Below are 144,179 nucleotides of genomic sequence, written 5' to 3'. Positions count from 1 at the left end.
TTAAAAATGGCTTTTCAGAGCATGATGCCAAAAACCGTCTACACTACCCTTTATTCAATGATGTTTCATGAGAAAACTGTTGACAGTAGAGACCTAATATCTTGGATTTTTTCCTATTAACAAGTGTGTCTTTGTACTTGAATTTTTTCAGGACATTGTATAGATGGTCAGGTGGGAGGCATTTGATGAAATGACACCGAATGACCCAAAAAAAAGACTTATTGTTTTTCATCACATTGCATGATAAGAACAACACAAATAAGATGTTAATCGGGACAAAATCGTGAATGGCAGTAATTTTGGTCAGGATAATCGTGATATGAAATGTTCATATCATGTATATCATTTTTTTATTTCTCTATGTGATCGAAAACAAGTGTTTTGGTCGTGCCAGTACAAAATGTTGGTACAGAAAATATCACATGATGCCCAACTAGAAACTGGCAAATCAACCAGTAATATGCATGACGCAAGTAACCATGACAAAGCAAAAAAAAAAAAGTAGCTCAAAGGTGAAGGAAGCGTGAGGTGTCAGACCCACCTCTCTTCGCCAGGTCGATGGCTGTCTCTTTGCCAATACCAGCGTTAGCGCCGGTGATGACAACAGTCTTGTCATCCAGCCTTTCAGCAGAGGTCCAGGGACCCCGGAAGAGATTTCTGAACAATTGAGAAATCAGTGTTACTTAACTTTGAGCAAAATGGGTGTGACACGAACAATGGCAAAGCACACATAGCTTAAAAAATAAATAAATAAATAAATAAATAAAGTTCGCTCTCCAATAAGGCAAATACATTTTGTAACAGCTACGCTATTATGTAGCCCTTTAATTGTTAATAAAGCTAGTTTACCGCCACCACCGAAAACACAACTATTATTACTTTATTTAGATAGCTGGAGTATTTTCATGGATAGAAAGAAGTCCTCACCTCATAGCCTGCATCTCACTTGGCCACAGCAGTCTGTTGGTTCTGTCGTAAACCTTAAAAGTTAAAAACCTAAAAAGAAAAAACAGAAAACGGAGCTTTAATCTCAGAGTCAACGGCACCAGAAACACAGCAAAACTCCTCAAAACGCGTCAGGTTGAAATTTGGCAATGCGGAACTGTCATTAGAGCGTCACAGGTGATTGGCTGAGATTACAGCCAATCGGCGGCAGCTCGGTCGCTCTCAGCCGACACTGATTGGCTGCGCTTCAAGTTTGAGTTCCGCCCCTTTGCGAGCGTCCTTCCTTCTTATTGTAAATATATTATTTTCTTAATTATAACTGCATGCAACTGCGACACATTGTTATTATTATTATTATTATTATTATTATTATTATTATTATTATTATTATTATTATTATGGATAAAAACAAATACAACAAATACAACAACAACACACATTTACAACAAAGTGTTGTTTTTTTCAGTAGTGATTAACGACAGTACAATTCATAGCAAAGTAAAAGTTATTGGATTATTATACGTACAAATTAGGAACTAAATGAAATCATAAAACAACTCTAAATTTGGCAGGTCATATTGTTTTAATCATATCAAGAAATAATCAATACTAATAGGATCCTTATGTGTCTGTGTTTACACAGTGCTATGTATTAGTGCATAACCTCTTTTAAAACATCCAGTGTATATCCACTTTAGAGTCTTCTATAAAAACAAGGCATGGACCACTCACAAAAAGCATTGCACCATTGCTCTGTCTGCTTCTCTCCAGCAGGTGGCAGCTAATGACCATGGATGGACCACCACGAATCAGCTGAGGGAGCCTGTTTTACTTTGACACCAGCCCATTGGCACTGTGTTATGTCTGTAGACAGATTAACAGCTTGGTATTCGGGTAAATCTTGTCCTTGGCTGACATGTCACTCTGCTGGCAAATAATTAGCTATAAACAGAAATGACCCAGTAAAGTTCACCAAAAACACCGTGAGTGGTTCATTCGTATGTTGCAGACATGATCACAGCATACAGAGGGATTACATGGTGGGCAGAAGGTCATTAGAACAGGAAACACTGTGGCGGTCATCAGCTGATTGTGGGTAAGCAAACATTTCCTTCCCTTTTTCCTCTGGCTGATCAGTCAGCAAAGAGTGTATGTTATGTGTGTGTGCACGTGTGCAGTGCAAAGATGTGTTCATGTGAATGTAGAACAAAATTGGATTCACACTGATTGGAAAAAAAAAACAAGTCCAAATCAAGTTTCTCTGCATATATCCCGATTGTATCCTCCCGACCCACCCCCTCCCTTCTTTTACTTCCGTTTCCATGTTTACTGAAGCAACAAGTGGTGGTAAGTAGCACAGGAAGTGGTTGGAAGTGTATTAATTTCTCATACTGTAAAAGAACATCACTTACTGCGATCGCCTCTACGTAAATCATCTGGTCATGTAACAAGTGCTCTGTGGTTCAACAGATAACGAAACAAAAATACACATTAAGGTGAACAATTGACAATCCAGAATAGACTGTGACTTTTAATTGAATTATTTCTGGAGTTGGATTTCATTATATGTCACAATGACATTTGGGTCCACGGGCTGCACGGTGGTGTAGTGGGTAGCACTGTCGCCTCACAGTGAGAGGGTCCTGGGTTCGAGTCCAGGGTCGGATTCGGGTTCCTTCTGTGTGGAGTTTGCATGTTCTCCCCGTGTAAGCGTGGGTTCTCCTCCCACAGTCCAAAGACATGCAGGATGGATAGGTTCACTGATGACTCTAAATTGCCCGTTTGTGTGAATGGTTGTTTGTCTCTATGTGTTGGCCCTGTCATAGACTGGCCTCCCGCCTTCGCCCAATGTTAGCTGGGATCGGGTCCAGCCCCTCGCGACCCTGAATGCAGGATAATAGGCGATGGATGGAAATTTTGTTCCCTCCCCTTCTTATTCTTGCTGTTGTTGATTCACTATGGTTTTGTCATTAGTAGCACAAAAAGCATCAGACGTAACAGTTTGCCGAAGCTATTACTGGCGCCGCATTAGCGGCTTCCCCGAGGCCAAAGACAATGGAGAGGCAAGAGGATGCACTACATAAACTAGGAGAACAATCCATTAACTATAATGGGACTATTAACTTTACTTTGGCAGATGGAAAGAGAGAGGATGCAGTTTTTTATTTTTATACAGAGGGGACAAATAAATAAACGAGAGCAGAAGGAGAACATCATGTCCATGTGACTGCAGGTTGGTCATTTGGCTTAAAATTGATGGACCTTTTGATTTTTTTTTTTTACAAAGTACATACAAGAAATGTGTAGCTTATCAAAAATACTGAGTCACTGTGCTGCTGTGGCTTGACACATGATATTTTGGAGAAATGCCTCATTACTTCTTCATCATGTCAAATTTGATATCTGAGCAATAATAAATACAATTAAGATAATAGAATGCTTTATTCACATTGCACTTAAAACTAAAAGGCACAGAATTCTTTAGTAAACACATTAATGATACATGTGTATGCCTTTATATGAAATATACCCAGACCTTTAATAATAATTTAATTAATTTGACATCCTTTGTATTTGCTTTGAATTCAACAACAGAAAATATATTGAATTTAAAAAAAAGAACTGAATCAGCTAAATTAATTGAGCAATATATTGTTTCCTTAATCTTAGGATAAAATGAGGTCTGCTGTTTAATAAACTGTATAAACTAAGAGGCAGTTTCCATCTTTTAATATGACTTGCAAAACTCCAACACATAGTGAAGTGAAGAAACGCCTTTTCATAAAACCAGTTTAAAAGAGAGATATACTCAATTAAACTTCCAAAATAAACAATTCAAATTATAGTGATTTGGAGAATTCTTCTCTTGCCCTTCAAAACGGATCAGTGGCAAAGCTTGCAGAGCGAGCACCACTATGTTTACATTAAAACAATAATGTTCTAAGGTCACATCAGCCTCCTCCCGGCACACAGGAGCCATCGTTCTGGCTTGTACGCTGACAAAATCTGAAGCTGTGGGACACGATAAACATCTCCAAGAGTCCCCGTTTCACCTCTACTTGGCCGTCCGTCGCTCTCATTCTATTTAGTCTGGCTCCCATCATGCCTCTGTATTTAGTGTCCGCCCTCTTAGCCTCCCTCACCTCTTTGAGGGGTTATGTAACACATAAACGTTGCCATTCACTTTGCTCAGCCCGTCCCTCTTTACCGATCCAATCTCAGACTTGTAATGGCTTTTTCAACAGCTGCACCATTTCTCTGAGATATCAATCTATATTCATAATTACGGTTGACTTTGTGAACAGAGGTCTTGACAGACTCTGTCCTCTCAACACTGCGCTGTTGACCAAATCGCACCGCGGTGTTCAGCAACCGCCACATCATTTCCCTTCACAATTCCCTTTTTTGTGTTCTCACGAACTGGAGGTTCGTCCTGTTAGATGCAGCATTGATTTCCCTAGTGTATCTAAACATAAAACAAGCTTCATGTTGCATAACAGCCCAGAGCTGCCATTTTCTATACATTTATAGTTTGTGTTCAACCTTATATGCAGAAAAGTGAATCTTCCCATAATGACTCTTGAGCTAAGGGAATATTACAGATTGTATAGTTTGTTCTCACTTCCCTTTAGTGTGCTTGGGTGTAATTATAAAGACTATAAAAGGTTAAAATTATACATAAAAGATAAGATAAGATAACAATCCTTTATTGGTGCCACAGTGGGGACATTTACAGCAGCCAAAAAGGATATAGTGCAAATAACAAAAGCAACCAATCACATAAATACATATACGGTAGTCATGTGGGTAAACTAACATCAATAAGAACTATTTCAGTTGTGCGATAATTTTCTTTATTTGAAAGGTGGACTGACCTTTAAACAGGGGCAGCATAGAAATTTAGATCGTACAAATTAAAAACAACTTAAGATGCATTTTTCCATATCATAAAAAATTGATTGATAAATCCAACACAATCAAAATTCATAAGTTGTTAAGTAATATCTTTATCAAAAATTCAGCTAATCAGCTTCAGATTTTATCAACAGCAATTAGCAATAATGAAACAGATCATCAGATTTTGATTCAAACGTTGCTAAATCCTGATTGGTGCGCAGACATACGTGACATCACTAAGTTCCACCCACTTTAAACCAGCAAGAAGAGCACAGAATGCATAGAAAATACAGCAAATCTATCGTGTGAAATCACCAAAATGGTTTGATCTTTTGCAGAATATTGTGTGCTCACATAAGACCCCATCCCTCATAGCGAGAAGCCGATTGAGAAAATCTGTTTACAGGCCCTTTAATTCTGAAATATACCAGAAAGGATGCACCAGAAACACCTTTCAGTTCCTTCTCTTCATCTCCACCTTTTGATCTTCGCCGTTTCTGGCAGCATGGATCATCTCAGCTCTACCTCTGTGGAAAATTGGGCGACGAAGACCAGCATCAGTGTCAAGGGTGTGTTCCAACAGCAACCCTTCTGCTCTCGGAGATAATTCAACGTTGCCGCAAGATGGCACTGTGGCGGATTGAGGTTACGTTGCCCTTTGAGGGTGAGCAGACAGTGATTAGAGCCCCGCTATGAGCCCCGGGAAACAGGCGCTGGGTGCTATTTATAGAGCTTGTCCTAAGGAGTCAATACCGTAGTTCGGTGTTCAGTGTGCTCCTGAGGGAGACAAGGAAGGCCTGTTTTAATGGCCGCTTTATGACATTTACAGCAGCAGGAGATACAGAATCATACTTCAGTGTAAAAGCCTGCGAGTATCTAGACTCATGGATTTGGGATGGCATTGAATGTATTTAGGGGACTGTAGCAGGAGACTAAGATGCCAATGTGTCATGTGACATTTTTTTAAAGAAGCCTGCTTTTAAGGACATTTAGACTTTTGATGGCCTCTACATAACTAATACATTCACATGTTTGGCTTCACAACAAAATTGCTCGCACATGTCATGCCCTCCATCTGCTCAAACTGCAAATAGGTCAGAGAGCACTGGGAGCGTTTTTTGTTTTCAGACAGGGTACCGAAACAACAAAACCACCCAGAAATATCAACATTTCTCTTTCAAACGTATGCTTGTCTTAATATTTCATTATTACAGTTGTGAAGGTCATCTAGTTTGCTCAAGCAAAATTTTAAGGAATCACCACCTCACAAAAATGATATCAGTCGGAGGTTACAGCAGTTTTTGTTCCTTAATTTGATTTATGTTTCTACGGTGGGAAAACTTTTTTTCTTGTACTTTCTCACAGCATGTACAGTAACTGAGCCTGCACTATCTTTACATGTCCTCTCCATATGACACATTTATTTCCTTTGTCCTCGCAGATGTTATCTTTGCCGAATACTTAATACACGGGAGCAATTCATTTATTATTTAACCTTCACAGAAATATATTTTACACAGATAACGGACCATTATCAATCAATATTCCCTACTTTTATTGCTACCGAATGTGTCGTTGCTGTTAAAGTGTAACCTTCATAGCCCAGTGTTGGCTTCCTCTTCCAGCAGACATACAGTATCAGGTGCAGCTCCAGCAGGAAGAGTGAACTTTATCCAGCACTGAGAGTGAAGTGACCAATGGCAATCCATCAAACTTAAGCCTCAGAATTTGAACAACTGGTGTCGTTGACAGGAGCCACAATGAAATGATCAGGCTGCAGCATCCGATCCTTGTGGTGAACCCATGACCTTCCCAGAATGTCCCATACTCTGTAGGCTCCTGTGACCTGCAGTATTTATAAGTAGGTATACATTATTAGTATGTATTATTAACCTAATAACAATATTAATTAAAGTCCGTAGAAGGGCTTTCAGAAACTAAAAATAACTACAAAAAGAAGACTGTAAAGTCTCGTTTGAACTGGGATTTCTTTATGATTTTTATTTTTTAATATCCGTCCCTCTCCCTTGTTTGTGCTGTCAAGAACCCTGACATGTTACATTAGAAATGTTACGCCCCTGTTTGTAATACTGGCTTCCAAGGAAGTCATGTAAATGAGAAAGGATGCAAGAGTCAAATCGAAAGCTTCTGATGCCCTGAGGAGAACTGGTAGTTCTCCAGTCAGTTGAATGAATAAATAAAGATGCATGAAAAACAAAATTGGACTGAACCGGATTGTCTTTTTTATCCATCAGCAGTTATGTTGCTGAAGCCATGGTTCGCCCTTCAGTTACAACACTGGATCCCAACACCACTTATTTCTGAAGAATGAATGACTGTGAAGACAGGCAAAAAGAGTCATGCCATGATGATGACCAGAATATCAAAATAAGCAAATCCTTATCTGTTGGTTTGGATGATTTTGCATGACCTGTATGTACTGAGGATGCTATTGTTGGTATGTTAATAAATAAAACCAAGGTTCATCCTTGATCCTTGTTTTCTGTAGCGTCAGTCTGTCTGTATCTGTATGTTTGTTTTGCCATCCTATCTTACCATGTTTCCTATGGATTTTACATTTGTTGTAGTGGGATTCAACAATTGGACACATAAAGAATCAGCCACAGGTGTCCTGAATTCAACCAGGAAGCTCTAAACACAACACTGACATATGATCTCCTTATGAAGTGCGTTAGCAAACAGATGCCTATTTATACATCCAGCAGCTATGAAGCAAGATCATATCATTCATTTGGAGTCATGTTTCGGCCACGTGGCGAATCCAAGTCCAATATTGAATCTCCTTTTGGCTCAGTTTCTGTTCTCCACCAGCTACTGATGAGAATATCAAGTTGTCCACAAGCTAGCTGCTGCTGATAGCAGTAAAACAAATCATTCCTGTAGAGCTTAAGAAGTCTGTCTCTCCACCCCGTTCTCACTCTCGTCAAATCATCACCCCGTTAGAGACTGTATGCAACACACACCAGGCTTTTAATGTAATGTAAACCCTCGTCTGGTAGGTTTAGGCAGCAGACTACTTGGTTAGGTTAAGTAAAAGATCATGGTTTGGGTTGTAATCATGTATTTTTACGAAGGGTGTGGAAATTGATGTGGCGCAAGTTGAAGTTTTTGCACACGAAAATGAACAGTGGTCTCCTGGGTGAAAGTCCTGTGTTTGTTTGACCCGTCCTCCTTCACGCAGACGTCACTCTTTATACTCCGTCACCTGACTTCTGGAGTCCCGAGTGTCTAATATTTCTTCATGTGTTTACATTGGAGTTACATGAAAGCCGTCTCACACAGATACTAAAGGGTTCCTTGTTTGTTGGTATCACAACGGTGACAGATTGCAGGTGTCTGACGCCCTGGGAATGAGAGCGGGCTACTAAATCATTAGATAACAGCTCAGTCATTTGATGCAGAGATTTCTTCATGTACATTTTTAAATCTGTATTTACAAACTGTACAGAGTAATTGCCAGCTCACGTTAATTATGTCATTACATAGTAACAAGTACATCCTGTGCTTTTTGGGGGAAAGGGTCATTTTGCAGTCACACATACAAACGACGGCAGGGGCTCGTGATGGATGAGTGGCATGAAAAAGCAAACATTTGATATGGGAAGTTATAACTGGGAAGCTCCTTCCAACAACAGTAAACGTCTCTGACTTCTTCTGTCCTCCTGCGGCGGCCAGTAGACGTCTCTGACAGACGGGGTCCAAAATACACAGATGATTCATTTGGAGCAACTGGATTGGGGACAATGTTTTATGTAATGGGAGTGGGTTACATTACAAACACAAATGCAGACCAAGTACACATCTGTGTTACTTAATTGGGATGGTGCGTGGTGAAACTGTGCACTGTAATCGGCGGCACAGAGGAAGAACGATAAGAAGGATCTGGCAAATGTTCAAGTCGAGAGTTTTGTTTTGTTGGGTCCTCTTGTGTATACTTGAGGGAAAAAATGTCTGCAGGATACGGTGAGAAAACTCACGAAGGTAAAGTCAATACACATCTGGCCCAGTTGGCCGACAGTTGTTAATTGCATAAATAATGATGGTGGTATGCACATGTTTCTTCAAACCTCTCTTTGGGAGTTCAATTCTCAAAGTGAAATTCCAACGAACTCCCCCAGGACAGCGATTAGATCTGTTTTCCTTACAGGGATTACATTATGTAAGGCTTCACGTAATCTCAATTTGTATTTAAACTAGATTTCAGTGGATTAAAACGCGCTCACAGGCTGAATATAAATCCACACTGAAGTGTTACTGAATTGGAGTGCCATCCACTTATTGTTATTACTTTAAAACAGTATTAAATATGTTTTTTTTAATAATCAATGTATGGATTTTGGTAACGTTTTACTGAAGATATGTAAGGCTCTAAATGCTCTGCAGCCTCGCTTACAAAAACCTGGAAATGTACCATAGTTGTTATGATAAGCACTGCAATGTATTATATACATACGTATATGCACCGCACATATGTTTATACACAGAATGTCTTTCTTCCCAGCTGCTCCGCAGTCATCAACATCTCGGAGGAAAATACTCGACCTCTTCCATGCAGAAGATGAAGAATGACTACTATGAATAGACTAAAAGTTCCTCGGTGTTATCATGCAAAGCACGTCTCCTCTGCACTCTTTTGTCGTTGCTGTTGCAAAAGGAGCGCAAGGAGCGCAAGGAGCTCTTTGCTATTCACCCGGACACATTCAGAAAAAAATGAGCTGCAGAGACGAGGGGCAAGGGGGGGGACAGAAAACTGGACTTTCAAAAGAAAACTAAGCCAGCACACATGGCTGAGAGAGGAGCTTGAGGGGTTCATATGCATCTAAATGAGCGGCTGACACACCAGGCTTAAGCTGTGGTCCTTGACGCTTCTTTTCAGTCAGGCAGAAGAAAAGAAAATGGTCGAGCCATGGACTGTTGATATTCCATTCATGTCCTCGGGTGATTGTCCCGGAGGCGATTTCAGGTTTCAGCAGATGTTCAACACAAGCCATCAACATGGAAGCCATTGTATATTCATTTTCTCTTTCAAGAGATTTCCCAAATACAAATGCGTTTTCTGCATTTATCGTTGGTGCTGAGCCAACACCGTAAAATCAACTTGTGATGTAGGATTATGGCCCTGACACCTCAGCCTTTTAGAGGTTCTCCACTGTGTTTGTTTCAACATATGAGTGAAGAAAAAGAAAAAACAGGGATTGTGTTTGTTTTACTGTCAAAAACTATATTCACCGTTTGTATACTGGATCTGGTACATCCAAGCACTTTTCCAACCTTAGCTTTAAAAAAAATAATTTGAAGTACATTTATTTCTCACACAAACAGGTGCCTCCTTATGTAGCCTAATAGGAAAATTGGCTAACTGGCTAGTAGGCTAACACTATGGTAAGTCATAGCTAGTTAGAAGGTAACATTAGCTATGACTAGGCTAGCCTGGAATTAAAAAGTGTCTCGTCATTCACTTTCTCTATGAAGTTACTTTACGGACGGGTATTTTTTGCCTCTAGTAATGACTTGGTAGGTATGAAAGCAAATATAACAAACCTTTATTTAATTACACTGCTGAAGGAGATGAGCAGTAATGAATGCCTACGTAAGTAAGCCTAATAAACTTAAGATAATAAGTTACATTTACATAAAACCAGTTTTCGGTTTTGCTGCAACAACCTTGCATCTGTGGATGTTTCAGTGTGTAGACAAAACAGTAACCCACTTGATTTCAAAGTGTAGCGACTGTCTTCAATATCTTCATCTTGGTGAGTGTTGATTTCATTATTATGAGAAGACTCTGAAAACTCATTCAAAACGCTAAAATGCTAACAGTTAATTCATTCAACTCATCATTTCAAGTTAAATGACTTCAAGGCAGAAGAACTAATGTTTATAAGGCCTGTAGAAAAATGTATATATTTAGATCAGGTTAAATATCCGTTGATTCCACTACTTTGTGTTTTATACGAGGCTATGTAGGTGAATGGGTCTGTTGACGATGTGTGTAGAATTTTAAAATCCTTTGTTTGCCGGTTTAGCCAGCGCTCACCCTCGTATCTGGAGATAAATGGGTGGCAGGTGGCGATGAAAAGCAAAAAAAAAGGGTGCTGAAATCATTATGTCAGTTAACAAGCATAGACAAGGCTCTAAATTGCTTACCACAAACCATACACTGCAAATTGAGGGGAAATTGAGGGGAAATTGAGGGAATTGTGTGTCACCGAAGGCAACCTCTGCACTTTCAGTCACTCCCGCTTCAGCAGGGAAGCACACAATGGGGAGCTGGCCTCGTTTCTGCGCCTCCCAGTTATAGGACGTGCAACAATGTTATTTGAGCGTAGACTTGGCACAGGCATCCTTGAATCCCCCACAACTGTATATCTAGCTCCCAGCTACCCATCTGCCCCCGGTTCACTGGCAATAAAGCCTTCTTGTTCTATAAGAAGCCACACAAGACTGTAAGTGTGCTTTAGCTGGACATCTTTGGAGACTAAATAGAGGAGAAATAGCAACTTGTTCTTTTCCCAAGCCCTTTTTTTAAAATCTTATTTTATGTGAATATGTATAGCAGGCAATGTTTCGAACAGCTGGTCTTCCTTGGGTGAGGTGGGAGCACATCCATCTGCCAGGAAGTCCATCTGTTGAAAAAGGAAAATGTTGATTATGCAATTCCTTAGAAATACTTTGCAACTAAAGACCTGTGTATCTGATGCAATCTTGTGTTTTTAATTTGTATTACTCTGTGGGATTTATGGTATTAATACATCATTTTTTTCTATGTTAAAGTCTATGTATTCAGTAGTTTCCTCATTGCTGAATACTGACTCTTTACTGCTGCAATGACCTAATTTCTTGACAGATTGCTAATGTGTCACCATCTTATCTTCATATGGCTTTGTACTGTCCCTGCTAACAAGCACTAGTTACTCATCTGTGTGTAGTGGTAGCTGGTGTATGTTAATATTATCTTTAGTACTCTGTGGCAAAAGATTGTGGTGAAAGGGCCTAACCTGTTGTTTAAAGGCAGGGGTGATTCAAGGTAAAAAAAAAAAAAAAAAAAAAATGCACCAAGTCCAACCCAACCCTGCTGAACCCTGCAATACTTTAATATGCTAATCCTCTTTGTGTGTTTGGAAACAATCCATTAAAGCTTCCATCGCTATGGTAAGACCACGAGACGGAGAGAAAATAAAATATGGTAATAATTCATGTCATTAAAGGGGGTGTATCATTCTCACATCCAGGTTCATACTTGTATTGTGTGTTTCTACTGGATCATGTTTGCATGTTTTGATGGGAAAAAAATCCCACTCTATTTTTCCCATTCTGCCTGTCTGGAATGTTTAGCGCCTGTCTCTTTAAGCCCCCTATCCTGAAAAAGCTGATTTGATTGGTCAGCAGCTTCCTGTCTCCTAAGTGGGTGTGGTCACTTCCTTGTTGATTGAGTGTTTTGATAGTTTCACAGTTTTTATAGCACCTAGATGTGTTTTATAATAAAAAAAGAACATGGAAATTACACTTATAGGACCTTTTAATTTCAACCAAAGTGAAAAACATGCATTGTTTGTCACATGTAAAAAACTCTTATAACATCCTCAATGGAAAGTTAACAAGAAAAATGAGCAAAATCAATGCAGATGAACCAGAGGTAGTGCTTTTTTTAATTCCATGTGGACTTTTCTTTGTCAAAACCTGCCACCTAAATTACCCACAATGCAGCTTGACCACAGAGAGTTCGGTCTGGTAAAGTCATTCATTTCTAACTCCACACCTCCATATTTATTGTTCATTTCCAAACTTCATTTTGCCATGTTTTCCCCCATCTGATCAAGTAAGGTTCAGTCTGATATGCATGCCTGCTGAAAAGATTGAGGTCTTTGGGAAACACAACGACCAGTTTGACTGATAGAATCGGGCTTAAGGCTGCGGTGAAAGTTGAAATCTTCTTAAATCTGTCTGCCTTAGGTATTTAATGGTCAGTGAGCACACAATCTCACATTACAACCAATGACTGTTAGTTTGAGGCCTTGGATTAAAGCTTTTGTGTGCTGTATTAAGATAATGAGATCTACTTTCTAAGGTTCTTATGAACGACCTCGACACAGAATGAGACACAAGTTCGTTTTCATTGTTTCAGCAGTGAAGTGAGTGTTGGATCAGAACCGTAACTAAGCCGCAGGTGCAAACCACCGATGAATTAACACAAGGAAAGCTGCCGTAATTATTGATAAATGTAGACCTTTGTTCATTCAATAATCATATTAAGAAAAATGCTGGAGCAGAAGAAAGTAACTGGAGTAATCGCAGTAAATCTGGATGTTGAGTTTTGCTGTGACTCAAAATAAAAGCCTCTTAAACATCTATTAAGTTTAAGTTCCCCTTTATTTATTGACATTCTGTTGAAAACAATGTTTGATTGATATTCACCAGATTTTAAGTTTGACTTTGTTTTAAGACAAATGCTAAACGTCAGACATAATGACTGAGCTTTTTATCTTTTGTGGCCAAAACAGTGGTACAAATCATGATCTGTTATATTGTTTTTATATTATTTATTATGTATATTTTATACAGAGCTTCTTGTATTTGGTCCAACCCCCATACACAGCATGCACAAATGTCACTGCATTTCCATGAACCTATAAACTCTGGTGGCCACTCCATGCACTGTGTGATGTACAAACAGATACGTGTGATTGTTATCCATCAGCACCTCTGTTTTATTTTTTGACAAACCTGTTTCCTCGTCTCTCTCTGTATTTGTACATCAGTTTGATGTGCGGGTGCCAGACAGACTGTGTCGTCGACCCCCCCTACCCCGAAGCTCACTGGGGAGGAAGTGTGATGGCAATCAGCTGGCCGATTACTCTCTGTTTTTACTTCAAATGACGGAGGCATTTGTGTTTGCTTTGCCAACACGGAGCCACAGTCAGTATCTGGTTCTGCAGCGGGGCAGATAAGGCTGTGGAGGCATAAGATGTGTAGGTCAGAGAAATGTCACGCGAAATAAGTCTACTTTCCACTCGTGAATGTTAAATACACCCTCCAAAAATGTACCATTCAGCACCTTTTTTGAGCTGGATTATGAGCATGTGTTGCTGCTGAGATCCCCTGAGCACATAAATCTGATTACACAGTCACATTGCCGGGGACTCGGCTTCATTTTGGGAACAAAAATGGTGTGTTTGTGTGTCAAAAATGTTAACGACAATGAGCCAAAACACTGAATTCAGGAAGGAGATTTAGGCCCCCGTCAGCCTGATCTCACAGAAATACATGAAATGACCACAAATTCTTTACAGGCTGTGGCACATAATGTGTTTACGTGTGGAATTATGTGTCGGCATCACAGAAACAAAGCCAGTGGAAACTCAATTAGGGTCCTTTAAATATAATTATGCAACGCGTGGAGCTGATGTAGTATAAACAGAGAGAAACACTACTTATGGGGGAGGGGACTTTTGACAGGGAGGCGGATGTTGAAGACCAGTGTTCGTGTCCCAAAGTGTCTTTTTTTATTTTATTGTTGCTAGGCAACCACCTAATGAGTGCTGATGTTACCTTATTACAAACTATATAACAGTAGGATACCCAGTAGTTAATATCAAATAAATTAAATTAAGAGTTAAGTTCAGCACTAGGTGTTCCTGCAAAAATGTGAGGCGATGGGATATGGCGGTGAAATGTGAGGTGCTCAGTAATCATCTCAAATGAAACAGCGATCGAAAAGCCACACCCAGCCCAACGAGCTTCCTCATGCCTCTGTGTATCACAGCACGATAATTAACGGCAATCATCGTTATCTGCAAAGACATCAGAACATCTCATCAAGGCAGCAGAGGGCTAAACACACAGTTCTGCTGTTACATCATTTTTGATGAAGCCATTTTCAAGCATCCCTTCTTGCTCTCTTTTTTTTAAAATTAAATTAAACGTGGTAATAACCTCATGACAGTCACCAAAAAATCATATCCTGAAAAAATATTCCATGTGAACGTAAATAGATCAAAGAATGAAAAGTAGAAACAGGTAGTCAGAGGGGGAAAAAAACCTTAAAATCAACATTTCTTGTGAACTTGCTAATTTATATTATTTCTAAATCTTTGATGTTTTACATTACATATTGCAGCATCAACCACAAAATATATTAAAGGTAGATTGTTTTGAATATTTTGAAGCCCAAATTCTTTAAATTCTGTGACAGTTTTCTTCCCCATTTTTTGCTGGTTCATTGCTACAGTTTTAGACGCACTGTTCCTTTTTGTTTGACATTTCATTTGACATGGCCAATCTTTTCAGTAAATTCCATTAAGCGATCTGATATGAAGTGATACGATGTTTCAAGCTGAGGTAACGCCCTAACAACACGAGTTAACCTCGGAATACCAACCAAGATGTAGTTGATTTGTTTGTGGTGACCTCTCGATGACTTGATGACTATAGCATTGCTCCCTAGCGCCACTAGTGGTCTTAAACTTCACATGGCACCTTTAATAAAATATGCCTGAATGGTAACAACACACCTGCTAAGATCAGCTGATTGCATGAGCCCCATCTCTGTTTGTGTGTCTCTCCTTCTGCCTCCCATCCACTCACACACATCTGCACAAACTCGCTGGTGTAAACATCCCACAGATTTAGCGGCCCGGCCCCCCTCCAGGTCTCCCTCGCGTCCAGCGATTTGTCGGATTTACAATGAAGCTGTCGCTTCGCATCCTCTCGTACAGCCGCCCGACCTGCAGGCGAGGGGCTGTGGTAGATGACACTTCAGCTGCGTTCAGCTTTTGCTACACTGCACAGACATGCTGCGACATCCTCAGCCACTGTTATACAACCAATGGAAGGGAATGTTTTTGAGCCTTGTAGAGTTTAAATATCGGCAATTATTAATTATTCACAATGTATATACTGACACTCAAGTACAATTGTGCTCAAGATGACACTCAACTGATTAAAAAGTGATAAAGAAAATATGGATTTAAGACTTAAGCCCTATTTGCACCGGATTAATACTCATGCAATTTAGAAATGACCCTCATGTGCACATGTCTGTGTTTCGCATGAAGTGCATTCACATGGGATAAATAAAGTCTGTGCTTTACTATAATTTAGTTTCCCCAGGGTACGATGTCAATGTTCTGTGTAGCATCCGCTCCCTGAACAAGAAGAGCAAAGGCTGCTTTAAGTAAAAGCATGTATTGGATGCATGAAGAGAGGCGTTGCTGAGCAGAATCACATTACCAAAAGCATTTTGGTCAAATGGTGGCGCTCGCTCTTGACAAAACGACCATTTAGTTAGTGTGTTGGATCATGATCATGTTAAATAAATAAAATAAAACAATTTCCAGCCTTGAACAGTTGACTTACAGTACATTAGGGTGGTTGCCTCCACTCTCATGCTGTACAGTCGTCTCCTCCAAAAGTATGTTATCAGACTAACAGTAAGTTATCAGTGAACCGACATATGGTGCCAGAAGTCTGGAGCAGACAAAGATAGCCGCACCCTGAAGCATCAGATACCGAGCATGTCATCGCAGCATCAACACAGTTGTGAAAACAATTGGATGCTAACTCATTTAAATAATACAACGGTAACTCATTTAAATACTATCAAATCCAAAATACAACTGCTGATACACAGTCACTCTCTGTGAACAAGGATTACCTGGTAAACCAGCAACCACCACACAACTAAACAGAAGCAGCTAGTCATCAATAATTACAAGCTGATTCATCCCATGGAAGAATATGCAGGGTTTTGGTACACAAGTGATAGTTTATTTGCTAGATTTGATCTGTAATTCCAAATTTCTTAGAAGCATTAATTGTGAAATCTCTTTCGATCCACTCAAATTTAATATAACACATATTTTAAAACATTTCCCAAGCATTTACAAAGCTCCATTCTGGTCCGTTATCTTGTGTCTGATGACGACAGTTTAAAAACTGTGCTTGTCACTATCCTCGGCAACACCCAGGAGTTATGCAAGAATTAAAACTTCAAATGTCACCTCAGTTCCTCCTTTTTGCTCATAATCCGGGTCAGTTTCAATGCATTTCATGAGAACTTTATCTCTGCTGAGTCATATATAATGTGAAATGTCTAAGAACAAACAACCGGCTTCCTCAAAGGTTCAGTGTTGATGACCACATGTGTCTGGGTGAGAGATGGGGTAATAATGCTGTATCAGTGTCTTTCTAGACTTATTTCTCCAGGAACCCACTTTAAAAAAAGAAAAACCACTGTGACCCAATTCACAGTTGGCAACTTGTGAGAAGAGCAAATTTGTGCTTAATTATCTTATTATTATTATCTTGAATGGTGAACCAGCTTGTTTTAGGCGGAAATAAACAATTGTAAAATTCTTAATAAATGAGACCAAATAAATACATTCAGTTGGAGTTTACAGTCTCATTATTTTAATTTCCTCTCAAACTAACAGAATGTACGCTAGCCTTTCATATTATATTCAATATTGTAAATAGGTGACAAATATTAGAGCAATACGAACATTCAGGCTCCCTCATCCCTCAAGTTACTCTACATATATAGAGTAATAAATGCAAATGCATTTATTACTGTAATTAAATAATAATAAAATACATGCAGGCCATGATGAGTCTATGAAATCCTACTCATTGTACCTTTAACAAAGGGCTGGTAGCCTCAACTCTACACCACACGAGATGCAGGTCACAAATCCTGGTCTTTGATGTGAAGGTCCTGTACTTTGTACACCCAAACATCCTCCCACGACCTTATCTCTATGACGTCTGTGCCGTACGCGGATGTCACACTCAGGCTACTGGATTGTAAGAAGAAATCCATGCGGTAATTACAGTGTGTTTCCTCCAGAAACCTAGTTTTAATCTGTATTTTGAGGTCGATAGCCACTCAATTGAAACTGATTTTATGTATGTTTTCCTTTAATTGGTAGGATAAGATATGATATTTAAATTGATAAGTGAAATTTAGATGAATCCAGATTGTAAATAACTCTTCTCTCTATGAAAGGTTGTCATTACTCAAGCCGCCACAGTGTTGTCATAGCGGACGTTAGTCATGGCTGCATTTGGTTACACATTTGCATCGAGACTGGGAACATGCTACATGTGGGTGATGTGTGTCACCTGACCTCCAGAAATCATCGCGTGCCCGCCCGATAGCTGTTGCACTTTATCACCTCATCACCTCGGGTTTCAGTGCATTTCCTCTGCCCTAATGTGCATACATTGAAAGCTATTTAGGCTACGGCGGTCTATCAGCGGCGTGATCTTTCTCCTCGATGCTGCTTACGCTGAAGGAATTTCCTTCCTTATGCATTTACATGGCGCCAGACGAGCGTTCCTTTGAAGCTTTAAAGATATCGACAGATGTGGTGGTGTGATGACGGATGTTGTGTGATACACGCTGGTTGTTTTTTCTTTTTTCTGAGAACATGCAGTGTTTCAGCACACAACTATAGAAATATAGAGCATTTTAAATGTGCAATCGAGGACAAAGCGCTTCCAGGTAACAGCTCAACAGGGAAAATCTCCTTGTGACTGTTTTCCTCTTATGAAACATGTTATGTCGCCATATTTAAACTGGTTTCTTAGGGCTGCCATTTTGCTTTTAGCTGTCTTTTTGTGAAAATTAAATCTGACTTCTATTTACATACATCATGCAGGTTTTGTAAAAACTCGGATCCAGTTTTCATAATGAACTTGTGACACATTGTGTGTATACTGTCGATAATGATTGCACTTTTGTTTGTCGTGTGTTTATGTGCCAATGTGGGTTAAATCCAACTTGTTCCAAATATATATTTATTCTTGTTTAATACACCTTTCCACTATAAATCACTCTCTCAGTCCATGGGCAGAGTTTGCCATCAGTATTTTAGTTAACACTCACATAACCTTTAAATGCAGCCAAATAATTAACAAAGAACTAAAAATAAGATTACGCTAATCTCCTGATAGCAAACCAAACATTTGAATTTTAATACATAATCTAATACAAACATATACTCCACCTTTAAATACCAATGAGGTCTGACCACTTAAATTAAAATGACTATCATGCAAAAAACAAACAAGAAAAAAAGAAGAAATAAATGACTGACCACTCCCTTATAATGATATAATTATGGATTATTTCTTTTTACAAAATAAAATGCACCGGACACCTTTTCTTTGAAACGAACAGCTGAGCCACAAATCGCCACCGCCTTCCTTCATTTATCTACCTTCAGGAGCGCTAACAGGTGGTAATGTGAGAGACATTTGCAGACAGGAAACCCTACTCCCCGTGGGTAATGCTAGCCAACATGCCACCGAGGGAGCATGGACAAGAAATCCGGCCCACGGCTGGATAAATTTGACTGTGGTCAGGAACAATGAACGGGGGGAAAATCACTGGATTACACGTGAGGTAGAAGAGGAAGACGAGAGGAGAAACTGAATGACCGACTGTTGTTATCTATTCAGGCGAAGCGTCCCTCCACTTTAAAACATTTCTCTCCTTGTGTGTGTGTGAGGGACAAAAAGTGAAAGGGCCAGAGTCAAGAAGTTAACAATCAAACGGACAAAGAAATGAATGGAGCTGGTTCAGGTTTGGTTCGCTCTCACTAAGCAAAGCCGCGGCCTGATAGCCGCGCTGAATGGACTCATTCTTCTTATCGGTGTGGCCAGCAGAGCAGGCGGAGGAGGAGGAGGGGAGGTTCTGTGTAGGTGACCTAGATAAGGTTATTCCTGAACTGTACGAGGCAAGTGAGGGGGTGACACGCCCTTCCACTATCAACACCCCCTCCTCTCCGTAATCAGTAGAATATACTGACATGTTAGTCAGGAGATATCGGCATGAGGGACCTCACTACAAACAGTACAGTCAATACGTCGTGTTATGTCACATGGCTCTTTCCCACGAACTGTGGGCTCAAACTCAGCTTCTAGGCTCTCTGATTATGGTTTATTTTTCTGCCAAGAATGACAACTTGAAAATCAAGTCTTGAGATCATCGAGGTTGTTCTACCACAGGGAAACATTCACAATATTACCATATCTAGCTATGCAATGCTCCAATTGAGTTTTAATCATCTGGTCACATTCTCTCAAGTACTGCAGTTTGATCAGTGGCACCCTTTAACCTCCATAGAACGCACCAGGCTAACTAACTCCAATGCAAAACCATCGGTGTCATTATTCGTCAGAGGAACTGATGTAGTCAGAAAGGTTGAATATAAGAGGAAACAAACACAGTACTTTCACCCAGGACACCGCTCCTCATGTCCCGTGTTTTTTTTTTTTTTTTTTACATTTCAAACATGCAGCATTCAGGTTTATAACCTTAGTGCTCCATGAATTCAAACCTTCGTCTTGCCGTCTTAGCAAGCAATTCTCTAACGTGTGCTCATAACATGGCGCTAGAAAAAAAATCACCATCACCACTTTGCCCGGTGATGTCACCAAAATGAATAAGCATCTTGGTGGATTATGGGTTCAAAAACAAATGAAACTGCACAGTCGTCATTATCTGTCCACGCCAGGAACGATTAATTAATAAAACATACACATATGCTGAAAACAGTGTGTCAGTGAATGCTCCATATGGCATGACGGTCTGTAAACCTTCAGTGCAACTGTTAGTTTGGTTCAGCAGGAACACGGCCGTGCAGTTAACAGGGATTATCCCATGATCTCATTAATATTAGAGCTACAGTCGAGTATGTGGACTTGTTACAGTAATACAGAATACTGATGGTGTCATAGAGCTGCAGGAGAACAGACACATCAGGTTTCTTTTTGGTCTATTTTTAGTCCCGGAAAATCTATGTGTCAAAGGTTTGTATGACTGCTTCACACTCTGCTAGGTTTGTATGAATTTAAGATACTATTTTTTGAACAAAGCAGTGGATCTTCATGACATTTAAATAAAGTGCGATAAGAGGGAGGAAAAGAAGAGGCCACAATAGGACATGATTCATACGGAGGTTTTCGGGTTAATGGTGAGGATTAAGACTATGTTTGTCTTTATTTGCTTTTCCTCGTGGGAAACTAAATTCAGTGCTTCCACTTGAATTAATATTTGCATTTTTATTTTGTTTGTTGACATATTTTCTGGCCATGTAAAAACACTGCTGTTGATGTTTCAGGCAAATATCCTGTTGTCCCAACGTGTCTTGACTGCAACCACAGCAAATGACACTTTTTATTTATAGAATTTGAAACACATTTTCAAGAATGTACACAATAAACAAAATGATTTTCCTTTAGTTTCAACTTTGATTGATTGAATCAGGCAGTGACTTTGCCTGTAGCGGATTGAGAGTCACACACCGGGTCAGTGTTTGTTAATACTTGCATATCTGGGGAATAAAGTGCACACTAACATGTGCTTTATACAAAGGATTAGCCTGCGAGATATAATACATTTGTTGAGAATAGATCTCACGTCATATTGCCAGAGAGTGCTGAAACATTAATTCCCTAATCAAACAGTAAAGGAGAATATAATGGATCACATAATGAGTCACATATGTCAGTCAAACAGTGAACTCGAGACGTGGATGTTTAGATAGAAAAGTCAATGAAGACAGTGGCTCAGGAAATGACAGAGGAAATTTGCTGTTGAAATGTTTACATGAGGCCATTCTTGCTCACAGTTAGAAAAATGTTTAGTGGTAAGTGGAGGGCTTCCTGTGCTATCTTTGAACTGATGACTTCTAGATTCTGAGGATGAGGCGCTTCGCTACAGGAGCAGAAACGAAATGAATGTCATTCATGTTGCTTGTTTTAAAATGCTTTCAATAGTAACAGCAGTGAATAGGAGGAAGCAACGCGGACTGATTGGCCAAAGCATTCAGGTGAAGGAACAAAACTGGTATAGAACTCTAAAAACGATCTATTCCTGTTTAAACCAACTTAACTCTCCATCGCATCTCTTCTTCTTACAATGGAGTGCTGCAGGGATGACGTATTTTGGAATAAAAATCAGATGGGATTGTTTTTGAATTAAACAAAAACAAACATTTATGACGTTTACATTTTTTTTACTATTCACAATGATTTTTGAAGCATGAATGCAAGAAGTAAAAAGCAAGTAACACTGCGTCTCCACTGCAGATTTATTCATCCTGTCCTCTGTGCTCCACTGTCCTTAACTACAGGTCAGATTTGTCAGTCAAACAGAAATGCGACATCAGATATATAGACTGCAGAGGTGTGCACTTCTGTCTCCTTAATACATGTCACTCGCCTGCCACCCTCGATTATGCACCAAGCTGCACCGCTGGTTGGAAGCCTGGGAGGGGAGGAAATACGTGACATGCTGACCATGACTTGTTATGCACTGCCAATAAAAAATTAGCCCTGATTTGTTTGTCCTCACCTTGTATGATCAATAAACTCCATTCAAACAACGCCATCCCCCCTCACCATGTATTCCATGTGGGGCTCAGCCCAGTGTCACTAATATAAATCTGTTATGACACTGGAGCTTCTGACCTTGCTGCCAGACTGCAACCAGACCTTGTGCTTTATTCTCATCAGGTTATGAAAGCATGTTTTAAGGGAGACAAAACATGTAAGTAAGCGTGGGCCACATCTGCGTTACATGAGGGTATACCCAGCAGGATCTTTCCTCTCAGCCCAGCTGTCACAACAGCAAGGGAGATGAAAAGATGCAACACAAAAAGGCAGCACTGGTGAGATAATAGGACTGTGGGAATAGGAAGCTGTACTGAGACGGCGACGGGGGATAAAAGTTGAAACAATCCAGCATGGAGGAGGTTAAAAGGACATCTTCGTTTTTATTTGCACCTTTAGTTCTGTCAGTTTGCCATTCAAAACAATTGGACATTTGTTAATTCCTTTATGCGAACCAAAATGAGGCCTGTCGGACTTGCTGAAGTGGTTTAAACAAGGCTAACAAGGTTTTTTTAATGGATTTGAGGTAGTTAACACCCAATGTAACGTGGCGTCCATAGACTGTATAAAGGAAGTGGCTGTAGCTATTGTGCAGAGGCGATTCTAGAGTCTGTTGGGGCCCCAAGCAAAATTTTCAGTGGGGCCCTTCTGACTAAACAATAACAATAATAATCTTCTAAATAATCTGACGCCAACGAAAGATGTATGAAACCAACGTTTTTTATATTCAAAATGTGCATATATAAATGTCAAGAACAATAAAAACCATATAATAACTAACTAGTTTATTTACACTTTATTTTTATGAGGAGGTCGGTTGAAAAAAAAAGTATCTTTTTTAATTCTGTCTTCCATTGTGGTCTTTAGCGGCAGTGGCGGCGGCGGCGGGCATCAAATTGATTTTTTAAACATTCATAAAACAGCCCTCGGGCCGAGTCTCGGGGGCCCCCTGGCAACTCGGGGCCCCAAGCAGTTGCCTGCCTTGCCTGTTCACAAACAGCGCCTCTGCTATTGTGGCATCACCCATTGGTTTGTGGACTATGATATCTTAGATTTGAAGCCTTGAATTTGGCATTTTGGTCATCGCCATCTTGGATTCTTTGCAAACAATGAAAGGAAGTTACCATATTTGAACTGTGGAGACGCGAGGGTGGAGCTGACGAACTCAAGCCAACCTCTTTTTGCAACCACAGGAGTCGCCCCCTGATGGCCAGTAGAGAGAATGCAAGTTTAAGGCACTTCAGCGTGACTTCACTCCTCAGAACTGTGAGGTGCTACCTGGTTATATCTGACAAACATTTCCATAAGTCCACATCCTTAAAACCTTTTCTATTGTATCATTCAAAGTCATATATTCTGTAAGAAAATATGAACAAGTAGTACTTTAAATTTAAAATGTTCATAATGCTACACTGCAATACAAGAACATACTGTTTATCTGGGACATGTAGACTCAAGCTTGATCTATTTAAGACCCCTTTTACAAGATTATAGTTTTAAAATGAGTCGGCAGGTAACATCCATCCATCCATCCATTTTCTTCCGCTTATCCGGTACCGGGTCGCGGGGGCAGCTGCCTGAGCAGGGACGCCCAGACTTCCCTCTCCCCGGACACTTCCCCTAGCTCCTCCGGGAGGACCCCAAGGCGTTCCCAGGCCAACCGGGTGACATAGTCACTCCAGCGTGTCCTGGGTCTTCCTCGGGGTCTCCTCCCGGTGGGGCATGCCTGGAACACCTCCCGAGGGAGGCGTCCAGGGGGCATCCGATACAGATGCCCGAGCCACCTCAACTGGCTCCTCTCGATGTGGAGGAGCAGCGGCTCTACTCCGAGCTCCCCCCCCCTCGGCAGGTAACATTGAATCAGTTAAAGATGGTCTTGAAGCCAACATTAGCTTAATTAGCTAGCTAGTTGATTTTATTTTATAAAAAGGTTTGTGTTACCAGGATAATATCATTAAGATTTAAAATCGCTTTTTTCAAAGAAACCGGTCCAAGAAGTATAAAAAGTAAAAAAAACCAAACAAGCACAAAAAAAATAAATCAACCTCATAATTTCCATAAGAAAGAAACAGACAAATGAAATTGAAAACTACAGCAGTGGTGTTCAGGAGTCAGGTGACCAAAGATAAGGAGGCGGTTTGTGTAATCGGTCCTTACTTACAGGATACCATTCCAAGGAAACAGTACATCTGATAGGCAGATGTTCCTCATACTTGACTTCACAGCCTGTCACAACAGAAGGGCTGATGCCCATCGTTGATACGGGGGTTCATAACTCGTCCAACCAGAGATAAATCCACACATCACCGGTCTCATCTCCCGATGGCTCCTGTCAACACCACCAACTTGGCTGACCTGGGGTGACTGGTTATAAAACATCTCCTAATGCTGACACCAAATGTATTTATTTTTTTATATATATTTTTGTAATTTGGTATTGATTCTGGGTGAGATGGTCAGACAGACATTTCCGCAGTCGATAAGTTTAATTTTTATTGATATTTTGTAGGACACATACGCTGGTGTGACTGAGGGGACACTGGGGACATATGGGGGAAAAAAATCCAGCTCTATTTAGAGCTCTTGTGTTCAAGGGGGCACATTTTCCCATACATAAGGGACAAGCACATTCCTCCACAGAGCCCAGCTGAAAAAACTAGTTGACACCAACCCTTAAGCAGAGGAGGTAGAAAAGATCTGTTTATTAAAATCCGTCTCACCATCTTCCCGTCGAAGGTTTACAAGAGAGGCGAGAAGTCAGGTGCCACTCACATTGCACGAAGGGTGAAAATGCCACTGCTGATTAAAACCACTGAGGTGTTAGCAGCTCGCTGGGTCTTCTGGCCCACACATAGGAGATCGTCTGATTGTTGTTGGCAATCATAATCCTTCATGACTTATTCCATTTTTTTAAGGATTTTAACCCACTTAACCGTGTCTGCAGTTGAAGATTATTGCTTAGCTAAAATAATTACACATAGTTTAGGATTAGGCATCACCTTCTGAGTGTGCAGTACTCTGGACTAAAGATTCTGGGAAAGTATTTTCACAAGTACTCACAAAATCCAAGACCTGGAGCTACTGCTTCTGAAATAGCTGCACCACAGGCAACATTTTCAAAGTAATATTTTGCTTCCATGACATGTCTTCTATCAGAATAGTGGAAATAATACAAATTTTGAAGTTTATTTTATTATATTTTGTCTATTTGCATCTGTAGATTTCTCCTAAATCCACCAAATGTTAGCATGGGGTAATGCCTTATTTTTTATATTCATACAGACAATTTCATGAGATTCATTTTTTTTTTGTGTGGAAACTACAACCACAAAATGACACTTTTACACATTAAGTAGTGAATATAGAGGTGCTGGTAGGAGGATTAGCCTACCTTTGGACAGGGCCAGGCTAGCTGTTTCCACCTGTTTCCAGTCTTTATGCTAAGCTAAGCTAACCCTCTCCTGGCTTAACACTTCCTATCCCCAAGCAAGAAAGTGAGTGAGCAGAAATGTCAAACAACTTCTTGCATACACGCTCACAGCCACATTTATTGTGTTTTTCCTTGTCAAGGTTTACAGGAAGTTTGATAACATCTGATTTCTTTGTTAGTGGTGACATCAGTGACATCACAGTGATCCTGGAGGTATACAGGTGACATGACTTTCTCCATGACTTTATCAGTCAATCTATTCCTAATGACTTTATATAGTTGTTTTTTGTTTTAATTTTTAAATATAACCCCAGTCAGAAGCACTCACATGCATTTCAAATAGAATAGATGGGTAACATGTTTGCCATGGAACCTAATTCAAAGTGCCACACACCGTTAGAGGGGAAACTTACAGTAGTTTTTCTTTATCTTGAATATGTTGGTGAGATGAAGGTTAAAGGTGCATTTGAGATAAGATAGGTAAATGTCACCAGTCAGCATAACCTAAAATTTTAAAGCACATGTGGACACAGTGTACTGCTAATATGGTGCTCAACATCCGATTCACTCCTTCCTTTTAAAATATATAGAGAAATACATTAAACAACCCTGAAGTGAAAATATTTAGATGTAGAATGCATAGAAAGGTAATTGTACACAGTGTTTGGTTAGCATGTTGGGTTTCAGGTGTTGGCATGTGAAAATGGAGTAGGGGGAATTTACAGAACAGCTGAGTCTGCATAAGAAGACTGATTGACTTGTAAAATGTATGGAACTCAAAAAGCTAATACACATCCTCATACAGCAGATTTTGATTAGCTGCTGTATAGAAAGAAACAAAAACACTTGACACTTGTTAGTCGTAAAATATATTTATTCAACTAGTAAATGTCCACTTCCAAAATGACAAAAACACACGGGACGGCCCTAAGAATTATCTGCATAAGGCATTTTTCCTTTTTTATGTTAATCACAATCTTTCTTTAATGTTTCAGAAATACAAAATCCAGAGGTGGTCCTGTCATGGTCTTTTGTTAATTCTTTTCCTATAAGGGGCCCCAGCATCAGATCGACTCTGATATGCTGGCAGCTTCTTTTCTTCCTTGTCTTCTTGGCAAGGTAATTTATTCCTTGGCTTAGTGCATCAGCCACTATGGCATCGCCCACGAGGCGCTTGTGCGTTTTTAAGCTTTAGCACTTGACACGCTGGGGTTTCAAAACAACACATGAAGGGAATTCCTTTACACATTTCATTAAAAATAATAAAAAAAAAAGGATTATCAATCCTTTCTATTGCTATATAATCTGGGCATCAAAAATGTCAGCTGAGCTTTTGGTTACAAAACATAATTTAGGAATCACTTAAGACTTATTTTGCATAAGCTGCTAAAAAAATAATCCCTAATACTAATAAAAACACATCACGGGGATGACAAACACACAATTTGAAAATAAGAGACACAAGCCATCATGACGGTTTCGAGGACTAGCAGCAGCCTGCCCTCGTGCCCTTTGCTGCTGCCCACTGAATTCAAATCAATAAGCAGGTCAGCGCCATAGGCATCATGTCTGAGCGAGACTGTGCTTGCCACGTTTGTGGTTGTGTCTGTGTGTGTGTGTGCCAGAGGGGGATTTTCTGAGTCAATCAGTAGTGATGGAGGCGGCTGCAGCGTTTCATTAAGCTGCTGTGATGCAGAGGCTAGCAGTCAGTCGGCGATTACAGCCAGACTGGCAGCAGGGGTGTATGCCTGTGTGTGTGTGTGTGTGTTTTATCTGCACCACCCTCCTCACAGATGGTGATGTAGTTCCATCCTCCCCCCCGCCTACTGTGTCTATCCTACTGGCAACAAAGAAGCACCATTTTGACAAAAGCTCGTCTTCGTTTGAAGACCTACACACACTAGTGTAATATCTCTGAAAACGTTGGCACCAGATGCTGAATCCTAGTAAATTTGTCTTATAGAATAAACGCTGACAGGGAAAATTTGCTGGTTTATAAATAACATTAAAACTCTTCAATCAAGCAAGTGCTTCATCTCACAGTTAGACTGTTCAGCGTCAAAAATAAGCAATGGACCACGGGAATTTCATTTCTTTAAAAAAAAAATTGGACGGAGAGAGATATGTATGCTTCTATGCTCACTTCAAGAGGAGGTAACTCCTGACTTAAAGGAGGGGGAGGGAAAAAGCAACAGGGCAGAAAGGGTAAAAGGGGGGGGGAAGGGGTATTACTGGAAGGAAGCACGGACACAGCGACCCTTGAGCGGCTGGGGGGGACGGTAGTTGTCCTGCATGCAGCACTCGGCCTCTCCCTCAGCGGAGAAGAGCAGGCTGCGGAATTTGGCCATCTGTTAAAAAGGGAGAAGACAGCCACGTTAGTCATTCCTGCTGACCTCCTGTGACTGTCACTCAGCAAACACATCACTAGTCTCACTACAGAGCCACTGACTTCGATTCAGAGTCTTGTGCTAGCCGCTGAATGGTTGTTTCGAGGAATAGTTTGACATTTTGGGAAATAGGTTTAGTAGCTTTCTTGAGGAGAGTTAGATGAGTTGATTGATACCACGCATGCCATAGGCTAAATATGAAGCTACAGCTAGCAGTCACTTAGCTTAGCTTAGCATAAAGACTGGAAAGAGGAAGAAACTGCTAATGTGGATTTCTCCAAAAAGGTAACAAAATCCACCAAACAGCTCCTCTAAAGCTTACCAATGAAATATTGTTTGTTTAATCTAAACAAATAAAAAGTGTAGCTAGTCTTCATGCTAAGCTTAACTCCTGGCTGTAGTGTCAAATTTAGTGCAAAGTAGTCTTCACATCGAACCCTTCCCACATCCCTGTGTAATAAAGCTCAATTAAATGTAAAAAATCTAGCATTCAATTCAATTTCACTGAATCTATTATAATGCATCATATTGTATAAGTTCGTCTTTCGTACGAAAAATCTATATTCAGCAAAGGAACAGCTATTCCTAATCTTTATGCTAAGCTAACGAACGGCTAGTGTTATCTTTTACAGACATGAGGGAGGTATTAATCATCTCACTTAACTCTCGCCAATAAAGCAAATACCTAAGCTTATTGCCCAAAGACTCAATATATTTTTTTAAGGCAGGCAGGACAGGAAAAACCAGTCGGCTCCTACAGCATGGTGTCAGATGACATAAGGGATTTATTATTAACCCTAGCTAATGATTTGTTTAAGCCACATAAGTATATTAATAATGATTCATTAATGTCTTATTACCTAATGAAAAATCTCTGACTAATGACATGCTTTACTTTATATGACTGACTTCTTTGTCATTATCTGCTTGACGGGCCTTATATGGCACCCAGTCTAAAGGTTGTGTCAACAAATCTCACATGTTTACCCTTGAGACACCTACTCGCCGCCATGAAATAAACATCTGAGCGGCCAGCGGTAATTCTCTGACTCCAACCACAAGGACAAACCTGCCCGGGGAGGCTTTTACTTTGGATTAATGGGCGGTTAGAAGTCAAATACACATTTCAGTGGAAGGATTTGCTCTGATTTTAGGCGTAAATACGGAGCAAATGCAGGTATGATGTCTGCTGTGGTTACTGAGTAATGGATGAAATGAAGCAATGTCTCTCTCCACCTACAATGCAGAATGAGTTGCTTGTGTGGGAAAGACATTTCCTGTTGTCTCCTGTATTCTGAAACCGAAACACTGTGGTAAGGCGAGAGCATCTGTGTGAACTCCGGCTTGCCCCCGTTCTCTTGGTGTCTTTCCATGTTGAAAGTAAAATGGCCCGCTGTATTGCCTTTCCTCCCGTTACAGAGCTGTCTTCTTCTCGTTTCACCAGCGGGGCTAATCTGAACAATTAAGCCCTTGATTTAGACCGTGGCGTAATAGGGGATTTGCAGACAGGGCTATTCTAGACCGCAGGCACGCAGCCAACGCTCCCGCTGCATGCTGAATGGGCTCTATGAGTTAGCCATATACCTGCCCACAGCTGACACTGATTGGCTCTTTGCAGACAATCCAGGTAACGCTCTCCAGCAGAGGGGGGGTGGTCAGGGAGCCATCATACGTCCAGTAGTCTAGGCAACCAGGGAGCAAGGTAGTAGGGTCGAAGCCCTTGAAGGAGGTCTGCTGGCCCTGAAAAGAGTAAAGAAAGTCAGTAAAATACCTATACCAAATATCAAAAAAATGCATGAGAATATGTCTTTTATGGAAACATACTTTGGTCTTGATGGTGCTAAAGGTGTCAAGAATCTTCTGGAGAGAGGCATTTTCTGCCCCAATCTGAAAAAACAACACACAAAATGTTAATTATATGAGCATCAACAGTATACAACAGTGAACAACATGTACTTTATTGCAGTAATAGTGAATAATATGGTTTAACGGTTGCTGCCGACCTTCAGGAATACTCCAACTACGGCGAGTCCATCAGGCTTGCTCGCCGCTTCTCCAAAACTGGGATATTTGGTGTTCCAGTGCACCAGATGGAGCTGGGAATAAATGAGACGGATAAATAAAAAAAATGCAAAGCTCTTCAAAAGTAATCTTATCAATTTTTAGAACTGTGGAAATCCTGTAATTTCTGATCCGGTTGCTGGAACTTCAGTGCAATTAATTTACGTAAAGAAGCTTTTTTTATGCTCTGGTAGATAATCAACTGAAAGCAGATTGGATGAAGTTGATTTTGCTAGATGTGGGGATACAAATCGACTGCTATAAGACAACAACTTCCTGCAACATACCAACAAATATGGTAAAATGTATTTATTTATTTCATTTAGGTTTAATTTTTTTAATTAGAAGTAAATAAAAACAACAGATAAGAAAAGAAATGCTACTCTTTGAGTGGAAGTTAGTGAACTATTAATATAAAAGGAAACTAAATGAGTTCTCTACTTGGGCCTAACTCTAACCTGAGAGTCAGAGGAGGCTTTTCTTTCTCCTTGTTAATCAATCTGTCAGAAACTCTAGCTGTCTGAGAAGCTCGGAGCATCCGTACCTCAGCAGGATACTTGGTCCCGGCCACGGTATGTTCGGAGCCCTGCTCATCACAACATCCCCAGTGGAAATGAAACTGCTTGAGCCTGTAGGTCCCGGAGATGGGCCCGTCCTTCAGAGCTGCAGGACAGAGAAACACACATCCACCATCAGCTCATCCCACACTGAATGTGGGCAGTGCTGCAGTCAGAAATCACTAGGCCTCCTTGGAAGGAATTATTCCTCTTAACAAGACGCGGTTACTTATACAAACAGACTATTTCATGGGAACAGCCTCGGTTCCTGTTGTGTACTCTCTGCTCAAATCCATCCAGCCCCAAACGATGTCCAGGTATGTTCAAAATCAAGCCTCCATCCAATGTTACATAATTATTTCTATTTGCAGTGTACAGGGAAGTAGATAATCCTGCACGCCCACACACACACACACACACACACACACACACACACACACACACACACACACACACACACACACACACACACACACACACACACACACACACACACACACAAACAGGATATTTGTTTCACAGTAGATCTTCAAGCTATGACATTTTTTTGTGGGAGTTAAAATTATTTCTGGACAATGAAAAATACAGAGCCTGTGGTATTCATTTTTTCCACTGTGTGCACGCACACACACACACACACACACACACACACACACACACACACACACACACACACACACACACACACACACATGATGCATGACATGATGGATGACACGCCGACTGAGCCTGTCCTTTATTTAGCAGGGCATGTGGAGAATGAGTGTGACGACAAAGCGAGGGAGAATTAAGAGGCTCTAACTCATCCAGCATCATATTTTTAGCAAAAGTGCTTTTGTGTTTTTCCATCTTGATGTATATCCACTAGATTTAATCCATGATTGCAGTCAGTTATGTAACCATTCTTCATTATCCCTCACCAGATCAGATAAAGGACAATGGATGCAAATTAAAACTCATTTTCTGGCCTCTTTCTGAAGTTCATGCACGAATTAAAATACAATTAAAAAAAATAGAAGAAAAACAAATAAGATCTTATAGACCATTTGTATTTTATATCATGATCTTCTTTTCATGGTAACTCACTCCCACGCACATTTCCCGCATTGACAATCAACCAAGCCTGGGTTTGTTTGCACCGTAACCTTCGTTTTTTGGCGCTTTTGACCTCACTGGCAGCAGAAAGGAGTCGGCGTGGGAAAGGTTTACCAGGGTTACATTACCAATTCAATTAGTACCGGCATGCATTGTGCTCGGCTTCTGAGCAAAATCCCTAGAGTCTACTCACCAAAATTATATTTAATTAAAAAAAAATGCACGCAAAAAAGGCCCAAATAATCAAATACATTTAAATAAAGATGGATGCTCGTCTATTTGATCACTATTGTGGAAGCCCTTTAGGCGCTGCAGGGAAACTGGGGCGTATTACTCATGCATCCATATAAATATTAAAATAATAATATTTGCATGCTTGATTTCTATAGTCTTTGAACAGGGTGGAGACTGTGAGAGCTGCTGTTAACACTGAGGAGCGCATAAAAGCCCGAATGCCGCATTTTGTACGCTGCTGCATCCTTCAAATCAACCCGAGGACATTGATTGCCTTTGTTCCCAAATCAATAATCCTCTATTCCACCCACAACCATTGCAATAATGACTGAAATAGTAAAACACGGTGTTTTTACTCCAGATTAAGACCAAATATTACAAAAATGCGCATTTCTTAATCAGCTGCTGCGCTTTTCTGAAGCCGCGCACAGCGTCTGGATTCATGCAATATTAATGTCACACTAACTTGAGCTGTCGGTGTCATCCACGAAGGTCACTTGGAAGGAATGTCCGTTGTTGAGGATCTCCAGGCAGGTGGATGGGTCGTACTTCAGGCTGAGCGGCTTCAGCTTCGTGTCGTACGATGATCCGCCAGGTACGATGTCAATGGGAGACTGGCGGGGTCCATTGGCGATAGGGAAGTTATCGGCCCATTTGTCGGGCCCTAAAAATGAGGGAATAATACAATTGTAATCATGAGGATAAAATAAGAGCTTTAATCAAACACATTAGGGATGGTGATGTGATTAAAACGCGCGTAAAAAGCCCCCAATTGTGCATAATTTAATAAAAAAAAAAGAAAATCTCTGTCCTTCCATTCATTCCCCGCTGGTATGACTGGTTTTAACATTCCCAGTATGTCACCCACCCCCCCTGCATTTAGCGTGTATACGTGCAATGAGCGCCTCACCGTTGTTCGCTGCGTATCCCCAAGACATGGTTACAGTTGGGATCTATGAGAATCTGGAGCTGTAATTCCCTAAAGCGAGGTCGTTTTCCCAGTGCAAAAAAGCAAGCCAGTGTCCTCCACCTGACAGCTGCGGACCTTATATAGGGTCCCCCGTGAGCGCCGTGCGTGTGCGTCAGGCTGGTGTTAGCCACATGATGTCCGCGCAATGACCGGGAGGAGTTTAGATGCGCTGCGACGCTGCAACACTGTGGATCAATGAGATCCCCCCCCCTCCCCTCTCTCACTGTCTGTGCTGCTGCGGTGGTGAAGTCCTCATCAAGCGACAGGAGAGCTGGATAATATTCCTCGAACAACGTGCCGAGCGTATTTTCACCTCTCATATAACTTATATGTCTTGTCAGGAAGTAACGGGATTACGCGACGGCATGCAGCCTGCATGTGTGTGTGTGTGTGTGTGTGTGTGTGTGTGTGTGTCACCTTCAAACAGCTCACATGGAGGCTGTGAATGAGACGCAACACGGAAAAGTACGAGGAAGATATACACCTCAAACAGACACAGTTCTAACAAACAAATACGCACAATGAGTATGATTTGAATACACGTGCAATACAACTGTAATAACCTGTATCTCATGGATTTTGAGCCATAAAAGATGGTGTTGGAGTTTGTTTAGCTTGTGTGCAGAGTTTAAGGTGGATTTAAGGACGCATAGCAACAAGCATTATTATTCCCCTATATGCTACACACACTTTTAATAAAACCAAATACATAATGTCTTTGGAAGGATAGGTTCAGTTCAGGACAAGAGGAGTTATCTGCCTGATTCTTGCACAGACAGATAAGAAAACTCGACTCAATGTTATTATTGTTGTTAAAAATTGACTGGCACGTTTTAATGCCATATTAGAAACCTATATATGCTTGTATTATTTATCCATAAGTATGGAGAAATAATGTAGAAATAATTAATCCTGTTGAGGGATCGATTTATCTATTTATGACAGCCTCACGTCTCTCTCCAAACCCCGCAGTAACGGTTTGATTGCCTCCTAGTGGTCAGTGCAGCTCAGTGTGCAACAACAGGTCAGTTTCTCAAGAGAATCATGAATGAACACAGCTGTGGTGATAGTATGGTGCCACCTGCTGTTGGTCAATGATACTACAAGGCTAATGGCTTTTTGTTGCAGTTTGATAGAAAAAACTGAAGCTAAATTCAATTTTAATCCAATTCAATTAATATATCCTTGATTGGCTATATAGTGTTTAAAATTGCAATACTTCCCAAAATGTTAAATAGACAAAGTAAAGTTCTGAGGTATGTTTTACTGTACTTGACTTCATTTGTCAACATCTACACCGCATCCCTGAACATGTATACAGGAAGCAGTTTTCCTTCAAAATAATGGTTTCATGTTCGATCACTTTCAGTAGTCTGTGATGAGTGAGGACGCAACAAGTCAGGTGAAGTTATGGAATGTCTTTAATAAAGAAACCGTGTCAAAGTCACAGGGGTGTTTGGTCAGTCCGGTCCGTAGGTCTGGACAGGGCGTATTCAGTCAGCACCCTGATTGGCTGGAGGCCTGGGTCTGTGCCCTCATACAAAGTCCCCTGGCTGTCTTCTCCTTCCATACAGATGCCCTGCTTCTCAATGGTGTAGTTCAGCACGGCAAACGGAGCCACGGGGGACTTGGCGACCAGCATCTGCCTCTGGTGTGCGTCCACATACTGGACGATTAGACGCGTGTTCACACTGTGACTCCACGTGTTCCCCAGAGCTGCTGTCACGAACCCGGAACCCGCCTCGGACCCGTGGCGCCCCACGTGAGTCGTGATCTGGTTGGTGAGCAGCACGGGGATGTTGAACTGGTGGGCCAGGTATTTGAGGGTGGAGGCCTCGTGGCCCAGCAGGTTGCTGCGGTGGATCAGGTTCCCTGGCAGAGTCGTGTCAAACTCCTTCCTCACAACCGAGGCCACAGAGTCCAGGATGATGAGACCCGCTCCGGTTGAGATGATGTCCTCCTCCAGCTTGTCCAGTCTTTTGAGGACATTCTGACAGGTGAGCTCCCTGAAGAGGTGCACCCGCCCCGCCATGTGCAGGACTTTCTCCCTGCAGCTGAAGTAGTCCGGGAACCTGCTCTGCGCCATCTCCACCAGCCTCTCAGCGGAGAAGGCGCACTCTGTGTCGATGTAGATCACACCGCTGTCCAGGCCGCCCTCGCTCTTTGGCAGGGTGGCCAAAACGCTCAGCATCAAACACATCTGGGTCTTCCCACAGCCGGAGGGGCCCGCCACCTCCGTGATGGCCCCGTGGGGCAGCCCTCCCCTCAGCACCTTATCCAGAGGAGGCAACGACGTGGAGAAGCAGGAGTGCTGCTTCCACAGCTCCAGAGCCGTGGTGACCGGCGGTGCCACCGCTTTGCTCACGGACCGCAGCAGCACGGAGGCTTTCTGGTAGCTCAACCCCGCAGCGTGCATCACCTCGACGGGCGTCAGAGACAGCAGCTCCTTGCAGTTTACTATCTGGTGCCGCTTCAGTTGTTCACACATGTCGCTTGAAACGCCGGCTCGCTTCAGAAGTCTGGTCGCCATGTTGGCTTCTTTTCACCGTTGTCTTCTTCAGTTGTTTTAAGACAACAACAACAACAACAAAAACGGTCCCGCATTTTGCCCGCCCGCTGTCTGCTTCTTCTTTCACAACAACAGTCGTCGCTCGTTGATGACGTAGAAGAGGGTTCGCTCTCGATAACACGTGAGGATATCAACAGCAAGGAGCAGCTCCTTAAACACGGTCTGTTTATACGTATTTTGTCGTTAAAATGTTTCGCTGTGAACACTCATCTTATTAGAAATGATGTCATTCAGCAAAATGAATAAACTACGTTTAAAAAATGACGACAATAACTCACGCGCAGAGCGTCACATGTACAGTAAGGAAGCTAGCTGGCAGCCACATCTGGACCGTTTGACAGTTATTTTAGTTGACTTACTGTTCATCCAGACGATATGGATACAGTTAAAAGTCATTTAAATGTTTATCAAGCAGGCAGGCTACGTGCTTTAGATCCAGATATTAGTATGAATTACAGTATACCCGTGGACATTAGCATGTCAATGCTAATGCTAGCTGATATGGACCAAAATAAAACGTACTGTCGAGATAAACAGAGATACACAGTAGATGATGATAACCGTCACGTCCCCGTCCGGTTGTCTCGTTGCCTTCACACGTGGCCAGTGGTCTAAGAATGACTCGGATCTTGTACTTAAGTAAAAGTATTACCAAAGTGTATAAATGCTGTCTTACAATTATAGTCTAGCATTCAAAATCTAAATGATTAGCATCAAAATATCCTTAAAGGTACCATACTGCAGAATGAACCTTTTCACAATCACATATTTTGTCACTGGATTATAATTAGTGATGCATTAATGTGTAAGCATCCCTAATCAAGACCCATAGATAATACATGTTTAGTTAGTTAATAATTGGCATTAATATTGTAAATCTGCAGTAACTAATGTTGTCAAATACGTGCAGTGGAGTAAAAAGTACATTATTGGCTTTCAGTAGAAAGTAGCGCTAAATGGAAATACTTAAGTAGCTCAAGGTTTTTTTCCCAAGTAACTCAAGTTTTTTTTTTTACCTTTTTACATGATAGAAGGCCAATTTGATTTTATGAAAATCACATTGAATTGCATTTTACAAATAAAGGTTTTATAAACGGTATTATCACTATTATTACTACTAGTGCATTGGACAAGTAACTGCCAGTAAAACATCTAGAGTGACTGTTTAGTTTTGATGCAACTCTTGATACTGTTGTGCATGAAATAGCAAGGAGGTCAGCTGAAAAACGGGCAAAAAAAATGCCCAAATTGGTTTGTTTGCAAGCCATGTGGCATTTAGAATCAGCTTTATTCACACATCATCTGAACCTCTTGACCCTCTTGAAGTTTTATAATTAACTGTCTGAAGGAGTGAACTTTTGGCGTGCGGTTTTGCTAATGAGGCGGCTGAGTGGAGAAACCGGAACAATCTCACATTCTCTCTCTTTTTTTTAGAGAGTAGTGAGGCTGTGTAATCAATATGTAATCTACCACTATAGAGCAGGGAAATGCAGGATAAACCCATGGTTATGATATAGAACTGAAGTGCCTGACTGTTCTCCCCTCAGGTAACATGGGGAAGAATAAACAAAAGGGGAAAAAACAGAAGAACGTCTTTCAAGTGACAAACAAGCACTCGAAGCACAAGAACAAAGCGAAACCTGTCACGACGACGCTCAAACACGTAAGATCTCTTTGCTGTTGCTTTCTGCATTCATTCCCGTATTCTCTTTTGTATGGTAGCGTTTGTTGCAGCCGCTCCAGCATGCTGTAATTTATGGCTTCACAGATCAATGCCGTGAAAAATGAGAAAGTGGAGAACCTCAATCAAATCTTCACAGAGGTCCAGAGGGACGTCAAAAGCATTTCAAAGTCTGTCGCTCCCGAACCGAAGAAACAAACACAGGTGTGGGGTGTAAATTGTTGAGATTTAAAACAACGGCATTTTGATCCTCTTGATGTAATTTATGCTAATTTCTTTTTTATTTGTATTTAGGTTGTCAGAGAGCCTCCAAAAGAATCTGTAAACGTCGACTCCGCTGCTCAACTCTTCTCTCAGTTATAATGGACTGTGAAAGTGTGACTGTCATCAAGTCTGAGGACAAACAGCTGTTGACTGACTGTACGTGTCTCCGAGTTGGACATCAGTTTACTCCCAATGCAGTTTGACATTTCATGCCAAAATGAGGACTGCAGATGAAGTTGAATTTAGAGGTTATGGGTAACATGATGGGAAAACCTTTAAGTGTAATTTAAGCCTTCTGTATAGTCAGTGTAAAAACATGTAATAGATGACAGACTTCTGCCCTGTGTCAATAGTAATATTGTTATAGGAACAAAGATGTTATTTTTATTGATGGATATTCCTTTGGTGTAGACGTGTGCTAACTATCATAACAATGAACATGAGAACAACTCCACATTTCAACAGATCTGGATAATATTTGGCATGTATATTTGATTAATCCATGAACAAACTTGTTGCAGATTTCCTTTTGATTTACAGTCGATTAGTTGTTTTAGCTGGACTTTCTTTGCTGTTAATATGAGTGTTCGTCATCTTGAATCTGCATGCAATTAAAGGGAATTTATGAGGTTATTTTAAACTTTTTGGAAATCATTATATAACCCTGTACACTTCATCATGCCTTCTGAGACAGATGAATGTTTCCACACCTTTTATTGTTTTGCTTTTCATGACCCGGATTTAGGTGTAAATGAAGTCACAAAGGAGATCATTGTGACTGCAGTTTGTAATGATGAAAGTGTTTGCTTCAAAGAGTTTGTCCTTATGGAAATCATTAAAACTTCATGTGCGAGTTCACAAAAACCAGAATTTAAATGAGAAATTCACATGCATAATTAAATGGTAAAATGTTCAGTGCAGTGTTTACTTCAGGGGAGAGTTGATTGAACTCGTTTTTTTGAGGCTGGGGTTGGTGGCGTTGCCCGGACTGACTCATCCCCTCAGGTGTGTCTGATATTCCATCCACCCGTACATGCTATCTGTTTCAGGGCTTCACACTGTCATTTCTATTAGGTTTGCACCTGAAGATGGAAGTTGAGATTTTCCGGTTCCGCCTGTGAGCAGCGGGACGGTATCAGAATGCTGCTGCTGCATCCTGTTTGTAGCGACTTGACATCGGAGGTCATGTGTGTGTGTGCCGGTTCCCTGCAGAATGCTTATCTCCATGGTGACCCCTTGGTCAGTAAATTTGGAGGAGCAAGGTGAAAACACAAGTGAGGCTGCTTCACAAACCAAAACACAGCAAATAAATGTGGAGTTAGAGATACTGAAACCTTATTTTGACCACTTGGGGGCTGCAGGAAAAAGCTGTACATCACATCACCTTTTAAGACGATGAGATTAACTTGTTTGCAACCAGGAGCAACATTATTGCTCATTTGGAGTGATTTTTGTGTCCTCCTGATGAATATGAATATTACAACTATTTTTTCGTGGCCCAACTCCTGAGGGAAAAGACAGATCTTTAGCTGCTTTTTGCTCCGAATGCTCACCAGCTTGTCTCCAACAATATCTGTGATTTGATGCTAAAACAGCAGCCTGCTGTGCATGGAATCAAACGGCTGAACCAAAACATTAAAGTTGCAAACCATAAAAGCAAAACCATGAGCTGAAAGATGTTAAAATGCTATGTAAAGGGGAACTTGTCGTTATGAGCATCCCCTTTCACAGAAAGTAATATAATCTTTTAATATAAACATATTGCTGGGAGCAGATTTAAAAAGATATAAACTATATGAAGAAGGATGCTGTCGAATATTGAGGAATCACAGGAAATCAAGAAATATGAGAAGAAGTCTGCGGTGCGTTTCGGGCACACGGAGAGGAAATGGTTTTCCGTTGGAAACTATTGGCGTGGAGATTGTAGCAGATGCAGTTCTAAGGTGTCAGGTGCTCCCCACTGGGATCCAGATGGCTGCACCAGAGCGCAGGCAGGCAGTGGGGTTGCACCGCTGCACCCCCTGGAGAGGCAGATATCATGCCCACGCACACATTGCATTTTGAATGTGATGATCTACATGAGCTGGTAGGGAGGGGGTGGTGGGACCAGTGGGGTGAGCTTGTGTTCCAGAGACAAAGACTTCGTCATTTTTGGTGCAAATAAAAATACAAATCCTACAGAGTTCCGTTTGTTGCTTCAAAACTTTAAAAATGATCAATTATATAATGAATGTTCTACTTTATAACAGAGAAATTATTTCCAGGATTCAGATGCATAATTAAACGTGAGAGAGAGACAGAGAGAGAAAGAGAGAGAGAATTCTGATTGACTTTTATTAGTCAGTTGCTTAATTGGATTGTGATAAAAAGTGACATTTTCGACAACCACAGAGCTGGAAACGTCCACAAGATGGTGCTCTGGATGGGCTTATCAATATGCACGGTGACAAGCCGAGGAAGTGGACCTGTGTGTGTGTGTGTGTGTGTGTGTGTGTGTGTGTGTGTGTGTGTGTGTGTGTGTGTGTGTCTCCCTGAATGCCAATAAGAAGCTGAAGGCCTATTTGCAGTATGTCATTCCTAGCACACAGCTGGGTTTTCCACTCCGACAGGACTAGCAGCAAAAGGTTACAGCACCTGCACTTCTCCCTCTGACAGAAATACGAATCAGTGTGTTTGTCCGTGCAAGAGAGAGACGGATGCAGCATTTGTTTGTGTGTGTGTGTGTGTTGTCTGCTTGTGTTTGCACATGCAGAATTCCTTTTCACAGGCATTTCTGTTCTGCTCTCCTCTCTTAACTTCTTCCTATTTAGATTTTTTTCTTAATAAAGATGTATGCCATAGGCGGCATGCATGATCATCTTATTAATGTTCTTTTAAATGATTAATGCTTTTCTAAAGCCTTGCTCTTGTCAAAAGAGAGCATGGTGAAGTATTAAAAACAAAAGCAGCGTGGGACGACATTATTTGAAAGGTTAATATTAAAATATGAGTCATGATTAAATGTGAAAAGGCATCTTAAGATGGTGAATTAAAACACTCTTGTGTAGCTGAACATCTGATAAAGCTGCCGGGAAGGATTAATGAATATTTACTTTAATAAAATCTCTTGACAAATACATTTTGTCATTGAAATGTCATTGGAGGAAGAAAAAAGGAAAGTTCCCTTTCAAAAATTAATGTCTACAGTAGTCGTTTCAATCTCCCTTTAATGTCTTTGAAGGCATTTTGCCAACAAGTTGGACAGCCAAGATCCAAATTGTGATTAAAGTTTGCAGCTCAGACTGGAGTCCAGTTGAGAGACGCTCACAAATTCCCCTCACGCTCTCCTGCCTGCAGACTTATCTCATGTGAATCTGTATATTCTGCTCCGGTGTTGAAGTCAGGGATTTCTTGGCTGGCTACTGTGCCCTCAGTGTGATTCCCTGTTTGATGGATAGTCTGTCCCTCCGAAGGTCAGTTCAAAGCCGTGCTCGTGGTATTCTTCCACAGGAGCTCAGACAACATCGCCGGCTGACGCGTGACATGTTATTCATGTTGGATCTGGAAACTTTGAGGGAAGAACGGGATTTATTGTGTGCTGCGGAGGATGGGAATCTTTCCCCGATCTCAATCCTGATCCCGAGTCTGAATCCAATCCCAATCCCTTTGGCATCTTGGAAGTTTGAATTAATTTAGCCTTTATTCTCCGACTGGTGTTTTAAGAATAGTTGCAATTGAGCCTGTTATAGTGTTGTATAGAAAAGTCTTGATAAAGAGGAGTTAAAGTATTTATGTGCAAGCCAAAAATGAATATAGTCAGTATTCTCTTAATGCCAGCATGGAAAGCTGATTCACTGTTTTCTCCCCTCTGTCTACTTTATCCGTATAAACACAGGATCTCGACATTCTGCAGTCTTTGTATCAAGGTCGGAGAAGAAGCAGAATTTTAAAGACTGTACAGATCCAAACCCCAGAGTCTGCTGGATCTTTGCCTGTGAGGAAAAAAACAACTCAGGAATTAGATTTAGAGGATTAAATTGGATGATACTTAATTTAACTTATAACACAGGACGTCAAGGTGTCCAGTTCCAAATTGGGCTAAATTGGTTGAAAGTAGATGTTTTCAAAATGTCTAGTTTACATCGTTTTCAGGTAGAAATGACTCCACTACATCTTAACATAGCAAACAGTTGTTTGCTGCTATGTTAATGCTCTGAATATTGAATCAAGCACCCTCAACTTCAACAGCAGCAATAAGACAAATCACTAAGTGTGTTCTTGAATGATTCATTTGTCATTTAAGTTATATTCGTCTAGCAGCTGCATGGTGGAGGTTTGGTTACTCAAACTGCTTGGTTATGGGGGAGGTCGTGGTCTAAAACTAATGCTGACTTTGGGTACAATGCATAAAGCGTCGTCTCCGCTCTCACAGTGTCTCACTACTTCCGAATCTCAAATTCAGGACCGAGACGGACCGCTAAGATCTCAGCCGAGTCAAGAACCTGTCAACTCCACCCGCCGGTACCTGGATCTGGATCCCAACCAGAAGAAACAAACCCCAAGACTCTGCAGCTGTTTTCCATCTGCAACAAACCACCCGAGCGTCACGCCACTGCAAGCTGTTTGGCTTGTAGGGAATGAAATAGGCTTTACACTTGAGAGGACACAGCACACGCAGAGCTGCTTTTTAAAAAAAATAAATAATGGGCTGGAGTCGCCCGTGAGGTCCCACCTGTGGGTGCCGTGGGCCGGTTTCTGTGGCTGAGGGACAGGAGAGGGAGGAAGGGAGGGATGTGTACGGCTCGGGGGAGATCTGGAGGAGAGGGGAGAGCACGCTCACTTGTCAGAGGGAAAAGGAGAGAGGAGAGAGCTTTCTAGTACACCTGTCAGACACATGAACAAAGTACATCTGTTCATCTCCTCCTCCTCCTCCTCCTCCTCCTCCTTCCTCTAAAAGCTCTTATTTCTGCCTGCCTCCGTGTCACTGTCTCTTTGTTTTTCACACACGTGTGAGCACAAACACAATGCACCCATATCACAATGCAAATACACTCTGTTAGCAGCATTATAGAATCCGTGCAGTCGTCAGAAGCAAAAATCAAAGCATGCACAATTTGTCATATAAGGCCTTCATAAGGGATGATTCATTTTGAAATCATGACTGGAATTTTGAGCTTGAAAATATTGTGTATATATATATATATATATGTTGACATTGTATAATAAATACGCACTGAGAGGGTAATGGTTGAGTTGCATCGAAATAAAAAGCCTGTGAATAAAATATGCAGAGATAAAGTGAAAATTAAACGTCGGTATTGTACATTTCTGCAAACAACCGACGTTGAATCTTGACCTTTCTGAACCAAAACTACATTTCAAATCAACATTTCTACACGTGTATATCAACGTTAGCGTTTTAACCATAGACTGTATATAAGAACCGGATGTAGCCGTTGTGACAGGTTGGTAGTACGACTCCCACTGTACAACTATCAGTGTTTATGGAGTCCCACGAACTCCAACGTGTAGCCACTAACGCATCATCCAGCTTTCATCTCTATCATATCAATAATGTTATTGACTTTACTGTTTTGAACCAGGCCTTTCAACATTCAGATCAAGTTAAAGATTCAAGTGTATTCAAGTGTACAAAAGGCTCAAGACTCACCTGTTCAGACTTCACCTCGACTCTACATAGCATGACCCACTAACACCCTCCCTCGACCCCCCCCCCCCCCCCCCCCCGCAAAAAAAAAAAAAAAAAAAAAAACTCGGATCGTAGCACTGTTACTCTTGAAGTACTACTTTACTCAGATGAGGACCTAGCACTTGTTCTATTTTTAGCTCTTACTGCATCGGCAATGATACGTCGTGGTTTCTTTGTTTCCTTCTTTTGACAAATGTACTTATTGTAAGTCGCTTTGGACAAAAGCGTCTGCTAAATGACCTAAATGTAAATGTAAATGTATTAAAGTAAATATTAGACTGCTGGTTCTGCGGTGTGGCATTTCGAGTCTGGTGCCTGCAAAGCACCATGGGAGCATCAATTGACGCACTTCATTTATTGCTTTCAGGGCACTAAACACATGGCTCGACTGGGTTGATGGATGATCTTGTGAAATTGTATCTGGTGTTTGTTTTTCGCACAGCCTTTATGATGCACCAGGAAAAAGTTGTTCATATTCTGCAGAGATTTATATTTCAGATCTCATCAACTGATGTTTACGGTTTGGTCCAGGTTTGATGAGTTTCTCTTGGCGCTCGACCGCTGAACAGTGATGGTGGTCGCCGTGTTGAATTCCAAGATTCCCGTGAATAACTTCTAGCCAACAAACTTTTGTTGTGATTTTCCTTTTTCAAACAGCTGCTGTGGAAGTTCCCTTGAGCACGGCGAGTCCCAGTTGTTGGATCTCTTCAATGGCAGATGGTATAGCTTTAAATGAATGTAAGCCGTGCTGAATAAGAGGATGCATGCTCAGCAAAAACCTCCCTGAATGTATAAAAAGAAATATAAATGATGCTCCGTATCTCACACTGCAAATTTGTTATCATACAAAAGCCATGATTCTGTTCCAGGTCTGCAGCACATGTTTATGTTGGAATTTTAACCATAAAAAAGATGTTTTGTTCTTCACACTCCTTTGCTTAGCATAGCATTTTAAGCATATTTAGTCTAACTGGCCTATCGTGCTTATTGCCCTCTTTATATTTGCATTTGAATCAATGCCAACATTTTAAAAGCAACCAGCAGTTTAGAGATGATATATCAGGACAAAGGGAAAATGTTATTCATAGATTTTTCATAAGAAGGCAGGAACATTTTCAGTGTTTGCAGAGGACAGCAATAAGGGAGCGACGTGTGTGATTCAGGAGAGAGAGGGCTGGACGTGATGCGCTTGTAGATTAGAGGAAGACTCGCTGGAAGAGAAGGAGACTCTGCTGTCCCGGCTGAGGTAAACAGGCCAGCGGAGCGTCGGGGATCCAGGATGTGGAGGAGCTGGAGGCTCCTCAGGAGCAGTGGGGGGGAGGGAGGGAGACTGAGGAGCGAGGAAGGCAACGTGGAGGCTGGACTGTAGCCTGGAGGGAAAGTCATGCAGCTTCCTCAGTAGCCGGGAGTGTTTTGCTTTTTTATTCCAATATCCCGAAAGACTTATGAGATGAAAGAATATGAGCAATTAACACATTTGCTGGCAGAATTTGCACACATTTAGTGACAGTGTGGGCTCCATGGTAGCAGCTGGGGGCGGGGCTTAGCAAAGGATCAATTTTTCCAAGACACAAATTAAATCAAATGACAATCAATCCTATTAATAAATGTCAGGCCCATAGAAGCTTAGGTTTTTCCCTGGGAGATGTCCTCTAGCACAGACGTAAGGTTGTCTTTTTCTATTATGAGGAGAGGCGGCAGCATTGTTTGTGTGGAATAAATAGAGAGGAGAACACTCATCCATCTACACAAACTCAGCTTTCATCAGGAGGAAAAACTGAGGGGAGATTGTCGAATATTGCACACATCATTTCATTTACAGGCGGTACTTGGGAAGTGATTGCTGCGTTGCAAATAGAATACATTTAAAAAAAAAAAAACAGGAATTTGCTCTCTTTAAAAGGGTTTATGGCTAATGAGTGAAATAACAGATAAGGTCGTGTGTACAATGGGTGGACACGCTCTGATGGTTGATGTTTGCCTCATTGAGCAACATTTTAAAAAGCGAACTGGCGTTGAAGAGAGAGACAAGCTGAGAGGAGATGATGACAGCAGGGCTCACCTCACCCCAGGGAGGTGAGGAGCCCAGAGCCGTTTGGAAGAAAACGATTTCAGCAGCTCCGCTGTGCACCGAGACGAATAAAATGACGAGTGGAAGGTGCACAAAAGGTTGAAGGCAAAGATATAAAGGGAAGATTCAGATCAATACTCATTATGAACAAAAGGGGAAAAAAAGAAGAGAAACACCAATAAAGATAGGATTCGCATTTAGACTCCAATCTTTAATCCATGATGCCGTTTTAGGTCATTGTACAGAAAAGGAAACGAGAAGTATGAAGCCATGAATTTACACAAACAAAAAAAAAACCCAAACCCCTCAGAATTTTCTAAGATTGAAGTCATGCATTTTTTTTGTGTGCAAATTTTAATGTCACCACATGACATAATTTTGCAAGATTGGTTAAAATTCATGACACCACAGGCAACACAGCTTGCCGTATTTTATGCCTGCAGTGGATGATCTAATCAATTATACTTTTAAAATTCAGATTTTACCCCAGAACCAGCATATTATCATAATCATCTGCCGAAACATTGTCAACATACATTGTCTTTTTTCCTCCATTTTTCTTAAATTTATGACGTTATATTTTTATTTGACCTACAATGACTCTCATGTCATATTAATCTGCCTCATCTTCATGATTAAAAAAAAAAAAAAGATTTCCAAAAAGGAGTTTACTTTCTCCTGAGGGACATTTCTGTCTCTTTAGATGCTCCATGCTCCACTGTGTTCACATTTGGTAGAGTCTGGTATTGTGGGCTTTCAGAGCCTTCTACTAATGAGAGCCTTGAGAGTGAACCAAAGCATTGAACTTGTGCACTGTGAAACCAAAACAATGAGCTGAAAGACAAATGATCTGCAGAGGGACCGCAGAGTAAAACGACTAAACCCTTTTAGGATATCTGCACTGTCGTCATCTGAGTAATTGTTGTAATGAGTTACTTTTGTATATGTGAATTATCACTTCAATCAGTGTAGAGGCGAGAAAGGTGAAAGTTTCTTTGCTACACCTTTTCTATCAGCAATGAATTGAAGTAGAAACATGGAGTGTGCCTGCTGTAGCTGAAGGACAGGACTCGCATATATTGGAGAACCAGAAAGACCCTATTCAGCTCAAAATGTAAAGGCTTGGAGTATCTTTGTCAACCAACACATTGTTTTTAGTGAGAGACAAGAATCCTTAGAGTGGACGGCAGGAAAACCTGCAACTTCCTGCGTCGGGCTCGATTAGAGAAACAACATAAATGACAGCGCTTTCCCTCCAGGAGGCAACTTTTATCACTTCGATTTTTACAGAGCAAAACATAAAATGTGTGTGGCTGACAAAACAGCTTTGGTTTCAGTGCTCTTTGCATCCATTTAGAAAGCTCATAAGCTGCAACTCCTGTGGTTTAGATTTGTATTCAGACACATGCACTTCTTCCACATTCGGTGATGTTGCAGCCTTGTGCTAAACTGTCTAAATGAATGTTTTCTCTCATCAAGCCACACTCGTATCCCTCCCACTTATATAGACAGGTGCGGGCCTTCCCATGTAATATCCAATTAATGGGATTCACCACAGGTGGACTCCAATCAAGGCGTACAAACGCCTCAACGGTCATCAGCACAAATGGGAGGCAGCTGAGCGGAATTTCAAGTTTCAGAGGGTCTGAATTTCAACAGGATATTTCAGTTTTTTCTTTTCGACTAACTTGCAAACAGTTTTAAAATCCCATTTTTGCTTAGTCATTATGATTTATTGAGCATAGATTTGAAGAGCAAAGGTTGATGAAAAAAGCTGCAACATAATAAAATCCCTAAAAAAGTGAATACTCTTTTTAGGGATCTTGCTCAATGTCCTCGGGTCCCTTGAAAGGTGCTTTCTAAATTCCAGTTATTATTATTATTATAATTATTAATAATATTTAACATTTTTCTGTCTGACTTAAATGTGTGTTATTTCAAATAGAGGTATCTGACCTTGCTTGTGAAAATGAAGGAATGGCATTTTTCATTTTCAGTATTGTAACTGAAATGCTGATATTTCATTTATTATATATTTTATGTTTACATTTTTTATTGAGCTTTCTGGCTAAAAATATTGAAGCTGATGTCAGCTAACCCTTACCTTCATATCCATATCCCATAATTCTGCATAGCTTAAATACGTGCGAGGGCTTTTCAAACACGACTGCCATAACAAGATCAAAGCAAATAACTTTAAGTTAGAAGAGAAATAATGAATAAAGAAGACAGCTAATTAGTTTTTAAATGTTTTACATGCAGGGAATCTTAGAAATCCACATTTGGTCTGGTGTTTTTAATAGTCATAGGATATCGAACCTTTCACTCTTCATTTCATGATGATACATTTAATACTTGACTTCTTTGAAGGGATTGTACAGAGGTGATAAAGTGTGTCCATGAACATGTTTGCAGTGAATTAGAATTCCTCCTCTGCATTGAAGAGGTTGGTTTATGGCGTTATGCCGGTAAACACTCGTCGACTTCTTGCTTGTTCACAGATTTCTTTTGTTTGTACACTCTCTGGTGATTCGGAGAGTACTGCCGCAAACGTGTTGAGCATAAATGCCTTTGTGTGTGTCGTACCTCGCCATCTGTGGAGGCCTTTAAACTCCCTGTTAAAAGCCTCAACAAAAAAAACATCAAACAATTAACCCCTAATAACTATAATTTATGGCCAAAGGTGTGATGGGTCCGGTTATTCTTCCTGTAGGAAGGAGAAAATTCTAGACTGTGTACGTCCGCCTATTAAAATTGAGTCCTGCATCGATTGAATTATCATAAATATTCTCTATACAGGCCTTCCACATCTCATCAGATAATACAATTTTTATCGATGTTCTTCAGCAGCCTGTAGGTATCGATCAACCCTCCAATTAAAAAGGATCAACAGGACGTACGAACCCAGCAGCAGAGATGATTCCTTATTTAACCGTGTATATTCACTGTGCATGCAACAATAAGAGAAAGAGCACTCGTTGATGTCTCACAACATGTGGAGGCGCCGTCTCTGCCTCACAGCGGACCATCTATGGTCCTCAGAGTCCCAGCAGACAGTTGTTGTCGCCTGTTGAGCGCGTGACTCATCAGCACACATGCTGTATTTCCACAACTGTGTTCTCGCAAAGGCAATCTAAGTAATGAACTGTGCCAAAACCCATCTGTGCTCCATCTTCAATTTGGCACATCTTTGCAACGCGAGACACATTTTGTATGCGATGTGATTTCGCAATGAGGCATCTTTTCACACCACACAGCAATATTGTGGACTCTCAAGATTGGATTTGGAATAAAGTAGACTGCGGTTTGATATCTTCATAATCAGGACATTAAGAAGCTATTTTAATTACTTGAAATACAATGAAAAAGTTCTGAAATTTCTAAAGAGCTACCTTCCTTAACAGAGAAAAAGAAGGTTGTATCGTCGTCATATGGGGGATCCGGTATTTAAAAGTGAGCGTAATATAATAATTGGTACGTATTACTAACATAAACAAATGAAAATTAAATTTGATTCATATTTTCACAGTTGTGTTGGTGTCTTATAGGGAACTGTGGAGTTTAAGGGTGGTTTTTGGTAGTTTGGCATCAATAGCTAGTGACCCTGACAAAGCAACGCCCCCGACTCAATTCTCAATGATAAATCCAAGGAAAAAGACATTGGAGAGCTTGGCACACTGGGAAATGGAGTGCAAGAAAACAATTACAATGCAATTAAAACCTCATATAGCACACGATATAAAATGTGGCTGTGTGTGTTTCTTTGTCAGCTGCTGTTGAACACTGAAAATGAACCAAACATAGCCGCTTGGCATTGATTTGTTTATGTTGAGCTGGATCAAGTGGTGCAATACTTTATATTTAATGACGACAGAAAATCAATTCTTCATGCATCATTGCAAAAAATAAAAAAATAAAAAATAAAACCCAAACACATCATCAAAATGTTGTTTATACCACCGGGAAACAGGGCTGTGGTTAAAGTTACTTATTCAATTTGCAGGAGAAATGATGAATTTTCCAATAGGTGATCTATTTCTGCATCTGTGAGGTCAAGGAGTTTGGTGGAAAATGCTACTTAAGAGTTGCCATGTGAACATGAGTTGCAGGTATTACCAGCCAAAATATCTTTTATATAAAGTTTTGGTGGTGAACAGTTGCTTGTTTACTCATCCAGCAGCACAGAGGAGCATTAGTGTTAATGTAGTCGTGTTTCTGCTCACAGTGAGTCAGGCTGTGTCCAAGCATTACATACCATCATGCATTGAAGGAAAGATGTCAGAGAGACGAGAGTAGAAAGAACAGCAGATGTTAGGGCAAATCCATGAGTTATGGAGTTGTTCTTACCTCCCACACTAAAAGCCCTAGACAAATAGGCAGCATCACTGAATACCAATTTAAATTACAACATAATAGCTTATGGATGTCCGGAAATGTTATTTTCATCTTGCCGATGTCCTCACTACATGGTGAATGAGTGAGTGATTTTGGGCAAAGTATAATATTTTATGATTTGGTCTCCAGTTAGCTACGGCAAACAGCTAGAGTGAAAACAACTGTGCATTGTAACCAAAACAATAAGCTGAAAGATGCTAAAACAAGAGTTGAGGGAGAACTACAGAATAATTAATTAATACTCCATTCACATTACACATCATCTGACCCATTGTCAATATAAAAATATTGATTAGTCCCGCTTTAAAGTAGTTGCTAAGTGTGCGTGTTCACAAATAGTCATCAATAAACTCAGCCAAAGTTGCATTGTTTTTGGCTACCAGGTGCTTTGCGAACATGGCGCCGCAGTGTTGGACGCTTGAAAACAAACCTCATTATCCCCCCCGTGACTCCGCAAAGCAATTGCAGCTGTGTTTGTTTTGAAATAGGAAAGGGGTAATGTGAGTATTTGACCCGCGGTATCCAGTTATTCCAACTACACCGGTTTAATCCAACCTCATTTAAAACAGCGGCCACTTCACACGTAGCGGTCCGCGGAATCGATCACGCCACATCCTTTAATTTAAAAAGTCATTAAATCAGACCAGCATTTCAGACATTTACGTCGGCTGTGTCCTGGATCCATCCTCCCCGGTTGGAGTCGGTGAAGCTCACTCCATCACCTTCCCATAAAGTCCTCCACATTACCCCGAGCAGCTGTTTTGCAAAATCAAATTATGCAGGGGGATGAAATTTAAATTCGGGAGCCACCCTCAGCGTAACTCATGATTTATTGATACTTTGGAGCAGGCATTAATATTGTCGTTACTATTAAGACTCATCTGACTCAATTTATGATCACCTCCATTCTGATGTCTTTATTATCTTTTCCGTCAGTTGGAGGTGGAGTTCATCTTGCGTTGGGGCCACAGCGACTCTTTTTTGTGTAGTAGGGTTTCCCTCGTTATGCCTAACCTTTGGAAAGGTTGCACAGTTTCATTTGACATTTCAAAAACGACCCATTTGCTACGACAGACACACCATCACCGGGTGACACAAGGGCTTTCTTCGACATGCTGGAAAACCTGGATCGGGAGAAAACATTTGGGGGGAGATTAGTTTTGGTGATTGATGTTCTCCAATGAAAAAATATTAACCTCAATAACCCTCCTCTTCTTATTCTAATTGCACTTGTTTGAACTGGTCACTGGTTTGACACTCAATAGTGACTTGAGTCGTTGGAGTAGAGGTATCCTAAAATGGAAGAAGTAAGGTACAAATAACTAAACCAGGCACTCTCCTCACAGGACTAATGTTGCATTAACCAGATAAAAAAAAAACACATTACATTTTAATGGTGAGATGAAATTGAAGCTTGTTATTATCCAATATCGTTTGGAGTATCAAATTTCATGGTTCTGTATCCTGAGAACAAGCCACAAACCGCATAGGCCTATATGAATTAGACTTTTTTATTATAACTATTATTTTTTGCCAGGCTTATTTGAAAAATCAATGTGTTTTGTGACAAAAAAATATTTTGTAAAATCTCTGTTCTTCTCTGGTCTCTCACATGTCCAAATGTGTCGGATGGATTTGGACCCAGCTTTGAGTTCAGAGGGATCATCTGAAAATCAATGGACTCTCATTCAAATCAGCGAAAGCCACAAGGCACAGTTGAAATCTCTTTCAGAGAAAAGTGAGCGTTGTTCTCCCACTGGGTCGCAGTAGGGTGATTTTTGCTTTCTCCTGCTGCCTTGCACAATGCCACAGCCTGTCGCTGCACTGCCTAAGCCGCTGCTCCTCCATTCCACTCGGCCGGTATTGATTGCATCAAGCCCCTCCAAACGGATGAATGGAATAACCTTCCTCTCTGTGTCCGTTTCCTTTTCAACTGATGGCCGAAGCACAGAGGGTGGGGGTGGAGCGGGGGAGTATACGGCGAGCCATAGAAACAAGGCAAAATGGTTTCGGCCTATGCGGGTTCCTGCTCTACTGATCATGCGCATCGACTGCCAGGCTGACAGCGACCTCAGACAATCATCCTCATCCCCTCAGCCATCAACCTTGGCTCGGCCCGGGCCCGACCACAGCTTGCACGGAATCAATCAGCATTGAGATATGGGCAGCCGTCACGGCGGTGACCGATTTTGGCATGCAAGACTTTCCCTTAATAGACAAAGAGACGGAGATCAATAGCCAATTTGGACCCGGAATGAGGCTGGGATGGATCAAGGAAAATTCATTTTATTCTCCTCATCTTAGCCCGGACAAGTCAGGAAAAGTATGACGAACTCTCCTGACTTGTACAGTAAAGAGGTGAATCATTCATCCGCCGTATACGGCTGACCTTGGTAGACCAGATAAGACTGAGATTACTTTTTTGGTGATCTACAGATCTGCAGGGGATGTGCAATATATTTATGACATGCTCAGAAAAAAAGTAATCTAAACCCTGCTAATTCCTTTAACTCCATACACCTATAACCAAATCACAGACAGTGTAGTTTGCTGTGATTGGCTAGTACTGGCTAGTGCTACTGCTGTGACAAGAGTGTCTCCGGTGTGGATGAAATTGTTGAGTAGCAGCTGGCTGGTCAGTTAGCTAGCCTGCTAATTCCACTATGCTTTCATACTACAATGGTTGTAGAAAATAACCCAAAACTAAGTTGTCACTCACCTAATGTGACACAAAGAGGCAACTTTTCATTCAAAGCAACAATGGCTATCTATGAAGAGGTTAGCATCCGTTATTCAAGAACTGGAGAGCATTTTTTCATTGATTGACAGATGGTTCATCTGATCACTTCACAGGTACTTTTTTAAATAGACAGCCTGATAGAGAGGACAGCCGAAATGATGGCGAGGATGATTTCATATCAGAATCAGGTTGGAGTGGCAGAAAAATACCCCTGGGGTAATTACACGTTCGGGTATACTGCTACAGCCTGATGATATCTGTCCCCAATTCAATACTTCAAGAAGTTCTTCTCAGATTTGATTTCAGAGTAATCAAATCTACATGCTACACAGGTGGATGCCAATAAGCCACTTCAACCTCCCGTACAATAAACCGGGGCAGTGCTGCACAAAATGTACGGAAACTATCCTCTTTCAAAAAATAGACCTTTCTCTTCCTTTCTAAAATGAAAAAACATAATCTGGGGGGGTTAAAGTTTTGTCATAATGTGGATGATAATTATGACAGTTAGGACTGAAATGACAATAATTTGCGGCTGTGCATGAATGGACAGTGGCCTCTCGAGAACCTAATTGGAGCAGGAGCGGATTCAGTCACGAAACCTGAAGGTTTCCTTTTCTACCAATTCAGTGCTCGTAATTATAATGTGACAATTCCCTGTAATATGTTATCATATCTCCATTGAGATGCATAATACCTTTTTTTCGAGCCTGTCTCCATGGAGAGTCGTCAGGTGGCGATGCTGCTCGCAGTGTTATCAGCGGGGCGAAACCTTGGCCTGTGGGCGCTGGAGATGTTCACGTCGCCGTCCTCAGGCTGCAGCGGCATAAAGGAAGGGATTCAATTATGAAGTGACACCTTGAGGCATATAGCAATGCCAGGCTGCTTCAAAAGAGATCACTCAAAATGGATCCTCTGCCTTCATCTCTTTTTCGCCTGCCTGCCCGTCTCACCCTCCCTCCCCTCCTGAGTCAGTATGTGTTGCTCTGGAAGGCATCAAACACAGAAACATGCGTCTCCTTTCTACTATATATACAGTAGGGGCCCCCAAAAGGCCATGACGCCCTGCATGTGACTTTACTTTTGGATGAAACAGTTTTATTGATTCAGAGCAATTAGTGCGGAGCTAACTTGCCCACACAGTCGCAGTGACGATTCCTTCCATCTTGTTTCCAACAGTCACATCTTCCAATGTGTGACATGTGTTTCATCTTCTCTTCTGGTTTTGTTCTGGCTGTTTAATTTTGAATGATTCCACTTTTTTTTCTACTGTAAAACACAGTCATATTTTCTAGATTTGTATTCTGCTTTGTTTAAATCTGCACATATTTAAATGACTATTATTAATTATGAATTTTTACTCTGGAGTTCCACTTTCAGCCTCTTTGGGTTCTTTGTTTTATTTCTGCAGCCTGTAACATAGTCGAGGTACACTCTCGGCGCTCTCATCAACCTTGTTTCCAGCTTAGTCATTGCTGCTATAAAGCTGAAGGTTTTTTTATTAATGTTTTATTTTTTCAAGCAAATCCAAACCACACATTCAGTCGGGCTGTCTACTTCTGATTTAGATACAAAAGGATGAACCTTTACGATCATCCTGCTCTTCACTCCACCTTCCACATGAAAAATCTAAATTATATTTTAGAGATGATGTATGAAAAGAAAAATAGTTTTTTTCTCCTTTCTTCAGTTTGAATGACGACCAAATATCCCTGAAGTGTCTTTCACTAGGGGCCTTCATTGTGCTATTAGCAGGAATTGTCTGATTCATACGATCACATTTTTCAGTGAAAGTTTTCAAGGCAACAAATATAAGGCATTACTTGAGATACAGAGACCAGACATTTTTTTCTTTGATACCTGGAGCAGCATGCATTGACACACGTATTACTTTTGTGTAGAATAGATAAAAGTCTCATATTACCAGTGGCAAACTGCATAAGCAAACTTGAAAAGGTGCTCCACTCGTAGCGCCACTGTATGGAGTAATCGCTGTGCGACACCCATCTTTTCATACAAAGCTACGATAGAAGACGGGTGCTAGCAAGTAAATATTGTGTGAACAATTAATGATTTGATATATTTAAATAATGGCGTACCAGATGAGAGTAGCAATGAATGGAAGTATAATTTTTGTTGTTTACAAGAACATGCCACAGAACACCTTTAAACTAGTGTTATATTTGCTTTACAAAAAATGGTCATTTAGCGTCACTGAGGGGCTGAAACGCTAACAAAGTGCTACAGCTAGCTGAAAACGTTAACTGTCAGCATGTCAAAGGGTTATTTTAGCACCTCATGTCTACTTTTGGTTTGGTCAATCACGAAAATGATGATAGGATGGGGCAAGTTAGCAAGCTGTCCGCAAGCTAACGTTATCTATGTGTTAGCAAACTTTAGCTAGCGAAGGCAATTGTAAACATAATACTGCATAGCTTTCCGATTTATGATTTCACTTGCATACTGTCAAAATGTTTTAGTTTAACTTACAAGAACTATAGCTAGCCTAAAACTGACATTCCAACAAAATGCTTGCTGCACACTGAGGTTACGTTAGGCCTATAGAGTGTCGGGATCACACGGTATTCTTCCTGCTGCACTTTTGTCTTCTTAAATGCTCAGTTTTTTACTTCATTATTAGTTAGGCCTACATCCCACCACAAAGCAGCAAAGGCAGACGGAAGAAACAAGGAGGCTCCTTCACCGGAGATTATATTCACATTTTTTATTCTTTCTAAGTCCCACTATCATTCTCCAGCTTTACAGGTTTTCACTTTTGTGACATTTCGCTTCTGCTGAAACGGCAAACCCAAACCACACATTCAGTCTGGCTCTCTATTTCTCAAGTAAATATAACAGGATTAACCTTTAAAATCATCCCGCTCTAACTGGCGTACGTCCTGTATGTTTTCAATCTTAAAATTACCCCATGATGGATGTAATTTTAAGAACCCGGTGACTTTTGCAGCTCCGGGACGGGAGGAGCAATTGTTTTTCCTCATGCCTGAATCAATGTAATATATCCAATAGGCATACAACTGCACTGGCAATATAACAAATTAATGTTTGGGAAAATGCACTGTAGCATTGGAAGACTCTGGTCCCTCCCCAATGAGGTGGATGTACTTACTGCATCAAAACGTTTGACTTTTTAATCACCCCGAAAACATATTAATCCGACTGATTAATCAACTGTATATGTCACACCATCTAGAGAGGCTGATATTATCCAGCATGATGAGCTGAAGGCTAACGTTAGCCTTCCGGCCTCTTACCGAAGCCTAATGACTTTGCAACACCTCATCCTTCACTGCAGCCATAAATTCTCGTGATTCCATTAAAGCCTCTGCAGAGATGAAAATCGGGACTCTTCATTCTAATTTTGCAACTTGACACTGAGGTTATTGGCAACACGTGTAGATTCATTTAAATATTTTTCAAATCAGACGTGGAAAATATGCTCATCTTGCACCCCTGAGCTAATATAATATAAATGTTAATTAAGATTTGTGCGGCGAGCTGGGGATTTGAATATTTGCAATAAAGCAAACTTGTGAAATGGAATACAGCATTAGGGATTTCTACTCTGCATGTATTTTTTTTAACACACACACACACACCCACATACATATATACACACACGCATTCATACACACACATATATGAGATGGAGCTTGAGTTATGCAGGTGCTGCTTCTACTGCAAATTTGGCTCCACATGATGTTTATTTTCCTATTTTCATAATAGTGAGAGAGAATGAGATAATTTAAAGATAGAAATCTTCATGTGAACGTCGACTAATGACATTTCCCAACTGATGATTACATCCCAAATGGAGAGAGACGAGCAAAAAACGAGCAAATTCAAATGGCTGGCCGATTTAAACACATACGAGCCGACCGTTGTGGGCCGGGCTGAGTAATACATTAGTTTAAATTTCAAATATTTATGTTCACATTTTCAGAGATGTCCAACTGGCTAACAGCAGCAGCAGCAGTAATTTTTAATCTATTTTTTATTTCCACAGCTGTGACAGGAAAAAAAAAGGAGAAAAAAAAAGAAATCAATGTTGCAGAAGCTTAACAGCTCCAGCGGAAGTAAAATCATTGTAGACACTTTCATCCTGAGGCTCGCTATCATGGCTGAATGTCTTCACTTCAGAAGCTTCAGTCATTTCGGTATATATGAATAAACCCCGGCGCATTAAGCAAAGGGCAAAACATGTTCTCATATATAGGTTAAACGGGAACAGCTGTGTGCAATCATGCCAGCCACTGGTGCTGCGGACTTGCTACTGCGGGCTAATTGTGTGTGGCATTGTAGTTGGCCCTCATTAACCTTACTGCATTACCTTTTACTGTGGATGAATGGGGTTGGGCTTTAAATCAGCCATCTGTTGCCACGCAGCTACCTTTTACAGTCCCTCACGGATGGAAGTGACATACTGAAACCTTTCAAGGACATTAAACGCTGTAGCCTTTATTAACACACACAAAAACCCCTGCAGAGCTCAGAGTCCTTACAAGTTGCTATAAACCCTCATTTATGAAAAGGATTTGCTTTAATGTCGGCAGCTTTATTGTTGCTTTTGGCTTCCCGTCTTGTAATAGTTCTGGCATTTGGTGAAGCAGCTGTTGATTTTTATGATTTTTGTTTTGTTTTTCTCTGCAAAGTACCTTCTGTTTCGAAAAAATCAAGCTTTAGTTCCTTTTATCGACTGCATGTGTTCATTTTAGATTGACGCCCTTGAAATTGGACGCGTGGCAGCTCACAAAGTGACATAATCAAAACAGAATAGTCCATATGGGCTAAAAGATTCATCCAGCTGTGAAAAGTCTGCACGTTTAACAACGGAGATTTCAATGGACGTTGCAATTTCCCAGAAAACTGTCCGTCCCTGCTGCAACATTCACAGCTCTGAGGAGTGTCGGCTGGTCGTGCACGCTGCTCTGCTGAATTCTGCAGGCAAGTGAGACTCCACAGTCTTTTAAAACAAAGAATCAGGCTCATAATCAGCCTTTTGATCACGTTGCGTGCTCCCAAGTGAAGCACAAGAACTGGACTGTTGGCTAATCTTATTGAGGGTAAGGGTGTAATGAGTTCAGAGACGGCTCCTCGAGCAGAGGACAAGTCCCACATGTCCTGCCTAAGTGTCCGTAAGCAGGACAGTGATCCTCCAGCACTCAGTCTGCCATGGAGGTGACCCTGAAAACAAGTCTTTCTGCACACACATCAAAATCTTAGCCTCATCGTTGCTACCTCTATTAAGTCTTTCTGCATGTTGTTTTGACCGTCAAAAACACGCAAATTTAGTTTTTCACGCAGGCAGTTTTGATGTCATATATCTTCATTTACATATTAAACAATCATCATTATTTTACCCATAACTACTTTCAAGAGAAAGGAAAAATATCTTAGTAAAAATCTTGAAAACAAGAATGTGACATCACTGTTTTCAAACAGAGCACCGCCCACTTCAAACCAATGAGAGGAGCACAAAGATGCAACAAGAAACACAGAAACCTTTAATATAGAATATATCAAACTGTTCTAACTTTGGTAGAAAATAACATGTTAATGCAATGTTTCCTCATATAACCCTTTGTATGATATCTATGATTAATATATCCTTGATTAAGTTGAGGGAAAGATAATGTTTTGGGTTAAAATAAAGTTACTTAACAAGTGAGTCAACAATTACTTCTGGTTTCACACAGGACACGAACAGCGGTCTGCTGGGTAAATGTCGGACATTTTGAGATGCAGCCAATCTAACCAGTCGCTCGTTTTACTCACAGATTCACAATTATGATTTTGTGGCATATACGAATTACTGCACATTAATTAAGGATCCTATCACTCATAGTCAGAAGGTAACCGACCATAAAAAAAATACATTAACTGATCCGTTAAGGGAAAAGCAACAACGTGAACGGGGAGTGTTAATTCATAAATTCTCACCGTCTTCGTAAATTGGTAGACGTTGATTGGTGCCTTCTTATAATCCTCCATTAGTCAGGTGGACATGCTGCTGTGGTCAGATCGTATTTGGAGGAAGACCCAGATGAAGGTGCACAGTAACATCAACTGGTGCCAAAAAACAGCAAGCTGCTGTTACGGGGTCCAATTTCCCCCCGTCTGACGTTAATTTGACATGCATTCCAACGCGGCGCTGCGTAACTCGTCCGAGTGTCATTTTTTGATGGCGACTGTGGCACACAGCGTTGCATAATCAGCAATATAAATCATGCTTAAATGAGCAGTCTTGGCTGACAGAGGATGCATGGTAATGAGAGGAGAGAATGGATTTTTAAGTGGCACGCCCGTAATGAAGCACCCAAATATTTACATAAAAACAACGTAAACAATCTGTAAGTAATTATCACGTCTGGATTCAGGCGGGGCACTTTACAATGAAGCCAAAAAGGTTTCTTTGTCCGTCAGTTGGTGTTTATTTGTAAAATAAAAGTGTTGATCGTTGAAACATTTGACGAGTTGACACAAACATTTTATTGACTGATAGGAACACAAATATTTATCTACAGTGACGATGGGTTTTCTTGCCTCACAACAGTTGGGATATACCGTTTTTTTTATACATGAACGGAAAATACAAAGTTACAGTAAACATGCCTTTTTGATAAAAATCTCTTTACAAAAAAATGTACATTTCTATACAACAGTTGTCAGTTACACTACGATTCTGGTTCAAACCTGCAACGACTCCAACAAACTGTCAGTATATTGTTTCAGCGTTATTTTAAACTTAATAAAATGTCTCTCTATTGTTTTTTTTTAAATAAACACAACAAGGGTGTATTTACAGAGCAAACTAAAAGTGGGTGTTGGGCCAGAAATGTTTTAAAAGTGATCTGGATGAATTACAACAGTTGAAAGCATTTTTTTTTTCTCTTTTTTTTTGTACTTTTGCAAAATATTTGACACATCACCTTACTGCGTATTAAATAACAGGCTACTAGCAAAAAAGATAAACATGTAGCAGAGCAATTTTCCCTTTGACATGTTTTTTGGATACAAAAATAGTGTTAACATTATCATCATTCACCAGATATTCATTTTTGAATAAGCTGCGGGACAGACTTGTCTGATACTGATATTTTTTGTTTTTATCAGCACTGCCGGGTTTGACTGTTGTGTTCATGAAATTGCAATCTTTCCTTCACATTTAATCAATGCTCTGTTAGAAGAGTCATTTCAACCAAATCACCAAACAATATCGTCTTATTTTGCCCCTGGTGGTTTGGTTTTATCTGCACAGGTTTTGTGCTAATAAGGGTGAATACAGTTGTGTTTATGGACGATCACATTATTAATCCAATATTAATCCAGTTATGATGGGAAACATTTTGTAGGGTCAAATTTCATGTCTACAGTGGCATGTGTGGATTTCCCAGAGTAATCAGGCAAACCCCGAAGCCAGGAAAGCAAAAAGAAAAATGTTGGCACATTTCTGCAAACTGTGTTGAATTTTGACATTTCTGAATGAAAAATGTGTTTCGTGTCAGTCTCGCGTCACACTTGCAGAAACCCACAATGCCAAGCGGTGAACGTTGTGAAACGATTGGATTTAGGCAACAAAACTTCTTGATTAAGGTGAGAAAAAGTTGCAGAAACTTGCAATGCCAACATTTATTTCTGATGACTAGGCTAAATTAATACAATGTGTCAGAAAAAAAATTGTTGAATTACTCGAGATTCTCATAATTTTTAATGCTTCGAGCACCATACAAATTATGTATTTTACCCTTATTGCACTTGGGACTCAATCAAGGTCCCACATCTCGAAATCTGTGCAAAGAAAACCACAACTATCTGCTCAGCTAGACACCAAGTTTTTTTTTACTAATAATGGCTCCGAATCAGATTCAACTTCTGCGACAATTCAGGACTTTTAAGAATAATGTTATTCCAATGACAAGAGGCCTGTCTGCTTTTATACATCAACCCTCAGTGAATGTGTGGCCAGACTGGGCTTCAGAGTGCAAACTCAAGTTCAACCCAGGAGAGATGTTACTCGGCTGCAGTTAGAGCTCAGGACAATGACCGGGGTTAGCAAAGTGGTTCATAAGAAGCTGTGTAATTTACAGTTACGATGAGCACCGTTAGTCCACCAGAGCTTTTAGCTCCCACAGTTAACGCTGACGACCCCAACTGCAGCACATATATACCATGAGAGCCAGCTGAAGCTCATCATTGTTGCTACTGACCAATCAGTAGGAACACCTGGTGAGCTTTAGCTGCAGTTTCCAACACCTACCTCCTTCTGAGGCTTAGAACCTGAACAAACACACCTCCGTCATTGTTTGCAGTAAATTTACTGAAATACACCGGGGGGAAATAAACATGAATAATTCACAGTATAACATGCTGACATCCAGCCACTCGTGTCGTAATTCACTTTGCAGATATCTATATTCATTAAGGGGTTCATTCAGCTGAAGCTCAAGCTGCATTTTTAATATTTGCACAATGTAACACATCTGAACCGGTAGAAATCATGTTCATCATCATGTTAGTAAAAATCCACCCAAACGAGTGGACGGCCAATTCAGCTTCGTCTGTCCACGGCCTTTATTATGGACATGTTTATTAAAATATTGTCTCGCCACTTATTCAGGTCATTTCAAGGCAGCATAAAGCTGTCGTTTCATGTTAAGATTATTCTAAATGTATTCACAAAAAAAAAAATCTGAGTCACAGATTGCACTCTTCACATAGATATCAAGGCATCTCAATGTATAATAAAAAAAAACTCTCGCCCTTGTAAGAAAAGCAGAATGCAGAGGGCTGGTAGAAGGAGAAAGGGCGTTGGCTCCTGCACAGCAGCAGCCCATGTTGGGATGCACAGGCTGAGCAGGGAGGAGTGCACTCAGACGTCGGGGCACTGTTCCCTGGCAGGAGGCCGGCGTTGGCTCTCTACCACAGGAAGCCCTTTCTGCTTCTGCAACTTGGCAGGAGTTGGATTATATGATGGAACAGCCCCACAGGGCATTTGTGTGATAAATGGATAAAGCTGGATAAAGTTATGCTCGCAGCTATTGGCTTATGCATGAGTCAAATCCGAACCGGGGCGTTTCATTTTGTGGATATCATACTGCGGTCGCAGGTTGTTCTGACTGAACTGGAGGAAAAAAAAAACGCTTTGTGAAATTACATTGCAAAACACAACGGCGGCATCGGTTGATCAAAAATGTCACGTTCCCTTTCTTTCCACGTAATATAATTTATAAGTTGGAGGAGGAAAAAAAAAAGCCTTTGTTTAATTCCCTTCAGTTTTATTTTCCCAGGGACAGGATTAGCACACGGTACTGTCAGCCTCTTGCAATGAAACATGAGATGCACAGAATATCCACGAGGCATTAAAATGAGTCTTGAATACAATTTTTTTCTTTAGGGAGCACGTCACACGTTCGGTTTCGTGCTGCACAGTCGGGTCTAAATGTGATTCGGCATCTCTTGAACACAACTTACAGTCCAGAATGAGAGTCTTGATCCCTCAGAGATGCTTTATTTTTCTGTCTCTTGAAGGTGATGATGAATTCTAATCCCACCGACCGCGGTTGTCTGCTGCCTCCTCCTGAAGTGACGAAGGAGAAAAACTGATGTAAACACATTATGAGGACTCCCTAAAAAAAAAAAAAAAAAAAACGCTGGCTATTTATAATGCTGTAAATCTGATGAGGATTAGGTTTAGAGTTTTAAAAGCTTGTCCATTTCGAATGGCCTTAGAAATATCTTGGGGAGTGCAGAAACATTTGCTGGTAGCTGGAGCTGCCTCCCTAATCCTTCTGGACATGACTCATTGAGGTTCTTCTCACTGTGATTTTCTAGCCTTGGTTGGCCTGCAAGCTAAGCATTCACATATTCTCCACGACCTCGAGTGGGATTGTCAGGGTTTTTTTTTCGATGTATGTGCTGTGAGGATAGAATTTTAAAAAGGGAAATGGAAAACCGAAGTGTAACATGGTTTCTTAAAGAGATGGATAGACCTGGGACACCAGACCTCTGAGCAGCCATACGGGGGGGAGAACATGTTATGGGGATAGCTGTGGACATTTTTGCTGGTTTGGAAAGAAACACAAAAAACAACTTTAGAGTAGCATTACTTTGAAGGCAAAAAGGGACAGATTTATGGAATAAATGCAACCATAATCCCAACAGAAATTAAACAAGAAGCACCTCCATGATTTTGGAACAAGACGGTCTACGATTACAGAGCAGGACTACAGAAGGACCGGAGGTGGCCACTTCGACCGCAATCAGTACAAACGAGGAGACCTTCGCCGGGATCGTCTTCACCGCGCCGACAAGAAGACGAAAATGTTGTCCTAATCTGGCGCAAAAAATTAACAGTTGCCAGTTTTTTGGATTTCCTTTGCTCACCCGAGAAGACTCGACGTTACATCAAAAGTGCCGCGACTCATAAACACAGCTAAGCACCCCCGCTACGAAGAGGCAGCCGGCGCCGAGCTAACTGATGATGCGGCCGCATCATTACCCGCACCCTGAGAGGTGGGAAACTCTTTACCTCGGGCCTCGCCGCTCATACCCCCTTCCACACAATTCAATTAGATGAATGTTGTTTATGGGCAGTTCTGGCCCATTGGAACACCATTATTGCTCCCTCCGTCGAATTCGGCATTAGCTGCCCTTCAGTGGAGCTACTCTTCTAAATGTCATAGAGTTTATGATTAAGGAGATGGCGAAGGGATGTTTAGAGATGCTCGAGATCCAGTTCAGCGGTTAAGGCTTTTAATGAGGGCCGGATGTAAGACCTTTAGCGGTCTTGTACAACAAACCTCACAGATGCTGTAATGGATTAAACCTTACCTGATCTCAGTTGTCAATATCCGATACGTGGTTCTCTATCTGAAAAAAGGAGGGAGAGGACGTGAAAAAACACCGGTTACGATGTAGCGCTTTAACTGAGCACACAGGTTTGGATTTCATCTTTTCTAAAAAAAAAAGGTCATTGTCGATGTACGCCTCACAAGAGCAGCCGCGCCAACGGTCTCCGTGGTACATGATCACAATCAGTGATCAATGTGACCTTCAGGAAACAAATAAATCTCCTCCGCCGCGTCTCTGAAAAATAATGTCTTCCATTTGCGAGGGCACAACGCTTTCATCAAGGAAAAGCATGGTCACGCTCACCTGTATAATGGCTAATAAATATATACAGCATAATAGAGAGATCATGCTGAAAAGCAGGGCCACGCTGTACAAGCGAACCCTGATGAAGCCGAGGATAATTACTTTGATCTTGATGCGCAACTTGAAAAAGGAGTGGGTGTGTGGTCTGCTCCTAAAAACAATACGTTTCAGCTTCTATATAACATGGAGGTCTCAGCATGCAGATACGTAGAATTGAGCTAAAACATTGCTTCGTGAATTTGAAAGGAGACATTTGAACACAGCAGTGAAAAGAAGACAGTAATTAGATATTTTGGTTTAAACCCTTCATTTATATTCAGAGCACAAAACGAAAGAAAAACTTTTCAATGGAAAAAAAAAAGATTTAATGAAAAAGAAAAAAGTCTAGTTTCACATCCCATTGAAAATAGACTTTTTTTTCACGTGTATCAAAGCCTCGGATGAAATATTGGTTATTTTTTTGTAACCTATGAGTGACGGTCTTTTTGAAGGTCAGAAAAAAAATACATAATTTGTAGTAAAATATGGGCGACTTAATCACAGGAAACGACAGTCTAAACATTTCCAATGTGACTCATCCAAAAGTCAAGATCATTATTTATTTTTAATGTATAATAAGTGAATCTTTTCGACTATATAGGCTCCAGTTGGCGTTTCTATACAGGTTTTTAATGACTTTGTGAAAGGAAACCTATTCATGCTGTTCTATGCTCACGGCCTCTCTTAGACTCCTCTATGCATCTTTAGTCCTCTGCTTTAAATATAGTCTTTAAGTGTATGTGTGAGTCTGAGTGTGGGCTCGTGAAGAGCCTCGCTTCCACCGCTTGAGCCGGGGTCGACGGGGACAAACCGTCAGTCCCGGCGCTCTCACCGTTCACTCAGGTGAAGCCCCGCTCGCTCAGATCTGTGGCCATGAATAATTCTGGGAAATTAACTTTCAGAAGGGAAGACAGTCTGCCCACTTGAGATCTCCCAAAGTGCATTCCTCTTCCTCTCCCTGTCAGGCCTGTCAGCCGTTTCTCTTACCAGATGGTGGTTGCCCTCCTCGTCGTAGTCGTCGTCGCCCCCGTCGGTCATCTCTCCCGCCTCCACGTCCAGAGCCCCCTCGCCGGCCTCCTCCCCGGAGTTTTCCGCCGTCTCCGACACGGACTCCTCGTGCAGGGAGTCGCAGTTGTCCTCGTACTTTCTCTGAACTTCTGGGCGAGAAAAGAAGGGCACGGAATTGGTTTACACTGCAGTAGAGACGTTTAATTGGCTGCATTTTTCCTGTTTATGTGTTGCACCCCTCCACTAGCGTTCCCTAGAGGCTGCACTGTTCCAAACATGAAGTTGGAAAGAAGTGGTTTGACCATAACAAGCAACCAAGTGATGCCCTGTCAACACCAGACGCCTTCTAGTTTATCATATTTATTATCCGTCCGGAGAGGAAGACGAGCATTCGCGGATTAAATATCCGGGAAGATGGCAACCGCAGATGATCAGTCATGTGATATAAATCTTTGCTAAGTCGGAATCTATTGGTTTCCCATATTCCATCAAGCTTATCAACTTGATGGGATAAAACACCTCAGGAGAGCAAAACTACTGAGGGCGTTTCATCTCATTTTTCCAACACAATACTTCAAAATGTGCGATAAAATGTAGCTCAATTTTTTAGCTTTGTAATTTAAAAAAAGGATACATTTTATATAAACACATGAAAACCTTACAATTTTGTTGAAGAATGCATACTGTCTCCTGAAGTTAATCATTTTGCAAATAAAAACGTACAATTAAAGACAATTTTGTGGTAAATCTAACTAAAAGTTGACATTTTAAGCTGTCTGATAATTATAAACAACCATCTGCATTTAACCAGAAAACCTTGCATTCTGACTTCGAACAAATCACACCAGTTTGCCTGAAGGACGACTTAGACGTGGAGTGATTTATTCGGTGTTCAACTGGGATTGGAGTTAAGAGGAAGAAAAGTTTGCGATTTAATAAACTGTGGCAAAACGCGCCTGGTGAAAAACCTGGAACGTGCCCAACGTGACGTGAAGTTTGAGTGACCTTCACAGCGAGCTGCACTCCGACGGCCCCGTGGTGCAGGGCATCTATAAAGACCTTCCATATAAACTGAGTCAGCGTGGCGTTGACACCTGTCCGCCGTTATGACGAAGAGCTCTATTGCTCTTATCTCCCACAATGTCACGAAGACTTATGGCCAGCGTGTGCTCTTAATTTCCCTCCCTCAGCGGCGGGCGTCCTTTTCTCTCTCGCTCTATCTCCTCGTCTGTCGGCTTCTCACCAGAATCGGCTCTCTGCTGCTTCTCGATCTTCTCCAGGCGTCCCAGCAAGGAGTCGATCTTCAGCTTGATCTGAGTGAGCTCCCGTTTGATGGTCTGAAGCTGGTCCGTCTTCACCGCTGAGAAACAGAAACACAAAAAAACAAGCCTTTCAGTTTGTCTTCATTTTGATCTGTGCATTCGTTCCAACAATTCAGTACAGTTTTTATCACGGGCCGCATGCCGTCATCTCTTAATGCTCTTAGTTTTAGATATCCTGTCATCGCTCTGAGTCACACTTCCCTCGGGGCAGAACATCTCAATCTGGCCGACTGCAAAGTTACCCTGCTGTAAACGTGGAGCTGCTGCTTTCAATGTGGAGATTAGTGCACAGCTTACGCCCACCACGCCGTGCAGCGCTGCTCAACTTTTACTCCTTCATATCTAAAAGAAACTTCATTTCCTCCAATTACATGGAAATGTTGCTTTATTGCAGCTCAACTGAACATACAAAAAAAAAAGGTAAACTTATTCTACAGTCCATAAAAACACCCACAGAAAATAAGAACTGAAATCAATTTAATTGCAGAGGAAAAGCAGCTTGTTCACTATTTTAAATACCCACTTATTAAATTATTATTAAATGTGAATAAGCAGCATGCATGTAAACTAAAGCAAAACCGTGTTTTTGTCTGTTAAAGAAAGACTAGCATCTAATTTGCATACTTGTGAGTCGGACACCAAACTGGAAACGACATTCTCAATGCATCTTCGTTGCATTTAAAAAAAAAAAACCCTGCATGATCATTGCCTCACTAACGTTACCAGATGAGAAACGGGGGCACAATTTGCCCTCCCACTGCTTCTGTTTACCTCCTCATGAATAATTGCTCTCCTCTTCCTGCCTTGCTTCCGATGTTACACCCAGTGTTCACGCTACAATACATATCTGAGCTTTGGCTAGATGAGGCGTGACTGTATCACACCAGTTTGAGTCTTAACCTTTATGTGTCATATGCAAATAACAAATAATAAAAAGTATCTGTAGGACGTCATCATTAATTCAATCTGGCCCCGTCTCTCGGTTGCTGGAGCGAGGGCGTTCTCCTCGGCAGCTTGAACCGAGCAGATTAAAGAATTTAGACCATAAAAAGTAATGAGATAATCTTCGGCGGGCTCAAACATGTCATCTTTTGAGAGGAAGGAGGGGGAAAAAAACAGACACCAAGAAGTTGAGAAGAAAACACGAAATGCGTTTTGACACCTATCAGATTCTGCGGGGCTGGAGAGAGGACGGATGAGCGCTCGGTAAACAAACCCACGAGTTCCTGTAAAGCTGCAGCCAGAAAAAATAAAATAAAATCAAGAGGCTGGAGACGCGCGTAGAATGACAACATTGCTTGTCTGGTATCGTGTCTACACGCCGCTCTCTAACGTAGTTGCTTTGATGTATATTTACACCCACAACACATCACAATGCAGATCCCCTCCCTATGTATGTGCGCTGGAATACAGTATGCGTATGTATGAGCTAAACTGATGCATAAAACATAAACGGTCTACAGTTAGAGGAGATGTCAGTGTGGGATAAAACAACTCTGATGTATTAGCTTGCTGTAATCCTTAAAAGGACACTTTAATCATTCACAAAAATGCATTCTGAATGCAGGGAAAGATGCAAGGCGTGCATCCTGTGTGGTCTTTGCCAATACATTACTTTAAAACGGAGCGGGATGATGAATGTGTACGAGAGCGAGAGGGAGCAAGAGGGTATATAATGCCACACTGAAGGCAACACATAGTGTAGAAATCACAAGGATGGGTCTCCTGTTGTTTTATAAAGCAGCCATCAACCCCGGAAGCTACAGGGAAGCAGAGAAATGGAGGTTTCTGGAGGGCAAAAGGGAGAAAATAGTGGATATACAATGATATCTGGATGGTGGGACACACTGGAGTGTCTCTATCTCCTCCTCAGTGTCGTAACAACCAGCATCCATGAATGCATGCGCATCAACACTCCCTTCCTTATTCCAACATTATCAGAGCTTGCTCTGGGCGGCTTACTTTGAAGATAAGAAAGTGTGGAACAGTTTTTAATTTATCAGCGCCTCCAGGCTTTTTTTCACCCCCTCTTTTTGTGCTATCAGTCACACGAGCTGCAGAGATACAACGTACACATCCTTATCCGACATTGTTTCATCAACACTGCGTCTTTAAATAGCTTGTGTTGAGGGGAAACGAGGGGAAATGGCATTGTAATTTAATGAGCATTATTACATAAGATCTAGGGGATAAGTAATGGATCTAATTTTAGGACCTTGTGATGAACCGCAACATTTTATCTTGGGGGTAGTGAGGATCTGTTGTACCACTGGTCTATGATAATTAAAGGGGACAGGGAGTTTTTGGGGGCTGGAGATTCAGCTTAGGAGATTTCTATGAGGCAGATTCTTATGACATAAAGCAGGAAAATGTGATTCTTTACAGCCTTTTCATGCACTGAAAAACTCAAAAGATATCTCTGCATTAAGTGTAAGTGTTTTACATCAATATGTGAATACGAGTACGGGGGTTCGTCACATGATTTAGGATGGCACTCTGACAGGATATAAATCGTCTGAAAGGACAAGGACGTCTCATGATTCTGTCGGTGTAAACCATTTTGAGATCCTCATATCGCTGCGGCAAAACGTGCTTATTTTGCAACAGGAGCACAAATAGAATAAAAGGCGAGAATAAACCTTGCTTTTTACCATTTTTGTGCCTCTGTAAAAGGGTTTTTGTTTAAATTGGTCTATAAAATGTCAGCAAATTATGATAAAAATTTACAAAACAAGTACTTAGTGCCCAGTTTGAGGCTTTCAAATGTCTCGAATGATCCTATCAAGGGACTTGATAAGACCAGCTGAAACCATTTAATTTCACGAAACAAGGATTTAAATTATGCAGCAATTTAATTTCTGTCGACCACCTAATGGATTATTTTACTAATCATTGCAGCTCTTAGTCAGTATAACAACAATCCTGACTTACATGATCATAACTTCATTTTGAGTATGTATTCTTTGGTGCTTATTAAATTTGAGATAAAATACCCTTTCAATGCTTTGAGATGACATCCTGCTCACATTGTGCCCCATTTTATCAAAATATGCATCCAAGTTTAGTTATTTCTTTTTTAATATAATCATAATAATCAAACTCTCCTCTTTTCTTCCTGTAAAAGAAAATATGACACATGCTTACGTAAGCTAGTACCAACCGATCATATCACAACCATCCATCCATCAATGCAACTTTTAGCGTGTCGATCCACAGTCCTTGATCGTGGACACACTACGCCACGGCCACTTTCAGCGCCCCAGTCAAATGCAAAGGATGTGAGTTAAATCCCTCTTGTAATTGTAAACCGCTCAAATATTCCATTTCATGGGGAATATTCACAGTACAGAAGCTAAAGATGCTGGGGTTTTATTATTTTAACTTTAATATTTCATATTTAAAAGAAAGAAAGGAAACATTGGGAGAGAAGGACGGCAATGAAATGTGAGTAATATTCAGAATAAACCCACTGAACGTACACTACTATTCAACATGAAGGTCTTGAGAAATCCGGCATTAAACACAGCTGCGTCCCATTCTCAATGACTTTAAAATAAATCCTCCGTCATCCACGGTCCTTCCTCGATAGACACAAATAAACCAAATCATCATCATAATCAATCAGGATTGTGTGTCAAAGTGGGTTTAATGTGGAAAACACAAAATCAATCCGTCCTCTGATCCACCGTCTGAAGGCTGTTTTGTGAATTATTGCTTGCACAGCCCAAGTGGCACTAACCCGCCACGCTTTTTTGGGCGAGCTAACCTGATTTTGCTGTCCAATCTATCTCGGCCAAAGTCAATACAAACAGCGATATTTCACGGGTCTGGCAGGGGCAAACTAGTCTCCCAAACATACTGCAGCGCCGCTTAGACAGAGGACAGAATTCATCGACTCCGTCCAAAAAGAGGATGGGAGATGAGATTTTTTCCTTCTTCTTCTTCTCTATAATACCAACTGGGTTCTCCTCACAGAGCTCACTAAGCTGCTCGCACTGATAACACTGGCCTAGGCAGGCAACAATGGAATAAACACTGTAGCCAATTACACAGGCTACGGATAGAGTCTAACGTTTAGCAAAACACAGCTGACCACAGCTCCACAGAGATGGCCCCAATCTCACGTTTAATTACATGTGGGGCCGTTATAATGCATCGCCAGTTAATCAGAGGAGCGGATGAGATCCAGATGGATCCCCGGTGACGGGAATAGCGCTGTCTGCTGAATAAGGGGGGGGGGGGGGGGGGTGCTGCTCGCAAAGCTCGGATTATATTTGTGTTTGCGATTTGAGTGTTTTGCTCTACATTGCATGTGTGGCTTCTGGAGCTGCTGGAGTGAATTAAAACCCGCTTTTTATAGTGGCGTAAGTAGCACGGCGGAATTACGCCGCCGCTTTCTCTCTTTTAGAGCCGCGGTTCTGAGATCTGCATTAAGCCCCCGAGTTTCTTTGAAAAGGGGCAGAACGCCATTAGCGCAATTAGGCAGTGTTTCTTTTTAAACATTTTGAAATAATTAAAGTCAAATCCGAGCGGCAGTCGTGTAAACACGAGATAAGTAAAAAAAAGGCACCTTCTTGTGTACTTACGTTTGAGCCCGGAGGAGGAGGATGTGGGAGGTCTGGAGGATGAGGAGGAGGAAGAGGAGGTCGTCTTGATGGGGAAGGAGGTCTTCCCGCGGCGGGAGGAGGGCGCGAGCACCCTGGAGCGCTTGACGGGGATCACGGCTCTTGGAGGGGGGGCCACTCTGCCATGGTAGTCAAAAAGCCTCAAGAATAGAAAAAGAATATATACAATACCACACTTCACTTCTAACACTTTGGTTTTTAACTGTCTATTATAAGAGGCCCTAAAGCGCTCGGAAACTTTCCATCTAGAGCTAAAAGGCTTTTCCGTTTATTTCACCATCACCTCTTTCTAAAGCCTATTATCTGTTCCTAGTATTGCATTTCAAGATCTATTTTTTATGGGCTTCTCTTGGGTTCTTTCTTCAAAATGGCACACATAAAACAAAAGGCAGACGCCACAGTTGAAGTCCCTCTTTCTGTACGACTGCCCGGGCCATTACATGCATGCAAATAATCACTCCGCATATCTTTTGGAAGTGAAGAGGATGAAAAGGAGAGGGTACTAAATGTCAAATGAAGGTGGCAGCGTCGACGGTAGTCGTCTGTCACGGCTCTCAACAAGTTTGACATTTAGAAAATGTCTCTGCAGATAAGCAGTCGGATCACTGGCGGATAAATGACAGCGGTGAAAAAAAGAGTTCCTTCATCAGCGTGTTTTCGAGGTTGCACGCTTGATCTGTTCAGCCATTTTGAAGTTGACTATTTGAAGCCGCCTCTGTGAGAAGGTTCGTGACTTTTTGACAAGGGAGACTTTTAATGAGGAAGAGTCGCCAATCTAGAGGGAAGACGTATTGATCGTTAGCGAGGCCTGGACAGTGATTGTCCAATCACAGCTTAGCGAACGTAACTAGGCGGGTCACTTCTGTCAAGCTTTGGATTTCTCCAAATATCACAAAGTGTTAATCGGAATTTTTTTTTTAATGATTGAAGCCTTTTGAAAACTAACAACAGAGGGAAAGTGTAAAGAATTGATTAAGCGGTGTGTTTATCAGCCTCGACTTAACCTGCAATCGTCAGCATGTCGAGCTAACAAGCTCATTAGAGTCCTAACCGTTACTTCCATGGCCAAGTAGCTCATCATTAACAGGCAACATTAGTTACAAGCTACAGTGGAAAACTGCACATCCACTGTATAGTGATTTAACTCTGTCCTGCTTTTTATTGAACCAAAAAGAACCCACGCTAAAGATATAGCTTTATGTTCGCCAAAAACATCAGTAAATTTGCTCTTGTAATGTCAAAAGTCAGGCAAACGAGGCTATGTTGGAAATAAATTACAGCATAACGTTTCATATTTCCTCATTATAATTACTACTGGGACTAGTTCTACACTACAACATAAGAGTAATGCTGTTTCTGGATCTTCAGCATGTATCAGCAACTGGTGAGGATGCCTTTTTGCCTGCAGCACTTTAAATAAATTCAGTTGAGATGTTCAAAAGTCAGTCAGAAAGCTAACAAAATGTAGTTACGGGTTTGATATGCGAAGCCTGCTTTTGTCAATCTCAGTTTGAATTCACAAACTAACCAAGCCCGCCCACAGTCCAATCAAATGCATAGGATTTTATTTAAATGAGTGCATACGCTAAAGATGCTCCAACTTCCATTTCACTGGGATTTTAAGGGGGATGGGGTTTAGCCAACGGCCAATTGTTTCCGGGTTCAAACTCAAAGGTGAATGATACATACCTGCTGTAGAAATCATCCCTGTAGTACTCATAGTCAAATTCATAACCGCTATGAGAGAGACAGACAGAGAGACGGACAGAGAGACAGACAGAGAGACAGAGGGGGGCAGATGAAGAAAGAGATTGGTTTTTATTAAGACCAGCTGTTTTTGGATCTGTCAAAAGTAAGCAGATCAAACTCATGCTGTTTTGAATTGAACGGACACGCTCTAGTTAATGCCTGAAAGTCACCGCAGTTTAAGCAGCGATGCCTGAGCCACACTGGCACGAACAGACCACACACATCAACAAAGACCAAACTAAAGTTTCCTAGGGGGAAAAAAAGAAATATCTTTTTTCTGAGTCTCTGGAGAGGAAAATCAATGTTAAGTAGACTACACGCTCAGGACGGCATCTAATGTATAATTTAGGGGGAAGAGATAAAATAAAGAGAAGAGGAGAAAAGAAGGAGCCGTTTTGAAATGCTGCTATTCTCACAGGAATTTTAATTAGGATTAATGCATTACTATTTCAATTTAGAGTGCAGTGTTGATTTTGGCCTCTCCTGTCCCTGTTCCATAATTACCGTATTACATCCTGGCAGTTTTCAGCCGCAGCTATACGATGCAAATGAGGGTTTATTCTAACGCAAAGCACAACCTAATAAATTAGTGAAATAAGACGTGCGATGCAACAAACCAACGATGGAGAAAGGAGTAAATTGGTTGGAATATAAATGTTTTGCTAATGGATCAGAGTACAGAAAAGTGTGTCCCAGCGAATAGAAAACAAAAAAAATCCATGTCTGCCCCCTCTGCCACATCAGACTGCAGTAAACAAGCACCGCTTTGATCTATTTGTGACCAGGAAGATGGGTACCGGGCAGAAAATCAGGGTCATGCTTAATGAAGCTTATACAACAGCCTCTCCTTTAAGCTTTACAAGCTCAACAAAGTCCAGTCATGGCTGAGGAATGTGGAGAGCGTGGAAAACTCAATTAGAAATTCAAGGTTCAAAAGAAAAGAATAAAACTTGACGTGAAAGACATATTACAGCTATATGTGTGGTTGTACTGTTGCAGGTGAAGGAGTGAGATCTTACCTATAGACAGCCGAGAGCGGCCGTTTGGAGCCCGCTTTGGGCCTGTATGGCTTTGGCTCGCCAGCCATGTTTATGTCTGCAAAAACACAATGACAGACAAACCAACCGTCACTCCTGTGTTACAGTCCATTTTACATAAATTAAGATTAACTTCATGAAACATTTACAATCAGCAAATAGTATAAATAAACACATTATATTATACTTGTAAGAACAAAGACATCTTTATGTGTTTATTAATGTATTTATGGAAGATTTCGCCTCTGTATTGCTAATATTGTGGAAACAAAAAAGGGCCATGATCATTCTTATTGTGTTTTTTATCGTCATCAGCATTAAACACATTTGCAGCTCCGTTAAAACATCATTATCAGCTTACAACATTTTAGTGTGTTATAAACTGTTAATTAAATGTTTATCTACTGCTTATAAATCCTCATTAGGGGGGTTATAACAAAGCATCAGTGTAAATGAATGAATACTCTCTACGGAACATTACCAAACAGTGAAAGGAGAATCGTTAATAAGATTTCATTCATCGCCCGTCAATGCTAATGTGTCCCACCCTGCAGTGTAACCCCGATGTAAAAGCCGAGGACCGCGTCAATTAAAGTGAAACATCTCCCTTTCTTTAAAACACAGTGATGACTCATGATGGGTTTGAAGCTACTGACTTATAGCTCAAAGCCTTGTGTGAGCACAAGGGAGCATAAAAGCGCTACTCCATAATAAAAGAAGAGCAAAATATCAAGCTCTCTGGAAGCTGTGTTGTTCTCATTGTAAAAAAGGGAACTTTTCATGAGACATTTACAATAAGCAACACACAAAGCTGCAGCACTGCGGGACACGTTCTCTAATGTCCGGATGCACTGCGAGAGCCAATTTTCTGAGGCAAGACAGGAGACCTTGCTACTGTGAAAGATTACAAAATGAAATGCCTCTTTCGAGGCACCAGAGGATCCTTGAGCACTAAAAATCAACGAAAGAGAATGAGCACGTATAGAAAACCTCTCAAAGAAGCTGGATGTTCAGGGGAGCTTTTATAGCCGACTGTTCGTTCTTTGTTCACAAAAGAAAAGGAAAAAAAAAACCACCATCAGGTGTAGAGTTTAATGACCAGGCCAGTCAATGATTCAACATATTTCAAAATCGCTATCTGTGCGTTGCCAAGGGTGATGCAAGGTTTCTTCCGTTTCACGAACAGTCCTGAGTGGCTTCCTGGAGAGGAGCCAGGAGGTCACAACGAGCACCGAGTAAAAACACTCAAAAAAGGCAGAGAAAGGAGTCCAGAAACTTTATGAATGCGGACATGAGGCTATATCCACAAAGTCAAGGTGAGAATGGTGCAGAAGAATTACTCTGTTAGCTGAGCTTTAGTATGAAAGCACACACATCCTCACCCAATGTCAGGTAAGAGCCATACAAACAGACAGTCTCAAAAAGAAAATGGCACTGCGTATTCTGAAGAATATGGATCGCTTGAAGTGAGGAAAAAGCTTAAATGCTTCATGACCCATCTTTTTTTTTATATCGTCTTTGATACCACACATGCTTTTGCAAGCAAATCCATGCAGAGAGGTACTTAAAAAGGGTAATTTCATAGTCTAAGAACAATAAACCAATCGACAAGGTGCCCCTCAGGGACGAAGCACAAACGTGGTCTCGGCTAAGTGCCTCATAGGTACATATATCACTTTAAAAAGATACTTACTGACAAATTGTTGGGGTTTTTTTTGCCTGCGACCACGCTCTCGCTATCATTTTGTCCCTTTCAGCGATACAAATTTGCTTAAATAATGTATACGTCCGCTGTGCCCTCCGCCTTCCCCTCTTAATACCAAACAAGTCCCTGTGAGTGGAACTGCAACTGGGGGGAAAATAAGCTTCAGGCAAACCCTGAAGAAATAGAATTAATCCCCGGTCTGTTTGTACACAACCTACACAGACATGCTAAAACCTTTTAATGCATGATCAAATGAGTGTATGACTGTGGGCATGTGCATGTTGGGATTGACCACGATGCTGATTTAGGAGACACTGATGATTTTGCTCATTAACCTGAAGGTTACATTTTTCGACAGCCAAATGTGCAAAACTCTAACCACAGTCTGCATCACCAACAGTCACCTGAGCTAAACACATCACATCACCTGCAAAACCGGCAAATATACACCGATATACAAGTTACACACTTCACTTCATCTTTACAGAATAATGTGACTTCACGCAAATCAATATTCTCTCCTTAAAAAAACAGTTTTTAGACTATTTGAGATTGGATTCTATGAGCAGGAGTGGCAGGGTCCTTCCTTCAATTTGTGTGAAAGGCCTAAAATGAAGTAAATTACAAGACATGCTGTTTAGGATTATCTCTGTCGTAGCTTCTAGCAGAGAACGTTGTCTGTGCAGCACTGAGGACTAAGTTTGGCATAAAAGAAATGTACCCTGGGTCAGGGACAAAAATCGAGTGCTTTGTTCAGTTGTTATTCCCATCGGTTTGTAGCATCGGTGCGCCTGCTTGCTCAATATGCAGCTCGGTCAGATGCGGAGCTGTCCGTGGTGCTGAACGAAGGGGGGGTTTTTCAGGTCTGTTGCTCTGCTCTGTCTGGGCAGCGAACTAAAACAAAAAGGGCACGACCTTGCCGCTGCGTGAGCATACACATGATGCAATTTGAATTTTTGCAGCCGTGAAATTATTTAGAGATATGTTTGAGCTCGACTGCTAGCTTTACTTTTCTTTATCTCGGGGGAAGGGATGGTGTCTGTCTGTCTATAGATAGTGAAACAAACACTGAATAAATATTTTAAAAAGGCAATACTGTTATTGGCCGAGAAAACCGGGAGGGAGAAAAGGTTCTGGAGGTAAATTGCCGTGGAAAGACAGAGGCACAGAGCGCGAGTAATCACTGTGGACAGACCTGTGTTCCTCTGTCAGGAAAACAAGGATCTGTGACTCCTCCAAGCTACCTGCCCGTGTGTTTTATTGGCCTCATTTGTTGCCTTACATCTCTGTCTCCCTCAGACTCCTCTTGCTGCTGCTTCCTGTTCTGCCCTCAGCCTCACCCGATCCCTCAACGTCTCTTTCTTCCGTCTTCATTCCTCTCGCTTTCCACGCCTTTCGCTCGCACAAGACCGTATCTAATCCCACATCGCCATCTTTCACTCTCTCTCTCTCATGTCCCTCACTCCTTCCTGTGTCTCCATGTGCAGAGGAAGCTCATTATGAGACATTTCACTGCCGAGCATCACCTGTGGGGGCTTTTCCATTCGCCACCTGCGCCGACAGCGAAAGCTTTGCAAGTCCTTTTCCTCCGCTCCTTACATTAGTGAGGAATGAATAATAACAGCAGGGAAAAAAAGTCAAGGTTTTGAATAAATCGCATAAACTAAGCCATATGGCAACATATTGCGGGGGGAAAATCACTGGAATGAGACGGGACTCCTGTGAAAATCAACAGGAACCGAAAAACATAAGGCGAGGCTGAGGCCTGTGAGAATGTAGGGAACAGGAAGACGCCTGATAGTCCTGGAAGGAATATGAATGAACTTGTGGAGCACGAAAACCGCTGCTCCTGCCTAACAGCTCAAACAAAATCGGTCTCTCTCGCTCGCCGCTTCTGCCTTCTACCTTTTCGTTTCCTCTCACAAACGGGGGAAAACGAGCGAATAGCCCAAGGCTTCAGAGGTAAGCTAACAAGCATGGGGGTCGCCACAAGGTCAGAGCGAAGGAGAGGACTATACGCCTTTGTGTTAGCGTGGGCGGATTATTGGAAGAAGGATAGATTCCTGGAAATCTATTTCTTCTGTCAACTCTCTGCTATTGGAATAACAACATATCCATCACTCAGCTTTAACTCATTCGACAGGCTTTCCTTTCAAATGTGGCATAGACTATATGGCAAGTCTCATCCATCAATCAAGATAAAACATTTAAACCACATCGCTCATTAATAAATACAGGCTCGATACCGTTTACAACTAGGGCAGAAATCTGGTGCGAGCTGAAAACACAAAACCCGCTCGCTTTTATGTTGAATTTCCTGAGTAACAGAACAGCAACCAAGCTGCAAACGACCTGTGTGGACACCTGCTGGGGTGCAGCACAGCTATAATTGACAAAACAAGAATTTGAGTCCATTATCACCTTAAATATGTCTGGACTTTTTACAGAGAGAAAAATAAGGATGTCTGGATTGAGCGAATACTTTGATAAAAAAAGCAGGATTTTGACAATTGCTTCTACCCAGTTGCCATTCTCAGTTGAAAGACAGTTTGCCAACCAGGATTCCAGTTGATGTTTGGTCATTAGTTCTGCAGGAATTTTGCTTCTTAACAACTAGAAATAACTACCAACCCGATGCCCTTAGCATACATCATTAGTATAGTTACTAAAACTACTACGTTTGTAGTGATGATTTCATCAGAAGAACATTTTGCAAAAGAAATGTCACTTAAAGATTAGTCAAACAGCTATTTAAAAGGGTTGAAACGCGATATCTCCTTTACAGGGCATTCATGCTAACACAAAACACCCTGTCGCCATCAAAGTAGAAAAGTGCTGATTACCCCAAAAGCTTCGGTGACGCCCCCAGAGTCATATTGCAGATGTGCAACACAGCCAAGTGTTCTTTTCTTCCCCCCAAAAAACAGCGAAAGATTTCCCCGTGGACTTACATACATTTTCTTGTTGCGATGGTGAGAACGAAATGAAAGGAAGTTCAAAAGCCAACTTGATGAGATAAACGGCAAGAGGAAGAGTAGGAAGGCTGGACGCAGAGGGAGCTGCCGATCATCTCCTGATGGAACCAGAAACTCTGGCGGCAATCTCCCCAACGTCGTAATTAATTGAACAAAGAAAGTAATCATGCAAATTGTTCCTCAGCGGGAGAGACGGAAGCAAAAAAAAAGGCACAAGAAGGGAGTGAAGGAGCTAAATCGAGGTGATGGACGTGGAGAAGGGAAAAGGTAGAGATGTGGGAATTTCGTCTCGTTCGTTGCGAGGCTGAACCGCGTGCAGATACAGGTGAGTTGAGGTGATGGAATGGCTCCATCTAATACCAAGCCCTGTGCATCGTGGCCCCGCCCGGTGTGGGCGTCATATAACTCCACATACGCCTTCCATCTTTGCTTCTGGTGTATCTGATAAAGCCCACATTGCAAGTAGAAACTGACAACTTAATTGAAAGATTTTGCCGAAATCTGAGAGTGCATTACAAATCAGATATGCCGTTCACGGTGCATCCTCCCGTTGAATGAGACCTACACTCTCAGACGTCAGCCTTGTTCTTTTCGTCTCTGTGCCTGCAGAGCCCTCGATCAAAGTCACAAAGCACTGCGGTCCATTCAAACGGAAATAGTCGTTTACTTTTTCCTCTCGGCACCGACAGAAAAAACAGCTTGTTTACCGGCACCTCTCAACAACAGGAGGCCGACGCTGTGGGCGGCTGTTGTCTAATTACATGGAGGGGGAGAAAAAGAAGAAGAAGAAAAAAAAGGTGGCGAGGAGACAGAGGGGCCATCTGCATATCAAAGGTGCTCTTCTTGGAACCTCTGAAGAGCAAACATCAAACGTGGCTCTTCGGGAGAACCGTGGAGTTCGAGGTGCGGCTCTCTGCATTTTTCTGTTTGAGTTAAAAATGTTTAGTTTACACAAATTTCTTTGGATGCAAGTTCTGGCACGGTGTTGATGGTCATTACATGGGCCATTTCATTTAATTGACAACAGTGAGTCATGATGATGAACACCGTGAAACCAAAAACAGAAACTGTCTGTGTGGTTATTTCCTCCATTATGAATTATATTGCAATTTACATACATTTTGTGACATAATTTTACATCAAAACTTTAAAAAAAAATTGAAAATGCTACATTGGGCATTTTTCACGATGAACATTTTGATATTTTATAGCTATAATGATTCATTGATTAATCAAAAGAATAGCCAAGAGATCAATTATTGACAATGATCATTATTTGCAGCTCTATAATACATAAACTGTGATCCACCCAGACTCTAACATGTTAGATCTGGTAGATCCATTAGCTGTTAGGCTAACACACCACTCAAAACAATCAATGTGAGCCAACTAACGACCAGTGATGGACGCAACCGCTGGACTGTAAAACACACTTCAATCAAACTGCACTAACAGGCAACCGGTAATAAAAGGTGTTGAAAATGTCTCCCTGCGGAGATGATATTATAAAATCCGGGATGGGCAAGAAATATTTCATATTTCAGAGTATTTTTGCCTCTTCTTTGTTTCATTCTTTTATCTTCGCAAACGCCAACCGTCTCCTTGATGAGATAAACATTAAAGGCATAAAAAAGACAAAGAATGAGAAAGCGGGACGCAGAGGGAGCTGCCGATCATCTCACGGAACAAGAAACTCTGGCGACAATCTCCCCAATGTCTTAATTAATTGAACAAAGTAACTAATCATGCAAATTGTTCCACAGCGTGAGAGACGAAAGCAAAAAAAAAAGAGGCACGAGAAGGGAGTGAAGGAGCAGGTGATGGACGTGCAGAAGTAAATGGTAAAGATGTGGGGAATTCGTCTCGAGCTCCAGCTCGGCCGTCTTCCACATGAACTACTCGCTGAATTGTGAGGCTGGACCGGTCTGTGGAAGGCAGGTGGTCTGAGATGAAGGAGATGCCACATCTAATACCCAGCTTTGTGCATCATGACCTGCGGGTGAGGCCCTGCCCGGTGTGGGCGTCATAAACCTCCACATACGCCTTTCATCTTTGCTTCTATGATATATTTCCTAGGGCTGATGGGAGGCCAGATTGCAGGTAAAACCCGACAAATAAATTGACAAGAGTTCCACAAAATCTCAGGGTGAATTAAAATCACGCATGCCGTTGAAAGTGGATCTTCCTGCTCCATGCCAAATCGGTTCACTCACAAGACGAACAATACATGACGATGTTTATAAAAGACTGAAGAGAAGAGATGGAAGCATAGAGTCACAAAAGGTCTCAAAGCCTGAAGGTAAATATAATAAAACAAAATATCATCAGTTCTCATTTGAGAACTCCGGAGCAGCAAATGTTTGGTATGTTTTTTCTTGGTTAATTGGCTACGTGATTAAAACTGGTTAAGACATTCTTTACACTAATTGCTTCCTCATCAATTGTTTCCAAACTAAAAAGTAAAAACACATTAGAAATTATATTTCTTTGTGGCTTTAATGTCACATCTGTGTAGGGCGATTATTTTTTATTATTATTTGCTCATCACTTACTAATTAGGCTTTTATAAATAGGTTCATAAAATGTCAGGAAATAGATAATAAAAACCCAAGTTGACAACTATAAATGGCTTGTTTTGTTAAACTAATAGCCCAAATCCAAATATTTCGTTAAATATCGTGAGATGTGTGCAATTTGGCATTTTTGCAACAAATTACATGAATCAATTATCAAAAAAATGGCTAATTAATTGTCTATCATTCCTATGATGAATTTTCCAAACAACCAGGGTTTTCAAAATAAAGTACGCTTTCATCCCTCAACTCTATAACACAGACAAGTCTTCAATTAACAGCCATTGTATTATACATCTCAGTGAACACCCCACTACAAAACTTGAGCATCTCCCCCTCTGTAAACACCCGAGTGTGACTTTCAGTCCGCAGCTCTGCTTCACAGCCTCTCTGAGGCTTCATGCACCAAAGTCCGAGGGGATGAGCTCATAATCCCCCGGCCCCTTCAGGCACCGGCAGAACAGATGGAAGCATGGCATCGGTTTGAGATCACACCCCTCTGTGTGACCGGTAAAAACCCAGCGAGCCGTCTCCCGCCAGTCAACAATGATGCACTTCAGAAAGTGGAAGAATCAGGCGTCCGGATGAACATGTTTGAGAGGCTTAGCGGTGGGCAGCGAGTCAAGGAAGCAAACACCTAGCAGCCCAGTCGCATTTAGAACAAGTGTTTTTCCTCCGAGGAACAATCACGTCGATGAGTAGCTGTGTAAGGACACATCGATCTGGATCAATAGATTGATTCACAACCCGAGGTCCGACCGGTGGATTGTGAACAGATCACAGAGCAGCATTTTACTATAAAAGGACCGGTCCGGTTCCTAACCAAAGAGCCTCCGATGACGCAAAATGATGATATTTGCGTCATCGGAGGCTCCTTTTCGTAATAGAAAAAGGGAAAATGAGGGAATGATGCCCGACCATTCAAAATTACTACAAAGGGGTTTCAAATGGGTGAAGTATTCCTTTAACACGCTCGCTTTGTGCGCTTGTAAATGTATTCTTTTAAAGGCTCATTATTACGGGTTGGTATTTCTCTGTTATTTAGCACAGTGTTACTTATAGCATTCTGTCTCAGCCCTGGAACTCCATTTTCTGAGGCCCATAATCGCCGATATCATAATCGTGCCACGACTAGTCAACTAATGGCTTGAACTAGTCGAAAAGCAGAATCCTTGGTCGGGGGCAGCCCTAATCCCTGCATAGATGAGCACGAGACAGCGAGACAGACCGAGATGTTCTCCAATTATTTCAGGGTGCTTGCCGTGACACTTGACAGACCTTAATTTCACCATCCTCAAACCGCTACGCTGCTGCGGTCGTATCTGCCGACTGTGCACCAGATCCAATATTAATACACGACATTCACCGAAAGCCTTTTGCTCTAAATATTCTGCCTCTTGTCGATAACAATCTGCCATTTTGCCACCTTGTTTGCATTGTTATTGCACGCGGAAATGTGGATAATAAGGTGTCATTTGCTTGTGATCGCTTGCGCATTCTCTGAGCATCGGCTCTCGTACGTGTGTGTGTGTGTGTGTGTTTGTGTGTTTCACTGAATGCTTGTCTTTATGTCACACTGAATGGCGCTTCTCCTGGCAACAGTCCAACCGCTGGTGTGGGAGAGACGAGGACTCTGGGGAGCGACATCTTGTGACAAATCTGTCACATTATTTCATCATCGAGCATCGATTGAGGGGTCTCATTAGGTCCTTTCTGACAGAAGAGAGTCACATTTTCAGGACAGGGCACAGTGTGATGGGGGTTTGCTTGTGCGGGAGCATCTTCCGTGGCAAACAAAGTATCTGGAACGGATTATATTCTTTGATTGCTTGTGATTTATTCAAAAGGAGCAGAGCTGCAGAGACTCCAACACTTGGATTGGGGTGCGCATGATTTGTATTCAGTCCCATGGACATGCAAACGGAAATTTAGGGCAAAATGGAGCTACGCTGAAAAGAAGTCTAGTCTGGAAGGCAGAAAAACATTTGCATGTTCACAACTGCCCTTGACACATGGCTTGAGATACATGGAGGACATCTGACAGAAGATGTAACAGCCTGCCCCTTGTGCCCCCCTGCTTTATCCCCCCCCTCTCTTCATTTCAGCATCAGCAGCACACAAATGCAGCCACAAACGAACATCTGCAGCACAGAAAGACATTCATTTGTCATGTGCTGCAGCCTTCCTTCACGACACAGATTGCAACTGAAACGAGAAAGCCCAGCAGAAAAAAAATAAAAGAAGCAAGTCTAAAAAAGCATGTGTCTAAAAAAAGGAAGTTTTAATTGTGCGTATCAGCCTTCAAAAGGCTTGAAGATGAAATTGTGTACTACTGTATGCAGACGAATGACAAACACGCACAGAACAAATCCCAGTTGGTGCAGACGGCTGAAACCCCATTTGATCTCTACAGATTCCTGAGCCACAAAATCTTAAAATATTTATGGACTTCAATTGAAATACTAAAAACTCATTCTCAGGCTCGCAGGGAAAGAGGCTTAAAATGAATCACAACAGGCGAGCCCATAAACACGCCCAGAGGCACAGGGTTCGCTTTTGATACAGACGCAAAGTGAACGGCATAAAAGATGAATGCCCCCGATGGGTATTATTAACCGAACAGGGATGCGATTTACACGGCGCATTCATAACAACACATTTGTACTAGATTATTGCTTTCTAGTTAAGGAACAATCACAGTTTGTAAAAAGCTTTTTTGTTGCATTTAAAAAAACACAGTTGGAGCAAAACCTACACCTCTTCACTTCTGCTTGGCATCCACATATGGGTTTCCTCCCACCTTGTCTAAATGCGAAACCCGAGTCCTCGACCACCAACCAGCTCTCTATAACCTGCATCACACCCTACATGCAGGTATAACACCCTGACTGAGTGTGTGCACTTGTGGAATATTGCGTCGACAACAATTTAACCAACCTGTAATCAGGGAACTACATTAACCATATGCTTTAAATGTCACAACTTGCATTAGATAGGACACAGGCTGTGTGATGCAATCCCTATTACACAGTTATAGAGCTGCTTCCAACAATTCATTTCATCATCAATTAATCCACTGATTGTAATCCCAATCCATTCATTGATTGTAAGTAGAGGTAAGATCGGGCCTAAAAAATCCAGCCCGACCCGACCCAGGCCCGCGGGATTAAAGCCCGACCCGGCCCGAACCCGAGCAATTAACTTGATTTGCAGGCCCGAGCCCGAACCAAACCCGAAATTTCATATTTTATTTGTGAGGACTCAGAGTACGTCCTTAAGAATCTAGCGCGGCACTTTAAGAGAGAGAGATAGAGAGAGAGAGAGAGAGAGAGAGAGAGAGAGAGAGAGAGAGAGAGCGCAGAGAGAGAGACGGGGAGAGGGAGAGAGAGAGAGCGCGCAGAGAGAGAGAGCGCGCAGAGAGACAAAGAAGAGCAATAGGTGCGTTTCCATCAGCTGTTTAGATGCGCATCTAGATGTATCGCATCGGAAAATGATGATTGAAACGCCGTGATTCGCATTAAAATCCCCTGATTCGCACAAAATGAAATACGCTCGCTATGGCCGGGTTTTGGTTGATTCGAATGGGATGGAAACAGCTGTATGCGAATCAAGTGTGACGTAGCGCACTTTCACCCCGACTGCTTCCGGTGTTTGACATTTAAATAGAGACCTCAACCACGCCGAACTGTCGGGACTCTCACCGTCAGAGCTTGCTGAAAAGCCCTCGGACATCGGTCAAACACCGGCCCGCCCAGCCCCACGCGAGTCCACACAGGCGGACTCTCCGTCGAACGCGAAACGCCAAGACGCGCAGCACGCAAACCAGCCGGGAGACAGACAGCTGAACACGGCCGAACTCGGGCCACTTGTGCCCACAAGGCTGTGTGAAAAGCCCATGCACCTCACCCAAGCACCGGCCGGTCCAGCCGGTGTCACCGGCAGGAAGACGACGGAATGTTTACAGGCTGGTTGCCATGCCAACCCGCGGAAAATCTCCCGTGACTTAGAAAACTCGCGCGAATTTGTAGTTTTCACCAAAGTCCGTTCTTTTGATGGAAACACACATGATTCGAATTTCTTTTAATGCGCATTTCCCAGTAATTCGAATCACTTTGGATGGAAACATGGCTAGTGACGGGGTGGATGTCTGTGCTGCGGCTCCTGTCCCGTTTAGTTAAATAGCAATTACAGCGCCCTCTCTGTTTTTTTCCCCCTAATTATTTATTTTATAACAAGTATTCCTCAGTTTAGTATCTTATTCTCCACACATCGTTTATACATTTCTATAAACATATATTAAAAATAAATAAATAAAAAATAAATAAATAAAAAAAAAGTCAGCGAGAGAGAAGCCCGGCCCGACCCGACCCGAACGTAATGATTGACATTTTATACCCGACCCGACCCGAAATTCGGGTCGGGTCGGGCTCGGGCTCGGGCTCGGGCTTAAGATCTTACCTCTAATTGTAAGTCAAAAAATATTGGGGGGGGGGGGGGAAAGAATTGCCTCAAGACTCACCATCAATAACCTGAAGATGAGTCCGTTTACGATCACACACACACACCACAAACAATTGAGAAGCCTGAATGGGGTAATGATGACAATTGCCAATTAATTAATTCGTCAATTAAAAATAAATTGAGCGACTAACTCGTAACCCACTGGTGGTGCATTCAGGGACATCATTGCTCCATGGGTTTAGACATCAGCAGCACCAACATTTTCCTCAACACACGCGTTGGGAGTCATTAATGGAGACCAAACAGGAGAGTGTGTGTCCTGCTCATACCAATTTAATATGTTAAGCATAAAGTGACTGTTATTAATAATACATATGATGTTAATGGCGTCCTTATAACCTCTACTGGTCGCCAGGATAACGATGTGGCGAGCAGAGTGAACACATTACACCGACCAACAAAGCAGCTGCCTGCGGACGCACACGCTAATCAGCACAACGCGCGGCGGGTCACTTCCTGTTTTGTTAAGTTAGCCATTGAACGACAAACAACGAGAAGAGCGTGACATCACGCAGCCCGAACATACAACGTGGTTTTTTACATTTAACTTTGGCTGAAACTCTAATAGACCTGCGCCCCGTTTGAACGCAACCGGAAGCATTTATTTTTAAAACAATAAACACACACGTAACGGAAAAAGGTAAATGCGTACAACTTGCATTGAGCGACATTAGCGGAAAAACAAAAATGTCCGTCGCGTGTCTCGTCGCCGTGGTGATGCGTGGTTAACACTCACATCGGTGGTTGCGACGCTTCCCCTTGTACATGGTCATCGTGTGGTACGGGTCCAGCTTGGCGCTCGTTCGGGTCCTCTTTCGGGTGCTAGAGGGGGACTTCGGCGTGCTGCGAGACTTTCCGGACAGAAATAAATTAGCCGTTCGGAGAGAGGGGGGATGCTTGAGCGAGGATCATACCATTTTCTGGGAGAGGGGCGGGAAGCGGACAATGGTGCATCCCAAACTAACACACACACACACGTCGGTGGAGTGCGAATCAACACATCAACAAAGATGCAAAAGTAAGGAAGTGATGGCCGTGACTGTGCAAAACAACTGTAGAGCAACTGTGAGGATTGCTTCTGATTATATCGCCCCTCCGATTAAACGACTTTAGAAGATTCTGTTTGGATTCACCGAATATGTGATATTTATACATGTTTTTGTTATTGTGACCACATTATATGATCATAAATCCTCCTTTAGAAGTTTTTTATTTTATTTATTTTTTATTGTGAGATATTTATTACATAGTAAGGGCTTTATTTGTCACTTTATCAATTGAAAATAAATAGCAAAAACGAAGTAGAACTGTAATATATGTAATAATCGAAATTAAAGAGTACAGCACAAAAGTGTCTCTGGATAACATATGTTATGAGTTGAGACTATACAAATAAAATGTAATAATTAAAAACATTTTTATTGTTTTCTTAATGTCAGAAATTCCGTATCAATATTGTGTAATAAAAATATATTTTATTATATTTATTATACCACTCAAAAGTGGCAAAAAAACAAGACTATGGGGACATGCTCAAGCAGGTATGATGTTTACCATGTTTGCATTTGCTATTCAGTACCAAACAAATCTAAGGTCAATCCTCATAGTACAAACACACTCTTTACATTTTCACAATACGACCACAGTCTGATATCAAGTACTGTGACCTTGGATGTTTTCTGCCTGGTTTAATCTATAAAACAGTGATTTCTGCAGTAAGATAATAAGGAGGTTGCAACCAGCAGTAAGTCACCCTATTTGGGGGGGAAAGGTTCATCTCATCTTACTTGCAAAGGGGGTTTGTGTTGCTAGGGAGACGGGGATAAGGAAGTGGCCTGTATGTTGATTTTGTGCGATGCATTCCGCTGTATTACATTATTGTTGCGTCTGTTGAATTACAACCCCCTTTCCGCTCTTTTTGGCCCAAGATGAATTGTACAGCGGAAACAAACAACCGTGAAAGCCAACTGCATAGAAGAAGCAGGAATTCAATCAATACTGCTCTCCTCTATAACTGCTGGTTCTCTCAAATGCTCCAGAATGACAAACAAGCCTTTTTTATTATTTTACTTTGAAACTTTCAAAAAAAGATTTATATTTCAGCAAAGGGGGGATTTGGAGAAAATCTAATCACTAGAGTGGATATGATTCCTGGTTCATGCATTGAGCTAAAAGGTCAAAGTCATTTATTATAGAAATTACTTTTTTTTCTTCACATTTAAAATATATTTCTTTGCGTGAGGGAAACAAAATAAATACATGTTACTATCACCAGCAAGCAGGGTGAGAAAAAAAAAAATCTTTATTTAAAAAGGGCAGCAGGGACATCTGCTGTCCATGATGGATTAATACAACAGGCAGCCTTAAGAATGCAATAGGAAGCATATAATCAATAAGGGATAAGAGGAGGACATGTGAACCTCTTATTAGAGTCATTCAAATCATTTCACATTTCCTTTGGGCTTTTTGGGGTCATATATGCAATGATGTTGTCCAGAACTACTTCCCATCACCAAACAGCAGACACAAGTTAGATAGTAGCTGAACAGAGCATTTAGTAGCTAAGGAGTGAGTTATTCTCTTCAGGACTTGGTGGAGACAGAAGGGATCGAATGAAAGTGATAATAGATACCGGTGACCAGAAAAGAGTCACATAAGAGCTGTTAATATATCAGTGTGTTTCTACTGCCCCCTGATGGCCCCAAAGAAAACCAATAAAAACAGTTACTGCGGGTTTATACCATTACTCTTACTTTGATTCATACATGATCTTAAACCCCAAAATGTATTTCAGAGAGACATTACAAACGTGATACATCTTCCTAAAGGACTACTGTCCATCCCTGCTCGTAATATATTAATGCCTCTCTTAAGCAGCCACTGTCATTTCCCCTGCTATACTGCACCACAGGGCTGGTTTAGCCCAGTTAGACTCTCCTTTCAATGAATAAAGCCGACTGCTGAATTTAATTTAGTCTTGAAGAGAAATGACATTAATTAATTCTTCAAGCCCTAAGTACATCGTTACCATTCTACTTCCTATAAGAAGTGCAATTCAACTTGATCCAAAGTGCTCAGACGATCTCGGCTGGCATGTGAAACACCCCGTTCACAAATAACCCTCATTTATAGCCGAGATGGAGGGATGCTGCGGATGTCCATGGGGAAGACTAACCACATAATGGATATAAATCTGCTCCAGCCAATCACATATCATTGGCCTAAATGACTTACAGCCTCCCTTAGCAAATTATTTTTGAACACTGAGTAATTGCAAACACTTAGCAGTCGGTGAATCGACTCTTTTTTGCCTATAAGGTCACAGAACCTGAACGACTCATTTATTTGGACTCGGTCCACTTCGACACATCGGCCTCAAGGTACAAAAACAACACTCAAAAAAAAAAACTCTCAAAGGCGCCAAGCTGTTTTTTTACCTGTAGTGAAACCACACATTATGTTAATTTGTATACTCTGCATCCGCAATGAAACATACTATTTGATGCCCCTCATTAAAAACCTGTGCCACATTATTCTAAATTACTTTTCCAGGTTTATGCATGCAAAGGGAACCATTTACCGTAAGAAACCTCTCAACAGGTTTCCAACCTTCCCGCAAGTCTAGTTTCCATTGCAACCCAAACCTGGGAAGGCCAACAGCACACTCTAGTGGCGAAAAACAGCAGGACAGCAACGGTTGCTTCCAACTGACTGATTTAAAGAGAACATCAACATCTACACTAATCATTTATGTCACATGTTATTTCTACATTGTTGGGCTTAGTTTGTATATTGTCTTTATGAACTGAACATCAGAGAGACAGATGCAGTGATGGTGTATGAATGTAGCCATTTCATATGCACGGGTGCTTTATCCTCAGCTGACCCGTGGGTAAACCTTTCCCTGACACTGACTCTTTAACGTAATCGAAATGTCTGTATTTTTACATTCATGGTTTATTGTATTAAATCGCAAGCACAGGACAATGTCAATTATGTTCTCGGGTGGATTCAGCTTTATTCCTGGCTGACTTTATCGGAGTGTAAAACGCTGATGATCATCCATCCATGCGTTTTTCATTCTATTCAGGATCATATTGGCTATGCTGACGTCTATCCCAGCATGCTTTGGGCCAAAAGGCAGAGAGCCACCTGGCTGCCAGTCTGTTACAGAGCATAAAACACAGATAGGAAACTGGAAAAGTGGACTCGGTAGAGTTCAGATCTCTGCCAGGTGTGACCACTGCTGTAATGTTTGATTGAATGAATACAAAGCACAACCCCCCCCCCCCCTTATCAGATGCTATTTTCTCTCTCATTTAGCTCCGTTAGCTGTTGGCTGTGATGGCTAAACACACAGCAGGACTCAACTCTCCTCCACCCAACATGAGATATGCTTCATTGTATTCAGCGCTCAGTTCAGTTTTTGTCACTTACTAAGCAATACTTATACATACATGCATCCATGCCTTCATTCACACATACATAGATCAATCAATACGAATCAGTATCTCAAAAATACAACACAAAATATTTGTTGCGAAATGTCTGTTTGGATGAAAAATATATATTATTGTATATTTTTGTTGATATATATACGCGTCATGTTCTGGAAAAAGTGGAAATCCCACGCAAAGACTTTATTTTAATTATTTCTTTCACTAATTTGGAAAAATTGAGGGATCATTCTCCGAAGGCCCAGCAGGAAATATATATATATTTTCACCCATCCTCTCATCTTCCAGCCCATCCAGCCTACATCCTCTCAATAAAACCTCATTTAGTTTTTATTTAGGCCCTAATCTGCATTATCCCTCCCTCCTGCTTACTTCCTTTCCCTTATTTACCTTCCCCCTCCTCTCACTCTGTTCTCTCTCTCTCTCTCTCCCTCTGCTTTCTCCCTCTCTCTCTCCATCTGTCAGGGTCAGCAGAGTGCAAAGAATCACATTAAGAAGTATTCAAATGTTGAACTAGTCACAATTGCTATTCATACAGGCAGTAAAGGCTGCCAAATCGAATTCAGCCCAGATGCTATCAGCACCTCGGCGGTTAGCACAAAGCTGATACATAGACAATAATGTCTCCTGGATGTAATGGAGCCACAAATGACCGAGCCATTGCTCATTCTACGAGTTGGATTTAAGCTTCATTCTTGATTCTACCTACTGAGTCTGAGATTAACGGTTTCTTTGCCACGAGTTGGAAAGAAGAGAGTGATTAGTGCACCGACGATGACAAATGGCCGCTTCGGTTTGAAGTGAAAACCTTTATGAGACAAAGTGCGCTTCAGACACATGCTCCACATCTGTAACTGACTGTTAATGCAGTCTTCTGGAATCATTTTCTATTAGAAATGATGGAGACATAATCAGAAACACTTTTCCAAAAATCTTGGCTGAAAAACATTTAGAATAGGAAATAGAAGCAAACACCGTTACAGGCGTGTGAGTAAAACAGAAAAGACAGCTGGAAATACAGTTATTTTTCATATCCATAATCCATGCATAATGCATGCAAAACACCAGGAGTGGAGTCTTTCTACCAGGTAAACACTAGGCAGCATTATGGTTGATTCATATTTCTATGTCAAGCAGGGGTGCAGATGTCAGTATCAACTACAGCAATTACATGTAAAGAGTATTAGAAACAGGATTTATGATGCTCTATTGGAACAAAATGAAACACACTTTATTTCATACTCAACTCATCTGGTCACATCAGCGTCACACCAACTGTATGTCTGAATAAATAATCACCTCTACATCTGATGTGTACAAGCATCTTCCCTTGTGCCCTGAAGGGGTCACTGTTGTAAAAAAGGATGTCCCCTTTTTCATGGATTGTAATGAAACAACATGTGGGTCTCCAGTTGAGATGAAAATCACCGATGGTTCATCTATCCTGCAGTTTTTGAATAAATTAGGCAAATATTCACAAAGCAGAAATTGCTCTCTTTTGGCAGATTTAATTTACGGTTCATTCAACGTTTAATTTAGAGAAAGAACATGTTTTTTTTTTTTTCACTCTTTTCTTTCTATTCTCACTTTAACAAATGCCTCCTCCTAACCTTGAAGAAAACATCTCTCACAAACAGCCTTTTAAAATTGCTGCAAAATTGTTGTCGCTTCTCAAAGGGTTCCTCACAAAGACATCCAGCAAAGCAACTCAAACCTGCGGCACTTTGTAAACAAGTAATAAATCTGAAATACATTTTACTGTAATCACCGAAATCCACACAATCCACGGCTTTTAGAAGGTCACGCATGAAAGAAAGGAAGAAACTGAAAACCAAGAAAGGAAATACATGAAAAAAAACGTTTTTTTTTAGGAAGAAACTGCAGTGAAGATAAATCTGTGAGACATGAAGGCAATTTAATGCACATTCAATGGGTTATGGCAGTCACAAGTCGTAATAACTGCTGTGAACCACAGTGTGGTGCTCAGTGACCGTACAGTGAAAAGGACTGTTTTACACACACACACACACACACACACACACACACACACACACACACACACACACACTTTTCTCACTCCATGATCTCCATCTACTCCATGTATGAGGAGACGAGTGACACCGTCGTGACCCATCATCTCAATCCGAAATGAACACTTGATGAATTTCCCCTTTTGTTATAACAAGCGCTCGTCTTCGCCGAAAGCCCAAATTTCATATGACAGCACGGCTCCCACAACTCACAGTAATGAAGGCAGCCCATCTTCCCCTGTTAGATGGGGTGCATAAATACAGACACAGCTCATTAATTATTCTGTCACACAGGTAGGCTACGGAGAAAAGGTGACACACTTTTTCAGCTCAAGCGCTTCGAGTCCCAGAAGCTGCGAAGCCCCACTTATATGTTCACATAGCTGGAAACCAAAGATGCTTGGCACAGACTATTGGTATACACAGGAATCCTGCCTTCAGTAACATCCATCATTCATGCATCCCATGTAAATGTGTGGATATTCTGTTTGAAAATGCTCCTCCGTCTATGTAACGACAAGTTGTTTTGCACTTTGTACGTCTCCACCAAGGCTACAGGCTAATAAGGACGCGTGAAGGAGCCAGGAGGCGTCGTCAAGGTCAGGCATGCACTTCGAGCCAGCTGCTATCTATTGAAGACAACCCCTCCCCGTGCATATAAAGCTTGCGTTTGTCAATTATTCCTCGGAGACACGGAGCAGGCAGCTGCGCGTCATGCTTTCTCTCCCTCAACAGCTGCAATAGACGTTTAGCCGTCCTGGCAGCTCGGCGCGGTGTGCATCTCGCCGCCGAGCATCTCCTCGGCTCTGGCGCCTCAACTCTTATCCAAAAGAGAATTTCACCGGGGCGAGCAGGCGCTTCACTTTTTTAATCAAATCCTCACAGAGTCTGCAAAATATTCAAGACACCTTTTTCTTTCTTTTTTTACAAAGAGGTCAACTCAGGTAGAAGTCATTATGCCATACTGATTTCCCTAATTAAATCCATACTAGTCACAAAGGAGGAGACAGATAATACAAAAAGAAGAAGAAGAAGCTGAGTTGAGTAAAAGGGTTTGGAGATAAGTGAGGTTATGAGAGAAAAAGGGGCTGGGAAAATATCAGGATGTTTAATCTTGATATATATATTCAATTAGACATGTATTTGCATGTGCGTGTTGGTCAGGAAGAAAACTGTGCCTCGTCAGTGGCGGAATAATCCTTGTAGCTGCCCCTCCACTCCCTGAAATAGCACGGTAGCTCGAGGTCTAAGAAGGCCAAGTGGCCAGTTTTGTCATGCACCAGTGATCTAAACAGTGCTCCGAGTACCTAGGGATGGTTATGGCCTGACTGTAAACTGTGTCTGGATGGTGTCAGAGAGGTTACTCCTGGCTGCGGCTAATACAATGTGTTGACTGCAATAAACTCGAGGTAGTTAACCGCCATAACGCCCGGCGTGACCTTTTACCGGACAGTGGAGCCTAAGGCCGGAGCCTTGAAAAAAAAAAAAAAGTACACGTGATGATTAACCCTCATCGTTCATAGCGTAATTGGCGAAGAGGCCTTTGTGAGTAAGAGGACGAACGGACGAGGAGGCAAAGTGGCGTGAGGGAGAGAGCGAGGAGACGGAGGGAGAATAAATGTGGAGTCAAATAAGGAAATGTAAGAGGAGAAGTAAACACTTGGGAGAGCATGAGATTGCTCCGGGCGAGGTTATGGGCTGTTTTTAATGTTATTTTGTTTGTACTGTCCATCTTCAATTGGGAAGGGGGGGGAGAACTCCCCAGTGAGTCTGTCATAGTGATTTTTAATTTGCACACAAAGCGGGGGGTTGGGGGAGATCCTCAGAAACCCTCCAGGGTCGTGGCAATTAACGCTGCATGTGTAATCACAAGACACAAACCATTTCTCACACGATACGTCACCTTTTATCGCCCGGGTCTCTCGTTCGTCGTTGCATATTTACAAATACGGTGGGAAGTAAGAGACAGGAATGACTGACTGGATCAATTATCATGTGTTTTCAAAAGGGATTACTCGGGGTCTGTGTGTTGTGAAGGTCTGAAGCTCTGCGTAAAGGTCGCGCTGCAGTGGTCTCTGTCATCCGCAAGACCGCACACCTGGCACGGACACACGGCTTCCTTAGCGAAGTAGCGTCTCCCAGCATGCACCAGGAGAGCATAAGTAACAAACACTCATCCGACACAAAAGGCTGATTATACGCACAAGAAAAGCCACGGCTCGGGTTTGAAAAAGCTGAAAGAAAAGGGGAGAGAATACTACTTTTCAGCTGGTTTTTATACAAAGCTGCAGATTATTTCTTTCTACAAGCCGTCCTGAAAATTCGTTCCAGCCACCTGAAAGTCAGTGTAAACTGTCCAAAAAAGTGTTATTGTTTTACTCCGTAGCCTACGGCTCCAACATTATTCTCATTCCAACTCAACATATTGACACTTCTGTCTCTATACTACGTCGGCACACTCCCGGAGTTTTTTCTGCGAGCGCCTCTGGGAATGAGAATGGTCTGGATCAACTCTGGTCCGTTACACCACCACTGGGACGTGTGAAGCCTCCCACGTGCTTCTTCAAAACGTCTACACATCTAACCGTGGAACGTTTTTATGCTCTCAAACGTCAAACAATGCTCCATTCATTCAAAACCCATCCAGCACCGGCATGCCCTAAACGTGACCCTATAAGCTCTCCGTGGTAAACAAGCATCTCTGATTATGCATGGGGAACAATTATCCAAACTCCGTTCTTCTTCAGTGGTCCAAAACCACTTCCTGTTGCATCCTCTGAGTCTCTGTAGATGTAATATTAATAAAACAGATTTCAGCCAGGATGCTTGTTAGGCTTCAAGATAAGCCTGTTTCTCAGTGTCCCCCCGCTGTTCACCTCAGACCTCAGCTTCCGTCAGTTCATTTTACAAACTGCGAAGACGAGACAGGAGCTTGAGGGATCCTCCTCGGTCAGACCAAAGACGAGACACATGTAGCCTCGGAGTCCGAGGTGGCCGGTCGGTCAGACGGGAGACAGGAAGGAAGATGGATGCGTCCTTTGCTTACTGACTCATGTCGGTTATGTTTCACATCCCGTCATGACCAGTGGTGATGTGGTGGGGGAAGTAATCACTTTTACTACCTTGAAAAAGATGAATTAGTGGCATTGCAGTGTTACTCTGAAAAATAATGTGCGTTTCGTATATTTGATGTAGCTTCTCTCAGAAACCACCGCCGCATACATCTGACCTTATTAAAATTCAATATGTAGAAAAGTGCTGAAGTAATAACCACTCTTTTGCCACAAACTGGGCTTGCACTTGCACCCTTTCCTGAAGGTGATAAAATACAGAAATTACCATAACGCGTTGAAATACAGCCCAAGGATCTCCATAACACAACATTAGGGTTTGAGTAGCGTTACCCTTTTCAAAAACGGCTTGTCTGCATTCGGGGCTGTCAATCTTCTGTATTTCTACTCTTTTTCTTTTTACATGATGGAAAACTGTGTCACTCAGCCTTCAAATACCAACAGTCTTGTTTGCATCAAGGATACTTTGATTGTGTTTCATATTGTTGCTGCCTTTCAACTGTGACAGATTACATAAGACTTCCTATTTTGGCCTCTTTTTTTCTGTGATTTATGCCGACAGTAAGCAACACCATTTTAATTGTAATAGAGAAATCTAATTAAAATCAATGTATTCACAAGAAGTACTATGTAATGTATGAGTACAGCAATGCATCACAGAGGGCATTCATTCATTACTCTTAAATGCTCCAATCGTGTGTCCTTTTAGCTACATAAATTATACCAGTTATAAATAGGAAATCTGTTTTCTGAGCATACATATTAATTCATGCACATGTTTTACAGTCACGAACAATACCAATTTGAATATGTCTTTGTATGAACACTTGTCAGTCATTTGGAAGAGATATGGTTTAAATCTTTTTGCCTGTTTCTTAGTCTACACTTGTGGATCATGTGAATCCCTGGATATGAACTGGAATATCCGGTGGCTACGGAGTGGATATTACATTTTTCATATTGGCTGTTTTGCTTGTGCTGAGGAAGCAGGTTGCTGTGTTTTGCTCATGGGCACTTTGACACATTGGCTTCTAAATGAGAAACCACATTGCAACCAACACACCACGGCTGAGGTCTCTGGATGCGAGTTGATATCAGCTGGCTCTGTGGCAGGGATTAACCCATTTTTCTCATATTAATAAAGACACCATATTACATAATTTATCACCACAACTAAAGCACAAAAGCTCCTGCGGGCAAAATAAACTTGTTTGCTCCACACTGGGGTTCAAGTGTTTCAGTTATTGGGATAATCATGTATATATTCACAATAAGCCTTTAAGAAAGCTGTCTAGCTCGCTATCGTGCTATAAAAACTGTTTTTAACATGTAAGATGTTTTTTTATTTATTATTTTATCCTTTATTTTTGCCAAGGGACCTTATGATGTATGATGAACTCATTTAACGTTTCTGAATTGAAACAATACATAAAATACACAGTGATTCCAGTATGTTTTAGTGCTGTTTTAAGATTTTAATTTGTTTTGATGACTATTGGGATATTGTGAATCAGTTATTTTGGAGCGACACACACACACACACACACACACACACACACACACACACACACACACACACACACACACACACACACACACACACACACACACACACAGGTTTCTGGGGCTCTGAGCCCTGCGCTGTGACTCTGATTCACAGCTCAGTGTTTCTCTGCCTTCTGAACCCAGGTTTCTAATCAGAGAATTAGCTTCAGTTTCCCCTGCCAAAACCCACACAGTAATCCATCTCACTTTGTCCACACTGTGGCTCATGACCCACTAAAGCATTTGTCAGCATGCTTGAGAGAGAGAAAGGGATGGCAAAAGAGAGACAGACCAGAGAGACAATATAAGATCCTGGCAGCCGCGGAAATGTGCTTTCCTGGTTTCCTGGGTGGCTTTATTAAAGCCTATTAGTTGCACAATGACAATCTTTAAATTTCGCCAGTATTGTTTCCACAAAAGAAACACGTTCTTATATGCCGAATACATTACGGCTCAGATAAATCCTCTGCTCGCCTCATGTTATTGTACGACTGGGAGCCTGCACGCTGCTCTGTACCTGCTGTTATGGATGCTTTTGTGGAGTGCTGGGTCAGGCCGACTGTGCATTGAACGTCGGGCCTGGTCTCTCAGAGCGTGATTAATGAGGGAGGAGATGGACAAGCAGGGTGCATTCTAATCACCCGCAAGGACAAGGAGAGATATGAAACGGAGGGAAGAAAGGGAATACGAGAGCAAGGAGAGAGAACGGGATTATGTATTGATACAGTTTGTGTTACTTGCCGGGTTAAAATCCTTCTCCGAGTGAAGCGCGGACCTGAATTCTTTAACGTATCCCATCTGCAATCCCGCGTAGGCCACCACATACGAGCGCGCTCACACATGCCCGAGCACACTGAATGCTCTCAGAGCCTCAGAAGCAAACACAGGGACATGAAAGACACAGAGGGGGCCTTATGGGGTAAGCTTTGGCGAGGCTCAGACCGATGGATCTGGAAGAATTGGCCATCTAGTTGCATGCCAGAATACCCAGAAGGTCTCTCACTCATAACTGTCCATGCCTCTGAACGTGGCTCTCAAAATAAAGTTACTGAGCTGTGCAATTATTGTAGACATAGTTGGAATTATCTATGCAAATTTCAAAGTGAATGCGAGCCTGTGAATACTAATGGTGAATGAGGGGAGAGAATTACAGCAGTCAGGTGGAGAAAATGCAGGAGGATTGGTTTGGATAGACATTAAAAGAAAAAGAAAATCCCCCTCGGGTGTTCACTCATAATGTTAAGGCTTTGATATTCATAGCAGCATTAAGGGAGTTGCATGTATTTTGTGAAAAAAGTGTTGCAATTTACTTTATTATTTTTCAACCTGGACCCTATTTTACCATGTTTTTGTCCCTAAGTGACAAATCGGGAAGCCAATTTTTTAAATTGAGGGAAAGCGCTGCAGACGGCAGCTGCTAAACATGCTGTGATGTAATCTCCCGGGGCGACTTGTCAACATACGTGTGACAACATTATGGAAGGGACCCTACACAGAAATAAAACAACTACGACTACTAAATCTACTGCCTCAAAGGGTTTCCTGAACCATTGCTAAACTAAGATTTTTAAGAACACGTTCACTACCCTTCACAACTGGGGTTCCTCAAGGCTCCATTCTCGGGCCGCTTTTGTTCAGAAATTAACATCCTGCGCCTAGCTCAGATTATTAAGTATTACTACATATCTTAGACACAATTCTACATTACAGTGTCACCACATGATTACAGTCCCTTACATTCACTGAGAAAGTCTATCCAACAAATGTATTGGATTTCGATTTACTGAAAATACTGTTGATGACTGTGTAAGACACAGTGGGATTCCGGGTCGGGCTTGGACCTTCAGACTTGTGGTGTGAACGCTACCGGAGCGGAACCCGACCGGTCCTTTTATAATAAAAATGCCGCTACGTGTCTCCGTCCAAAATCAGCTCTGTTGGTTTGTGCTGTCCGCTCGTGATCGCTCGCGCTCACATGCGCATGAGTGTTTACTAGAAATATGTGCAGCCGTGACTTGTCAGTTGTCTCTTTTGTGATGCCTTTGAGACGGCACTCTTTGAAAACAACATCAAGCCATGCATGTCGTATTACGACATAATGACGTATACAACAGGCATTCGGGCCGAGGCCCATTTGAGCTGGAGCAGTGTGAGTGCAAGCCGGCTGGGGACCACCTGTGGGGGGGAAATCGTGCGAGGCACGGTACGGATCAAATGGCCCTGGTGTGAGTGCACCCTTAATGGTCTTGGGCCTAAATACATCTCAGAGTTACTTGTTCGGTATGAAGCATTCAGACCCCTCAGGTCATTCATTGACTATAAAAATCATGCTCTAGTCCTGCTTTATGCAAAAAGTGTCGTGAGGCAACCTTTGTTATGATATGACACTTTAAATAAAATTTAATTGAATCTGGGACAGGTTTACTCGGATCAGCACCAAGCCGGTTGAAGCAGCATTTCGTTTTTATGCTTCCCACGTGTGGAACCAACTCCCTCGTGTTCATTCGAATCAGGGCTGAAAACACTATTGTTTACTGAAGCTTTCTCGCAAATTTAAAAGATAGCTTATTTGAGTCATTTTAATCCGTAGCTATTTCATCTGCTTGTTTCACACTTTTAGTGTTTTTGTTAAATGTCTTTGCTATTAATGTATTTATCTGCTTCTGTTATCACTTTGAATTGCCTGATGTATGAATGGTGCTAGACAAATAAACTTGCCTTTCCTTGACTTAGCAGTACTCCCTGCCTCTACCTGTCCCTGTCTTCTCATTCTTCCCGGCATACTTCAGTTTCTGTGTCCTGTGCGCCTCGCTATGCATCATGTTGACCCAAAATGACGATTGATTGCAGTGCCACTGCCTTTGTAATCCGCTTAGGATGGATTTTGCATCTAAATCACTTTATTATTTATGTGCCTAACTCTTGCCAATGCCATTTGGAGGCAGTATGATTGGTGATCCATCACACATTATCCTTCACTGTGGTCATTAATATTGTAATGGGATGGACCTTCACCGTGAAACTTCCAGGTGGATGGGAATGCAGATGTCGTCGGGTCGGGCTACACAAAACGGGAGTCAAGAGGGGGAAGATTATTCAGGTGTGCTTGCTATCAGGACTCGAGAGAGAGATGCAGGTAGTTTACCCTCCCTCTTCCTCCCCCCTGCTCACAGGTTGCACAGCAGCTTGTATCTTCATAGATGGCCTCTCTGAGAAATGCGGGATGTTATTGTTGCATTGTCCTATTCCATCAGGGTTTCAATCACCACCTGCCAATCACACACATCTGCTGCCTGCAGGCAGAGACACGCAAGCAAACGGTGCCACTTCAAGACATATTCAATACAACCTGCAGATGTGAAAAAACAAGAAAAGAGAGATCTTCATATTCTTGCCACATAAAAGAGCAAGAGTGCTATGAATTTGGTGCAGATACATCAAAGGTGTCTTGCAATCATAATTCTTCATAGAATCTCAGAACACTTCCAAATACCTGAGTTTGATTTGAGCTAGCAGTAGCTAGTGGGTTACTGTTAGTGTGTTACATGTAAATCTGGTCAGGTTTAGTGCATGCTGGGACAGCTTGGGGCGAAACAATCTGTCACTTTTTGACTCTTTGGCAGCCCACTAAGAGCCAGGCCGTAGAGATACGGCAGACAGAGCTCAGGAAAACTCCAACAATACATTTGAGTTTCATGGATGCCAGCAGTCATCATGTCACGGTTTAGCCAGAGGGAAGCCAGAGACAGCAGCCGGCGAGAGGTGCAGATATTTGTACTGGGGCTCAGGATTTGGAGAGGGTCCAACACTAATCGGGAGATCAGAGGTTCACCCCTACCCTCCTCCATTCTGTGTGTTTAAAAGTGTCATTGGGCAAGATACTGAACCCCGAAGGCTGTGCTCATGTGATTGAGATTAGATCCTGATGTATGGCTTTTCACTGGAGTAAGAAAGTATGGGTGAATGTTGAAGTGTAAAGTGCATTGAGTGGTTGCAGAGCTGCATAAATACAATCCATGTAACATGCCTTGTGGTATGCCCTAGCAGAGCAGCTGACCTGCTTGTGTGATTGCTAAGTGATTTTGAGCATTTCCTCAAGTCCTGAAGAGACGCACACTTCCAAATTTGGCACAAATGTCGATTTGGAATCAAGGATGGACTGATTAGATGCTGGTGGTCAAAAGGTCAAAGGTCAAGCAAACTGTGACCTCACATCCATAACACCCCATTTCCATGACATCTCAGGATCAATTTGGCACAAATGTCCACTTGCACTCAGGGTTGACCTAAATAGAATGGCAAAGGTCAAAGGTCACTGCAACCTTACAAAACACATTTTTGGCCATAACTCAAGAATTCCTATACTAACTATGACAATTACACGCAAATGTCCGACAGGATGAAATGATGAAGAGATGACATTTTGGAAAGACGTTAACATGACTGGTTTCGGAGACAGACAATCGCTAGGTGGTAGCCTTTATACCCGTGGTATGTGGGTATTGGATCACGGCTATGAACCAATCAGATTGCTTGATTTGAGCTACCCATTCTATAAAAATGTGCATACTTTATTCTATTCATTAGAACACCGTCTGGGCTTGAGTGTTTCAGCACCAGGAAGAAAGGAACACAAGAGAAAACGCTCCACGTGCAAGACTCAATATTCAACATCTGTGCTCATGTGGAGTGCTTTGAGGGAAATTCCTTCATTCTCTTAACTCTGAATTGCGTATACACTTATGCCATACCGAGTAGCATTGCATGCACCGCTATTTAGTAATGATTGCGCGCAATCCTATGATGTGATCTCTTGAACTCCTATTCAAATGTGATAGGGTAATGGAGCGTCCAGCTTTTCGACTGTCAGTTGTGCTGTGATAGAATTTTTTGCATTCGTTCATCAGCTGTTTTTCATCCATATGCACACACACACACACACACACACACATAGAGTGACGGTTTTCTGTGGCAGAGGCAGACTATGACCTTTGACATGTGGGTCACCAAGTGCAAAGATTAGTCATCATCAGTGCGCCTGAGCAGCTGAGGTGGATCTGTGCAGTGGCAACACGGTGTGATCACTCCACTGGCTTCTTTTCCAGCAGAAAACCCCACGTTTGAAACCTCCACGACAAGTTCAGCTTCCTTTTACATGGGCTGTAATGATCTCAGTAGCCAACGGTGGTTGAAACACCAGCGCGTCTGAAGGTTTTTCCTCCAGTTACGCAGAAATATTAACTCACCTACAGATGTGATCTCTGGAATTCGAGGTGCAATCAACTTGAAGGTAATGAGCCCATAATTAAACATTTTCCAAAAAGAAGACAGATCTTGAGTCATTCATCAACCGCAAATCATTATGTGGCTGAGTCATTCCTCCGCCATGTTAATATAAAAAGGCATCGGCTCGAGAGGATGAGACTGAGGGTGTGTTTAATTGTCGATTAAAGATGCGTCTTCCAGTCATACTCCCGCAACATAGACTTGTAGATTGAATGATGACAAAGAGGGCTGCTGGGACAGTTTGAACTGGCCTCTCGTGTGATGAAAACATGTTCGATTATGTCTGCTTTCTCAAGCGACAACAAGCAATCACAGAGTTAATGCAACAAAAGTAACAAATAAATCACTAACACCATTATTATGGATATGGTAGAGTGCTCAGTGACTGTCCACGGTCCTGGTTATGACTAGGTTTTAATAAGTGATGTGTTTTTCTGCTTCTCCCCTGATTGCAACATCCATAATGCCAAATACAAAACTAATGAAAGACTTAATGTGCAAAAACACATTAGCCGCCATTAATCAGGGAAATAGAGCTCATCATTTCTTGATGCTGATTTTTCTCTGCATGCATTGCTGCACCGAAATCAGATCAATTATTGTTTACGGGGAACATCTTATATGTTGAGTGTGGACAGGTAACATGAAACACCTATGCAAACAGACAAAAACAGCAATCATCTTAACAATAGGAAGGCAAATTGAAGAATACGTTTCTCAGAAGGCAGATTGATTTTTTAGAAGAGGCTGGGATTGTTGAGTCAGATTATTGGTTTGATGTTTAGGTTAATGAATGCAGTCTAAAAAGAAAAAGCAGACCACAACCCATCCTGTTGATGCAGAGGAGATACAAGTACCTTTAAAGAGCTCCTTATTTGCTTTCACAGAATATTCCATTTTTATTCTGCACATTAGGTACAGCTTATGTTCATTAACACAGGAGTTCATAGGGGTTCACTTGGTCATGCCCTTGAACCGGGATAGTTAACCTCAGCTGTGTTCCTGAGGAAATTAATCTCTTTATGGATGGATGGAAATGCCACCGCAGACCTGGGAGATGAGTTAATGTTAATGAATATGCATATGGACCATTATCGACACAAAAACAGAACCAATAATGGCTGGAGACTAAAAAGGGAGGAGGTTGGCCTGCCAGACATGTGGCCAGTTCTGTGAAATATTATGTCAAATGCTTAAACGCTACCAATATTAGCTAAACATGCATCAAACCTTTCGAATGTATAAATAGAGCTGTTTTAGATCAAAGATCCTCTATGACCAAAGATGATGCATTGCAAGCTCCACCAGTGGTTTTAAATGGTTGTGGCGTCTTTGCCTCCCCCTCCATCCCCACACCTTTTTTGAAAGTGTTTTAAACTGTGTGTGGACGGATGAAAGCACATTGGATTATATTTGCATAATGTCTATATTTTCTTTTGCCACATAAGATATTTACACAGCTAACAGCCGCTCTCAACATCACGGAAATTAGCTAGCTAGGGCATTGGCGGATGAAACACCAAACATGTTGCGCGGAGCCACACCTGTCCACCCCAGGGTCCACTTGTAGCTTCCAAATTCCCTGAAGGGAAACGTATTATCCTCACACTCCAATCTCTGATGGATTAGCTTGGTGTTGGAGCCTAAATGCCAAATATCAACTTTGCACACATTCCACATCCACACAATAATACAATCCAGTTCCATTCTAAACCTCCATCAAGCACTGCTCCCTTTGATCATCTCCTGCTGATATTTTTAACTGAGCAACACACCAACAGTGATGCACTCTGGACCCCAGGTTCCCTAGTTGAAACACCAAACACGTTTCAAATGCTTTAATCAAAAGGTCTGCTGCCTGCCTGCAGTATTATCTGCTTGGGATTATTTTAAAATCATGTTTTTAAAGCAGTCATGTCGAGGAACGAACTCTGTTGTATCTCTGCAATTCATCCCCAGGCTTCACAAAAGATGCTTTAACAGAATAACGATCACGACGATGATCCTCACAGACAAAACTAATTTGGAGCGAGCAACAACCAAATGGGAATTAAAGACATACGAGGCCAACATCCACAAAACAACCCGCTTCAAAGTGCATTAACAGCGGTAAATCGATACTTGCACGGCATATTGCAGCTGCATCCTGTGCCACTTAATAACGGCCGCTCTAAAGTAGCGCATGTCAAGAACTTTCACATACTTTTTTTTCGCAAGCTGTTGCCTGGTAAATGTTGAAAATCAAATTGTGCTTACATTCACTAGTGGATCAGTTAGCTATTCCGCAGGGATTTTCTCCAAAACAGCGTGACAACAAACACAGACACTTCAGCTTTTAGGAAGAGCCCAGGGAGCTTCTAAAACTAAAAGTCTCAGAGATGCCAGAGGCATTTGGTGTTCCCAAGAGACAATCCATTCCTCTAGCAAAGAACAGGCTTATTATTAAACATTCTGCATTTCAAGGGGAACGTTTTTGTGAAGTGACGTATAGACTGTATCTTGCCGGCCCTTCATGAGTTTCTCCAATACAAGCTTTACAGTAAAGAAAGAAAAAGAAGACTCACCGAGAGGCTGTCCAGCGATGATACGGGCATTCTCTCCTGCCACAGCTGCCCGGGCGTTCCTCTCGTTCAAATACTGTACGAAGGCGTAACCTTTGTGCACAGAACAACCCACTATCTTGCCGTACTTGGCGAAGATGACCTCTATGTCAGTCTTCTTGACGATGGCTGTGTTGAGGTTGCCGATAAAGACTCTGGAGTTCAGGGAGCGCGGGTCATTCTTGTTGGTCACGTTGCTGGTCTGGAGTTTACCAGTCATTCTCCTCCAGTTGCCCTCCTGGGACACAGACAGAGGGGGGATGGGAGGACATAGCTTTAGAGGTTTAGGGCAGGCTAACTCCGGTTAATTCTGCTGAACACTGAAACCCCAAAGGCTGCAATATTAAATAAATAATCTTATATTAACATATATAAATGAACTACTAAACTGTCAAATTATTTAAGATACCAAAAATGTGTAATTTTATCATTCTCATTTTCATATTACATGCCCCTAGCCTCCCAGCAGGCCCACCAACCACCCGCTAGCTTACTAGCTAACTCCTGCTGGTTAGAGAAACCATGGAGAAACACTGTTTTTGCTCTTCATTGTGTGCCTTTGATAAATATCTTAAAATCACAACACTGCCATGAATTTTTCAATTAACTGCTGCCATAAATTCTTTACTAGCTAGCTGCATTGACTCGTTACTTTGAACTCACGTTAAGCTACTTAGCTAGTTAGCCGGGAGTTAGGTAGCTAGTGCAGAAAGCAGCAACTTCCAACGTACCACACTTAGCATGTTAGCTCCTGTTAGCTAGAGCAACAACGATGTCAAAGTAATTCTGAATTCTGCTGCTATAAATAAACACAATTTACAACTAACTTCTCCCTTTTTTTAAATTAACTTTACAAGGTTTCACATGCTAGTTAAACTGGTTTGTGAGCTTTGGGTTAACTGGTTGGGCATGTGATAGGTTGAGAAATGAAATTAAAATTATGAAATGAATAAAAAAAAATTATGAAATGCACAACAATAAAAATGTAATTGATAAAAAGTAGATGTATAATAGAAATGAAATAATAAAATAAAACAATAATTATATAATTAAATAAAAATAACTTGATTATAGGAATGATAATGACTGAAGTTTAAATAATTTCTTAAATAACTTTACAATTTACTGGTTGATTCATATGCTACATTTAACTCTATTTACCCGTGTGATTATTTATTTCACAATGTCTTTTTATTTAATACCGAACACTTTGGGGGTCCATAACAAGGTCATTACTTGAATTGGCTGTTGGAATCTAAAATCAATTTATTTTAAATAGAGACCTTTTTGTTGTTGATGAAGGCTTTTGTTGACGAAGGGTTACTTTAACTAATTTATTTACAAGGTTATTGCCCAGTCAACTGCTTACCTAAGCAGCATTTTCTTCTTCATGGTTGAAATGCTACCACTGGATAGCTGAGTGGGAGAATTAACAATATGTGAATGCTGCAGCAGTTTCCTTGTGAGGAACCAAATATAGTAGCTGTCAGTGGGAAAGCTTTGCTATCTCAATACCCATATTGTTGCATCCCTAATGCTTTGTGTGCCGTTTCACTGATCACAGAATGCTGCGGCTGTAATTCATGTTAAAGTTTCATTCAGCCTTTTTTTGTTTGTGCTGTCAAGTTATCGACACACATTACCCTCCGCTTTTGTAGGCCTCGCCTGCAATTATTTCTGAGTGACCTTTTCATCACCTGGTTGTTGGTTTTTACGAAAGATGATTTGGCTGCAGGATCAGGAAAATTATAAAGCCCAAGGAAAGGATGCACTAGTGAACCAATCAAATTCTATATCTAATTACAGCATAAAGCAGATGGCTAAAAAGAGTGCATATATCCCCCTGAATTTTATTGCCATTTCACATTGATTTGCGTTTTTATGCGCACGCACTATTTTGTTTTTATAGCCGTCTAAATCCACGTTTCCATTACAGTATACGTCCCAAAATGGTTTACACTTTGTGCATTACATACTGTGAAATATTGTGAAGGAAATATGATAATATTCAATATTTGCCTCCTCTGAGTCTCTCTCCCTGACACACAGTGATAACAACTATTCAGCTTTGAGACGAGGAACCTGAATAATGGATCCAGTCCTCAGTAAATAGGATTAGTAACCAAGGTAACTCTGATATTGTTGGAATACCCCCCCCCCCCCCCCACACACACACACACGCATGCTCTTTTGTCACAGTCAATCTTTTCTTTTTCCTTTATCCGACTTCATTTTCCATCGCAAGAGGCTGTAGATCCTTACAGCTGAGCCTCGCCAACTCGACACCGCGTGGCCTCGGTATCTTCCCAATTACACAATGTACTTTTATTGTGAAGTGCTACACTATAATGGGTTTATCCAGGTAATTATAGCAGGGGCCCGGGATTATGTTGAAAAATGATGGTTAAATTCCACCGTAGGGTCGCTCGCTCTGCACCTACAGTGGATGATGAGGAAACTGACCAGTCATCCAGGAAATACGAGAGCAGCCATGTGATTTACAGAGAGAGATTTTCTGTCAGGCATCCATTACACCTGAGACCGAGATCATGCTAGACATTCCAGCTGCTCGTTCATGGATAAACACATATTATTTCACTTGGCAGCACATATTTTCGGCATTACCTCACGTACAGCATTGCTATTTGACTATTCCACATCCGCGTACCGGCCTGTGTGATGATGCGCTGTGTACAGTGCTGCACTGGCGTGTGTTGTTTCTGCGCGTGGGTGGGTGCACGTGTGGGAATAAACTGCTGCTCACCGTCTCTCAAGTGGCCTTGACATTTATCAGTGGCAGGGACGGGAAATTAATGCGGCGTCGGCACACACACGTGCTAACTCAAATGAGCTCCACAATGGCCACCTAACGGTAGTTTAAGCCCCGCGGCATGACACCCATCCCATATTGATGTCCGTGGACAGGTCACAGGGAGCATGACAAATCAGTGGAGAAGCTTTAGATTGCCTCTCTCATCAGATAAATCAGGAGTGGGCAGCGGTCACCGAGCCCTTTTACCACTCCTTACTGTTATATTTCATGTTGTCTTCTCTGTTTTCTTTAGAGCAGGACACTAATTTATTCCATCAGTGGTTTTCCTGCTGACCTTGCGGTTTAGTTTATTTACAACCCTCTATTAAGCTTCTCATCCTTTGAGGTGATAGCGTCATGTGGAGAAACATGTTGAAAGAACACAGGAAGTGATAGGCACCGGGGGTATAATTGGCAAAATAATTGTTCAGACGATTGTTATCAAAAAAAGAAAATTTTAAAAAAGACCAGAAATGCATTCTACGCGGATTTTAGAGGAAAAAAATGACCTGGCTTTTAAAGTTTGCTCTTTCAAAATGATTACAACTTCTACAGTACTGACTTTTTGTCATAAAGAGCAGGAAAAAAGTCTATATTTTTGCTTTTATGCCGGTGTGGTCTTGTCAGAACAGGTGGCACATTTTTCAAAAGGTGGACGTCTACTGTTTGAATGAACCACTTGTCTCTTGTGGCATTACAGAAAAAACCTGGCATGCCTCACCTTTAGTAGTTTTTTTTTTCTTAAAGCGAACCATTCTCATACAATTGATAAAGAAATACGGATAAGGTCGGCAGAAAAAGCACCATGGTCATGTGGTTTACACCACTGCTGTGTTGGGAAAGAGGTTGAGTAGGAATAAAAGACAGGATTTAGTAGAAAAGTAGCCACATTATGGGATTGTACCTTGTAATGCAGTGTGCCTTGACAGGCTCTTAAAAAGGTTGTTGTTCGGATACGGTCACCTGCCTGATTCATAGGCATTTCTTCATAGCAGGGAGGGAACTCATTGAATTGATTCCTATTATAATTTCCTACCACTCCACCATTGTACATTTCTCTTCGCCATGCCTCAGCCACTCTGCTCTGATTGTTGCCAAGGCAGCCGGACGGAGTGAGGAAAGCCTGGGGAAGCTGCTCAGTGAGACAGAACACAGAAAGGTAACCCGATACACCTTTTTTTTCCAAATGGTGTTGCTGCCATGTACTGCAGAAGTTGAATAATTACTTCATGGATTCCCTCCATTTATATCTTGTCTTAAAATGTGTCTCTCTGCCAGTGAAAGCAACGGCAACAACTGAGGAAATACCCCCCCCATTTGTAAATCAATGCTGCTGTGTATTGTAGCCGCAGAGCATTTCTGCAGTGCAACCAGCCGTAGATTTTTGCACTTTGTGAAAGTGTGGTTGGAGGGCAACATTTTGCAAAAATATTTAATATCACCAGGATGGTGGCGAATTGAGATCCATATCCAAAATTCTACCTCCACCTTGAAAAATGCATTCCATCTTCAAGATGGAGAGATTAATCTCATTTTCCTCTTCAATTTCAACAATCAGCTGCTCCTTGGCTTTATGAGTCAAGGTCCAGTGGCAGAGCTGGAATTCAACTCGGTAAGTAGACAGCTACGGCAACGAGGGTCTATAAAAGGAAGCGAAACAACTCCAATTTTCCCTGCCAAGGGTGCTTGAAGCGTTGTAAAAGCATGAATGAATTACAGTGATTGGGACATTTATACAGCATCACTATTTACGACTATCACAAGTCATAGCTCGGGGATTTTTTTTTTCTTCTTCTGAGCAACACGAGAAAAACAAGCGAAATCGGCTGTTTTTTTTCTTCTTTTAAACCTGTTATGGTGTGAGGGGACATCAAGGGTTGTGTGCTTTCCTAAACAAGTCTCAACCAGAGAAATGAATCTGTTTTAGTTAGAAACACCTTTGATAATCATCTTCCATGCTTGTTTTATCATTTATTGATTGTATATTTTTGTATTGTTACCTTTTACCTGTTAATGCTACTCTGCCATAGTAACACGGTGGTGCAAAATGGTAATCTCCTTGTAGAGGATCCTCTCCCACTGTATGATGATGGGTGATTCAGGTGATTATACACTCATGAAAACATGATGAATATTATATTTAATTCATGCAACGAGATCTTGCTAAATCTTACACATTGGCCCTTTAATAAAGCACTCCGGTAACAAGAATTGCAGGTTTCCGTTGTATCTTGGGTGACAATGCTTGTGCTTTTAATAACTTTAACATACATTCAAACATCACAAAAGGTATATATTTACTAAATTGTATATACTTGAGAATACTCCTAATCCTTGGGTGGCTTAGAAGAAAGGACTTCTTCATGACAGCCTCATACCAAACCTCATTTCACTACAAATAGCCTTTATGCAGCTCCAACATTTTTTGTTCCTCCCAAACTCTGTTTCAGGAAAAAATAAATTAACCATCAGAAGGCCCGGAGCAAAAATACAATTAGCTGTGATGCAAATGGAGCCAGTTGGCCCTTGTTCACCTGCATCGGGGGAAATGGGTAAAATTAGGTTGTAGAAGCACGGCAGACACAGGGATGATGTACGAGCGGAATTTGTTTTAGTCCGGGGGGAGTCGGCTGTTTGTGATGGACAGGGGAACTCTTCAACTGCAATGAAAAGATTTCATTTCTTCCAATGGCGGTATACAGCTGCACAGAGTTGAAACTAATCTGGTCAAACACAGTGAGCTGTTGAGCGCAGAGCAGATCAATCTCTGTCTGCTCCTAATCCAATTTGAATGGCGAGGATAGCAACCGGGGTTGTTTTATGACACATTGTTTTTTCTTTTAAAGTTTCCTCTCCACTAAAGAACACGGCTCCACAGGATATTTAAAGTTTCTCTCGACACGGTGCGGTTTCTGAGTTACCAAACACAATCATGGTGCTGGAGTGTCGCAATCTTTCAGTTCAGTACAAATAAAACAACAAATGAAACGTACTTCATTCAGGTGGCAAAGGGTCTAACTACTCCGCATGCTACCGTTGGTTGCTATAGCGATGCCTTATGCTTTATGCACTTATCACACGCTCTGAATGCGACTGATTATCTCTGAGATTCGGTGGAGTGTAAATGAAGGATTGGAAAATAGAAACGGGAAACGTACCGGCGCAAAGTGAAGTGCACACTCCTGGGATTTAACCCGTAATTAAACCTGAACACTTTTTCAGCTCTGCACTTACACGTCTCCTCGCTAACCGCGTTCACGCTCAAACTCGATTCTCCTCAACTTTCATGCCTGTTGCGTTCACTTTAACACGCCATTGTGAAAAAGGTATTAGCTCTGTGACAGTTAATTCTTTTTATGAAGGGCTGCAGACTGATGTATGATAATATTCATCGACTGTACCACCCTACTATATCATAAATATTGAGACCAGCAGTAAAATTATAACCATAACAGTAACTAAAACTATGACTTGCATACTTTGCATGTTGTTATGACAAACTGATCTCAGTGAAATGTAAAATTCGGTGTCTTTGTCGGCCCATTTTAGACCTGCATAACTCATTTCTCTCCACTTGTGGACAGTGGAAACAAGCTGTAAACACCACAGTGACATTATTATTATCACTAAGCGCACACTGACGCTGTCTGTCTGCTGTCTAAACCAAAACAATTCCCTGGAAGGAGCTCCTCCACATACAAATAGTGGTGTGACCCGTTCATATGACATATAAACAGAATATGACGCATCATGACATCCATCCATCAATTCATCTGCACCTCTAGCTCTGCACCGAACTGGAGAACGTTGTGAGCTTCTCTTGAGCTGCGTATCCTGTTTCACTCAGAAATACTCAGAAATGACGTTTCAGCTCGACTTTAAAACAAAAAGAAAGCAAACACAGCAGCTCATCTTTTTATGTGCATACAGTAGAAACACCAGTGTTTCATTAAATGTTAACAGGACACAGCGATTGGACACGTGGGACACTGCTGCCCTGATTGTTGCCTCTTGTTTACGACAACTTTTCTGCAAATTAGCATCCTATCTGGTGCAATCGCATTATAACAAATAATGATCCGCAAACTAGGCTAAAAATTCCAACCTCATCAGAAACGAATGAAAATGTTAAAACGAAACGACTGAAAGCGAAGTGTTCAAATATGCTAAAATATTGTAGAGCCATGCTTTGAGTTGGGGGGTTGTAATGAATTTGGCCGCTGACCGTTCTGCTCTCCTCATTAAATCTGGATGTGTCATCATTAGCGCTCCAAGTTGCAGCTGCAGCTGGGACAAATTTTTAATGGGGGCAGATTAGCATTTATTAACATCTACTCTCCAGGAGACGTAAAACAAAGTCCCCAACTCTTACGAGTATTAAATCTACAAAAAAATGAAAAAAAAAATAATAACAAAGTAAAACAAACTGCAGCCCTGGCTTTAAAACAGCCACGTAGCCGAACAGCATGTTTTGTCAGGAGTAGGGGACGTTGCATTTAATCTTGTTTTCAGCTCACACAATTAACAGTTTGAGGAAGGATATTTCTTATTTATGGGCGCCCCTGTGAGCCACGCTGTGCCCAATAGCCTGTATTGTAAGAGGATGACAGGCAATTTTTTGGCTTCAAAGGCTTGGCAACAGCTCAGTGGAATTTAAATGACCTTAAAATGCGCAGGTTTCGTTTATGGAGTTGCTATGCAGGAGGGTAGGGATATTATGGGTGTAGTGTCATCAAAATAAGCACATTTTTGAAAAGTGTATGCTCGAATTATGTAAATGGTGTGTGATACAATTTCCAAGAGGTTATAGGGATGATATATTTGGCGGCGCCTCTTCTCTGGGGGTGTGGCTCACGGAGGCTGGTTGGCCGTCTGCAGCCGTGCTATGACCTGTGTGTCGGCGGAGGCCTCGCCCAGCGGCAGCTGCCCCTCGCCCGTCGCGCCGCCGAACATTTGAAATCCGTTTCACGACAAGACGCCTGCCCGTCGACCTCGCCGGCTCGTGTACATATTTCTTGCCGGTGGTGAAGCAGCTGCCCCTCACACCTCCAGCAACACAATCAATTGAGTCACAGGAAATTCATTAATTTCATATGGAGAAAAGCGGCCAGGGAGAGCGAGAACACATGCACAGTTGGCCAGGAAAAATTTGGCCATGGCTGTCCTTTATGTGGCCATCAGGCTTCAATGAGCAGGTTTTTCCTGCTTTGCTGTCTCCAATGTCAATTTCATTTTTATTCATAATGATTTCGCCTGCCAAGAGCAAAATTGATGCAGAGTTTATTCTAGTCATTCGTCGCCAGGAATAAACATCTGAGAACTACTGGTGTTCAGGGCCATGGGTAAATCATATCACTAAATTAGGAGTTTCAAAATCCACTTGTTGCTCAAACAGGACAATTATTAAAATATATATGTGTGTGTGAACATGTGATATAATATGAGAATGAATCCATGTAGTTTGCTTTCTCCAAAAGAAGATGCTTATCACAGAAAAACAGCATTTACATTTCGGGACCAGCTTGTGGCGGAGACGTTTGAAACACCGATCGGATGGACTTTGATGATACAAATCTCCATCATGTTGCGTTTAAGCCTGTGACGGCTCCTTCCTCTCATTGCAAAATGTTGGAAAAGGGGCTAGAAGAAACTTCACGTAACACATTGACAAGGGGGGGAAAAAAAATAACGCATGGATCACAAACTTCAAAAGAATCCCCAACACTTCAAAAGCTTCTTCATGGTTCGGTGACTAATCTTCAAAGTCACGCCGAGGATTGAACCGATAGTGCCGCTGTGTATGGCAGGTACAAACATCCTTGTCAGCGCCACTGAGGTGTGCGGTGTAGAGAAAGGGAGAGGAGATAAAACCGAAAGCTAATTGAGACAAAGTCTGTCCCTCGCCTGTGTGAAATACAAAGCCCTTGGCTGCAGACATTTGGTAATTACAACCGCCAGAGAACCAATCAGTCAAATGAATACTTCATTAGAGGCTGCAGCCATGCATTAAGGTAAATTGGGGAATCATTGGTTGATCCTGGAGGTTTATCCGAGTTGCCGTGGCCCTTTCTGTAGGTCTATCTTACAATCTTTGCTGCTTTATGCGTCACAGTAAGCAGGAAATTATCTGGGGAAAATATGAGATACTCGTTATAAACTTCATAACTGCTTTTTCTGCACCTGTTCAAACAATACTCCTTTAATAACTCACCTCTACTTTAACTGTTATTAGGTCTTTTAATGGCTGTGCAGTAGAGTGGTATATCAAATCAAATCTTCTCATCACACAACGTATTCTCGTACAGCGCTTCATATGATTAATTATCGTTTATTTCGCCAACGAATGTCCACCAAGTCAATTCACGCTCATTACATGCACAGGGTCTTTTCAAAATAAACTTCCGTCTTCACAGGAAACAACTTTATTAGGGTTAGGATTGTGTTTTGGGTTAAAATAACTACGGAAGCGGCTTTTATTAATTTATATTATATTATTATTAATTTATTTGTCTGCCACGGCTTCTCACCATCCATCCCTCCTCACTACGGGGAAGTTGATGCTTTTTATATTCCCCAGTTCACAATTATGTGGATTACATACATGGGATACATGTGAATTACAGTGCACCACTTTTGGTATAGCTGGTACATATACTGCAAAAACTGTACGAGAGCAGCCTGTATAATCATGTTGCTCCGTTGAAATGAAAAATGCACCCAGAAAGTAAGACATTGATGTCCTAAAAAGGTTTTTCTTTCAGTGATCAGCCTTCCTCCATTCATCCCTCCCAAACACAGCCAGAAAGAGTTCATATATATATATGAGCACCGTGCTGAGTTTAAGTCCAGAAGGTCAAACAGAACTCACTGTGCTTTTCAAGAATTAATTAATTTATTTCCTTAGCTTTCATTAACCAAAGAATAACCAATGCACTTGCACTTTAGTTTTATAGATCTGAGAAATATACAGGTATGTGCAATATCTCAGATTTTCTTGCAAGAGTGAAGGAATTCAAGACAAAAGCAGAGCTCACTCTGTTCAATTCAATTGATTTCTCCGCCATTTCAAATGTGCATATAAAAGCAAAACCAAAAAAAAAATCAAAATCAAAGGAGACTTAGCAAGACCAGCATTTAAGGTCTGAATCTCAATAACCCTCAAGTTGCAGAAGAGCTACAACACCTGCTACTAGAGAATATCTCATATTCGCACCAATGCACGGATGCAAATTTAAATCCAGAGAAAACGTTGGAGTCCTCAGCAAGAAATACAAATGTCTTTCTGAGAGGCAAATTGAATGTTCAACAGCGATATTTAATTGACTAGCTGCATATGCTGGTCTCCATTAAAACTGTCTCCCACCCTCTGCGTCTGTCTATTGACACATCATCCCGCCCCCTCATTTCACTTCCCTTTAATTGCGCTGCATTTCATGTTTAACAGTAAAGTACAATTAAAAACAATCCCAATATTTGCTGCCAGCCACGCGCTTAAACTCAGAGTTTGCTCGCGGTCTAAATTATTCAGTTAAGAAGAACTGCAGACAATAAGGCGAGCTTGATGAGGCTGATGGCGCCTCACTTTCTTTTTTGTGCCTCTAAAGAATGTGCAAACACAAGCGCAGCAGGTAGAAACGGCTGCTAATCCCACCTACTCTTAACTGGACGAACCACAGCTCGCTTACTCCAAGCGGTAATTGCGATGTACAGTTGCAGATATTTTAAAGTCATTTGGTAGGAAGAGAAACCTCAAGGGCCCTCCCTGGGCAATGAAGCCGTCATCGTGCAGCAGTTTTTTTTATTTTTTATTTCTTCTTCTTCTTCTTGCCCTGGCACATTTCCATTTATCTACCGATGCAGAGAGTGAGAGTCTTCAGTAAAGTGGATCAGAGTAAAAAAGAAGCAGACGTATTGAATATATACACACAGACAAACACGAGCAGGAACTCGTGTAGAACACACGCGCTTGTTCACAAACGCCGCCAAAAAAATAACAGCAATGGAGAACCTCACACGGCGGACCGATCACAACGCTTGAAGTAGAAGTTTTGACAGTTTGACAGCCTTTTGTGTATCAGAAGAGGCTTATGGAGTCTGTCTGCTGGCCTCGACACTTCTTCTCCTCTTGGAGTATTAAAAACGCGGGAACCATATAGGTTTTGTGTGTAACAATCGTGAGGAAGTTACCCGCGTGAGACAAAACACAATACAAAAATAGACATTAGAAAAGCACCAGCTCGGTGGCTCAGAAAGCGGCGTTATTATATGCATTTGAAGGGTTTCCTTTTCAAAATAAGACATCAATCATTTGGGGAAAAAAACATGACACCTACTCTCTCGGAATCTCTGCCGTCACAAATATACGTCTCAAAGTTAGTAAAAACGCTTTGAAACATCGTATCTGAACATTTATTGTGTGCATGTGTGTGTTTTAGAGGTCATAACTAAATATGGAAAAGAATGACTGAAACCCTTCGTTTCCTGGACGACACGTGAGCCATCGCAGGCAGAACACAAGGAAGTGCTAGCTATGGATGAATGAACGCACACATTCAAATGGCAAAAGTTCGAATGAGGGGAATGCTGCTTTGAGGGTGGCACCATAAAAAAAAGGCGAAACCATCGGGGCTGGTTATCTGTCGGCGTAACTATTTCTCACTCCCAAACCGACGTCCCACATTTGGAATAAATTAGTCAAAATGACTCGTTAATAAAGGAAACAAACAAATAAAGTTGACGCGTGGATTACGGGCTCTATCTCTGTGAAATACCAAAATAACTTGGAGGTGAAGTGAACTGCTAAACCCTTGATCCTCCCCCTCCCCGTCTCCCTCTCAAGCCTTATCACATCATCCATTTCCCCCTCACTTGTTTGTTGCTCTGAGTGACACCTCATACTCAGCCTTATACAATATCTGTCACATTGCATTATTAATGCTGATAGAGTGCGGGAGGAATCGTCATGTAATAAACCGGCGGAGGAGGAGGAAGGGGGAGGGAGGGTGCAGAGAGGTCACACAATGATCAAAGAAATGTGAGGAAATAGATGACAGACTGGGCGTGTTTTTCCCTTCCTTCCTCGCCACACCAACCCCAGGGAGTTTTAAATACATAGATAAACAGCTTTTTCATGGAAGAGTGAATCCTGTTAATTTGTCGTGCTGGTGGAGTAATAGCAAGTATTACACAATAATAAGCCTCCCTGGTGGATTCTTTTCCCCCCCTTCCTGACAGCGTTTAACAATCCTGTAATCACCGCAAAAGGAATCACCTAAAAAAAAAAAAAAACACGCCCCTCCTTATCAAATGTTGTTATTTGCTTGGTTACAAAGTTATGGAATTGAATAAAAAAAAAAACTATAAACACCGTCATGTGATAATCGCTGCTTTGCCTGGCAGAGTTGAGGAGGATTAAGCCCGGGTTCCCTTCATCGCTAACCCAATAATATGTATGACAGAGCTGCAGGCGGCTTAGTGTTTACCGCCTCGCGTCTCTCCGAGGAGCTCGGACGTTTACTGCATAGACGTGCCCGATGTTTTTCCTCTCCATCACCTCGGCTTCTCCTCACACGACGACCGATACCCATACTGCACTGCAGCCCTCCTTCAGCCTCGGCAATCAGGATCGCTACATCAACGCCTCCATCTGACTGCAGCTATTTTTATTTGCCTCATATGGCGTGTAATCAACATACAGTGGCGTGCCTTCACCGACACACACACACACACACACACACACACACACACACACACACACACACACACACACACACACACACACACACACACACACACACAGTGAAGAGTACTGTTATTAAAGGAATTGTGTTTTCGGGCAAGAAGTCAACTTTCCATGAACGAATAGAAACCGACGTTTTCAGCTGTGCTTGAATTGCATTTTCTCAGCTCATGAATAAACATGTACTCTAGTTTTAAAATAAAAAAAAATCATAAAATCTGGAGGTTTATGGTGACACTTGCAACTCTTTGTTGTTCATTGTCTGACCATTTAGAATCTTTATTTGGAAACCTTCAGTCACATCTTTAATGGCTCAAAATCATACCTAGCATTATGGTAACACTTTCTCTGTCTATGATAATGACATTATTGATATTGCATTATAATCTGTTTTAGGCACTCATAAATAGTCATAATGCTTTCTAATAATCATGACACACTAACGTTTATAGTGGCTTTTAAGGTTAAGTAGCATAATATATGCTAGTCACTTACATTATTAAGTAATGTAGTGTATTATCATTTCAGTTAACTTTGCAATGCATTATTATGTGATTATTCTGTAGACAAAATATGTTAAAGCTGTTTATATTTCTCCATAAATTCTCATGTTTGCTTTAAAGAAAGTAAAAAAATATCAAATCTACACAAAAAAAATGATAAAAATGCCATGTGTTTGCCAACTGTTTCGTGATTGGTCAGAATTTTGTGGGACATTTGAATTAACTGAAACATCGTCACCGTGGTTACATTCTTGTTAAAATCCCCCCAAAAATCGAAAAATGTTATTCGCCAACACATCAAAGCAAATTCCTTGAATGTGAAAACCCACTTGACATTTTAATCTGATTCTAAAAAAAGATTGGCCAAAAATCAACCAAAAACACGGGATGTTGTTTCGGTTCTTTGTCTATAGAAGCCGTATTATACGCGCCAGCAAACCTACGCCCGCACCCGGATAAGCAGGCAAAGAAAAATAAGGGAAGTACTAAATGATATTACAGAAGTGCAGCACATTTCCCTTTGCTCCCTGGCTTTGGAAGTGTTTTGGTTGCTGTCTTCCAAGTTAGTCATCACATGTCTTTGGCTCCATGACATACATTTTCCAGTTTATCGCTCACGACAGCAGCACGATGGTTCTGTTTCTTAAAAAGGACAGTGACGGCACACAAACTGAAGCGGAGAGATTTTCCCTCTCCTGTGACAAAAATAAGATGCTTTCTAATGAGAAGAAAAAATTGTTTTATACTACATGCTTACACAGTGCAACAAATCTGACTGTCAACGAATATCAGGACATTTTATTCCTGCTTACCACAGATAGTTGCCACTTTTTTTACAACAAAAATGGAGAGAACATGATTGCAGTTAAAACCAAAATGTCAGAAACAAGTGAGATAAGCTACAAATGTGTAGTTTTGTTAATAATTGACTTTAACATCAGCAAATTTACAATTTTGGCACAGATATCCCCACACCTCACAGCTAATAACACAATTCCAATCAATTTAAATGTCTCTTTTTGGTTATTAAACAACAGTATCTCACAGCGAGTGAAGTGCTCTGTGTGTGGAGTATCCTGCTGAATCCATTTTGGTAATGGTGCAGCTTGGTTATGAACATTTTAATGACAAATACGACCAGCACCAGCTACATTATTCAGTATGCAAAAGACATGTAATGACTTTCCCCTCCTTCTAATGACTCACCCGGGAGCTTATTGATGAAAGTGTAATAGACGGAAAATGAAAGAGAATATGATGAAAACTGAAATTGAATGTCACTTTTGGAATAACATAACATAAAAGTGTTTTCTTTTTCAATTAATAGTGTAGTATGCCCACTTGGGTTTAGATATGTGTATGCCTGTGTACATTTTCTCTGAAGAAAACCTGATACGGTGCCCAAACAGGATTGCCGAAACACCATTTACCAGTGATGATACTTGGGGGCCCAAGTCTTCCATTTGTAATTAATAGCTTAAATATCCACAATGATGTGCCCAGTCATTCTTTACCCGACTCATGCCATTGTGAGGGAGTTTAATCTCAAACATTATTTTACCTTAAATCATCTTATTCCACACTGTCTGATCGTTTTCTTCATCTGCTTGTTCAAGCTCTTCGTAGGTGAGATGTTAGCTGTTTATACTGTTGTACAATATGTATTCAAGGTGAACATCTGCTTCCCTTGTTGTCTGAAAACGCCTTTAAAGTCTAAACATAAAGAAATGCCAACAAAAGAACGCTCTAATTCAAGTATGCTAACACTTGCTTGTAAGAATGTGATTAGTTTAGCAGGGATTTCTACGAATGTATGTTACAGATTTTGTCAGTGCCATCCATTAACTCCTAGCACGAGTACAAATACAAAAAAACCTCTCCATATTCACAACATAAACACTGAATTATTAAACATTTTTCATTTGGTCTGGGTCCAATCCTGTACCGCAATCTTCTAAATGGAATATCAGTTTTATACAAAGACTTTCCTATGAACCTCTACTGAATCGATGGTCACTGTAAGCACAATTCTCCCCACACATACTCACACATATTTAAGGAAATTAAATAAATTATAGTACATTTTATTCCCAGTGGGTGCAATAAAGTCGTATTCATTTGGAGAAACTAGTCAAAGAACCTGTTATTCACCACTTTTACCGGCGTAAAGTCCAATAAACATGTGTAGAGTCATCTCAATCATCCAGGTAGTAAGACATCAGAACAACACGTAGAAAACATTTCCCTTCTAAATGGCTTCGTCTGACGTCGGCTGGGGAATCCTCTTTATTAGTGACCCATGACTGCTGCCGGATGGCAGGTGTCCCCTGCTTGTCACTTCCTGCATGTGATGTCACGTTTCCAGGACGTCCCTCAGACCAGGAAAGAGTTGGAAAAATGCCAAGGTATTGATTTTATGGCAGCTGTTGGAGTTGTACGTAGCAGACTGTTGTTGTAGCGACCAATTAGCCTTCGGCCGGACCTTCAGTACAGTACGTTATGTGGCCTCTTCAGCACTTCTACAATGTTTGCACCGTAATCCTTCAAATGGTTTGTTGTCATTTAAAATGGAACCACTGAGTCTGTATCATAGATTTGTATTCCTCTCTGCAGTGAAACGATTGTACACAATCACAAAAGGACATGTTCCTTTGCTGTTAGGCGGCTTGTATTGTCTGTGTTTGAAAACCACCTCTCTTTTCGCTTACCTTTTTAGCTTTTCTTAAAAACTCCAGTCAAATAGGGATAGGAATTAAAGGGATGTGAGTTCAGATGTATTTTTATTTATTTATATTGTCTGTGACCCAGGCAGTTAACTGCTTTCAACTCTTCATGTGATTCTGTTCTTGGTTTTGCCGTTAATGGAGTCTCAGTGGAAGGTTTGGATGAGACTGTGCTCAAACAGGATCGAGAGTCTCTGAACTAGCGATCACTGAGGACCAAGCTGTATACTTTGATTACATAGAGCAGCTGCCCTTACAAAGTACATGATGCATGTAGTATGAATTCAACTGGTAGTCCCCCTCTAGTGTAATTCTAGTGTCTAATTTTTCCTGTGTCAGTGACAGCATTTCAATATACGCTCATTTCATGCATAGTAAATAGGTTTATGAAAAGATTGCAGTTGGCGCCAACTTGCCTTGAAAATATGTCAACTTTACTTTGTTTTACATGGGGCACAAACAGCGGTCTCCTCAACAAAAGCTCTGTGTTTTTTGACCCGGCCTCCCCTCAGACTCGCTTGAAACTCATTTGTGATGCAAAACCTTAAGCAAAACCTTAATCCACGACAAAATGTGTTTCCGTACAGGCAGATGAGAACATGACAATCAATGCAAGCAGATGAAAAAAAACAGATGACTGTATGAAGTCCATGCAAACATCACGTCCTGCGTATGATAAAATCAGGAATATACAGTGTTAAACTATTGCTTAGGGTTACTTGTGGCGGTATGAATTATTATTGGACTCTGACTGTGATTTGCTCCTGACCTTGCGAGCTATGCACTTTTTGGGAATAATGAAAACAACTGTTACTTATCCCAATTGCACATTACATTGTAAACTGAACTACTTTACTCCTCTTACAAGGGCACAACATGGATAGAAACGGTTGGCAAGGTCATTGCGAAACATTTAATCTCATACGTCAAGCATATGAAAAGCTTTGCCCTAAAGAGCCATCAGCGCTCTAAAACCCGTCTGTGTCTCTGTTAAACTGGCAGCATCCCAGGATTTCGTCATTGAGAGACAATGTGGTGGAAACGGAACATTTTAGCCATTTCAAAAAAAGTGGTGTTAATGGTTTTAATTGAAAATGCGTGAGCACTTCCCTTGGGAAAAGAGATGCCACTATCGTGCTGTACAGTGCAGCAGCAGCAAAAAAAAAGAAAAAAGGAGGAGTGAATCTTAATGTTCATCTGAATTTACAAGCGAGTGTCCAAAGGGGGTATGTTCATCAAAACCCAACTGTGTCTCCAGATGCTACATTCTTTATCCCTGCGCCGGTAATCAATATGAGTGCTGAAGTCTGCTGGTTTGTGCCGCTGGGTCGTGTTTACTATGCGGTGTATATAGTCGAGACAAACCTCAAGTTGCCGGTGTAAAAAATTCTCTTTGAAGAGCGGAGCAGGCAGGAGCTGCCGCTACCATCCTGCAGTTCACCGTTTTGGCAAGCGCTGTATTTCTCCACTATATGGAAATGTTAGAGAGAGGCAGCATATGTTTTGGGGGAACACGTGATAAATGATATGCAAATAGTTATTTTGACACAGCAGAATACAAAATTACACAATCATTTTTCTATCTTTTTCACTGGATGCATTATGGATTCTGGTATAGTTTTCCTTTTTCCACAAATGATTATAAAACTTATATGCATCTTATTTTTGTCACCGTATTGTATTGAACATTGTGGTCCAGGCTTGTTTAAAAAAGTTGAGTTCAAACTTTTTCTTTGCATATACAAACTTTGTTCAGGCATATACAGTTTTAACCTTCTGTTTTCCAATGGCAATTCAAAAGCTTCAGACATCTTTCAAAGGGGTTGGTATTTAAAGAGTTCTTTGTAGTGTTACAGAAATTGTTTGGTTATTAAAAAAAGAATATATGTGATGTGATATTTTGGAAAATATGCTTTAAAAATTGCTCCATTGATGAGACTTACATAAGAGGATTGACGTCACTCTCATGTCTCCATTAACTATAGAGCTAGGACCAGGAGTTCTTTAGCTTAGCTTAGCATAAAGCCTGGAAGCAGGTGGAAACAGCTAGCCTAGATCCTTCCAAAGATCAAAAACATGTCTACCACTTCCACTAAAGCCCCCTTATTGAAAAAATAAATAAACATGTTACTCATTTGATTAATCTGTGCTTAAACTGAAATGTAAAAGTGTTAAATAACATGCTGTAATTATATTTTGTGACTTCTTTGAGTCACATAGAGGTTGCGAGACACTGGTCCCCAAGAAATAGTTGTCACGGCCGGTGAGTGTGAAGGGATGAGATTCAAAATCAGATAAAGCAGGCAGACCGCCAAAGATCAGGGATTTGTGCAAAGGTTTACAGAAACAAGAGTCAAGCAAGGGTCAAAACTTCAGAAGGCAGGCCAAACAAGCGAGCAAAATCAAAGAGGGCCTAAAGAAAGTTCTAAAACAGGCAGGTAATGGGTTTCAAACGACAGCGGCCACACACTAAAAGCATGAGGCACAAAGGAACTGACGATCTGGCAGCGTGCTGCACCGAGTGCTGGTGGACATGAGCTGGTTTAAGTAGGCTGATCAGAGGGAATGGGAAGCAGGTGAGGAAGTGGGCGGGGAAAGTCAGAAGGACTGCAGTGCAGATGAGAGAAAGTGGAAACAGGTGAGGAGGTGGATGATGGAGTCCAAAGCCCCTTTTAGACTGCCTTTTCGTTGCGGGAGTATTCCGTTGTTATTCCACCATGTCGTCAGTGTAAACGCTTGCCGAGGCGGAAAGGCGTAACAGAATATTATGTCTCTGAGACGGAAAGGGAGGTCGTCACAGAGCCTCATCAGAGGCAAGACGAGGCGATGCGGTGTTCTATCTAAACGCTCCGAGCACCCGAGGTGGAAAAGATATGACATCGTGAAGATGCGTTACCAGGACGACACGCGTAGATCCATAAAAGATAAAATGCCGGTAGTTGCTCGTAAGAGGCCACTGATATATGCATCCACATGTTTATGATGCACAGCAACTTCACTTGTTGAAGAGTCCTGTAAATATGCAAGATGAGCAAAAGTTCACCTTTCGTAGGTGTTTTGATGCACCAAGCTAATCAGATTTCCGATGCTCATTGAATACGTCACACGGCCGACGAAACCATAGACGGCGGCCGCGCTGTGGGACGTCTCAGTCGTTCCACAAAGCCGGGTTGCTATCTAAACGCACAAAAATCCATCTAAACGCTAGGGTTCGCATATTTTGACTCACCTTTCCGCCATTACGGCGGGATCGTCTGTGTAAAAAGGGCTCAACATTCTCATTCCAACTCATCTTTTACTGACGTTGTGAATTCAAACCAAAATACTTTCGTAAGATTTAGGCAGCATAACCAATCAGTTATGTTAAGGAAAAAACCTCATGGTTAGCATTAAAATAGCAATGAAAAATGTAAATCCCCCGGGAATGAAAACGGGCCGGGGAGTCAGATGACAAATCTAAGAGAATCTAGTAGACGGGTAGATAATGGCAATGAATGGATTAGTGAGCTTTAGAGATGCTGGTCACTCGGTTTTTAAAAAGACTTTTGGATTTAACTATGCTAGCTGCTTCCAGTCTTTATGCTAAGCTAAGCTACTCAACTTAAAGGCTCTAGCTTCTTAACTCTTTCTTATAAAGACTTTGAACTCCGTGTAATAAAGAACATGCTACAGCAGCTACAGCAGTGAAGAGCAGGCTAGAAAGCCACATATGTGTGTGGGCCCCAGAACAAGCCATTAGTATTCTAAAAAGGAACCATAGCAGCACAATCGTTCTGATATATCGTAGCTATTTCTGCTATAGGATGGTGAAAAATCGTCTTTTTTCTAAATCCACAATAAGAGCTCATGAAATATTTATGAAACCGGGCAAACAACAAGATGTGTAATTATCATCAAACACAAGAGTATACAATGGCTGCAATCAAGACACTTCTGTCTGACTGTCAGTCAACCCAGGGAAAGGTTAAGTTTCACTCCTACTCCTACTAATTTCTGCTGACCTTTTCCGGGGTGATTTCTCCAACCCGGCAAAGTTTCACAACATTTCCCCCGCACTTATTAAATCATTCAAAATACAAGCAGCGTTTCGCGGGAGTCTAAACAGTCTTTAAGATATTCCTCCTGTAAAGTGTTGCCTGCATGAGACGCTGACACGTCCTGACACAACACTGCGACAGCAGAGATCCAAAGCGGGAGAAGGAGACACGAAAGCACAACAAGGCCACGGAAAAGCGTCTCGAGACTCGACATGGAGTATTTCTGTTGCTTTTAATGCGTTGATTTCCCGTATGACACGACATGATTCAGCACTGCTTGAGCGGGTTTTGCATTCCCACCTTTCTTCGGAGACGGTTTGCCGGCAGAAACGGATACACTGCTTTGGTTACAAATGTGGGCTGCAGAATTGTCATCTCTGACCGGAACTGTAAAATATGCATCACCACACATACAATGACACTGTGTGTCTACAGAAAGTGGAAGTTATATAACGGATTGAAGCTTTTTTGTGTGTGTAGAGCACAAGCTCTGGTTACAGATTGAACAAGGGATGCACTCACAGACGTTGAGTGGGCAACTTTTTCGATTTAATTTCCCCCCCGTGGGCCAGGGCAAGATATAGATGGTATAATTCCACGATGCATTCCGATATCCTTATAATGCGCTCACCTGCTATGAGGCTACATTTCAACTTTATTGGCAAGCACATCCTATTTATGAAATCCTTTCAAAACGCAAATGAAAGAAAGTGTCTTCTCACTGCTATAGGTTTGCTTTGAGCGATGACTTCACCATTATTCTGCATCTGAATTATAATGTTCATCCTGACATGCAGTGTCTAGTTTCCGTTTGGGTCAGTTTGTGTCCTGGCTATCATGAAGCAGAAGTAGATAGTATACATATATATATATATATATATATATATATATATATATGAAGAAAAAAAGAAAGAAATGGCATGAAGTCAAAATAAATCCTGTATTTTATTTAATTGCAATATTTGAAAAGTTTAGCTCGCACACACACACAAACACACACAAACACACACACACACACACACACACACACACACACACACACACACACACACACACACACACACACACACACACAACACACACACACACACACACACACACACACACACACACACACACACACACACACACAAACATACTTCCATCAGCTGCCAGTGTGGGGATTCCTGTTGAAATTGTTTGAAACAACTCAGTGTTGTTGGGTTTGTAGTTTATTTTCATCGCACTAACAGGCTGTATTCAGTACAAGTACTATTAAAGTGACCTCCACTTCCTCCCACTCATGCACTTTACATTAAGTGGCTCAACGGGGACACGTGTGAGCCAGAAATTATGATCAATTAGTAGCAGCAGGAAAGTAATAACATGTTGGCAACAAATCAAGGCTGATTTTAAATCTATATGTATGTTGGGAGGGTTACTATTCTGATATCATACAATTACAAAATTATTTATGAAAATATGTCATCAGTAACCACATCCGAGTACTTTTGGATTACATTGATATCAAATAAGGCAAGAAAGATGAAAGAAAAATGGTGAAATCCCACCATTATTTTGAGCTGAAATCACAGTACCTCATGGGTAACTCCGTCCAGCTGTGGAAATGCTGTCGTCATCCAAGCCATAGAATAATTTGGCACATAACATTTTAACTTGGAGCGGCAGCAGTAGCCATATGAATTAAATCAACCCGATTTCTCACACCGGGACGACTCTCGCCAAAAAGAATCATCTGGATGAATTGGAAAGTGTGCAAACATCACCATAACCTTTGCAACTTGAACTATACTGAGATGTTGGTGTCCTTTCCTGCTGTGCATACAAACAAATTGGTGAAATTTCCACCTAGTGAAACTAATGTTGGAGTGCCATTGAGTGAGACCCTTGCCCTTAAGTGTCCCTGTCTATATATAGAGTATATACTGTATATATAGACAGATCAATGCACTAATTGCCTGATAGAGTGCAGCTGTTGGATGTTCAAGCTAGAACGGGAATAAACGAGTCAAATGAGGTTTTAGAAACACAGCTAATTGCACCATATGTTCTTTTCACATTGATATGGTCAATTTCTGCAGCATCACCTTCAACAATCCCTCCCTACCTGCCATTAACTTCTGGCGCTCCATCATGCTTGAACAGCATCTCAAGGCACTTTAAAAAATTCTCGCCAGCACCTCACTGTTCTCGCTTTTTGGACGGTAACAATCTCACTTGACAAGCTGAAGTCGGCGGATCTGTGTGTGTGTGTGTGCCAAAATCAAAGAGCGGCGAGACGGGGTTCTCCACAGAGAAGAGAGGAAGTGGATGAGACAGCTGATGGAGCCGGAAGGTGAGTGACAAAGGCGGCGACAGAAGAGACTATAGATCCTTGCGTGCTTGCATTGAATCGTGTAGAGTGAAACTGCTGCTATGAACCATCTGCAGTAACAGCTGGTGATGCTGTGATTTAAACGCAAAAACAAAGGCGAGAATTAAGCCCAAAGGTTTTTTCACCCCATTTTTCTAAGTACTAACTTCACGTTTTCACAGTAAACACGCTGTATTGTGATTGTATAGGCTGCATAAATTGATTAATTGCTTCCAACTCACCAACAAGCATCCTCCATATGGTCCTGTTTCGATTCTTCCCATATTCACTTTAATAAATTCATCATGTTCAATGCCGTTTAAACACTTTGGATTTGTTTGTCAGTTCTGATAAAGCGATTATTGTTTGTTTCCACCCACCCTACCTCCATGAATGTGAGCTAAAATAAACCTAAACCTGGCAGGTCGATCCCTTTCAACTCTTTTCATTGTTCAACGCAGTCAGGATGATGTTACTGGATGCGAGTCTTATCTGTGAATGTGCCCGAATCAGAGCTAACACGGAAGAAGTGGCTTGCCAACAGATAAAGAGAAGGAGACAGACAGCTAAATAATCAGCCTGCGAAGATCTGGCAGTGGGAATGTTATTACTGGATGAATGGACAAAGCACCTGTCTCTGTGGAGGCTTCTGGTGGGATCTCTCCGGGTGGATAAATGGGCAGCGCTGTGGGAAGGTGGAAGGTGAGAATGGAGATAACGTGTAGGGAAAAGGGTGAAGGGACGGAGAGCAGAAGAGCCTCATAATGTAGTCTCATCGGGGCAAAATCGGCTACAACAGATGAAAACATCATGATTGGGCTTTAAATAAGTATGGAAACTACATCAAATATGTACGGAAACAAGGTAACATGTCATAAATACCACTGCTTTTACATCACTTGTTCAGAACGTAGCGTTGCAGTCAGTTCAGTACGTGCTGTACAAATGACATCCAGTTCTATTCAGCCCGCTGTCAACAGTATGAATGGCATGATAAGTTGGTCATCCCATGAACGTTTTGTACCGGTAGGAGACTCAGATTAATGTAGTTGAATTGTCTGATCTACTAAAGAAAAGTTGATTTTAACAGACCGATTTAAAGCCCAAGATCGCACAAGATGTAACAAAAATCACCTGGATTACTTCAAATCTTGTTCTGATGATTTTAAGCCATGATTTGAAGTCATCTTTTCTTCTATGATTTCCAAACGGACTCATGGACATTCATCCTCGATCGTCAGCAAAGATCCTGATGTGTTTGAACGCAACGTGACTCTGTGAAGAAGTGGTTTCTCTGTTGTGTCAGTCAGAGGGGACAAATATGAATGTGTTTCATATCTGTATATGTATACCTTCTGCATGTGGAGTGAAAATTAAGAAGAATGTTACTCTTATTTTGAAATCCTGATGTTTTAAAAACCCAAAGCTACTGTGTTTTTACAATGTAATATATGTCATTCCCTCTTAATTTTACCTTAATTGCCACCTTAATTGTATCTGTTCAGATTTAGCTAAAATAATATATCATATTAGAATGCATCTCAGTATCACCAACATATAAGCCGAGGTCTATTAGTCTTGTGTGTTTTCTGAACAAGGTCTCTCGGAGGGTTATGATTTCTCCCAAGTGGTTTGTTTTGTATCCCGAATGTGGAACAGCACTTTGCTTTCATCCGACACAACACAACACTGAACCAACCGAACCACTGACACACAACGGCACATTCTGACCCGACACATCTTGAAAAATAATAATGGGATTCAAGTATGGAGGTGAAATTTCCCTCGGTCTTCCTGCCCGTTTCCGCCGGTCTGCTCATGGCGGCGTGTTGATCGTCTTGCTATTTCTGCACATATTTGTGGCCCTTATCACCCTCATTCTCTCAGTCAAGAATTAATTGGAAACCGAAATTGCTTTTCAAATTGTTTCAACTTGCATTGACTGACCTAATTAGTTCAATGATTACACTCGCTGGGAAGAGATCCCTGCCTAAATGATGTGACTAATTTGAATGAATATTTCAAACCCATGTCTGCAATTAATGTCATTTACATATGTAATGTGTCGGCTTGATTACTTAATTATGTTTGTACTCCCTGATGATGTCACTGACAGGTGTCTTTTAGAGTATCCTAAAATGAGAAGAGACTAAAGCAGATGTCCCGTTCATTCATCTCGTACGGAGGTTGCGGGGCAAACACAAACTGCGGCGCCACCTGCATTACAGAGTCGTCCAGCTCCCGTGGCTCACAGCGACTTCACATCTTCCCCTGACAAATATATTCGCCGCCATTCCACTGGCTCGTCAGCAACCGTCAGAAATGGATTCGCCTTGTAGTCGCTGCCCCACGGCTAATTTCGATTGCCTCTCAGTGGCTCTCACCAAGGCAACGGCTGAGCCGGCGGCTCGCTGCTAACAGCGCTAACAATGCAAACAACGACAACATTGCTGACGTGCACGAACATGCTATCGAAACATGCGACCTGGCTATGTCAACACACCAAGGAGAAGTGCATAGAATAGTGGTTTGCTGATATATTCATGTTCTGAATGTCTGAATGTATAGAGAACCTTTAAGTGACACTATGTTACATTCAAATAGAAACTGTACTCTATGGGGAGCAGAAATGCAGAGCTCGGCTTGTCACGCTTTTCACAATCTAGTTTTATTATGTGCTGCTTCTACATCCTTTCATTTTCTTTAACAAATGAGCATTTAATCAATTTCTACATAATAGGGAAAGGGGTACCCAGGTCCCACCAGTGGGTTTTCCCCGTTCTTGTCTGTGTTCCTGGTTGTGGTTCCTAACCAGAGACCTGCCAAAGTGGTCACAAGAAAAGTCTCCGAAGTCGTGAGATGATTGATAAGGTGTCACAAAGGCAAAAATGTAGGGAACCACTGGTGTTAATACAAAATCTGGAGAAAAAGCATTACTATGAGGCAGGGGGAATTTGTGAGAAAGTAAAATCGATATCCACTAATAATGCCAGACCGGGCTACGTGAGTGATACAGGCGTTCCAATCCAAACCGTGTTTCTCTGTGTTGAGTTCAGGCTGATGATGTTTATTAGAGAAAGTGGATGGAAACAGAAGTAGAAGCCGTAATAGCCGCCGGTGTCTGCCGGGAACGCGCGGCAATGAGCGCCATGATTTCCTCTGATGTCAAAACCACGGAGGAAAAATCAATATGAGGAATGAAGCCTTATTTACACACTTCACCTGATTGACTGTGGCTCACTGTGAGATGTCAACAGGCTGCTAATGTTTCAGGAGAAGTTTTGCTTTTTGAGGCTAAGTGGGGAATTAAATGATGGGACGTCTATTTTTACACACACAACACAGCGGTGAGTAGGGATACGTTTTAGAGAGACAGATGTTTCGGGGTTTTTTTTACTCAGAGAGCCTCCGTAGACTCTAATGAGACAGAAATTTGCCATCCTTAATCTCAATCCGGTGAGCGTGCAATCCTGTCGGGGATGCATAATTGCAGGGATGTGTGTGCACTCATACTCACCGCACACAATTGGGATTACCGCGTGATTAACACTGATAAACCAAGAGTGGAGGACGAGGCTTTCATTCCTCCCAGAGAGGAAAAGTTGTGCCGAACAAAGGCAACTCCGCAAAGGCGGACAACATTTGAATAACCAAAGCCCTGAGTCCCTCCATATGCTGGAGTCGCTTAAGGATTCCCTGTCAGGCTCAATCAAAGTTTGAATGTGGAGCAGAATACATTCTCACCATCACCATCGGTCCCTCGCTACCCCTGAGTGAACCGTTTGTTGGGAGAAACATAAAAGGTTTGCTCGGTGGACATGTTTTTGCCCTCAGGGGTACACAAACTCAATAGCTAGCCAGCTAGCTAGCCGTCTCTCCTCGAGTGCACCTGTGCTTTCCTAGTGGCAGACACTGAAAATTGAGGTCACGATCCTCGTGAGTGTGTGAGCCAAGATGCCTCTGTGTTGGAATATCTTTCTCTTCGTCTCCCTCTGTTTCTGCTTCAAACATCTACTCTGGGTCTTTCTACATGTAGACCTTCTCCCTGTTACTGAGTACACAATAGATTTAAAAGGGGATTTTCCTTTAATTTGCAGCTCTTTTTGCCCAAATTCACAATATGTATCTGATGCTTTGTCTTCATCTCTTGTGTAATATAAATGTTAAACTGTAGTATTGAACAAATTATAAATATATACGCTATTTTAGCTGCAAATACTTACTACATACTACAAATACGGGGTTTAAATTAGCATTCATTGAAACATTTTTGCACAAAAAAAATATATGAATGCATTTTAAATTAAATATATAACATTATTAAGTGTGTAAAAGGTGAAGGGGTTCAACTACTTACAGAAGACACTTTAATTTCCTTTTAGTTGAGTGTAAAACCACTTGACTTATCAGCTTAACTCCCCTTAAAAACATGTTGCATTAGGGAGAACCATCTCACCTCCCTCAGGTCAAATTATATTAGTATGTTCGGGTTTGGTTATGCGAAATTCAAACTGAGCATCGAAATCCCAGCCGCCTCTTTAACATTAGTAACAAGCCACCGCTCTGTCTAGACACGGAAAACCAGCATTACATATCTTCTACTCTTCTCAACCCTTTGGCAGCTATTTGGTATAAAGTAACCTCAGACTGCATAACATTCATTTGTACGCAGACGTGATGTGACTCCATTCAAGGATGTAAACTTCAAAGTTTTTTAACCTCTGACTCTGGTTTCAAGTTGCCTCATGAACGCGGTCAGATAATGAACGATGGGCCTCCGGGCACAGACTTGTTAGATACCTCACACACCGGCGTACAGGAGCAAGAACACCCAGACTGGAAGAGACGCAAAACTGCACCCGGTTCAGTCACACTGATTCAAGAGAAACATACATCACCAACTTTTGTGTCTCATTGTGGTTTTTACGTGTCTCGGTTTGTTTGTCTTTTTGGTAGTTTTGCATCTCTTTATGGTCATTTGGTGACTCTTTTGCAGCCGTTTGCGACTCTTTGTGGTCAGTTTTGTGGTTCTTTTACATCTCTTTATGGTCATTTTGCGTCCCTCTTGTCAGTAAATGTCTTTTCACGGTTGTCTTTCTAGTCTTTACGTCTCTTTGTAGTCCTTTTGTGTCCTTTGCAGTCATTTTGCATGTCTTTCGATTGACTTTCCAAGACATGTTCAGTTCAGTAGTCCTTGCTTATGGAGTCTTTAAGTGTCTCCAAGTGTCTTTTTGCAGATGTAGTCAAGACAAAATCCACACTCTCAATAAAGCTCGGAAACATGACTGCCGCTTCACAGCGCAGTTCATCGCGCCTGTAGAAACTGTAGGCTTCAGTGTGTCAATGCCTCCACAACTGGTCACAAGCAGGTGAGAGACAGCTGAGGCCAGCAGGACGACAGCGAGAACAGCTGATCCCCGCAGAACCCGCCTGGTGCTGACCCAGATGAGGACGCTCCACTGTAATCGGGGTCCCTGAGGTAATCCTGGCAGGACATTATCTGCTTCGCTGCATCTCTGCAGCATCTGGAGGGCTCCGCCACCTGCTCTGGAAGGCCTCACGCCTCTCCTCTGCCTCTTTTTATATTGGGTTCATTTGTTTACTTTTCTCTCCAGCACTCGGCGAACGTCAAGCCATTCAGACGGATCGGATATCTTCCTGGGAAGTATGGATCTTGGCCGTGTTTGTCTTGACCTTTGACTCCTCACCGCAGCCAATTCACTTTCACAAACTGAAAACAGACTGTGAAAGATTTGAAGTTATAAGACGAAAACATGGACAACTCTCAGACCAGACAACGCCTAGTAACGACCTGTCAATCACAAGGTAGCGGCGCCCTAACGCGTAGCCTATCTTATTAATATGGGGACTACATTTTTTAAAATGACGAAGCAATAGGCCTTATCTTTTATAGTTTCAACGTTATAAGCAGGTTATAATGATTGGAACAATACAAATATTCAGGCTCCCTCATGTGGCTCAAAATTGAACTACCTGATCTTAATGTTAAATAAAGGTCTCTGGAAGAAATTCTGCACGTTTACGGCGACCCCAATAAAATCTTGTCCCACCTGTCTTTGGGACCATAATTTAATAAAAAGAACATCACACTGTTTTGAAGAAGACTTGAATTGCTGCATTGGCTTCACTTTACAGAACAGAGGTTGTCCGTCACCGTGTCCTGACAGAAAAGCTGACCAAACAATGAGTCACACTAAAATGCTCTTCCACTTATCGAGTACAAAACAAATGATTTCTCTATAAATGTTGCCCATGCATGTGGTTTCTGCACTTATATTAATCGTGCCCGGGTCATTTATAAACCGCTACTCCCTTATGCATCTTAATGTTAAATTAATTAAGTGTGCCTTTGGCATCCAAGAAGGTTTTCAAGTCTTTTATTTAAAGTGCAATCTGAATTTCAAACTATAAATTAAGATTAAGTTCGATTTTGTGGTGCCCTTAAGTTTCAGTTTATTTCAGTAAAGTGTTGTTTTTTTTTATTCTTGTGGGTTGAAATTATGAGGAAACACATTATTAGTATTGAAGAAGATATTGCAAACTCTCGCTATTTCCTGGAGACCTTAAAAGCATTTTTATGAACTAATCTGATTCTACCAAACATCCGGCAACTATGATGTTGTTTCCTTATCACCGGGATAAAAATAAAACACGGAAAGTCTGAAACAAAAGAGCATACAATTCAATCTGAGTTTGAAGGTTGATTCGCCTCCATTTCATTCTTCTGTGTGTGTTTGTGTATGTATTATATTCATAATGTTTTATGGAGCAACGTTTTTGCTTTCCGCTCAAACATTTCAACCACATTTCCATAATTCTATATATATATCCGAGCTGAGGCTTTCCATTATATCCAGAAAAGACAGACATGAGCATGAAAATGGGCGAGTCATCTTCAGTGCACTCATCCTCCTGCCCGAGGGTTAAACTTTAATGATGATGCTCCGTTGACAGATGTGAGAAATAGCATTAATATGACAAAAAGTTAAGCGTGCTAAAACAAACTTGTGTACAAACAGGAAGACGAACCATTTTCTGAAATGATGGTTTAATAACAGGGCGGAAGATACCGCCGCCGAAAATGTCACGATGTGAATTTTGATTTATTCCTGTCTATGAAGAAAAGCAATAAAAATAATATGTATCAGGGGGCAGCGGCACTGAATTTATATGTAATCTGAGAGCTAATTCTGGATGGTTTGATCCCATGGGACGCTGCTGCAGAATGTAATTTGATGAACAGTGTGATTAGAAAAATTGCATTGAATATGATAACTCAACCTGAAACCGGTCGGCTGGATCGATATCTGCACACTGAGCTGACAAAGTAGTACAACAGCCTCGCCACTACTTCCTGTCGCAAGAACTTCACAGTAAAGTGATGCATTCATCTTTCAGGTTAGGTTTACTTTATACTCCTTTAGTAATTCCTCTGTGTGCTCTTGATTGTGACTTAATTGGCCATTTTTAAACCGCTGTGAGTTACACCTATTGCACACACACACACACACACACACACACACACACACACACACACACACACACACACCGACTCGCACTCTTGTTTTCTACAATCTAATCAAATCAAGGATAGTTAGACAAAAACACTGCTTTCTCACTCCTCACCCCTTCTTCTGCATCTTATCAAGTTACGACACACTCAGGACTAAATATTAATGAAATATAACAAAAACCAAACTCAAAAGTACAATCAGGTCTCAGCACGTCAGGTGCAGTCCGACCCTGTTCTTCAGATATGGGTTTAATAACCCACAGTATGAAGTGGAAGTCCCCTCACTTATCAAATTAACAGCTCAACGACTCATTTTTAAAATACTTCCGGCCCCAGATTTTGCTTTAACATTTGATCGTTCCTGCATTTCTTTGAATCCCTGAAGCACTTTGGTCAACATGTGCCTTTTTAAAATACGCCTTAGAAATAAACGTGACTTGACTTTCTCGTAAAGAGGCAAGCTTAAGGATCTAGGAAGCTAAAGCTCATTTCGAGTAGATACAGCCCATTAAGAATGCAGCTATGCCATTGTTAGGGGAAGCATTATAACCAATCATGGAAATAATTTTCATTGGAAATTGTTTTTCTTATTTGCTTCTTTCCTGTCTTTATCTTTTCTTTTTCTGCTTTGCGTTTGCTCTCTTAATTGTGAGTGGCTCATGGATTGAGAAATCATCACTGGGTTCAAAGTTTCATAGCTGGACTTTGCAGCTACGAGACATTCGATGGATTTTAGGTCATAAAAATGTACAACAACACCTTTGAACTACCGTTGTGCAAATATGAAACGAGAAGGCCAATAAACCCACTAAAGCTCCACTGCTGCTTCTTATATAACATCTTTCAGACTCCCTTCCAACATCTCACAGATCTGCAAAAACAGCTTTAAGGGAACATTTGCATATATTCTTTCTGAGTTTGAGATGTAGGGTGAAAATGGCCTGCAGCTCTTGTCGCTGTTCTGCGTGTCTCTGCCGTCGTTGGAGTCGAGGAAGAACTACAGAGTGCTACATCAGTTTTGGTAGCTGGGGGGCGCAACGCTGCTCAAAATCTTCCTCGACGTCGGTTCTTGTGTTTCCAACGGTGGGATGGCATCCAAAAGTATTAATATTAAATGTTGTGGATGAGGATTGTTTAGTGTTTGGCTGATATTCTGCCAGGTAGCGGGGAGGATAGCTAGCTAATGTCAGCGAGCGAGCCGTGTTTGCATTGCTATGCATGAAAGGTTTCCTCCTCGTTAGTTCAGAGGTGTGCTGTGACCTTCTTAACGATTCCTAAACTGAACTGGAAAAGACAATCCAAGACCAGCAGGATGATTTTTGTCAATGTAATTTGCTAGTTTAATGGTCTCGGCCCTCTGAAGGAGGAGTGAGAGCCGCCAACGAGCCGCTCAGCGGGCAGCCGGCAGCCGGCAGGGCAGAGAGAGGCAGCGGGGGGGAAACAGCATGAAGAGCCGGCATATTTTCACATCTTACTTTTAATTCAACGACCGAACCAGCGTTGTTGATTGTTGGACCGGCGGAAAGACTTACTAAGACGTGTTTGTCTTTTTGTTCCTGTTTACTCTATAATGAAGCTTGTTTTACAACGCGTTAACAAAACACTTAAGCCTTAGTTTAGAGTCAAAGACAAACTTGAATTGAAAAGGTCACGTTTTTCCGTTTGAAAGATAAAAGAATATTCCCTTCATTGAAATTCTTTGAGTTTATTTATTTATTTATTTTTTTCCAGGCGTAGCTAACTCTCCACTTCCCAGCAGGAGATGTTAGCTTTCTCAGTCAATATAGCACACACTGGGGAATTCACTCCTTCAGTGGACTACATTTACCACCAGCACTGATTGGAACTCCCTATAAAATTGAGTTCTTTTCTATGTATTCTTCAGCCTTAATAGTTTACATGTTGATTGAAAAATGAGACAAAACAAGATACGAAGTTCGTTTAAAATCTAACAGCAGATACATCTGGGCTCAAAATTATTTAATAATACTAATACCTTAATTCAAGGGACACATGGTTGCTAATTACCTATGTGGGTTGCAGTTTTCATACCACGCGCTACTGAAGCCAACATCCAATAATAATTACACAACGTGTATATGAAAGATGCAATACGCAGCGTATCAATTATGTTTCCATTTGTCTCTGTCATGCTGAATCCTTAACTGTTGTTCCCGCTCACATCCAGACGAACAAACATGCAGACGCACATAATTAAGGACATGCTTAGTGTGTACAATTTGCTCTCGCGTGATGTTTTATTCATGGTGGCAGAAGTATATCCATTCATGAGCGATCATATTTCTCTGCGAGTCTCCTGTGCAGGTCTGGCTCGGCCTAGATAACAGGAAACCTGCCTGGAGGGGAGACACAACACCGCAGGACGTAATAGAAGCTATCATAATGCTTAGCAGGAGAGATGTCCACGAGCTCACACTGTATCAGAGTGGCAAAAACACATCTCGCCCAGTGGCGTGAAGAAATGTCCATGTGTTGCGATGCAAGGATTTTTAATGGACTTTTAAAAGGCAAAATGTGTGAGTCAACTGAAAAAAACCGTTACTATTTACACAGCTGAATGGAAAGGTATGTTGCGAAGGCGTCGGTTGGATTGAATTTGGCAAAGATAAACAAGAGCAAATGTGTGTTTCCCGGAAGAAGTTGTTGAAAATCTAGACACATGTTGTGGTTTGAGGCAAAAGATAAAGAGTTTGAAAATGATTAGTCATTCTTTCAACAACTAAAGTTTTCAGATTTGCAGAGCTTTTTTTTAAGACTGAATGATACTGCATTGAATCACTGCAGCAGAATCAAACTATTGGATTGATCCGTTACCTCCCTCCTCCTAATAACTAATGCTGATAAATTCACACCTTGAGGCCGCTCGATGACGACTTTATGACACAACCAAACGCCGACTGCAGTGACTACGACTACACGTACTGTTTCTAAATTGTATCACAACTTAAAAAACCATTAAAACCTCCCCGTGGCTCTTTATCTTCATCCGCTTTATGAGCTGCATAGATTTAACAGGAGACAGGAAAATCAATACGTGATAACAGCATTTCAATACGCGATGCGCGAGGCGTTCCTCTTAATTGCTCCAATCACTTTGCCTTATTAAAAGTTTACCTTCCCACTTCTGCATTCCCATATTTATCATCTCACCACATTAAACCGCACATGCTTCTGATCCACCACGTCAGCTTGTTTAATGGCACTGGGACTTAATGGTCTTTACCCAGACTTAATGGTCCACGTTCATATCTTTTATAGACCTACAATACTGCACTTGACGAAAGCTGTTAATGTGAACACATATGGATCCAAATGAAGCAAATACGGGTGTCATGGCAGCCTCTCTTACAGTAGAAAGCTCATACTTGAGTAGTTAAAGTAACGAGAGATTTAGATCCTGGAATAGTCCAGAATAAGTCTGGTTTGTGGAGCACTTTCTGACTGACAGACTGGTAATGCTAAAGTAGCACACATCACTCCCAGATCATACACACAGCAGCCTACAAAACACAGATAAATAATGCACCCCCTGCCTTATCCCCTCCCAAGACTACATGACAACTGATTACTCATGTTTGGAGCACAGCAATAATCTTTAGTTAAAGCTGCTTCTTGGAGGATTAGGTCACTCTTAAGTCCTCTTTTAGTTCGGTCAGTGGCCCTATTCATTATCCTGCAAAATCAGATTGGACAAATCCAACGTGTATTTATGAATCGAAAGCCGATTTGACTTTGTCCAGCAATAACAAGGGCACTTAAGTGTAACATTATACATGGCATACTGTAATGCAAACTGTGTTTTTTTTTTTCTTCTCAACTTGGTAGCACCAGCCTGCTGCAGTTTAAAGCCTGCTGCTGCAAAAGGGGGTTGTTATTTGTGCCCCCTGCACGTCGGCATATGGATGGAGTTTAGATACTTTATCTGTGGGGGATCATGACAGTCTTTACAGTGCATCCTTCCGAGGGACCTGCGTGTAGCTACTTACATTTACTCCTCAGCTGCGACGGCGGGAAGATTGTTGAACTCAAAACAAAGAACACATTGTGATCAAACGACCTGCATATGATTTCCAATCCTTGTTCTTGAACTGTTGATTGCGTCACTTGGGTTTTTTTTTTTTTTTTGGTTCTTCTTTTTTTTCTTTGCTTTTTTAAAAAAAAGAAGCTACAGATCAGGTAACCTTCAGATAACATTGATAAAGAATGCCTTCTCTAATGAGCTATTTCCCAGCCTTTACAAAATAACACGTCAGCCACAGGTGCATATGTCTGTCACCTTATTCTTTATTGTAAATACAGAAACGTGTCCACTCTTATATACCTGCGGAAGGGAAAATGTCTGTTCATCCTCGTTGATATAGAAAGCAAAAACGCATTGAACTCCCCCAAGAATCAAAACTCCCCTCGTCCACCCAGCATCATCTAGTCAAAAAAACGATAACATCCAAAAATACTTGACACTGCCACCAGCAAAAGTATAATGAAATCGGGGGTGAAAAAAAGAGAGAAACACAAAAACAACAAACCTGAGAGCTCAGCTGCAAGAAAAGTATCACGTTAAAACGTCATCGGGCTTTAAAAATGACTCCTTTTGTAATAAAGAAAAGAGGAAACAAAGTAAAAGCAAAGAGCTCGATCGGTGAGAATCACCGACACACCAAAATCACAAAACTCGAAGGCAACAAACAACACTGCAAAATGCAAACCAAAGCATAGCAACAGCAAAAGTCGACAGAAACAAAAAAATAAAAATGTTTCAAAACCACCATTAGATTGTTTGAAAAATCTCAAATACCGACAAAAGCTGCTTGGTTTCGACCCTCGAAACAAAACTGCAAGCAAGTAAAGGCTTTCTCAAGACCGACACCGCACCGATTACCCTCTTGGCACTCTCGATCAGAATAACTGCATGCTAAAAACTTGAAGCCTGGATGTGGAAAAACGCTCAAAACCACCATGTCAATGCTCAAATTCAAACACCAGCAAAAGGAGGAAAAACAAAAAAAAGGGGGCAATTAAAAAGACAAAAAATGCTTACAAAAAAGCCATTGGAAATGTACTCACCGAGCGGGAGTAAAATGTTGCAATAAAAATGTGATATGGCTCAAAATACAGTATGGCGGTGCAAGCCGAAATGCTGTGCCTTTTCTCTAGATCTCTGCCTCCAGTTCTGTCATGTGACTGATTCAGCCCCGACTTCCAGCAATGAGAGACCAGTGTTGAACAGCTGATGCTGAATGCTCTCCTAACGGCTTGGCTCTCTCCAAAAGTAAAAAGAGGTAGTCCTTATCAGCCCACAGTTATGACTGAGCCGGTTGTCTGTTTTTCCTGTGGTTTTTTTTTTTTTTCGGTTTTAAAGATGCAGAGCTCAGTCGGATTCGGGCACGCTTTCATTCCATTCAGTAGTGACGCGGGCTGCTATGCGCTGCATGTATCGGCGCTCTTGTGAGGAATGAGGCGGCAGGCGTTGTGGGTTATTACAGTGAGGCTGGTCAACGTATGTAGCATATTCCGGACAAACGCACGTCAGTATTATATCCATACTACCGTGGCAGCGCTGCCCCTGGTAGTGGAATTCGGCGGAAATGATAAACACGCACCACAATCATCACCAGCAGAGCCGTGGTGCTGAAACAGAATGTTATACACTCAGTACAGGCAAACAAAAGTATCATATAAATTACATGAATGAGCCCTGTCCGTGGTGCTGGAACAGAATGTTGAGTGCAAATGTACAAAAGTATCCTACTAACACAAGGAGACCTGTTTATGGTGCTGACACGGAATGTAATACACTGAGTACATGCAAACAAAAGTATCATAGTAACATGAATGAGCCCTGTCCATGGTGCTAGAACAGAATGTAATGTACTGAGTACAAGCAAAGAAAAGTTCCAGTCCCCCCGCGACCCTGAATACAGGATAAGCGGTAGAAGATGGATGGATGGATGGAAGCAAACAAAAGTATCATACTATTCACATGAATGAGCCCTGTCCATGGTGCTGAAACTGAATGTAATATACTGAGTACAAGCAAAGAAAAGTTCCAGCCCCACACAACCCTGAATACAGGATTTGCGGTAGACGATGGACGGAAGCAAACAAAAGTATCATACTATTCACATGAGCCCTGTCCATGGTGCTGAAACAGGATGTAATATACTGAGTACAAGCAAACAGAAGTATCATACTAACATTAATGAGCCCTGTCCATGGTGCTGAAACAGAATGTTGAGTACAAGCATACAAAAGTACCATACTAACATGAATGAGCCCTGTCCATGGTGCTGAAACAGAATGTAATATACTGAGTACAAGCAAACAAAAGTACCATACTAACATTTATGAGCCCCGTCCATGGTGCTGAAACAGAATGTAATATACTGAGTACAAGCAAACAGAAGTACTATACTAACATGAATGAGCCCTGTCCATGGGGCTGAAACAGAATGTTGAGTACACGCATACAAAAGTACCATACTAACATGAATGAGCCCTGTCCATGGTGCTGGAACAGAATGTTGAGTACACGCATACAAAAGTACCATACATTTACATTACATTTAGGTCATTTAGCAGACGCTTTTGTCCAAAGCGACTTACAATAAGTACATTTGTCAAAAGAAGGAAAAAAAGAAACCACAACGTATCAGTGCCGATAAAGTAAGAGCTAAAAATAGAAATACTATAAGAAATACCATACAAAAGTACCATACTAACATTAATGAGACCTATCCATGGTGCTGGAAAAAAATGTTATACATTGAATACAAGCAAACCAAGGTATCACACTTATAACAAGATGACATTTCCATGGCGCTGACATATTGAGTGTGTAGTTCAATTTAGAACAAGCAATAGTACCAATGAATGTGCCCCCCTGACATATAACTATTCTATTCAGGTTTTCTAGACTGTAGTACATTGGAACAAATATACTCCAAAAGTCAGTTTGCATACCAAAAATGTTTGATTAAAAAATGGGCTGTTGATGGACACTATCTAACCTTGATGCATTGTATAACGAAAATGGAGGCGATGCAGATACTTTCCTGTTTGTATGCAAACTGCACACTGAGACTTATTATAAGTGTAGTACATAATGTACAACATGAATATGTAGTATGGAATAGAGGCCCAGCTATCCTGTAATATCACAAATTCCTACTTACAATAGCTGCTTCTTGGTCTGTGACCATTGATTCTTCACTACTTTTTAAACTGCATCGATACACTAACTGTGCTATAAGGTATGCCATAAGTTTTATTCGAAATTCTGACATTACAAATTGTTAAATACTCAATAATGTTGAACAATTTTGGAGATGACATACTGTCAATTTTGTGATCTGGAACAAACCAATCATACTCTTAAAATCACACAGCTCTCTCCATGGTGCTGAAACTGAGTGGCTTTCACCCTTACCCAATGTGCCTAAACTCTCTTCAGGCATCCCTTCAGGCATCAAACATAGAGAGATTAATGAATTTATTTATGGCCCAAAACCCCGAGAGGTGACTCTTTTGGTAGGTTTTGATGACATATTCGATTCATGGCACCTACATGATTTCCTGCAAAAAAACCCACTCACCCTCTCTTTCTCATTTCTTAGATAAATACACCTGAAAATGTAGGTTATTGCTTATTGTGCCAGACAGGAAAGTAATAACGTGTTATTGATGCATTAGCGTCTGACTACAGTTGTCAGTATATGTTCATGTAACACACAGTGCTGGAGACAACTGTCACCATTAATTCATCATAGCCGTGGTTGGTGCAGTGTTCCCACCTTAAGCACTGTCTAATTTAATTTACTTTTCAGATCACATCTAAGCCTTTGGGAGGCACAATGTATAATGCTTCACAGACTCTAAAGAATGCATTGGGCATCCAAGAACGGTGATCAAACTTTCCTTCAAGCAAAGTCTAGCACCTTATCATCGTGTATGTTTACTTCATTTAGCCACCAAAGCCTGTTAATTTGCCTTGGCAATGTACTGTACTGAATGTTTTTTTCCCAATCTTATTTAGGGTTGTATGTCAAAAGTGTCATAGCATATTGGCGTCTGCGCCTCTAAATTAAAGTTGACGGTCAGCTTGTTGCTGTGCAGGACCTGTCAGGGCATAATTATCGATGCCTGGGGGCGTTTATGACCTAACTCACTGTCAGTGAGGTGATTCAGGAAGCTGCAGAGGTCTCAACTCAAAACTTGGATAGCAGCTAAATAGATCGAGAAAGGCGCCAACACATGGGCACAGCAGAGGTGACAAAGAAAATGCAATTAAACCACAGCCAGGATAATGACTTGTAATCCAATTCCACACTCTATAATAAACTATGACTAATGCATGACATCGTTATTGACCAACAGTCATTTGGCTTAAAATCAACCATTCTCCCAGCCCATTGCTGCTTTGCTTTTAGCGGTTGCTGTGGAAGATGTACAGGTAAATAAAGAATTCATGTCTCAGCCAACATGATTTATACATAATGTGACCATAAAGACTGGTGAGGGTGTCAGGATGGCTGCAAGACACATTCAGGTTTCAGGCCTGTGCTTTTATATCAGCCATGCTGGTGCATCAGAAACAGACTCGCAAGGTTAAAGGAGTGTCGTTTATGAATATCTGAAATCAGAAATATCAATCATATAAACCATTTGACATCAGCAGGCACTGCATGGTTAAACACAAAACAAAAAACACACATTTTCTGTACTAACCTCAATCTCAGTGTACTTGCCACTGGTAGTTTTAAAAATTAAATACGGTAGCTTAACAGAATCATAATTCATTGACTGGAATGAGTATTCTTTTTAGTATGGCACCATGCAAGGACCACTCTTTGCCTTTGGCCATAAAGAGCCAATCAGAGGCAGAGCTCAAAACATGTGGGCCTTTGGGCCTTTGCACACATCCAGTGTTTCCTCTCGAGGTGCATTAATCAATATTTGTTAGTACATTATTTATCGACCAGAACCAAGTGCAGCATGCAGCGATGCAGAATAAAGAGAAAGAAACTTCAGTCAACAATCATTTTCACGGTGATTCAGTTATTTATGATCTTTGATGATACTGAGGTGTAGTATGAAGAACCAAAGCCACATCTCAGTAATACATTATAGCCCTCTGTGAGGGAATATAATCATGAAATAACAATGTATAACTTACCCCTTTCTTCTGCTTTTTATTGTTTTTGTGTTAAACTGGATGCCATTCTATAATGTGTAGTCATCGGATTGAAAGCCAAACGAAATGTGCAGTAGTAGTACACAGGATCCTGTGACAATACAAAAAAAAAACGATGGATTGAATTCATTCTTTTATTAAAGCAATGAGAGGATTTGTATTCTTTAATTACCATTTTGTCAAGGAGTCTGCAGAAATGGTGTGGGATATTTTAATCAAAAATAAATGGAGTGTGCACTGCACACATAACTGTAAGGGGATTTAATGCTCATTACAATAAATGGGTTACATTTACAAATCTAAAGCTTGAGGTGGAAGGATTATATCAAATAATTCAAAATGAAAATATACTTGAAAGCGTTGTTTTTTTTTTTGCATTGCCTTTGTTTGCTTATATCACCACTGAATATACAGGTTTAGTAAAATCATTGCAGGGAGTCTTTTTTGATCATTATGCATATTTTAAGAGTGGGAAATGTGCTCCTATGGGCTGGGACGGGGAGGAAAATGTCAACCAATGCATTGTAGGTATCAGGCTCAACTGAATTGACCTCCCGTGTGTCTGTGTGGCACCTTCATTTTCATTCTTTCCTCTGTCCCTGTCAATGGATGAACTCTGTCCAGAGCTGACTGACCCACAGCAGTCTGTTGGGACATAAGGCAGGCTTACTGACATGAACTGCCTGCACAAAATCCTCCTGGTTGACTCTGAGAGGTCTAAAAACTAAAAACCATCTGCCTCTGGAACCATCTAAGACTAACAGGTCAGGTTTGAAGGCCCACTGGAAGAGATTCACATCAGTTAATTAGGAGACAAATGGATCATCCTTTAATTTGTCTTAAGGGGCCCATTTGTAGAGTGATCTATTGGCAGATATGGAACATAATATGCATGTGGAGCTGTTTCTCTTCATGGAGTCTGCTGTTGCAGCGGGATTTTTCTATAGTAGCCCAGAATGGACTTACCAAGCAATGCATCTACAGAGGGCCACTCATGTTCCTGCATCGGCCACCGATTCACGCTGGCCCTTTAAAACTATAATCCTTGCATGAAATCAAACCAATCAAAGTTTTTAGTGCTATTTATGGGTTCTATATTCTCTACAATAGCCATTAGATTAATTTACATTATTTCTCTAGTAGTTT

The 144,179-nt window shown here is 41.4% G+C and overlaps 5 protein-coding genes and 1 long non-coding RNA gene across 14 annotated transcripts in view; 2 read left to right on the top strand and 4 right to left on the bottom strand.

Annotated features, from left to right (window-relative positions):
- Nucleotides 1–1,091, bottom strand: part of rdh12l (retinol dehydrogenase 12, like) — a 4,719-nt gene extending 3,628 nt beyond the window's left edge. Inside the window, exons 1-2 of the mRNA XM_084034282.1 lie at nucleotides 928–1,091; nucleotides 542–657 (exon numbers count right to left, since the gene is read on the bottom strand). Coding sequence (XP_083890408.1) covers nucleotides 542–657; nucleotides 928–941 — 130 coding nt within the window. The 5' untranslated portion in view covers nucleotides 942–1,091. The remainder of the gene's footprint in view (nucleotides 1–541; nucleotides 658–927) is intronic.
- Nucleotides 1,092–1,850: 759 nt separating this feature from the next.
- Nucleotides 1,851–7,902, top strand: LOC311028652. Of its 2 annotated transcripts, none has more exons than XR_014598754.1 (3): nucleotides 1,851–2,041; nucleotides 6,595–6,703; nucleotides 7,098–7,902. It is a non-coding gene; the product is annotated as an uncharacterized lncRNA (long non-coding RNA). The 2 variants fall into 2 exon arrangements; XR_014598755.1 differs by having other exon boundaries at nucleotides 6,468–6,703.
- Nucleotides 7,903–26,543: 18,641 nt separating this feature from the next.
- On the bottom strand, nucleotides 26,544–33,102 carry LOC311029184 (carbonic anhydrase 1). The gene is made up of 7 exons (XM_084034189.1): nucleotides 32,935–33,102; nucleotides 32,491–32,688; nucleotides 30,683–30,801; nucleotides 30,081–30,173; nucleotides 29,902–29,964; nucleotides 29,662–29,817; nucleotides 26,544–28,038 (listed from the first exon to the last, which is right to left on the bottom strand). The coding sequence occupies exons 1-7, from the start codon at nucleotides 32,960–32,962 to the stop codon at nucleotides 27,919–27,921; spliced, it is 777 nt and encodes a 258-aa protein (XP_083890315.1). The 5' UTR covers nucleotides 32,963–33,102; the 3' UTR covers nucleotides 26,544–27,918.
- A 1,308-nt stretch (nucleotides 33,103–34,410) lies between these two features.
- On the bottom strand, nucleotides 34,411–35,635 carry rad51b (RAD51 paralog B). Its single transcript, XM_084033704.1, has one exon. It carries the CDS (start codon nucleotides 35,522–35,524, stop codon nucleotides 34,439–34,441), a length of 1,086 nt encoding a protein of 361 aa, XP_083889830.1. The 5' UTR covers nucleotides 35,525–35,635; the 3' UTR covers nucleotides 34,411–34,438.
- rbis (ribosomal biogenesis factor) lies at nucleotides 35,626–37,810 on the top strand. Its single transcript, XM_084033708.1, has 4 exons — nucleotides 35,626–35,723; nucleotides 37,111–37,226; nucleotides 37,332–37,448; nucleotides 37,539–37,810. The coding sequence occupies exons 2-4, from the start codon at nucleotides 37,116–37,118 to the stop codon at nucleotides 37,605–37,607; spliced, it is 297 nt and encodes a 98-aa protein (XP_083889834.1). The 5' UTR covers nucleotides 35,626–35,723; nucleotides 37,111–37,115; the 3' UTR covers nucleotides 37,608–37,810.
- A 24,019-nt stretch (nucleotides 37,811–61,829) lies between these two features.
- ralyl (RALY RNA binding protein like) lies at nucleotides 61,830–139,102 on the bottom strand. Of its 8 annotated transcripts, none has more exons than XM_084034287.1 (9): nucleotides 138,165–139,081; nucleotides 104,086–104,359; nucleotides 73,341–73,416; nucleotides 72,262–72,309; nucleotides 70,534–70,712; nucleotides 65,869–65,985; nucleotides 64,605–64,774; nucleotides 63,255–63,293; nucleotides 61,830–61,998 (listed from the first exon to the last, which is right to left on the bottom strand). In XM_084034287.1, the coding sequence occupies exons 2-8, from the start codon at nucleotides 104,339–104,341 to the stop codon at nucleotides 63,261–63,263; spliced, it is 879 nt and encodes a 292-aa protein (XP_083890413.1). In that variant the 5' UTR covers nucleotides 104,342–104,359; nucleotides 138,165–139,081; the 3' UTR covers nucleotides 61,830–61,998; nucleotides 63,255–63,260. The 8 variants fall into 8 exon arrangements, with proteins under 8 accessions (XP_083890413.1, XP_083890412.1, XP_083890414.1 ...); XM_084034286.1 differs by having other exon boundaries at nucleotides 61,830–62,001; nucleotides 138,165–139,080; XM_084034288.1 differs by lacking the exon at nucleotides 63,255–63,293 and having other exon boundaries at nucleotides 61,830–62,001; nucleotides 64,605–64,771; nucleotides 138,165–139,102.
- Between the last annotated feature and the right edge of the window lie 5,077 nt (nucleotides 139,103–144,179).

Source organism: Eutrigla gurnardus, assembly GCF_963514095.1.
Source record: "Eutrigla gurnardus genome assembly, chromosome: 18".
NCBI lineage: Eukaryota > Metazoa > Chordata > Actinopteri > Perciformes > Triglidae > Eutrigla > Eutrigla gurnardus.
Note: the sequence above shows the minus strand (reverse complement) of the source record. Positions and strands in the feature narration are given on the sequence as shown.

What these genes read in the sequence shown, in the direction of transcription:
- ralyl (XM_084034285.1), bottom strand. Translation starts at nt 104,341, where the DNA reads ATGACTGGTAAACTCCAGACCAGCAACGTGACCAACAAGAATGACCCG. An exon ending in AGGGATGATTTCTACAGCAG is followed by an intron (nt 70,713 to 72,261) that starts GTATGTATCATT and finishes TCTATTCTTGAG; the next exon opens with GCTTTTTGACTACCATGGCA. An exon ending in GCAGCAGAGAGCCGATTCTG is followed by an intron (nt 64,775 to 65,868) that starts GTGAGAAGCCGA and finishes TTTCTCGCCCAG; the next exon opens with AAGTTCAGAGAAAGTACGAG.
- LOC311029184 (XM_084034189.1), bottom strand. Translation starts at nt 32,962, where the DNA reads ATGTCTTGGGGATACGCAGCGAACAACG. An exon ending in GGGATACGCAGCGAACAACG is followed by an intron (nt 32,689 to 32,934) that starts GTGAGGCGCTCA and finishes CCTCATTTTTAG; the next exon opens with GGCCCGACAAATGGGCCGAT. An exon ending in TAGTTGGAGTATTCCTGAAG is followed by an intron (nt 29,965 to 30,080) that starts GTCGGCAGCAAC and finishes TTGTTTTTTCAG; the next exon opens with ATTGGGGCAGAAAATGCCTC.
- rbis (XM_084033708.1), top strand. Translation starts at nt 37,116, where the DNA reads ATGGGGAAGAATAAACAAAAGGGGAAAAAACAGAAGAACGTCTTTCAA. An exon ending in TCACGACGACGCTCAAACAC is followed by an intron (nt 37,227 to 37,331) that starts GTAAGATCTCTT and finishes ATGGCTTCACAG; the next exon opens with ATCAATGCCGTGAAAAATGA. An exon ending in AACCGAAGAAACAAACACAG is followed by an intron (nt 37,449 to 37,538) that starts GTGTGGGGTGTA and finishes ATTTGTATTTAG; the next exon opens with GTTGTCAGAGAGCCTCCAAA.
- rad51b (XM_084033704.1), bottom strand. Translation starts at nt 35,524, where the DNA reads ATGGCGACCAGACTTCTGAAGCGAGCCGGCGTTTCAAGCGACATGTGT.